This window comes from Rhea pennata, chromosome 15, assembly GCF_028389875.1.
Source record: "Rhea pennata isolate bPtePen1 chromosome 15, bPtePen1.pri, whole genome shotgun sequence".
Lineage (NCBI taxonomy): Eukaryota > Metazoa > Chordata > Aves > Rheiformes > Rheidae > Rhea > Rhea pennata.
Genome location: NC_084677.1, coordinates 14566936 through 14681404, shown reverse-complemented (window position 1 = coordinate 14681404; position 114469 = coordinate 14566936). Strand labels below are relative to the sequence as shown.

The following is a 114469-nucleotide window of genomic DNA, read 5'->3' as shown; positions in this document are numbered from 1 at the left end:
ATGTATTCTTCTCAGGAACCTTTGGTAGGAGGGATGGGGTAAAGATGGTCTGTTTTTGAACTCAGTAGGGCTGCAGAGCTCTCCCTGCAGTAGGATGTGGCAGCACTATCGGCGTGCCAGAGATGAGGTGAAGCTTCGGGGGTGTTGTCAGCAGGGGTTGGCACTCTTTTGGACTTTGTCCAATTTACTCAGTATTTACCCCCTTACCTTGGTTATTGTTGCTGTTTACAGAGATCTGGTGGAAGGAATGCGGATGTGTGCATTGTTTTTCAAGTCCACTGAAAAAGCCTGTAGGAAGATTCCCAGGAAAAAACCCTTATGCTGCTTTATAAAGGTAGAAAATCAGCCAGGGTCAATAAAATAGATGATCCTGCTGACTGCTGTGAAGACATGGGAATCCTGTAGTCATCTTACTATCAAGCAGAGTTCCTGCTGTAGGAATAAGAACAGAGCTATAACAATACAAGACTCAAATTATTCATGTTTGATAAATATTTTCTCTTCCAACTTGCACTTTTTTATTCTTTCCCCTTTAATCCACTGGCATATGTTCTGGTTTCCTTAGCAAAAACTTTAGTTTTAAATGTGAAACACTGGAGATAACCCAAGCTGCATGAAGAGAAAAATTTTGGTATGACTTCTTGAAGCAGGTTAATCTTGAATACAGTTGAAAGCAGTTAAGTGTTCACACTAGTTGTATTAAGCCATACTTTAGCTTCTGCTTAATTCAGAGTGCCCTTGATTCTTGCAAGCTTTTTCTGCGTCTGCATATAGTAAGTTTGTCAGCTAATTAATTGCCTTCCCCACATATACTTCTAAAGGTAAAACAAACAAACAAAAAAAACAACAAAAAAGTCTCATTGATGCTAGGGCATCATTAACACAAGCAGAGAGCGAAATGAGCATGTCAGCCTCCAGATTATTAGGGGAGTGTTTTCAGGTATGGCTGATGGTCTGATGCTACACCATCTCCTCTGGGTTCAGTGCTTGTGGAGCTGGCACTTCTCTAGCATTTGCCAAAGTGGTTCTTTGCCCAGTAGAGGCAGCACCAAGATCAGTGTCTGAATACTTATACTACTTCAGATGTGTCTGAAGCATATTGGCATTTATTTATATGTGACCTTTAGCACTTTGTCTGCACCTTGCTTGAAGAAACAGCCTTGAAAGACAAGAGTTGGTATGTTCTTTTCATTAACTCTGTGCTGGTTTTTGTAGGGAGAGTTGTATTCTACTGATTAAGTTGTATTCTCCTCTTCTTGCCTTTCCCGTTGTTTGACTGCGCTAATTACTTCTTTCAAATCTGAGAGCATTTGTATGCATACATCTTTTCTGGTCTCTAAGAAAGTGTTCACATTGCTCCAATCACTGGCGCTCTGTATAAACAAAACTTCTCTCAAGATGTTGCTTAGATCATAACAACTTCCTTACTATTTGGTAGATTTCTCACCAGCATGCCGCAACACCACTCAGCACTGGGTACCATGTGAGCCCCTTTAGGGCTTGTATTCTTGGTCATTTGAACAGGTGTGTCATAAAATCTTGATGCTCAGGTTGGACTGGAAGGAAGGGAGGAGGGACGTTGTGCCCGTTGTGAAGGGCTGTCTTGTGTCCCTCGCTACGGGCAAGGTAACGGCTCACCTGGGTCTCACTCCTCTGCCCCGTCTCAGTGCGTCAGTTCTGCGGAGATGAAGCTCTGCTTCAGTAAGGTAATGGAGCTTGAAAGCCTTTCCTGTAATATGAGTTGAGAAAGAAATACTGTGAAATCTGTCATCTGATTACAGTATGGCTGTAAAAAAGGCTAGTTATATGCATAGATTATTAGAATAGCTTTTAATAAACAGGAATTGACTGCAAATGCTTGTAATAAAGTTATAATATTCTGCACAAACATTAGTTTAACATTGTCATTCTCTAGCAATAATCCTTGCTTGTATCTTATGCAAATTGTGGCAGAGTCTTCTATTTGTCTAACCTGGAAATTTTTCCTGAAGAGACTCTCTATAATTTATACATGGAATTGGCACTTTTCATCATCCTCTCGTCAGATATTTAATAGCCAAGTATTGCAAATCCATGCTGGTAAGCCTTCATTATTATACAAAATGTACTAGAGTGTTATGAAGAAATATCTTAAATAATTTAACAGAAACTATGATTGACAAAACAAACGAACAAAATGCAGTGTGAGCTGTGTTGTTCTTTCTTTTTATTTTCACTTATTTGCTAATTTGCTGAACTTACTGAACTGCAATGGGCCTTGCTGTGATTAGAGCATATTTGCCAAGTTCCTTTGTAATTGTTTCTTTGCAATTAGCTAAATAATGGAATGTTGCATGTAGCTCTCTGGGGAAAGGAAAAGAGCGGGCAGGTGGTTTTGCAATAGGATTTCCACATCTTCCACCCATTTCCTTGGATTTCATGAAGTATAAAAAGAGTGGTAGAACATGAGAGAGAGTATTGCCTCAGAACAGGAATTGACAGCATTAACTTTTTTATTTACTTTCTTTGAGTTTCCTTAAAGCTATATGCATTGGCCTTGGTTGTGGCTAGAAAGTGTGTATTTTTTGTTTACACCCAGAAGTCTGTGTAAGGACTTCAGAAGAAAGGAATAAAGAGCAAAATGCTTGTTCCTTTCTGCAGCCTTCTCCATACAAGGAAAGTCCATCAAGGTAGGGAAAGCCTCAGAGGAGAAATCAGTCGAGAACAACTTTGGTGATGTGGCCTCATTGGAAAGAGCGGAGGCTGGAGACTCCTGTATTTGTCTCCAGCCCTGTATTTGTTATTTCCTTTGACTTTCAGCACAAACATACAGAGGAAGCCTTGGGAGAAGAAGGGGAGTGCAGTCTAGCTCAGCAGGAAGGAAGCATGGCTTGACCTAAGGGTAGAGTTGATGGGGTGGCAGGGGCAACCAGGCAGAGGTGTTGCCCAGCAGCAGTAGACGGGTGCTGCTACAGAAATGCTGCTGAGATGCATTGCTCTCACTGACCTTCCCCTGACCGCCCATAATTTAGTCTCTAGCCTCAAGACAGTAACCCATCAATCTGCTGGCGCCTGGAGTGCCAACCTGCCCTTTTTTAAATCTATATTGTTGGCTAAAACCTTTCGTAACACATATAAGGTCTGACAGTCAAGGAAAGACTCCTAACTTCACAGTATATGAAAGTCTGAATTACTGCATTCTTGCAGTGAATAAGAAGAGCCAGAGGTTTGGGATTACGACAGCAAGAAGTGCTCTTGTTGTATCGCATCAGCAGTAAGGGCGTCTGAAGACAATCTCATGAAGAGTGAAAAATTGTATACTTTCTAGGAATATTTTCTCAGATTGGTAGATGGTCTTGCAGGGAGGTGCACCATCTTTTGCCTTATTTTGGAGGTTTAAGCTAGTCTTTTTATCTTTTTTGTCTTTAATTTGGGAAATCTCTCATTTGTGTGTTTTGTCCAGTGATCCTTTAGCAAAACCAATGTCAAAGCAAGTTAGCAAACTCTAATATGGCTTTTAGGGTTATTTTTCAGCAGGATTATCATCTGACAAACTGACATTTGCAGTTTGCTTTGGCTGATTATAGCACTGCTTTCTACACAAGGGTGATTTATTGTTAGCTTTTATTCCTGCAATATCACAGCGGTGGCTTGTTTGTTCATTTTGCTTTGGCAAAACAGAGAGCACCTATTCCTGTGGGGAGGGAAAGAGGCTGCTGTAATTTGAAGTGTGAGAGCCTTCCTAACTGTCTTGTTGTCACGTAATCAAGAATTACTGAATAGGATCAAATGAGAGACACTAGAAACCTAGGACATGCAAACACTACCTGCTGAAGTGCCCTGACAGGGGAAGGGTAACTAGTGCTAATTCCTTCTGTTTATCCTTTATTCCTAGGTTGCTGAATATATTCTTCATCTTTTGTATTCTCTCATAGCATTATAAATATATATTGGGGGGAATTAAAACTGTAGATGACTCAGTTTCTTTCTGATCCTAATCTTGACTTTACTGTCGTTTCATCCCGTTCTCTCCAAGCCAAACGAACGTGCAGGAGGCGTCCACATGAGCTGCGCGCGGGCTGCGGGAATGCTGGTCCCGCTCCCACTCAGGGCCCCCCATACGGAGCCTCAGACTGCTGCGCTGATACTCTGGTGCTTCCAGCCCCACTTAATAGCATCCAGCTTGTTCTGTAATTTCTTCCAAAACGTTTTTATTCGGTTTGATTTACATCGATGCTGTCAAACAAGATCTCAGTGTTGAGTGCTGGCTGCATCTGCTTCCACTCCACGTCCATCGTGCTGCTGACAACAGTCCTCGGCCCAGCAGCCGGCCGCTTTTCTCTGCCCCAAGGCCCGTGGCAGTAGCAGCATCTGCGGGACAGGCTGCAGCCTGGAGCATGGCATGTGCCAAATTGCACAAACTCTGTGGCAGAAGTGGCTTACGCAGAGAGATCTCCTGCTCTGAGCGCGGCCTCTCAGCTCCTTGTCTTACGGTTGTTTGAAGTGGAGGTGAAATATGTTGGATCATTTGGTTTTAAGAGGATTTCTTGCTTGTCCTTGTTGGCACTGTGGGAAAGGGGAAAATGGAACAAAATGAAACTGGCTGCGGTTGTGCTGTCCTCCCTCAAAAAAAAGAGAATTTTTCTTGCAGGAGGCGGGAGGGAGTTGAGCCTTTGTATCTTGTAGTTTCGTATATCTTGTACTTGTTCGCGTATTGCATGGCCGTGAACTCTTTTGACGTGTGTCTTAATGCTATTTGTGAATGATAAGATTTCTTTTTAGCTATGCTGATAATACTCTTATGAAAATCCTGTCCTAGTCAAAAGCTATTGAAGCTGATGTTTTATTTCAGAACATCAGTAAAAATACTATATATTATTTGGTCCTAATATTTTAAATAGCCTATTTCAGCTTTTTTGCTTTCCTTATTTATAAAATATTTAAGTGAGGATGGTACAAAAAGGTAATGTCCTAGCTGCATTTGGGGAAAGTAATAAAGCTTCTCCTGCAAAAGCGAGGTATCTCTAATTATCAGCCACCATTTAGGGAAAAAAGCCATTAGTATTACCCTTGTTTTACAAATGGGATACACAGCACTCCAAAACTTTGCAACTTTGCCTGGGTTGTAATGTTTTCTAATCCAAAATGGAGCTAATTAGATTAGAGATTCTCGGACGCTGACCTGGGAGACGTTTGCCTGAAGTCTGCTACAACGCGGCTGTTACTTTTTTTCCAACTCCAGCTTGCATTAACGGGTACTTAGAGCACATTACTTCCAGCTTTTCGGATGAGCTGTAGCTGAGGTGCGCTGCTACAAGATGGTCCGTATGATGGGCAAAGTTTAGGAACCCCTGTGTTAATGCTAGACTACACTATGAATTTAGAGCACAAATGAAATGATTTGATCCATGCCTTTTAACAGAAAACAGTGAATATTTTTATGCATTTCAGCTGCAATAGGAACAACACAATCTTTGTAATGAAACCAACAAATTTGTGACTCCTGCTGCTTACTGTTACCTTTTCTGTTTTACATACCTATCCAAAGGTTATCTAGAGTATTTATTTATTTCAGCAGGGTACGCTCATATTTTTTTTACCTTTAAGACTGAAAATAGTTTGGTTCTGTTTAGCAAATACAGGAAGATTTTCTAGGCTGGTCGGAGTATAATCCTTGGGGTAAGTCGTAACGTCTGAGCGGCTCCGCTGAGAGCACCACACGCGCTCTGTTACGTTACGCAGTAACAGACTGGTTTTACTTAAATACTTAGGTGTTTAATTCAGGGCTCTGATTTACGCGGTCGTCAAAACAAGGTAACAGCTCCAAGTCCCTTGAAGTTAATAACGCAATTTAGTTGGCCTCGGGTCAGGCTCTGGAGGAGGCCAAATCTTTGTCTGAAGAGAGGACAGGGAAACGTTTCCAGGGAAGAGGTGAAGATCAGGCACGTTGGAAAGACGCGCGAGGAGCTTGTCTGCATCTGTAGACACCTCCGTCCTCCTCAGATTTGTCCCCTTTCGGAAAAGCAAGAGTTCCGCTTTCTCTGCGGGGGCCGCGGGCGCGTTGGTGCGCGATGGGCCCGGGCAGGGCCTGGCAGGAAGCAGGGGGCTTTGGGGGGTTTTTGGCAGGGCTGACGGCGCAGCAGCAGCCTCTGGAGCCCCGTTCCGGCGGCGAAGCGCTGCGAGGCCGCGTGGGTCACACCAGCGCGTCGGGGCGGCCGCGAAGGGGGAGCCGCCGCGGGGCAGGCGGGAGGCCGGAGCTCCCTGGCGTTTCTCCCACCGCATCCTCCACGCTGTTGCGCAGACGAAGCCCTCCCGGCGCGGCCGCAACGCCGCCGTGGGGTGTGTGTGTGGGGGGGGGGGGCGGGGGGCAGGACCGGCCTTGGCCTTGGCGGCGCGCTGAGGCCGCGCGCGCTCGTGTCAGCGGTGGCGGCGGGCGGGGCGGGGCGGGGCGGGGCGGAGCGGGGGGGGGGGCCGGGCCGCGGCGGCGCCAATGGGGCGCGGGCGGGCGGCGCCCGGCGCGGCGGCGGCGGAGCCTCTCGGCGAACAAAGAGGGAGCGAGCGGCGCGGGCGGGCGGGTGTCGGGGGCGCCGGCCATGCGGGGCCGCGAGCCGCCGCCGCGCCGCGGGTGAGGAGCGAGCGAGCGAGGGCGGCGGCGCCGCAGCAGCAGCTCCATGGCCGGCGGCGGGTCGGCGTGAGGCGAGGGGAGGCGGCGCGGCGCGGCATGGCGGGCGTCAGCTACTCGCCGCCCTGGTGGGTGAGCCTGCTGCACCGGCTGCCGCACCTCAGCCTGCGCTGGGAGCTCACCGCCGCCGACTTCCGCCCGCACGACGCCGAGTACCAGCAGGTGAGGCGCCGCCGGGCGCCGGCCTCCCCTCCCCTCCGCGCCCCGCTCCGCTCCGCTCCGCTGCCCTGCGCGCCCACGCGCGGGGTTAGCGGGGGCCGTGCGGCTTGGGGGTGTTGCCGCCCCCGCGCGCGTGTGTGTGTGCGCGTGTGGGGGCGCGCGTGTTGCACACGCGGTGTCTCTGCCGTGTGTGGAGGGGGGAAGCTGCCCCGGGGGGGGCGTCTCGGGGGGGGAGGGTTGCGTGTGGGGTTGCCACACTCACACAGGGGGTTGCGTGGGGGTGTTACCCCACACGCACACTCACGGGGGGGTGTTGCTCGGGTTGTTATCCCCCTCCACACGCAGAGTGTGTGTGTGTGTGTGTGTGTAGGGATATTACCCCCCCCAACACACACGCGCACACAAGGGGTTGCGTGGGGGTGTTACCACACAGTCCCGCGGGGGTTGTTGGAGGTGTTTCCCCCCTCCAACAGGGTGTTGTGTGGGGGTGTTACCACACGCAGGGCTGCGTGGGGGTGCTACCCCCCCCCACACACACGGGGGCTGTGTGGGGGTGCTACCCTCACACGCATGTGGGGGTGTTACCACGCGTGCACCAACACCCACCCGTGTGTGGGGGGGGTGGTGGAGCGCAGCCCCCCCAGTGCCCCTCGCGCTTGGGGCCTGCGGCAGGGCCGCCCCACACACACACACACCCCACTTTGGGGGGGGGGGGAGGCAGCGTGGTGCCCCCACGCCTCAGCGGCCGCCTCGCCCCCTCCCCGCGGCGAGGGTCCCCCCGGCAGCGCCCGGCCGGCGGCACCGGGGGCTCCGTCCTGCCCCACCGACGGCGCGGGCCGGGGAGGCGCCGTGGGCCCCGCGCCGCCGTGGGCCGCTGCCCGGCCGCAGGCACCGACCGGCCTGGTGCCCGTGGGCCAACAGCAGGCGCTTGGCGGTGGCGGGAACCGCGCAGGCCGCCGCGGGCTTCGCGGGGCTGCAGCCCGCTCCGCATCCTGCTCTGCCGGGACCCGGGGCGGCGCTGAGCGTGCCCTTCCAAAGCCGACTGAGTGCTTGGTAGGAAACGGACGACTTGATGTGTGTGAGCTGTGTTAAAATCAAGTGCACGAGAAGATGCTCGCAGAATACTTGTGTGGCTTTGGGTTTTTTCTTTTTCTCTCTCTCTCTCTCTCTTTTTTTTTTTTTTTTTTTGGTGCTGCTTAGCCTGTATCCTGTGCTTGGTCGACTAGCCCAGTAATTAAAATGACTGTGGAGTGAATCTGTGTGCTCCAACATCTGTGTTCTCTGCTGTCATCTTGGAACAGAGCTGCAGTGACTCTGCTGCCTCATTTTGCCACGGTCTTTGGTTTTGAAAACACCATTTTGCTTTTCTGAACATGCTTGCTGTGCCCTATATATGCAGCCTCCTACCACAGGCACGGATAAAAAGGCTAGGGCATCCAGGCAGTTCTTGTTTTTCCTAGAAGCAAAAGGTATTAGAAATACTTCAGAGAGTGTGTTTGGGCTTTTTGTTTTAAACATGTGAACAGTTCTGTAGGTTGAAGCTAGAGCAAAATTTGTGAGATATGTTTCAAGAGCAATGGTTAGATGCTCTTTAAACCAATAAACAGAACGAACTTTTGACTTAACTATTACATTTTGGGCTTCCATTGCTTCACTTGTTTAAGTTCCCTCAGCTTGAGATTTCAAGAGGCACACAGATACAATACTGCACAGCAGCTTAACTGTATTTCCATGACCTCAGAGGGCAGCTGCCTTTAAAACAAGGGATATGAGATATCAAAGATCAGTTAGAAAGTTAGAGTTGATGGAAGGGTGTTCTTCAGAGTATGTTATCGTGAAACTAGTACTAGTTAACCTCTGAATGGGCAGCAGATACCCTACTGTTTCTACTTAAGTTGCTTAAAAGCATTCCTCACAACCCTCTGGGGTTTTCTTCATTTGTCAGATAATGTTTTCAGCACTAATCATGTAGAGGCTTAAAGCTTTCTGTTCTCTTGTGTAATTGCTTCCCCTTGCTTGATGATAGTAACGACTTCTTGTGCAGCAGTAGATGTCCTTTTAAGTCTTGATATTAGCTCGAAAGAAAATGTCTTTATCAAATCCAAAACTGAATGTCTGGATTACTGAAGGGTCTGCCTTCAAGAGAAAGATTGAGGAGCAGCTTTGCTGATTTCGGCCTTGGCTAGGGATAGCAAACAGGCGCCACTAATGCATTTGGTTTTATCAGTAGCGTACTCGTTGTTGGTTATATAACAAGGCTGCTGTGTTTCTGGGAGTTGAGATTCTGGAGTTTGTAGCCATGCAGATGAATTCTAATGCAATGAGACAGGAAAACCTAATCCGGGAGTTGAAATAATAAAGCTAAATGCACTCTCGTACTTTAAATTTTTCTGAAAGCTTTTGAATTCTAGTTTTTTTCTCATTAGCTTTATTATGAATTTGCATCTCTTGCTCTATTTGCAACCTTTGCTGACATAGTCTCCTCTTTCCTTTAGGAAAATGAGATTATATAAAGTCTTGAAAATAAGAAAGCTTTTTCTCTTAATTCCACATATTATGTTCTTGTCTTTCTAGTTCTGGTGAGTTGGCACACATCTTGTGCATCTGTGTATTCTTTTCTTTCCCATTAGTGATTGATGCTGTAGTTCTTCAGTATAAGCTGTCATTGCTGCATGATATATTTGAGTTCTCCCATGGCTAGGCAGAGGTCAGGAGGGGATGTTAGCTGGGACTTTACAGTGATGGGAAAGGATAGACTGTACCTAGCTGTAGTAAGGAAGAATTATCTTTACTAAACTGAAAATAACTTTAAGTTTCTGTGACTCAAAATCATAGAGTAGCTAGGCTGTTGTCATGAGTAAGCGAACAGCAGGACTCTGCATCTGTTCTGGTCCTAGTTTGTTACAAGGAAGGAAGCAACATGTCCTTCCTGATTCTGCACTGATTCTCTAGAAAAAATGTCCTAACCCATGACCAAGGGAAGACATTACTTTGTTCACCATGCTGTTTCTTTAGTAACCTCTTGGTAAAGACCTACTTTATTTATTGATTTTTGTATTTTTGTTCTCGTGTTTTGATGATAGATTTGAACTCGTGCATCATTTGAACATCCCATTTTAATAAAACATGGTGGCTTGGATTTGAATGTTTTTGTCATTTGTGGAAGTGCCACGTGCTTTTGCAGGTGAGGAGGCTTGCTAGTAATAGGCTTTCTACCCATACCTGTTACGGATTATTGTAATGCACAAACCTCTATTCCACTGAAGCAGCAGACAAGCTATTGTCCCCTGAAACCTCTCTGAAGCTTGTGTAGCTCGTAGATAAGCACATACTGGCTGTCTTTGAAGTCTAGGTCTTTGTTGTGTCTTCTGGGACCCTGGATGGTGGGGCATATCTATTAGCACAGATCTAACAACCAGTTACAGTGTTCTGTCCCATATAGTCCCTTCCTTCACAGCAGGAGGGACACCCACTGTGCGTCTGCCTGTCTCGAGGCAGCAGGGTCCCTTGTGTTCCAACCAACAGGGGCTTCCTCCTTTTGTCTGAGACTGTGAGAAATACTAGCAGCAATGTTACGCCAAAGGCCGAGATCGATGCAGCCACAGGCTTCAGCCATGTACCTTCTTCACCTGAATAGTCTCTGAAACTCTGTCCCTAAGTATTATTTACTTCCTGTCTTCTCCTACTGCCTGTCCTTTGGGATTAGGTTAGAGCACTGTGCACAAGTCTAGAGGAGATCCTCCTGTCTGGACTAGGTTGTTTAAAAATGTGTGTTTATACCCTTGCTTTGAATGCTTCGCTTCAGTCATGACAAACTGTGGACATGGTACAACTAGTTGTGTGCTTGTTTAGGGGAAAGAAGATGAGCGTTAGTGAAGACATGCTGTGGTTGTGATCCCTCTTCTCCAGTGGGGTAGGCATACTGATAAACAGAGCCCCTTTAGAGCTGCCTTCATGTCCTGGTTTCCTGGTGCTGCTCAAAGGACTTATCCATAGAGTCATCCCTACAGAAGGTATTAGCAGACCTGTTCTTTTCCTCACCCTCTCATGAATCATTGGAGTTGAAGATATCTTGATATGAACAGTTTTGTCCTAGCTGTATTCTCATCTGACTCATACTGCAGTGCTCTGCAAAGCCTTTTCATTGTGTAGTGAGTCACAAACTCTGGAGTGAAGGGAATGTAAAAATGGAGCAAAGCCTGTGTTACTTCTAACAGCATGATGCTAATTCCAATTCTGGTTTCTCTGCCTTTTGCTGCTGAACAAATAAATATTGGTTATCACACCAGTGTTGTCCATTTACTGTCCAATTCAGTTAAACAGAACAGTAGAGTTGTTTTGAAACTGTGCTGTTGCTACTAATTTAATCTGTTTAGTAGCATAAAGATGTCTATTTGTGAGCTAATTGGCTGCATAGCACTGAATTAGCTTTAGTTCTGAGGGCAGAGTTGGTTAAGAGCCTTGAGGAAGTAGCACATTACCTGCTAGAGAGAACCAGAGAAGCTGAGTAGCTTTGTAATCCAGCACATCAAGTGGTAATGCGATATCTGTCTGAGACAAGGTATCCTTAGCCCTGATAGAAGAGGAAACTATGACGCTCTGTTGTAGCGCTCAGCATGCCCTAAGACTTAAGAAGTGTACTTAAACAACAGAAGAACAAAAGAGGCTGTAAAAGCTAAGCTACCAAGTGTCTTGACTTGAATTTCTTTTTCATTTTCTTTTTTTTTTCATTAATGGCTGCAAAATGGCAAAGTTTACCTGAATCTGTGTGAATACATGGATTCTGTGTGAATTTGGCTAGAATAAAGCAAAATCCTCCAGCACACTTCCAAGACTCATCTTTGTATCACCATAGTGCTTTTTCTGTGAGAGTTAGAACTGATAATGGACAGATAGAGATGCAACGGCAACCATATATGCTTTGAAAAAGTCTCGATGATTGATTCACACCAATTAAGATGCAGAGTCACACTGAAGGAAGCAATGATAAGAATGGGGATGTGCTCTAGCTGTTGGTTTTGGGATGGTCTCTCTAGTGTTGCCCAGGAGCTTGCTTTCATACCTCTGTCAGTGCTTTCATGCTATAATATTATTTTCCTACTGATGTGTGCACGCTATGGGGGATCCAACAGCAAAAGGCTTGATAGGTGCTGTGCAAGCCCGGTGATGCTTTCTTCCTTTGCCTTGCAGACTTTAATCTAAGGCATGTGTGTTTGAAACTGTAGGCAAAGGTTCAGCAAGGAATTGATTCTGTCAGGTACTTGCTGGCTCTGTGAGGCTGTTTCCCTACACATAACAGCTAATGTCGTCTTTGGAAGTATTTCTTGGCTGGAGAAACATAATGGAGACTAAACCGCCAAAAAACTTGGATTAGAGAGATTGTTTTAGAACTTCCTCTACTGTACTGGTGTCTTATTTCAACTCTGAAACCAAGAGCCGTTCGGTAAATTGGAAACGTGTGTTAGTAAAGTTGGATGACGTGTTCTTGTCTAGTTGGCTCCAAGTCAGAGGGTAATGTGCCTTTCTTGGAGGGGGTTAGGCTGAAGTTTTCTTTTAGGAATAGATGGACCATTTCCCAGACCTGATCAGCTATGCTGCTGTAGCATGAGTTTGTTCAAATTTCCCTAAAGTTAGGTGACTCTGGTTAGTAGAATCCAGTGTTTTTTAATTGAATTGAAAGTGCTTTTAGGTATTTAAGAATTGATGGTAAATTTCTTCCACCCTTTTCTCATCAGTCTTGGTTACATGAGTAATCACATAATATCTCTTACCAGCAAATGGTGCTGTAGTCTGACTCCTCTACTCTATGTTTGATCTGGAAGAGCATATAATATGGAACTATAACATGGTGAATAACCAAAAATGTAGAATTAAGACAATTTTTGATGGTTGGTTTACCAAAGCAAGACATATAAGGGTTTCTGTTGACCATACATCCAGTCATGCAGCAGCATATGGTATACAGACAGGAAAAAGTCAACCTTTGCCAGCTTTCTGTCTGCAGCTTTACTTTTTTGCTGACCCATGCTGTGCTGCTGTGTTTTCAGATGGTCTCCTGAGAACTGACTGTTTCTGGAAACCCTGACTCTAAGTTACCTTACTCCAGTCAGAAGAGCAATTTTTCTGAATGTATGACTTTAGCAGACCAAAAAGGGCACAAAGGGCTAAAAGGTAACGTGGAGGAATATGAAGTGCATTGTGGCGGGAGGATGGATGAAGATGCAAGTGAGTGTGCACAGATGTAGACCATGCCTCTCTCATTTGAGTAAAATACTGAAAGTATTAAAAATCCTGCTTAGAAAAGATACTTTTTTGAAGCCTGCTGAGCTTTCCAGTCTTAGGAGACCTTCTTACAGCATGTAGTGCTTGGAAGGTATCATGCTGGTCCTAGCTGGAACAGTATAATCAGAGTTAAAAACATTAATAGTATCAGGTGATGGCCAGACACCAAGATCTTGGCTCTTCTGCATCTTGGCTCTTCTGCTGAAACCAGCAGAAACCATTTGTCCTCTTAAAAATCTAGGCTGTAACAGCCTTGTCTCTTGGTCTGTCTTTAAGTACCAAGTAAACCTTGGGTAATGTATCCGTGTCCTCTGAGTATTGCCTGTATATTGCACCTACCAGCACTCAAGTGCTTGTTGGTTTGGAGAAGATGACATTCAAGAATGTTACATTTTGCCTTTGCTTTGGAAAAGAGCAGGCTAAGCAGGAACTGAAGACTAAGATGAAAGTCTCTAACTTCAGTTTGCCACCAAAATGGTATAGCTACTTAGGAAGTTTATCGTGGTATCTAACTGCAAAGCCAGATCACGGTGTCCTGGAAAAAGACTGAATAGGACCGAGACAAATCTGTCCAGTCTTACTTCATCTTTGCCCCCTTTTTTTTCCTGGATTCTTGAGGCTTTATATTAGGGGAGGAAAAATCCATACTCTTAAAGTTAACAAAACACCTTTGGTTAAACATTGACTCAATAGAACCTTTTTGTGTGTTTTATTTATTATTATTTCTTTTATTAGAAAAAGTGAGAAATTCTCACTAAGAAGTCTATATCCCTTTTGCATGACTCCAGAGATTAAGGGTGGAGAGTCAGGTGCTTTCCTCTGACTTAATCTCAAGATTTTGAATGTGGATTAAGGAGCTGTGCACAAACCTGTGCTCTTGATCTTTCTTTTTTTGGGTTAGATTTCTTTTCTGACCTGCAAATAAAATCCATCTATTGAGAATGAGAGACAAAAATTTGAGACTCTTATCACATCAGGTTTTGTGGCATATGTGTGTCTTCATGAGACAGTAGGAGGTAGTCTCTCCAGTCCTTTGGCATCTTCTTGCACAACAAGGTTAACACATGCTGTGGGTGTTGGTGTGGTAAGACTATATCGTGATAGAGCTTGCACAGTCAACGTTGTGACTCCTTTCTGGGGGCATTTCTGTACTCGTAAGTATTTATACCCTGAAGACTAAGAGTGATGGTTAATATGTCTCCTGAAGTCATTCTTTTGCATTCTTAGCTATCGAGTAAATACGCTTCAGTGGCTGCAGACACACACTCAGCAAGATGGTGCTCAATGTTAACTTCTATGAGACGGAGGGGAGTCAGCATCTCACTTGTGACTAAGCTCTTGATGGCTGTCAGTTCTCATGTTTCTGTTTTATCTTTTAGTAGTAAACTTTCCACTAGTTCTGTTGAGATTTCCCATTCCCCTTGAGTGGGTAGGAGAACTTGGCTTGTTTTCAACTAAATGAAGTTCCCATAGCTGGGGGAAGGGGTGTGATGTCTGTGAATTTCTTTGCTCAAACAAGACTTGAGTAACTTTGGAATGTATCAGGATTGCGTTCTGTACTAAACTTTGGAAACTAGTTCTCACTTTTGAGACATTGATGCCAAATATTTGGAGTCAAGTCTTATATTGGAGAGTCGTCTCAAATTTCCTCTTATTTAGTGCATACGCTTGCTGGAAAAAGAATCCTGGAGGGGAAAAAAAAGAAAAAAAGAAAAAAAAAAGAAAAAAAAAAAACAATCCCAAACTGAAAACCCTCAATAAACCTTCCTTCCTCTTCAGCAAGACTTTCTGGGTATGTCATTCTACTAGTTCTTTGTTTTAGCCAGAAGATGGTGATTTTTCAGTTCTGGGGATGCACTGAAATGACACCTCTAAAGAAGGGGAGGGGGAAAAAAGTCATCACTGAGAGTCTTTTCCTCCTGTCCCCATTCACTTCAGGGAGGGGCTGAGACAATGAACTGTATGACAGTTTTTTTTTGTTTTTTTTTGTTTTTTTTTTAAAAGTTAGAAACTGGTTACATTTATTCCAAAATTTCAGAGGTGACTGTTGCTGCATGGTGAAAGGGTCTTCAAGTATCTTGTGAGTAGTGATTGTGGAGGTAGTATCATATGGATGCTTTTATTTATACCTCTATAGCTATATGTGTGTATTACACTTAAGATGAGCTAGCAAGGAGCAAACTCAGTGCACTTTCATGCTGCAGAGTTCTTAATTTCAAAGTTTTAAGTCTTTCTTTTTTCTTAGATTTCTGGGTCACAAACTACTTTTCTTTGAGACATTTCTTATAACTGTGAGCTTTAGGGTTTGGTGAGCCAAAAATGTGAACGTTCTTGCAATATAATCATCAGTGTGCTTGAGGTTACAAGGCTATTCTCTTGCCAAAAAAAAGTAGGTTAGCGTGCAGTACGTGGATACAGCAATTGGAGCAACTCGGTCAAGGCACTCGTACCAGTTTCCTTCTACAAGCACTTGGATATGGTGATAGCTCGGAGAATAACGTCTGCTTTTACATGATTATCAGGTTGATAGCTTCAGCAGATAGAGTGTGGCAAGCTTCTTTTAACTTATTATTTTGACAATCTTGAGCAGTTTTTTGTTTTGTTTTGTCTTCTTCAATAGTAAGATCAGCACTGAGACCTGTTGTGGAAAAGAGTTCATTTCCCCTACCCGCCACCTTTCAGCCTTATTTAACTGGAGCTGAATGTTCAGATTTGTGATTTCACTAAATGCTTTTTCTGGCTGATGCATCTTGGATTGGTGCCGCACGTGCGTATGTGTGAAAGTCCTTTGTGGTGTGAAATTAGGGATGAAAGATATTGCTGATTGGTCCTAACAATGCAGGACTTATTCCTGGACAAGGGGAACCTGAAATGTGGGGAATGGATGTCTCACAAACGTGTAACAGATTCGAATGTGTTGTTATGCCAGTGTTAAGTGTCTGTGCATGGACACCCTTTTCAGCCTATAAAATGCTGCTGTTCATGCAGAGAATTTAAACAAGCCTTCTATTCAACGCTGAAATTCAAAATAATTCTAAAACCCAAATGGAGCCACTTCAGTTGCATAATAGTGTCTGTTACAAGGAAGACTCAGTGTCGTAAATGGTGTAATGCTCCTTAAGATAAGGCCCAAGTTGTGGGAGGGGGGAGAGAGGGTATATGAAAGAACTATTAAGAATATCAAAGCTGTCCACGGGATGTTAAATTAGCAAACTTCTAATAATTTCAAAGTGGACTGGGCTACAGCTCTGCATGTGGAAAAAAATGACCCATTCCTTGGTGCTAACTTTCTGTACTAATTAATAATAATTGCATTGGAGTTGAATAGTATGTTTTTGAATAATTTAATTGGCAGAGTGTGAGCTCACCATGCTTTGAGCTCTTTTCTTGATGGATTTTTTTTTTCCCTCTTGCAGTTAGATTGTGTCCTCAAGTTACTTGTGAGGCTGTTGACTGTAGCTGAGAAACTGGTACAGTTTTGGTACTTGCTGTAGCATCTAAAAAAAGCCAGGATTTTTCAGTTTGCTGGAGAGATGCTGTCTGTTTTATTGCTGAAGTTATAACACTTTGCATCTGGATTATGCCAGTAACCCTGTTACTTAAGTGCTAGTTGTACCAGATGATCTTACTGTTGTGAAGTCTCTGGCAGTCTCGCTGTGTTACTTTCCTATCTCTCTAAACTTATGTTGAGCTAGCACATGCTTATTTTATTCAACTTAAGAATAGCCTTTCCTTATGCTGTTTCCTTACTGAAAGTGCCTCTGTATACTTTATTCTGACAGGCATAGTCGAGGGGTGGTATGTGACTGCTGTCTTGCCTACTGCCCCCCTCTCTCCCCTGTTTTACAGTATTCACTCCAGGCAATGCTGAGAAAGTCGAGAGTAATGGAATTCATGAAATTCAAGCTGTGCTTCAATGAAAACGTGTTTTCAATTTCTGCCTCCTTGGGAGCCTGAGCTGTAATTGTTACGTGGGGGGGGCTGGGGCACCGAATGAATGAAAGTGGTGGAGTCAGCGCTCTGAGCGTCTCCTGCTCGCTATCGCGCTGCTTCTCTGTATTCAAAGGCTGGTGTGTGCTTTCTGACTGTTTCAGGAAGCTTTTTTGTATTCAGCTGTCCAAAAAGCCCAGGCGTTTTCCTGCTGGGTTTGATCTGACTGTCAGGGACCTGAATGGCAGTGACATGTTGGAAAAGAACGTGATGGGGGACATCAGCTGGGGGTGGTTTGTCCCCCTCTCTGCACTTGATCCTGCTCATGCTGTCCTTTGAGTGTCCTGCTGCCAGTTAAGGGTGAGAATTGTAATGGTGGCTTGAAAGCCGTTGGTAAAATTAATTAATTAATTCCTTCTTTAATGACATCCAGCTATAGGCTTGTAATTCTCAGGGCCTAGGAACCTCTGCAGTTGTAATAAGTTATGCTGCATCTTTTCCCCACTCCCCCTGCACTCCTCCCTTCCAAATGCACACATGGCAAGTCCTTATTTAGTTTGGCTTTTTGTAAAAAACATGGAAGTGTATAGAAAAGAAGTAGGTGAGAGTGCTTGGTGGCTGACCTCTGGATGAATCTTAGTGTTGAACTAAGAGGAAAGGGTGGAGTGTCCTGCTTTTAACATTTGCCTGGGAGGTGTGATCACCAGGTAGCTTTGAAATCAAAACAGTTGCAAGCATGGATTTTATGGGTGGGGAGAAGCAGAAGGAAGGGAGAGTTTAATCAAATCTTATGTAAGTATCTTCCCTTAAAACTTTAGCACTTTTGGAATTTTGCTTTTGGGATAAGAATGTTACATGTACAGTTGCTAGCTTTGCAAACAATACTCACTTTGGTTTTTGGAGGTTAAGGAATGACTGACCCTTGACAACAAAAAGTACCAGATATTTTTTGAGTCTTCTAGGAGGAAAAATCTGTAGCAAACTTCCATTATTTTGTGATCTCTTATTTCTGAGAGAAGAAGAAATGTAATTATCAGAACTGATTTGTGTGAATGACCCTCAGCAACAGATGGCTTGTGTCTTAAGAGAGAAGTTTTTGTTACTTCTCGTATTATTAAATGTACTTTTTTTTTTTTTTTTTTTTTTTTGGGAAGGAGAACTAGAGAAATGGCTAGAAGGACTTCAGGGAAGAACCTGTTATTTCTATGCTGTTACAACTCGAGTTATAGTAATGATTACTGTTAATGCAGTGGTGGACCCTGAAATCATGACACCATTTAGCTTTGATCTGACAGGTTGTCAAGCGTAAGCAATTCGGAGAGGAACAGACCCAGGAAAAGACCGGGGATAGAGATAGCTGGCTGTCAGTCTGCTTAGACAGATTTGATTGAAAAGGTAGACTGACTTTCTCTGTTAGGAATTGAAGTTGAGTGAGGTTAGACTGAATGCTTGGGACTTCAGTTAATGGGAGTTCCTGCACATGACTAGATTACAGATGTTTCTGTTCATAATGGCAAGTATTAACGTTCATGTTCCCTTAAGATGGAAACCATTTCAATTATGGTAGGTGTCAGGATCAACTGTGTGTGTGTGGTGTGTGCATGTTTTTGTTGTTGTTTTTCAGAACTTGGAAAGCAGAGCACATCCACTGAGGATAACATGATTTGCTTGATACTTCTCCTGTTGCTTAACAGAAGTCCTTACTTTGGATGAGCGTACTATTTTAAAAATAGACTGCCGAACACTTCTTGTGTGCCTTTTGGTATTTTAAAATGTCCTGTATTTTTCATTTGTGCTTCTCTTTCTCCCCCTGCCAAGTCTGAGTTCTACAACACTGAGTAGCTCATGAGGCTCCAGTAGGTCGGGGCTTGATCCCTGGTGTCCAAGGTGGACTTTTCTGGAGCACTGGATGTTCCTTATATGTAGCAAAATTTTTAGGGTTTGGGCAAAAGATGTTGAATCATTTGGTTAGACAAATTAAGGGAAGCAACAAATTTACAAGGTTGAAATAACAGCCAAGCAGAGACAGGTAAAATTCTTGGTTGTCCTCTAAGACTGGATTCTGGGCTTGTTTAGTGCTTTAACTAAACCAGTGAAGCTCTTGATTACTGCAGGGTTGTGAGTTTTTAAGCTTTCAGCTTAACCTGCTGCAAGTTAAAATCACTTCAAACACAGGCACTTCAAAAAAAAAAAAAAAAAAAAAAAAAAAAAAAAGGGGGGGGGGGCATTTTAAACACTTAAAGGATAAACTGCAGGTGATGAATATAAAATATGTCCTGTCCCTCTGACAGGGTTCTCTGCGTGGACAAGTGGCAATCTAGGACATGCTTCCAGTGCCCGTGTTTTAGCAGGCAGCTCTTAGAGAAGCAGTGTGAGTGATAGTTGCTGCTGGGAGCATTCTGCTGAGGTGTAAATAACAAGGTTGGACACTTTACTCTAGCTCTGCTATTTTTTATTAGTGCTGCTTAGCTTTAGCCTTGGGCAATGTAAAGGCTATGGGAGGAAGGGACAAGCTGTGAACTTCCTCCTCTCCCAGCAGAAGATCATGAAAGAAGCAAGGTAGGGGGGTCTTGTTACTGTAACCCCCACTGGCATGTTAATTCTTCTTGTCCGTGTAATCCTATCTTTAGACTGAAATAGTTACTGAAGGAATTGCATACTGGGCCACATTTGCATCTCATTTCTGTGCTTTTCCCCCCTTTTTGTGTTCATATGTGGTTTTTTTATTCATCTATTAAAATTGAGTGAATCAATTGCTATTAATTTTCATTGCTGTTAATTTTGCTCCCAAGAAAGAGTTAATCTGGAAGGCTGCTGCTTATCTTGAGATTGCTCCTAAACACATCTAATAACTTACTCGCTAGCTCTTTTATCTTTTGCCTGTGATTGGCCCATCTGTTCGTGTGCTCCCAGTGGCAAAGGGGACTACAGATCCATCTTCATTGGTGGGCAGATCTGAATCATCTCCTGCTGATGTCAGCTAAGTTTTAGCTTTGGAGGTGATATGCCTCGTGTTGGGTATGCCACTGCTTTGGAACAGATGAAGTGTAGTTCTGCAGGTATAACCTATTGACAGGACTTTGACCACTTCCTTAATTAAAATGTTTGGTTAATTTGTTTTGGGTTAGTTGAGAGTCATCTTGATTACCTGATGCAATAAATTAAAGCTCCTGAGAGGGACACAATTTTAAGGATAGTCCTTGAACACTGAGGTCAAACCAGCTATGTCTGTATTTCTTTTCCCTTCCAAAATGAAATTTCCTGCTTTGACTTTGTGGCTATCAAACTGTCTTTCTAACATGTATACCTTTAAACCAAAACCACTGACTTGTTATTTATTTGCTAACCACAGACACGTACACTACCCCATCTTCGTGTTCAGTGAACTTAAGCTAGCTGTAGAAAGGGCTGAGAGCGTCAGAGCTCTCAGCGCCAGAGCAGAACCTGCAGTGTAGCCTTCAGCTTTAGCTCTGACAAAAATACTTATCACTGAGAACAAACATGGATGAAACCAGACGGCAGCACTGTTCTAATGCTTCAGGAAGGTAATATTAAATGCCCCAAAGTTTGGTGTTAACTTCAAGCTATTTATGTATGTATGCATTTTTAGTCAAAATGTTGACTATTCTGGAGTAAGAATCTTGTTCTTTTTGCAGCTGTGTTTTGGATCGTGTGAGTGTCTCTGGGTGGTTCTGCAGCATTTCTGAAACGGCTCCTTGATCCTCTGATCTAGATAAGGGCTGAAGCTATTCTGTAGTGTGACTGGAGAATATGTCTCCAGTCATACTCCACTGCTGTTCAGAGACATACCAGTCACTGGAGGGAGGGGAGCTGGCTGCAGCATGGTAACCTTGATGCCGTAGTCAGAGTGCTTGCACCCTGTGTAATCCTGGCATTAGAGATTTAGGCTCCTCCAGTGCCCCTGAGTGAGACCTCTGTAGTTAGGAAAATGTCTTGTTTGGTTCCCAGCTGCTTGCAAGAAACAAGGTCTTAACCTGTTTATGCTGTGTTCCTGTCTGTGATTTATTTAATTTCCAGCCAGCACCTCAGTAACTCCCTATCTTTGTGTCCCCCGGTAAATAAACTTTCAAATGGAGTTATGTAGTCCAGGCACGTCCTCTCCTGCTCTGCTAGCTCAAGCTGGGTTAGTCATGCATTTCACCGAGTGTGTCAGATCTGAGACTCTCTCTTGCTTCTGCTCTCTGAATCCTTGCTCTATAGAAGACAGTAATCTACAAAAGGGCAGTTAAAGACGTGGAACTTGGTTATACAGTCATGTCACTTCCTTTACCCTGATCTTTGGACTGGACTAAGGAGATAGTGTTTCAAATACAGAAAAATTTTTGGGATCTGAGGAAGATGAAACTGTACTGATCAACTCTAGTCTAGTGACACAAAAATTCTACATCTGATTTTTAGGAGGAAAACTAAGTGAAAGCTTATGGATGCCATGCCATTCCTCCTGGTCAAATTCTGCTTCTGGAAGCTACTCTTAAAGCTCCTTGTTGTTAAATGGGAATTGCACCATCAGTTCTTTAAGCGTATTGTTTCCTTCACTTACACGTTTCCCACCTGAAAGTATAATCTTGTGATAATATAATCACTTCCATAGCAACCAGCATGTCATAAACAGGATTATGGTGCCTGGTAAGGATGAAGGGCACAGAACTTAAAAGTAATGTCCCCTCATGCAAATATCCTCGCTAAAGTAGAGCAAAGAAGGGTAAGTGTGGAGTGACATACGTGCAGAGACCATTCTGCTTGGTGTGCTGGATGGCATCTAGTGGCCTTATCGCCGGGAGACCAGGGGAGGAAGAAGGGCATACAAGTGTATGTGCGTGTGTGTAGCATGAGAAGTGCCCTTAAACTAGTACAATAAGGCCTTAAGAAGATGAGTCTTTGTGGTTAGCAAGCCAAGGTAAACCTTACAGAGAGCCTGTTACTAATCTCAAGGTGCAAATGCTGCAGACTGCCTTCTCTCACTAATGTAATAAAGTCTTGAAGGGACCAGGGACATGTTCTAGCCATTTTCCCCCCTCTTTCCTGTCTTCCTTATTTTGCTCCACAAACCTCTCCCTGCTTTGATGAACCTCTCCCTGCCTCCCACCTGAAGAGACTAAGCTTAGTTTGTTATAAAGCAATTATTTCATTTTCTGCTGATACTGTCCATTGAGTTAAGTTATGATACTTTCTCAAAACAAACATGAGCTTGCTATCTCTTCTTAGCAAGACTTTTAGTTGGCCGTGGTGTTGTTGTTGAAGATGATGGGAGGAAGAAGGAAAATCAAGAGCACCTCTCTTTTTAGCACCTTTTCCAGCAAACGGTGTGTTGTGAGTTTCTTGGCAGGCCCATAAAGGGAGAGCTACTTCACTCACAGTTACTGCCAGTGGTCTCACGATGGTTTTTATGCTGTATCGAGTGAGAATGTAACTTTGCTTTGTAAGAGTGTGTGAGCAGATTCTCTGCTCTTTTGTTCTGCAGTTTATGCACCACTTGCTTTCTTTCAATAAAAAGTTCCAGGAAGATACGGGAGTTATTGCGGATATCAGTTGTGTTACTTCAGGGGATCTTAGCTTGGGGCTGCTCAGAACTTCTTCCTAGATGGTTGTTCTCACTTTTTGCAATGTAACAGGTGATGAAGCAAACTGTTCAATTGCTTCAATGACTCAAAAGTACTGTTTGGCTCTTTCCCAGAAGTATTAACACCTGCTAAAAGGAGGAAGAATTTCAGGCAACTGCTGCTGGCCCGTAAGTGCTTTGGAAGTATCATGTCAAAAATGCAGTTTTCAATATAGATTGGGAGTAAGGTAATGTTCCCTACTAGTCTAATGCAGTTCTAATAGATCTGACTTTGTATTGCTGCCAAACTACTTTTTTTTGTGTTGATGTGATAGGGCTAAGGAGGGCATAGCTGTAATTTTTTAGCTTTGGAGAATCTCTAATAAATGCATTTTTACTGATGGTGCTGTAGTTAGTGGGTCTGCAAGCTTCACTTGATTGGAGAATAAGCTTCAGTAAGGTGCTATCAGTCTTATACCAGAGCTTATAGTTTTTGCTTCTCTGTGTTCTTTGATTAGGCTGCTCTCTGAAAGTAAGTTCACAGATGTGGCTTAAAGCACCTGCCTATGAAGACTGGATAGAAGAGTTGTGTGTAGCGGACAGTAGATCTTAGTTTTCAGGTATTTAAGTTGAATACCTGGTGCAATCTAAGAACCAACTCTAGATCTCAAAAATATGTATGTAACTTTTAAATGCAAAAAAAAAAAAAAAAAGAAGACTCCATTTGTGGTATTTTAATATAAGGATTTATAAACAGTTTAGAAGATTTTTCCTTATAGATTGGTAGATCCTACTTTGTTCTAAATAAGCAAGCCACTGATCTGCAGAAGTAATAAGTTACTTGGTGCTTCAGAAGAGCCGTTTTCAAGTGCAAAGTAAATGATGAAGAGAAATACAGGTGTTAAAACTGAAGGTTAGTCTACAGCTAAATAAATATGGAAGATTAGTCTAAGGCTGAATAAAGTGATTCATCGGTCAGATGATAGCTAGCTGAAAGGCCATTCGGCCACAGTAGTGAACTGAGAGATGGTAAAAGAAATATAAGCAAGAGGGGAATAGTTGGTTGTAAGGCATAAGTAACTGAGCACAAAATTCTGGTACTGCTCTGTGATGAAAACGTGTTTCAGGAACCACAACGGCCAGAAGAGGTGCTGGGGCTAGGAGTGGGGAGATGTCGTGTATTCCTGATGAATGTATTTTTATTGGAAATGGCCAACTCTAGTGACATGACAACGCACATAGTGGAGTCACAGCACCACGCTGCGTGGTGCATGTCGGATGGCTTGCTGAGTTAAAGGTATGAGGAATTGCAGACATGGTTCATAGCAGGAATTGCCCACTGCTCTGCTGTCAAATGGCTGTGGCCTGGATATTGTATGGAAGGCTAGATTAAATACTCCTTTCCTAGTGCTTTCAGGCCAGAAATCTATCCTCACTTCGTATTACTTTGAAGTGCAGCCGTACATGATTTGTGTAATAGTCAATGGACTAGGCAGCTGCTGTTGTGCAATACCTAAAATGAATTTCTTCTTCTCTTGCAGGATCCTTCCTAATATTGCCATTTGAATCCAGAGGGCTGTGTTTTTAACCTCAGATGTGAGGTTAAAAAGAAAAAAAGGCTGAGTGAAAAATCTGCTCTCTTGGATAATCCTTCTAAAGGACAGGATACTCCAAAATACGCTACTCGCCTGTCAGTATATAGCTGTGAAGAACTATAGAGAAAAGAGCATAAACTGTGGTTAGGGATTTGCAGGAAAAATAGAAGCACTTTTATTAGCTGAAGTAAAGACAGAAATCTTAATGATGGAACTTGAGGACCAAATGGCATGATTTGTCTGAGGTTTTAACAAGGGCCTTTTCCCCCACCTGGCGTGGTGTTGGGTCCATCACATATAGAAACATGAGGTCTGGCATTTCTCACTCCTTTGGACTGTTCAGGACATTAGAAATCTCTTGCACAGTCTCCTAATAGGTCACGTGAGGACCTGGCAAGTAGAAGCGCTGCTGCCTCTTCCCTGTTGCAGCCGGGCTGTTCAACTTGCGTGGATGTGACTGCTTGCTGAGCCCTACACCGGCGAGCTGCTCTTTGCACAGATCAGCGAGATGCAGCTGCTGTGGTGAGGAGCTTTCATGGGGGCTGTGCTGAGTGAAGAAGCCTTTCCCTTGAGGTTGCTTGGGTGGCTGTACAACATCTCGGACTTGAAACATTAAGCTTTGACTGTAGTGCTTCTGGGCTGATGTGGTTTTATATGCACAGGAAGGTTTCATCTCAAGCACTGGTCGTTAGACTAAAGCTAGCTTAGAGAAGATAAGGGAATGTGGCTTCCTGTGTACCTAGCTGGAGACAAAACAGCAATAAAACAAACAAAAAAAAACCCTCTCTTTCCCCCCCTTCCCCCCCCCCTCCAAGAAAAAAACCAACCGAACAAACATCTCTGACTGTACTATGTGGGGGAACTTCTGTCTATTTAGAATGTGAAAGCAAATGTACTTCCTCCTTCTATTTATGATTTTGTCCACAGTGAGTGATGTTGCTGATGCTGTCTGAAGGGAAGCTGCAGCTGCTTAAGAAATTCAAGGTCAAAGCCACAGGGCTGCTGACCTTGGTGAGACTGTTCTTTGGTGGGAAGATGTGATGCTTCCAAAATGCAAAACTGCAGTGGTGAAATTAATAGCTTTCTAGTGGATAGAGAAATGGGGAGCGTCTTCATACTGATATCAAGTGTCTGAAGTATCTGTAGTTCCCCAGTGAAATGCACAGTGAAAATCTGAATACTAGCAAAGGGTAAGTTGATCATAAGGGAGGGAAAAAAATTTGCAGTCAGTGTCTTTTAAAGGCACCAACTTTGCTTTTAGCTTGTGGGAATGGTATTTTGAGGCACAAATTGGCATTTAGTGTGCCTCTGAATTGGTAGCAGTATGCAAATCATGCATTAAATGATCTTAAAAGAGCAACGTTGCCAAATGAAGGCATGCCAGTACTATGGCTTGCCTCTATCTGGTTCTCAGCAGGTGGCTGAGGTGTGACAATAACAACATGGGAGCTGTTTCCTGGTGGTGCTAATGCTGGTGCTCCAGGTCCAACTCGGAGCAGCAGTTCCCAATAATAAGCATGCTCAGTGGCTGAGTCAATCAATATAAGACAGACGTGGTTGGGATAGCATCGATGGCCAGGGTGGGGTGGCACATGTTGAAGAGGCACGAGCTCTACAAAACCACAGGCAGCTAAAGCCTCAGCAGAGCAGATGGTGTTTGTATTTCTGTCTCTAAAACTGATCCAAGTAGCGCTCTGCTGAGAGGTAGGTACTTCTCAGAAACTCCTTCCCCAGATGTAGTGTCTATGAAAACAAATGTTGAAGGACTTTATTATTCACAGTGTCCTTCTCTATTAAAGGCATGTCACTGTTAGCAAGTTACTGGATTAGCATAGCAGGGGTGGCTTGAAGTAGTGCTGATAAGAGCAGAGTGTTTCCTGCTAAAATTATGACCAAGTGACTTAGAATTCTGCTGTCTTGCACATTTTTCATCCCCTGACTTAATAGAAAAGCTTTTGCTGCCTGAAGTGTCACTATTTCCTCTTTTATGTCTGTAAATTGCAGAAGGATTTTATAGTGTCCAAGTCTGCAGCACACACAGACTGAGGTTAGTAATAGAAGAGGTCATTCTTTGTTCTGGGAACTGTAAAGTATTATAAAATGTTTCCTCCCTTGTGCTATGTTTTGAAAGACACTTCCTTCTAATAAACTGGAAAAATAGGGTGGGCCATGTATTATTCCTTCTAATTGATGGAAAGAGAACTATTTTCTGTTTTAAATAAATAAATTAAAAAAAGAGATAACTACTACTTTTTTTTTTTCTTTTAGTGCTGCAACATTTGGATGCTTAGGTATGTTTAGGTTAAAAATAAAACAAAAAAAGTTGCTTCCAAAGTGTGGGAGTCAGTGCAGACAAATTGATTTCAGGGTTGCATGTTTGTACATACAAAACCTGGAAAATTTGATAGTTTATATGAAGTCCAAACTTCGCTGTATGGCTTGTACTTCCTATCTTGAATATTCAAAGATTGATCATTTCCCTGCTCTGTAGCATATTTATATTTGACATCCATGTATTGCTTCTGCTAGACAAGCCATGCCTGCCTTCATGAAAGGCACACTCTAAGTTACGCTTACCTAACATGTAGGAGGAAGTGATAATGTGCTGTGCATAGGTAACCTGTGCTTGGAGCTGGATTAGATTTCTAGATTCCTAACTGCATGCTCGGTTGAAATGCACCAAAAGAAGGCTGTGCCGCTTGTTTAACAAGCGAGTGTGTGGTGTATCATTCCTGACAATTCCTAAACTGTGTGGAAGTCTAAGCTAGTATGAACTCAATTATTTGACAATGAAATTGCAAGTAAAACAAAAGGTAAATAAAGTTATTACAGCTCTCCAAAGAATGTTCAGGTGAATAATACGTAAGAGTATGAGAGCTGCAGTGCTGAAGCTGAACTGTTTGCCAGAATACGAGGTTTGTGTGGAGCAAAGGCCTAGCTAGTGTTTCCTGAGAAACACTTCCTGAGTGTGCTTAATAGCTGAAAGCTTAATAGCTTTCTCTGTGGAAGTCTTTCCTTGAAAAGCTGAATTATTATTATTACTTTTTTAATGGAAGACTCATACTTTTTCCGTAACACTGGTGAGGTGTTGCTGCTCTATCACAGCTGTGGTACCCAGACCTGCATCCTTTGGACAAACTGCTTCCTCTACTCATTTAGAATAAAAACATGCAAAAAGCTTGCTTATGCATATTCCTTGTTGGACAGTGCTTTTGTCAAAGAGTAAAAAAGCTTGATAGTACTATCTTCTCACATATTGAGCATGACTTAAAATCGAACTTGGGCTATAAATACTCATGTTTTCATGTGCACTACTTGTCTGTTGAGGTTTTGCCTGAAGATAATGCACAACTATGGCCTAACGCTGTTTATTTGTCTGTTTAAATGGCATCTAAAGCTGAGGGTCTGCGTGGGGAATCCAAAAGTCAGTGCAACTGTCCCATCCTTATTAAAGTTTGTGACTCCAGGCCCTTTAATGACGCCTCTCTGAACACCAAGCATATGGTGTCTGGGATCGTGGTTGCACAATGACTTTTGTCTGACGCAGTCCGTGTTGCTGTTGATAAGGGGAGGCAGGAACAATGTCCAGGACAATGGCTGGAACGTGTTGCGTTGCACCCTGAACCTGCTCAGTGAGCAGATCAAAGAGCTGATCTGGCCGTAAACAGGTTTCAACGACGGTGCTGGGTGCTGAGCTATGTCAGGTTACGGCATCAGGGCTAGTCATGCTGACACTAAAAGAAGCAGTCCTGCTCACCGGAGGCCAGGGTATTTGAGTGGCGGCCTAGTGGACCCGGTTGTTGACCTGGCCCAGGTGCTAGCAGCACTGTTACTACTCGCCAGGTTAGTTGTTGTAACCCTCGTCTGCCTCACTGTGCAACCACATCAAAGATTGTATCTGGACATGGATGGAAATGAGATAGCGGGCGTTACTGCAGAAGGAAGCAGAGCTTTGTGAAACGCAGGCTAATTTTGGCCCTGACGTTAAGTACCTCTTGCAGCACTGACGTGGAGAACTGCCCTTTTTCAGTAATACAGGGAAAGATTTTCCCTTTCCCAGGCAAACTCACCTGCGTTTAAGCCTGTTGATGTATAATGCATAACTTTGGTCTGTTGGGAAAACGAATATCTGCTAAGGAGATAAACCTGATTATGCCCATTTGTGTGAGACAGGAAGGAAGTACCTGTGCTTCATGATGCTTGATCGCTAAGAAAATCCGGGTTTAATGCATGGATGGAAAATTGCTAAGTGCACAAGGCTGTGTTGAGTATCCCCTTTGGGATGATTTGGAGTGTTGAATCAATAGGCAGAAATCAGGAGGAGAGTAAGTAAAAAGATTTCTGGCTGACTCCTGTCTTCATGTGACACTGTAACTTTAGAAACTATGATTTCTTTTTTGTGTGTGTTTTTTCTTTTTTTCATTAATCATCATGGGGGGAAAGAAAAACCACTTCTGGGTTTAGATTATAGGTTAGCTGTTTCCTGCTCTTTATGGCTTCTTTCTGGTCAGCAGTCGGAAGCAATGCTGGACTTGGAAACTCGATAGAACAAACCACTGCACCACTAGTGACACAAGGCCTGTGACAGCATTTCATTTCTGGTTACTTTATGGTCTGCAGAACTCTAGCTGAGCAGGGAATACTCCAGTTAAAGTGTTAGCATCAACCCATTCTTTTTTTTGGCTTGTTCTTTCCTTGCTTCTTTCTCCGCTGAAGACTGTACTGTCCATGACTTTCACGCTGTCTCAAGCTGTTCTGATTGCCACGTGAGCAGTTGATCAATTCTTCACTTCTACAGAGAGTGGATTATATGTAATTTGATGCTGTTATTGTTGTATGTGTACCAGCTTGCCAACAAAGTGTGTTAAAGCTTCAGAAATGACATGTGAAACCACAGACATCCATATTATGTTAACAGTGAATGTCTAAGGTGGTGATGTAAAACTATTTTACAGCTGGGCAAGCAGTAACACAAATGATGTCTTAACTGGACCCCTGGAGTTCAAGTTCAATCACATGCCTTAAACAGCTACAGTGTCATCTCCCCCCTCAACCCCTGCAAGTTACTCTACAGGTCTGTCTGTCTCCTAAAGCCCTTTGCAGAGTTGCACCTCTTCTAAAGACTAAGGAGCCTGAAAGCAAGATGCAGGGCTGTGTGACTAGTTCTAGCCCATCCATTTATCAGTGAAATTGTTTCCCAGTGCTGTATACTGATAGAAAGTGTCAAGCTTGATAAATATGCTCAAGCTTCTTCACTTCTTCATTCCACCTAGAGTTTAGTTTCTAGAAAGAAATATTGATATGCAAAGTGTTGGATATATTCACCACGGACCAACTTGGAGTGGAGACAGGGCAGGAATATTTTATTTTGAAGCTGGTTGGATGTACAGTCAAAGCAACAAACAGTTTCTTTTGTTTTATAAAGATTTTATTTATTAAAAGAAAAAAATAGAAGGGAACTGAACTTCACGCATTGAAGTGTCTGGAAGGGAACATCCTTTCAGATGTTTGGCATGCTGGAGATAACAGCGGTCTTCCTTTAATCAGTAGCCTTTTTTTCCAAGTACTTCTAGTTTTTCATGTAGTACAGAGTCAGTGAGTCTGGGATTCTGGACATCTTATTTGTATGCTCTGGTTGAAATGGCTCTTCCTGCCGGAAATTAAATCGGAAATGAGCTGAGCTGCACATACCAAACAAGAGGAAGATGGGGAGTGGCTTGCTGGCTGGAAACTTATTAGTTCTGGCTATCTGTTTACTAGCTTAGAAGTAGTTATTCTTGAAATGTTAGAAATTTGGCTAGTGAGATCATTTGCCGTCCTGTTATCTGTGGCAGTATGGTGCCAGGCAGAAATGGTATTCTCCTTGTAAGATTTTTAGTTCTAGTAAGACTTGCAGCGAATACGGAAATAAGACTTTATGGTATTTTTTAGTAGCACCTTCACATTTCAGATGCAGATTGAAGACAACACTATCTGTTAGGCTGAATAAAGGTTTCCACAGATGACTGTGATTTGCAGGTGAGAGTATCCGGTCACGTAAAAGTAACAGGTTGTACAGTGTTTGACATATGAGTGATCCTTCTTTTGGGAGGATCCCCTTTTAGGCTGACCGAGGCATGACCTCCCTTGTACTTTTAGGTGTTGTGTTAGTGTTTCACTGATGCCCCCTGTTGTGTTGTAGCCTTGTAGGTGAGGGTCTGTTATTTTCAGTGTGGTCAGCTTGTAAGCGTGAAGGTGAAGTTTGGGAACTGTGTCCATGCCATATGTAACACTGAGGAGTGGCTGGCATGTGCAGCGATGGCTTCTGCCTGTGCTAGGGGTAGGCAGACGTGCTTGAAGAACAGAAGAATGACACGTGGGTGATGACCATGTGTGGGAGGTGGCTGGACGCTGTACTTTGTTCTGCCCTATGGTATTTTAAATCTAGAACATCTGGAACTGTCCTATAGTGTCAGCATATAGGTCAGTATTCGAAAGAGTTGCAATATTTTAAAGATTGTAAGATATGTTGATGCTTTTAAAAACTTCATTTTTAAGTACGTAAATGTAAATGGGCTTTTTTTCTTAATTAATTGCGGTGGGAGCGAATTTTGCTTAACATTCCGTTGCTAGGGAGCAGTGGAAGGATCTAGGTCTTGGGTATGGCCTGAACTTTTTTTGTCAGTTTCCAAAAAAACAAACAAACCCTCAAACTAAACAAAATGAGGATGTCTCTGGAGGATAGACTGAACTGATCAACATGTCTAAATATGAATGATGAGCTCTTCTCAAGGGCAGTCTATGGGTGTTTTAAGTTTGCTTTGGAGTGGTTAGTTTATTGCCTTGCTTCTTTAATAAAAATTGAGTTGTTGATTAGCAACTGAGTGTGTGGTGGGTGGGTTTTTTTTTTAATGTATTTTCAGTCCTTCTGGCACCATGAGAATGGTCTTCTAGGAGACAATATTTATATTCTAGGAAAAACCCTTGAAGACATACACAGCAATTCTGAATAAGTTTAATATAGGTAGCTGTTTGATGTAGTTTCTTAAATAGTTTCTTGTTTGGTGGTTTGCAGAGATGGGCAGACTTTCCAGAGAGACAAACCTGAGTTGAGGAATGATTCCATTAGGAATTCCATTAATATAATAGCAGGTCCTTTATAAATCCAGGTGAGGTACCTTTGTGTCTGGACAAATCACTGAAGATAGGAGCAAAAAAGGAGAGAAAGCTAAACCTAGCTCCTAGCTTGTCTAGAGATGAAATGCTCCCCTAGAGTAAGTCTTATGAACAGTTTGGTGTGCTAAGATCATCCTTGTGTTGCTTACAGTGATGAACTATATGAAATATGATACGTTTTATTTGTTTTAAGTCTGCCTGGGTTTCTGGGAAGTGAGAGGCTGACTTTGAGCTGGTCTGCAGTTAAAAGACTTGCAAAGACATTCTGGGCACTTCAGCTTATCCAACTTGGTTAGATTTTTATCCAGAGTTTGTTTGAATTTATGGGCAAGATAATGAGAAGCAATGTGGCTGTCAATGAGGTGAGGAAGCTTTTGAGAGGAAATTCTCTAGCACAGTAGAACCGCACAGTATCCCAGAGGGTAGAGCTTTCTAAAGTTCAGTTATGATTATTAGAATTTATTGATTTATTGCAGGTTTTTAGTAGGAAATTCTTGCTGCTGTGCCATCCATGTTTCTAGCTTAAGATGCAACTTGCATGGTGTATATTTCCATGATCTTGGTGTGTGACTTGAATCTGTCCTAAATGTGGCTGTTTTCCCCCACCTCTCTTTACTGTTACCAAAGTGGTCTTAGCCCCTGGGATTGGAGAAAAAGCTTTGCTCCTCAAGCACAGCAGCAAAAATAACTCCACCTGAGTGACCAAGTCTGTGTTCGCTGTTTTGCTGCTCTGGCAGGTCAGATCGGATAGATCAAGACCTCTGGATAGCTTAGTCAAATAACGAATCTTAATGTTTGTGTAGTGGATATCAAAGTCATACTCTCAATTGAGATTTTAGAGCCTCTTTGTAAGATGAGACAAGAATGAAGGAAAACCTGGATTATTATTTTTGTTTTTCAGGACAGGAGTAAATGAAAGTAGGCGGCATAGTTGCTTCAAAAACTTACCTTTCTTTTGCTGGTTCTATTTTTAACAAAAGTACAGCATTGTCTGCAATTAAGGCAGCATAGCAGTGGTATGTTGATTGCTTGAGCTCACTGAGAACAAGCCTACCCAACACAGTGCTGAATTGCCAGAGCCTTTTTGTTTGTGGTGTTCTGCTGCTGCAAAATGTTCAGCAGTGATGCTGGAGTAGACGAGATCATCTCTGGCACCTTCATGCATATTTTGCCTTTGTTAATGTGGAAAGCAGTACTTTGCATCAATACTGGAGAGAGCCCACTTCTTAATTAGGCTTCATAACTCTCTTCCATAGAAATGAAAGTTGGTGCAGAGATAACCACGACTTACAAACTTAAAAACTATGCTTGTATAAATGATCATGAACCATTTTGGCTGCTGCTTTTGAAAAATGAACGCATCTAATCTTTAGCTGTCTGCTTATCAAAGTTCACCACCACTAGTTTTGTTGTGCTTCACTTAAGGAAACTAACAAAAGATGTGGCTGATTCTCAAATGAATTTGTGCTTGAAGTCCCTAATGCTTTTTAAATACTTCTTGTACTGGGTATGCTGGCAACATATGTCACTTTTCTGACAAGAATGTGCATGGTGAAGCCACTCTTTCTTACCTTGCTTGGAACTTTTTCTCCTCTATTTGGTAAGATGAGTATTGCAGAAATAGCTGAGTATGCAGGGAAATATATGGCTTGTGTCCTTAAGATCTTAAGCCTTCTCTTTGCTCTATCGGAACAGAGCTGGCAGCATGGATTGCTTGAGGGCCTTTCACTTTCGTGCAGACTTTAGTCATCAGGAGTCAAACTTATCTCTTGATCAAGTCAAGTCAAGTCTCTTGACTCTATGCTAGTACTTCTCATCTGCTTCAGTGAAGTCTAAGCAACTGGCTCAGCTGTTGAAGAGGCAGTTTGGTGAGGAGGGGACAGTGACATAAAACATACTTTTTTTTTGGTGGTGGTGGGTTTTTTGCAGTGGTGTAGCTTTTGAGTTAAAAATAGTGGGAAGCAAGTAGTTGTTCCAGGCTGCATAAACAAAGCATTGAAGTAATTGCAGCTGTGCAAATGATGGCAACAGGGAGAGATACTGATGCTTTTCCACCCTCTAGCATGGTTTTCTTGGTTATTGGCCAGGGGAGAGACAAGGCTGATGACAGCATGGAATATACTGGACTCCTGAGGTTTGTAGCAGTCGGGTCATTGGAAAAGAGTCGGAGGTGCGTATGTTCTTCTGTTCTAGAATATCATCTTCTCACTTTTCCAAAACTTGCTTCTTCCTCAGCCACATGCTTGTAGTTTACCTGTGATCTTAGACCAGGATGCTAATACAGACCTCAATGGGAGCAAGCATTCACTTGTGACATTACAGGTCTTATGCATTCATAAGACCTTGCTGTGTGTCTCTGTCACCTGTTTTCAGTGGCCAGCTTGGCCACTTAGCATGTTAACCTTAATTTGCTTTCTTTCAAAAATGGTGGAAAGATGGATCTGTTTAGTAATAACTGTTGTAGAAGACTGCCTTCTCCTGCGCATGCTGGGAAGCGGGGAGGTGGAGTTCAGAGTCCTTCACTTAGCTTCAGCTATCTTTGAGTGCAGCTTCTTTCAAGTGCTTCTGGGGAGCAAATGATTTTTGAGCCTGTGCTTTCTCCTTAGTTCATCCTATCAGATCAACCTATCTACATTTCAGTTCTTTATCCAATTGCATCACTTTTCTTTTGTCTTGTATCATGAGATTAATTTCTTACTGCTCCATCTAATGTTGATTTGGTTTAGGAGGTTGCACTAGAGCAAAGCTATTCTGCTGTGAGATATGTGAGATGTCGTGCTCAGGTACTAAAAGTAGTTTACCTCCTCCACATCCATATCATATTTCATTGTCTGTTTTGTGGCTGTGATGGTGGAAAGCCTGACCACTGAGTCAGGTAACTTTCCACATTAAGCCGGTTCCTGTACTCTCTCTTGCTTCTTCTTCTGTGAGAAGCTTTGATCTTTCTTTGTGAGTGTCAGTGTGGTCTCAGACCCTGGAAGAGAGCCTTTTTTCTGGGGAAGTTGTGCTTAGATAGCTTTCTCTGTTGGGACTTTTTTCCTCTCTCCCTTGCCTAAATTAATGGAGTGAGACACCTACAAGGGCAGCACTGGTGCTGGGCACTGCTACTCTTTTTTTTTTTTTTTTCTTTTTTTTGGTACCTTGTTAGTGGCAGTACTTAACTGACCTATGTCAGAGCGAGCATGAGGACACAACTTACTCCTTCTGTCCCCACGATCCTTGGTTTCTACAGTACCATCTTCCAAGTCACCAGGGAGAGGCGGAGCTGTGGAACGAGGTAAAGATAGGATCATCCCATCTTGTTTTTGTTGAAATAACCTGGTGTGGCTGCTCTGCATTGACCCCATCATTCATTTCCTGAGGTGCTGCCGGCTTTGGCTGTCTCTCCCTGATTGACCGTGGTGGGGGAGAGATCGATATTGTGATTAGCTGGAGAGCTGAGGCACTAGCTGTGCTTGTCACGCTTTGCTTGTGGGCATGCGGAGGAGGGGTTGAGAAGGGAGCTCTCATGTGTGCTGCCAGCCTCCCACCTCCCCGGCTCGGCTCGTTGCTGTGCAGCTCTGGAAGGCTTCAGCCAATGAGAAGCACAAGCATCAAGGCAGTTTGGCTCACAGAATAACTCCTGAGGTGCCATGTTTTCAGTCTGAAGCATTTAACTTCTCCATTGCTTCCTTGTTCCTTCCATGTACCTCTCTTTTCTTCCCCCCCTCTGCTGTTTCCTTGTTGGGAGAAAGCACGTGAGGGATAACATGCTATCAAGTCCCTCATTCAGTCTCAGATTGAACCTGCTATATTTATTACCTCTGCAGAGCATCTCCGTCCGTGTTTTTTTGGTCTGTCACCATTTGGTGCTTTGTGACCACGTGAGGTGGTAGGTCATGCAGCTGGAGGCAAACTGAGCTCTCAAGGCTTGTGCTTAGCATAGCACTCTAAATAAGGTGAAAATACTCCTAAAATGGGGTCATCAGCCATGTCACATGCATGGGCAGTCCACCAGTTGTACGTGCTGGCATACATGCTGTATAACTGCATGATGATTTGGACTTCCCGAAGCAAGGCAAATATTGACAAATTGGAGTGTGTCTATAGGAGAGCCACTGAGATGGTTGGAGGAGAGGCTAGGGGACCTGGGACTTCTTGGCCTGGAGAAGGCTGCAAAGGGATGTGAGCAGCCTTCCCCTACCTGAAAGAAGGCCTTGGAAAAGGCAGCAGCAGACTCTTCCTAGAGGTGACAGCAAAAGGACAAGAGGCAACAATTGTAAGTTGCAACGGGAAGTGGCAATTGGGCATAATCTCCCATGAAAGTCTCTTTCCATAGTGCTGGGCCTCAGGAAGGCTGGGGATTCTCTGTCCTTTGAGACACTCAAAACCCGCCTGGGCAAGGCTCTGAGCAGCCCCATCTGACTGTTACACTAGGCCTGCTTTGAGCAGCAGGTGGGACTGCACTGACCTCCAGAGGTTTTTTCTAGTCTTTTTCTTATTTTTTTTTCCTCTGTTGTTTTATGGGATCTATGAAATTGAGGTTTGTCTCTAAAGTCTGGTAGGAAATGATGTTGACTTAGTGGAGAGAATACTATACACTGAAGCTTTAAATGCGCATCTTTAACACTGGGCGGAATGAATGTTTGACGACACTGAGTATTTTCAAGTTACTGAGGAAGGAGACCAGTTAACCGTGAAAGCTGCTTTCCCCCTGCTCCTTTTCTTGCTGAGTGAAGCCTGGACTGTGCTTTGCTTTCCTAGTTAGGCTCCCACTGCTCTTCCACTATTTTGATCTCTGTTTATAAAGTATACTTTACCTTCACATCCACGTGTTCTTCAAAATAATATCGACTCCATCTCCAGATTAGTAAGGAGTAAAACAGGCATTCTTATTTTATCTCTAACTAATAAAGTCCAAGCGGGTTACAAATTAACTGTAACAAGAAGCTAATCACCAGCCTCCTGCACCCTCTGGGATCCCCGGAGGTTATTGGAACAGCACACTGGCCCAGTTTCGCTTCCTCGTGTGTGCAGTGAATGGATTTTTTGTTCTGTTTGGTGTTTTAAGCATGACTCTTTATAAGCTAGTTTGCTGGTTGGCTGCTATGTGTACGACTAGCAGTTGACAAATGACTTTGGAGGGTGAAAGCAACCTAAGTAGCTTAATAGGATTTAGCTCTGTCTACACTGGCTTGCCAGAGCACGTTATAAACCACTTTAGTGGGATTCCTTTTTTAAATATAACCATGACATCAGTGCAGGCAGAACCTCTAAAAGAGCTCTGGGAACTTTCCTGTAAAATCAATCTCAAAATGCTGTTCAGAAGAATTAATGAGTGAATGTCTATGCAGGAACTCAAGTTTGGGGAGGAATCGTACCACAGTCGCTCTTCTGAGCAGGATGTAAGGCTCTCTGAAGGAGAGCTGTGTGCATACTCGTTTACATCCTAAATACTTTGACTACTAGTGTAGACTCATCCATCCTGGGAAAACAGAACAGCTAACAAGAAGTCCTGTTAGGACAAAGTGGTGCAAATGCCTACTTCTTTCAACTAATGTAACTGTTCATACTGCAAAATAACTCAATATGCTACCTATTCCCCAACCTTAGTCATAAGGGAAGCTAGCTATGAGCATATTTGTCCCTGAACACCTGGTATAATACCAGTACAACACTGGGCCTTCACAACTTTCAACGTTGCAAGCAAACGAGCTATGACAGAGATAAGCAGCTTTGTGTAGTTGAAAGGAGCCCATTCCCTCTCTTCCCTGTACCGTGCTGGGAAGTGGAGGAACTCTTCTCAGAGTGGGATGCCTCCTATAATGCATGCTGTGGCACCACATTTAACTCATAACCACATCTTTCATTTATTTATTTTTTAATTTCTGTGTGCATTGACCTGTTTCCCTCTTCTCGTGAATGGCATTCAGGACGTGAATTTGAAATCCCCTTTTTTTAACAGCCTGACAACTGAACAGCAGAAGTGGAGTGGCAAATTGTGTGTATGCTGACCACTTGCCAAAATGTTCTTCTGGAGGGAATAGCATCTGACTTCATCTTGGTTGCTGAGAAGACCATCTGCAGCTCCACACTGCTTAATGGAGGAAGCTGTAAAGAAAGCATCTCTATTCAAACTGTATTTCCCTTCAGTATAGCTGCCGGAGGCCCTAATCCCTTCTCAGCAATTGGCGAGGAGCCTGCGTGAGGCCTTTCTTAGCTCTGTAGCTTGCCTAACAGAGGCTGCAGTGCTGAGAGGAGAAGTGGTTAATGAGGCTCCCAGTCTTGTCAATGGTGCAGAAACACAGGCTCCAGCTGTGACTGTGGTGGGTCTTGGCTAGCTTGGATAGCTTTTGATCTGCTTCCTCTGTTAGTCTCTCTATGGTATTTTTTTTCCCTGGGTTTTAAGATTCCCGGTAGTGAATATTCGTTGTCTTTGTCCTTGAGATTTTTTTGGAGAGCTTTAAATAAATAAAGAAATACACTCACAAATTAAACCCTCAAACCCCCAAAAACAAAAGCAAGGAAGACTCAGATTGGAAATGTTTCCTGCATGTGAGTGAGGTTTTTTTTGGGGGGGAGGGAAATGCATGGCTGCTTAGGTTGAAGGAATAGATTTCCTCCTTTCCTACCCCAATTGTAGTAGTCTTCAAAGAGGAAGTTTGGAGTGAATATATGGCAAGAATAGGAGCGCTGCACTTGTTTGTAGTCAATAGGCTGTGGCTAAATGGCATGTTCACATTGTTTATGCAAGGAGGTCAGTTCAGTTCCACAGTCAATAGATAGGTCAGAGGTCTGTGTTCCTCTTTTCCCAACTTGTAGGAGAAAATAGCTGTCCCAATGGGATATTGCCCTGCTCCAGTTCTTTGCAGCCCCTCTGCATGCCAGAGATACTGCATTAAAGCTGACTTTAAATAGAAAATACTTTAAGGAAGATATCAAAGGGACAGCTAGAGGTAGCACAATGGGCTGTGTGTTTTTAAAGATCTAGGGCTTGTCTGCCTTTGATTTTGCTCTTTATCCCTTTGCTGAGGTCAGCCATCAGGGTAACTATACCAGTGCAATTTGGTAATGCAATCACAAGTGCTGTTCCTCTCACCCTGTGACAGACTTTTCCTATTCTGAACTGCATTAAGCTTTTGCACTGTAAAGAGCCGTTTGGCCCGCTTTAGGTGTAGACAGATGCTTGTAAAGCTGAATGGGGCAAATATCAGTGCAAATGCAGTACCCCATTTTCTTTTGTTTTTGTTCCACTTCTCGCTTTCAGTTTTGCTGATTGGCTTCAGGGTTGCAGGTTGAGCGCAAACCGGACTTGGATCTCCATGTTGAAGATACCTGAGTGGCTTTCATTTAGCCTATTCATGTCACTGAAGCATAAACTCTGAAGCCCAACTAGAGCAACTTTCTTGTCTGTTCAATGCTAATAAAAGCATTTTATGAAGTCACTTGAGTTAGATTTGTTGTCTTTGCCAGGAGAATATCCCTTTTCCCCCCAATTAGATTTTTTTTTTCTTTTAATTCAGGTGCCCCCAAATGCCAAAGTATAGAGCTTCTTAGTTATACTAGAAAATGCTTCAACTTGTGGCTTAATCATTTTCGTAACAGCTGCTGTTTAGGGGAAGACCTCTTTGTGATGCTAATGGTATGAAATAAGCTGTATACATGTTAGTAGGCATGTTAAGTTGCTTTTCAAGTCGATATTAGTAGCAATTTGATATTGGAGTTTCCATTCTAATTTGGAATGTCTCAAATTATATTGCATCACTTTTATGTTTCAATGCAGCAAATGTTATGCTGCGTTTACAGTATACAGCAGAGGATGTATGGCAAAAAAACGAAGACTTAAATGGGATTAAAATGGTCTCTGCAGAAATGCTGTCATTCAGAATTTTCTGGGCAAGACTTTGTTTTGCAAATAATTCAAGCACACAATCCCACTGGGCCAGCACTAATCACATTTGCTAAATTTGTTTTAAAGATATATTTATCTCTTGGGTTATCCTACTTTCTGTGATCCTATGGTGCATTTTTGGGGTTTTTTTTTTTTGTATTTTTTTGGTAATCCTTCTGATAGCAAATATTACTAATACCTTGTTTTCAGGTATGATTCTTTATCTTAAAAAAGTCATCTTTACAAATCAGTTGAGTCTTGTAATAAACAATAGTTCCACCTGAAAAATCTCCTTAAAAATAGGTGTATGTGGTCTGAGTATACACTGAAATAAATTACTTAACACCCAGTGTTTGGGGAGAGAGGTAAGGTGGTTGACTTTCTGTTAGTTCTGTTGAAACACTTCTCACACTGAGCGAGTTTCCTTACCTCTTGGTGCCCAATCAGCATGCCACACCAAATTCTGGTTACAAGCCTACCAAATTATTTGGTGGTGGAAGGTTACAGTGATACTGTTAAAGGAATGGGATGCTTTATAGAGCCTCATAGTGGAAAAATGTTAAGAGCAGGCCTGTCCTAACTTTCCAGAATCATTTTCATCCAAGCGTCCAAGGTTGTTAAAAATTTCTCTTCTGTTAAAATGAACTCCTTTCATGTGGAAACTGTGGAAACTCGGTGTGGATTTTTTTTGTCACGTGGACATATTCAAACTGGTTTCCTTTCAGCTGTTTTTGATATGTCCACAACTCACAAGATGTGCAGAGAAGATGCCAAAGGAGAGGCCTGTTTTGAAGAATGCTCGTGCCGCACATCTGTGTGTGCTTCGTACGCAATTGAATACATACGCTATTAAAAAGTTTGGAAAAAAGTCCTCTCTATCCAGTGAAACTCTTCAAATAGTGTATGCAGTGTCCAGCAAGTTTGAAATAATGTGAAATAATAACAGAAGCAAGCGGAATCACGTTATCTACGGTTGTTGCTCTTATGGAAACACTGGCATCCCTGTTGATGGGTTGATGTTCCATTTGGGCTAAGTTTCCACAACTGGGAAAAGTTTGTTTTGTTTTCCATTCAACCTAAGGATGGCTGTGCTCATTTCCTCTCTTCTTCCCTCCTTTCCCTTCTCCCCCAGTGCTTTGTGTATTCTTTTCCAAATCAAAATGGTATGTGAAAGCTCTGCTCGAGAAAGATTGATGGTTGCCCCCCAATGGAATATTGCAGCTCTGGAAGCCAGAGCTGAGGGTTGAGTTCAATGTGTCCAAACTCCATAGTGCTTAATCTCTTCTGATTTGGGTAGTTGTTTCAAGAGGAGATGGTGAAGTAGGCCAAGTAATGCTGCTGTGATCCTAAATGTCATGTTTTATTCTTCACAAGGGCTGGCACGTGCCATTCCTTATGCAGTCCTGGAAAGGGCAGGCTTTAGGTCCTGCAGAGGAACAACAGGAGAGTTGTGGAGAGGTGCATGTGATCATCTGACCTTTGCACAGAGCTCTTGAAACTCACAGGTGCAGTATGAATACTTGAGTTTCAAACCATATCTTAAAAACAGAAGAAGGGGGAAAAAAAAAAGGAACAGCTGAAAGGAGCTGTTAAGCTGTTAAGGCACAGGCTCCTTACAGCTGAAGTCTGGGAAGAAGACTGTGCGTGGTCTGGTCAGCATAGATAGGTAAAAATGTGATGTCCCAGCCCTTTGCTTGCTAGTGAGCAAGGACAGGCACAAACAAGGGGGAGGATTTTCTCTCACTGAAGTGCATTGTCCCCGAGAGCCCACTTACTAGAAGGGGGAGGGAAGAAGGAGGGAAATTAGATTAAGTCACTGGGCTTCAGGCCCAAGCATTTCCTGCCCCCTTTTTTCTCCCCTTCCCCCCCCCCCCTTTTTTGTTTTTTTTCTTTTATGCACCAGTACTGCCTCGGTCACGTGCTCAGCTGTGCAAGCTTCCCCTGCGCCTATCTGCATGCAACAGGCAACTTGGCAAGGCTGCGTCTCGCCTTCGGGGAGTTCCAGGCCAGCAGGAGCCGAGCCGGGCCGAGCTCCCGCGGCAGAGCGGCACATGTGGAATAGTCCTGGCAGGGGAGTTTATACAGTGCTTGGGCTCGAGCCAGGTAAAGCAGGCAGTGCTTGCTTATCCCCGAGTTGTAGGAGCATTAAATTCGTACTTCCGTTATAGCGCACGGTTTCTTTCCATTATCCAGTTTGCTGGAAAATTACCTTGTGAGGAGATTGGGGTTTAAGACTTTAATGGATGATACAGCTTTCTAAGCAAGGGAATAAAGCTGCTGCTTTAAAGACCTCAAGTGGAGGAACTAGTGTTGGGGAGGAATGCGTGAGCTAATCTGCTGTGGGAAAGGAATGTCTGGTGAAATTGTGCAGATCTGTCACGAATGCAGTGGGCAGGCTGAGCGTGGATGCAAGAAGTGCAGAAGACCCACTGAACTCTTTCAGTTATCCTTTCAGTGTCCTTCCCTTTAATATTCCAAATATTTAATTCATTCTTTTCTTTAAAACGAAGTTAACATCCAGTTAACATTTTCCAACTGGGAATATGAGGAAGGAGTAAACTCCTAAAGCTGAAGGCCTATTCCCAGCGAGGATTCCATGCACGTTTTGCAGGTCTGGGATTTTGGGCAAAGACCTGCATGAACAGTGATGCATCCATTTTTTTTAAAGCCCTGGAAGGGAATTTGCAGAATCCCCAGAAAGGAAATCCGCCTTTTCAGCGAGAATGCTCATTTGACAAGCTGCCAGTTCTGAGCTAAGCCTCATTTAATAAAGATTTAGTCTGTGGGGACCTGTCAGTGGAAACTGAATTTGGTGAGTGTGTCTCATTCTTTTCATCACTGTAGTGCATAGAGGCTTTCAGCCAGCATTATGGAGAAACTAGGGATAAGAACATTCAATTTAGAGGACCCCCTTACCTCTGGGAATATTTCCTTGCTGTGTAAGATGGAGATTGCCGAGTTGGTAACAGCTGAGGGAATAAATGGATTTTTATTTGACTTTAACCCAATAGGACTCTAGTGTTCACTGCTGATTAGCATGGCTTAGATCTGCATTTGTGGGCAGAAAAAAAATCCAGCACAATTGTTAGGCAAATCCTTTGTGCTAGATGCTTTCAAACTCTTTAGTTTGGTTTGTGAGATGAGATGCTGTAATGAATGCTAGCACCTGCCCTGCTGTAACCTGTGGAAGTTGAGGAGCGTAGACTTAAATGCAGTATATATTCAGGCACGACTCTTGACAGGACTCTGGGGATGATTCTGTTATTTATTGGTTATTGCAACAAATGAAACATCAGCAAGATGTGTTGTCTTGGTCTCTGCACTAGTGGCTTCTGTGAATTGGATCAAATATGAAGACTATGTTGAAAGCTTTTATGAAATGAGGGATCAGAGTGTTAGTACAGAGGAAATGATAAATTTTTAATCAACCTAGTCTTACTGTCACGTATTGCCTGCACAAGAGTACTTGAGAAATTAATCTGAACCAGCGGAAGGAATAAATTCAAAGCAGATCAAACCACTTGAAATGTGCTAAAGTGAATTAAACTACACTGAGTTAAAGCCATTCTAGTTAAACTATGTTATACCCCTGTGTGAACACCCGTTTGTAATTAACGTAGCCTTAGTTCACAGCTGTCATGTCAGCCAACTTAGGAGCGCCCCTTCCTGTGCAGATAGCGTCTTCCCAGTATTGCAGAAGCTAGACTGTTTACGTAACCAGCCTGGTTAAACAGATTTGAGCAATCTCGTCATGTTAGGAGATGTTTCAACTGTTTTATTCCTATATCTGCTGTATTGCCTTTAGGTGATATAAAAATAATGACACAATCCTTGGCATTTTCATTTTCCAGAAACACTGTCAATAGCCCAAAGAAACTAGAAAAAAAGTGTTGGCCTATATCACTGGTCCAATGTGGACTTGCTCTTAATGCATATATCTGCAGTCTCTTGCACTTCCTTACAGCGTGCTTGCTCTGGGAGATGCGGGTATAAGCAGATGAGACCGTGGAACCTGTACGCTGTTTCCATGGTGCTCTTCCTTGCTGCTGAGGGATCCTTAACAAAAGAGAATACATCTTGGTACCGTGGGAAAAGGCTCTTCCACAACATGTTTCCTGCTCAGCTGCACTTCTCTGCTGTGGTGAATACTGTAATTGGCCTGGGAAGGCCTGTCCCCCAGGCAGAGGAGATGTGGATGGTTTAGTGCTGAGGTCAGGCAGTGGTTTCCACATCCTTTCCTTCCCCTCCCCCCCTTTTTTCCCCCTCTCTCCACTCTCGATTTAGATTTGCCAATACGTAGTTGACTTCATTCCCTACCAAGGTCTGCTTCCGTCGGTAGCGGCTGTGGGATGAATGACATCCTGAGAGGCTTAAATACCCTGACGTACGCTAATGAGACTGTTCGCCGATGTGTGGCACTTTTCACTGGAAGGGTGATAGAAAAATGGAGGCTCTGAGTGCACAGCACGTTCAGAACGAGTTGCTGAGGGTCAGAGTGTTTTGCTGTTGCCAGCCTTAGAAAGGAATCCATTTGATAGGATGTAATTACTAGCAATCTATGCGTCCATGAGCTACTTATATGTTCCAGACTGCAATAAAAGGTGTAGAAAGTAGTTTAGGCATGACTTTATCCCACAGCAGTCGCTTTTCTTGCTAAGAAGACTTCAGTCCTTCGTGGAATAAATAGATACGAGAGGTCCTCTGGCAGCAGCCCAGTTTGCTTCATTTGTTCTTCTGGGTGAACGTTTTTCTCTTCCCACACTCCTTTAACCTCTTCTCTCTGTTTTATTAGCACGTTCTCAAGTCACTGCATGGAAATCCAGAAGGAACATTTGTTGCAGATTGAGTGGAAAGCTTTCTTTTGGCAAAAGCTAACTTTAAGGTAAAACAGTAAATAGTTCATAATCTGGCAATGATTAAGCCAGCTGTGGTGTTCAGATGCTCAAAAGCTAGAGCTATTAGATTTTTATATTTTGTCCTGTGGGCTGAAACTGCTGAGTTTACGTTAAAATAATTTTTAAATTATTAATGGAAGATGAAAAGCATGAAGTTTTGCTTTTAAGGAACCACCTGAAGGCCTTCAGCTTTGCTCCTGAGTTTCTTCAAGAGGTTTTAGTGGACTTTCTGACTAGTACTAAAATAGCCATGTTATTCAGAAATAGCTGTCAGCTGTTCTGTGCGAATAGCTGCTCACTATGTCATGCTGCTGTGAGTACAGTTAAGGTCCAAGAAGTGTGATAATTGGAAGTCTGATAGCTTGAGGCTGGCAAAACTTGGAGCTAATAAACACATGGATCGTTCTGAGTTCGTGTGTATTCAAGGTTATCTTTCTAAACCTGTCCTGCCTGCCAGGACTTCTAGTGCTGGGTGAACTTCATGGCAGAGAGGAGGTGGTGGTGTGATTAGGATGAGTCCCAAGCCAGCGCTCCTTTGTACCATCAGGTGGGAGCAAAGAGCACTTAACATGACGTGAAACCTCACTCACTGCACATGAGCGCAGTCCAACACTACCCTCCTGCAGTACAACGCTGGATTTATTTTTTTTTAGGTTTTCCCTCATAAGGAAACTTATTCAAATGTGTCTTCTGTATCCCTTTTCTCACATCATTATGCAGACCACTTTTCCCCTTCAGGACTGTTCGCAATTGCAAGGATGGTTTCTTTTGAGGTGGCGCTTCCTAATGGGGGAGAATGAGATGGGTTTATTTGTGGATTCTAACTTCAGTTGCAGCTTCGGTAGCTACAATTAGCCTTCTAGGAGCATGGTGATCAGAATTATATTGAGGTAACTAACGACATGGATCGTGCATGGGAATCAGAACTCTGAAAGGGCTGAAACCGACTGTTTGGTATGGAGATTTTTCATCCTGTAGACAAGGCTGTGTGTCGATTAAGTCAGTCCACAGTAATGTAAGGCACCTTAGTAATAGATGATCTATCTCAGAGACTAAGAGGGATGCTGTACTGGAGGCTGACCTGCATATATGTTCTCAGATATAGTATCAGTGCCCTAACACCACGTGAGAGCTCCTGGGAATGCCTGATCAGCACTAACCAGCCCCTGGATATTTTTGTTGGGGGGTTGTTTTTGCCACGTCCCTTGTTCCTTTTGCTCATGGTACCTCCTTTTGCTGCTTCTTGCTTTGCTGCTTATCCCCATTGGGAGGGAAGGTACTGGGAATCCTGGCAACCGTACTGGAGCTGGGAAGGGCTGTTAATGCCGCAGCAGGCTGCCAAGCCCAGTCCCCGCGCGAGGCAGACGGAGTATTTTCAGGTGTCGTGGTGCCTTTCCAAGCTAGCAGTGCTACACACGTACTTCTCTATGTACTGTAGTTAACTTTTATTTTGAAAGTGCTTCTTAGCACTGTAGCTTCATCTCCTGCCAGTCTGGCTGATACCACTTGGATTGACGCTCATTTTCAGGGACTGCTCTGTCTCCACTTCTACCATTAGTGTTAGCACAGTGGTAAAATGTTGCTCCTCCAAGTTGTCTCCATTTTCCTGTAAGTATAGTTCATGCATCATTTGCTGTAAAGGTTCTGATAGTTCAGCAAATGTTAGAAGATGAATTGATGCTCTTCTGTGGCAAAAGGCCCAGTGCGTAGTTTTACATTCACTTGGGATAGCGTGGCCTTGGATAACCGAGTCCCGGATTTAGTGTTGCAGGATGAAATGTCTGAGGATTTTATCCAGCCTCAACCTCCTTTTTTAAATACTGTCATTTAATCCTGACAAGCAGGCACAGGCGTATCTTCGGTTCCAACTGGGCTTTCACTGCCAGCCAGTCTCTGGGTCCTAAACTGAGTCATCAGTCAGAAAGATTAGTATCTGCTCTGCTGGGTGATTTCACTTGTTGTCATGGCACGTATCCATTAATGGGAAACAAATATTCTCTGGAAAATGAAACACAGATCTTAGTGTATTGGTAGCCAAGTCCTTTTGGCTAAATTCTTAAATTAAGGCATAAATTTAAGTGTCCCTTCGGTTGTCTGGTGCATGGCAGGTATTTTTTTTCTGTCTTTATCTTATTCTTTTCTTTTTTTATGGGGGCTGTTCCTCTGCATCTGCAGTGTGGATTTTACACTGATAAAGAGTGGATGGGAGGCTCTTTTCAGCTGGCGGCTTCTTTCCCAAGGTAATGCCTTTTAGCAAGTACAGGAAGGTTGCGGGTGCGAAGAAAGAAGTGCAGGCAAGCAGTGTAGGAAAGCTTTGTATTACAGCAGGCTGAAGTGTTTAAAAAATAAAGAATCTCCCCAGGGAGCCTTGTATGCAGAGTGTGTTAGTTATATTAGTATGGAGTGCTTGTACATGGCAGGCCTTCAGAAGTGGGAGAGTTTGGTCTCTGAATGCAGCTTCCCTCTCGAAGGCCTCTTTCTGCTCGGGAACTCAAACAGTGCACTCACCATCTGGCGTAATCACGGGAAAGGGGCATAGTGCTTTTTCCCTCCCACTCCCACTTTTTTCTCTTAAAAATCAAAGTGCTCCATTCCTACAACGTGGAGTTTGTGCTGTTTAATCTGAAAAAGTCATACCTGCAAGCCTCCCTCCATCCTCCAGGTCCTTGGTGAGCTTTGAGTAGGTCTCCTAAGGCCGCAAGGTCGGCTTGCTACCATGCGGAATAGCTGTTCTGCCGCAGATGGCTTTAACCGGCGTGCATCTCATTACGTGTGCTTGATGGGCACTACGGTGGGTAAAAGCTGATGTTTGCTTGGCTGGAAAGTGTGTTGCAGCGTTGTGTGGCTCGTAGTGGAGCTTGCCAGGATGCTAACGCGGCTGGAAATACCTATGGAGCAGCTTGGCTGGGAGAGGGGGAGAAGAGGAGAAGAGCCTGCGAGGAGGAAGTTACTGCCAGGTCCCGCGAGAAACGTTCACAGCCTACGCCAAGGTCTTGCCGTATTTTAACTGCAGCATTCTTTGTTTCAGTCCTTGGACCAGGAGGTTGTTTAGTTGAGGAGAAAGTGTGTAAGTGCTCCTTAAGGAATTTCTGCATGGGGAGGAGAAGAGATACTGAATTAAAAAAAAAAAAAAAAAAGAACAGAGAGAATGAGAGAGAGAGGGGGGCACCCCAAACCTTTATTTTACCTTTTGCTGATACAGATCTGTTTGCAATTGCAATATTGAGACAGCAAGAGTTGATCTAGGCCCTTTCCAGATATCTAAGCCATTTTTAGTAAGTTTTCATTCATTCATCACCACTAGCCAGCCTTTGCCCCAAAAAGTTGATGAATAGATTATTATTTTTTTTTTCACATGGGAAGGAGTGACTGGATTTGATTTTAGCTGCTTATGTGTATGTGTGTGTGTGGAAATGAAATTGGTTTACTTTTTTGGTTTTTGGCCAGGGTTTTCTCAGCGAAAAGAAATTGGAATGGAGTTAAATGGAACTGGAATGTGCTTAAACACTTATTGCTTCCCTGTCCTCCTAGGGAATGTCTGAATAGAAATAGATGTAATAAGATAACTAAACTTGTGACCACTTCAAACCAGGATGTCTGTAGCATTTGCTGTTAGTTTTACTCTATCTATATATATGGATGGTATATGAGGGATTTACCAGTTATTCTAGGCCTACCTAGAATAGAAGCTTTGCATGGGGATTTTTTAAAAATCAATCTCACACATGTATAATAAATTCCACCCCCTTTCAAACCCACTCATGCACTTGGATTTCTAATGAATAAGCCTGCATATTTATTCATGCAGATTAAAGAACTGCACAGATAGAGGCAGCTGGCTGAACTTTTTTTGTTTTTTTTTTTCTCTTTTCCTCTTTTTTTTTTTTTCTAAATCTGCTGACCTCTGGTAAAGGGGAAACCCTCCCTGATTCATTTAGGCTGTTTGCAGACTTGGGTAGACAAAATGGCTCAGCTATTTACAGTTTAGGCACAGAAGCTGGTTTTGTGGAGCGGGGATAGGGAGGGGGAGAGAGGGAAGCTTATTGCCAAGTCCTCAAGCATTTGGGGTCCTGAGTAACAGCCTCTGCTATGGACACAGTGTGGTTAAATGTGACAACGGTGTTTTTTGTCTTCCCCAGGCCCTGTTGCTGTTGGGTGGCATTGCTCTTTCCTGCCTTGCTCTGGACCTTCTCTTCCTCTTGTTCTACTCGTTTTGGTTGTGCTGCCGCCATCGGAAGAGCGAAGAGCATTTAAATGCTGACTGCTGCTGTACAGCCTGGTGTGTGATCATCGCCACCCTCGTCTGCAGGTGAGGTTGCTGCATGAAAGGGATCTTGCCTGTTGCTCGGGGTGGTGTATCCTGTGCATATATTTTGTAGTTGGTATGCTGTGTTTGTAGCTAGTAAATGTTGGCAGTAATCCTCCTTCTGCTCACTATATGTGTATTTTACATATCTGTAATATATCTTCTTCCTTTCTGTAACATACTGAACTACCTAGTGGTTCGAGCAATATGAAAAGGAGTTGGTGATGTCCTGCTCTTCGTGCAAGTGGTTAACCAAGGTCTCTGAGTCTTTGGGAGCTCATCACTTAGCTAAGATGGATACAGTTCAAATATTTAGCAGGTCTAGATGGGATTTGTTAGAATCTAGCATCCAAAATGAATGAATGTATGGATTATGAAGAAGGGCACAGATTTTTGTTTTTTTTTTTTCTTTTGATTGCGAAGTGTTCATATTTGACTGAAAATGGACTTTTGGAGCTTGCAGTCAATGTAGGATGCTCCTCTGTTTCATTATCTGTACTAATGTGCTGTCTCCAAGGGTTGCTAGTAATGCTGCTAGTGTCAGCAATGTTTTATGTTATCACTGAACAGCAGGAACTCTTGGAGGTGAGATGAAAAGAAGCGTTGCTGAATAGCACAAAATGTTAAGTGATTAGTAGAGAACATGAGCAAGAGAAGTTAAATGAAGAGATTTTAGGTTTTATGTCTGTGTTGCTCTGGGTTTTTTGGTCAATGCAGACAAGGATCACATTTCTCTGAAAGATAGCAGTAGCACCAGTGAAAGCAGGAAAATGTTTGCAGACTTCTGAAAAGAGCCTTGAGCTTAGTTTGTTTTGACTTGGGCAAAATTAGTACTCTGAGATCCATGAACTAACGTAAATAAAGATGTATGTCTTGAGATTGAGCTTTGCCTTTCTTGAATAAGAATCACTGATGCTTGGAGTTGGCAACTAGGACAACCATGCCCTAGCCTGGGGTGTCATGTCTGAAAGCAAACAAGCATGTTGATTTTGACCAGAAATATGCAGTTATGCAGCATCAAGGTAGCATGTATCACCTTTCTTTCTGCTTCTGTTTTGATAAATTTTTTGGGGAACAGTTATTAAAAGAAAAGAAAGTGACTGCCATTTGTGCACAACTCCTTTAAGGGAATTAGCTCATGTTTAATTTGATTTTTTTTTTAACAGACTGAGTGAGATTTGACTTAGTGAATCCGCAGTGAACAGTATGATTAGAAACCTGAGAATTGTGCTAACTAGGATGTGTAGGGATGAGGATGAGCTTGAGCAGCCTCATTGTCCAGAAAGGAGATACGGAAAAGACTAGTGCATTTTGTAGTGTCTCATGGCTCGCTACTTCTTTTTATCTACCAATAGGTGGTGGAATTGGAATGTGTCCTTTTTGGAGGAGAACATATTCCTTGAAGGCCAGGCTTAGTTGTTCGAGGATTAGATTGTGCTGTTAATGCCTTCTCATATTTGCTTTGTTGAGTCACATACTTAAAAGAGTAGGAAAGCCCTGAGGTGCTAGAACCAGTACAGCAGAGCAGACATTACTGTGTTGTGAGTTTAGAAAGCTGGGAATGGCTTTGCCTGTAGAGGCAGGGCTTAGTGGTAAGGACGAGAGCTCATGTATTGGCAAACAGAGCCTTCTTTGCAGAGAGCTCCTATGTGCCTTGCTGGCCACAGATAAGTGCCTGGAGTGGAAAGGCAAAATAGAGAATAACTTGCATAGAAGAAATCTCAGCCTCAGTCACCTTTATTGTTAGTGATTTCAGGAGCTTCAGCTACATTCATTCCAATCCATTGAAAGTGCTGTGGTCCTAACCCTTCCTTACAGAAGCTCTAACTGATGCTATTTATAGCTGTGCTGCTGCTACAGGCTCCTGGTAGCTATTGTTAAGCTGCATATGTGTCTAAAGCAGCTGCTGCAGTGTGGAGGTTTTGTTTGTTTTTAATTGTATGAAGAGTGAGAAGAAAGAATTCTGCACATTTCCCACGCATACAGAGACAACTTAAATCGAAGGTCAGCGTTTAGATTCTGGTAAACTTGATGCAACTCCTGGTCTGGTCTGCAAGCTGGAAAACTGCTTAGACTCCTCAAAGTCTGAACCGTTTCTGTTTTCGTCTGTGGTTGTACCCTGTTTGTTTCTGTTGCCATGAAATGGAGGGGTATCCATAATTTTAAGGTTCTACCTGAACCTGCAGGGATATTGCATGAATATTTGTCTTGTCCTTTTTTCTCTTAGCTTTTAAACTTCCATTCAGAAGTTGGCGCTTTTGAGCAATAGCGGGTTGTGGTAACTAAAGTGCTGTTCAAGTGCTGCTTGTTCTCCTGCAAAGCCCATGTTTTCTGCCTGTCCCACCGCAGCTGGACGCTACGGGGCATTCAAACCAGTACTGTTTTTCACTCTGTGTTCAGGCTCTGGCTGGGAATGCAGATATGGCTTCCTACAAGCATGAACTCTAACCTGCACTAGTAGGAAGTCCCAATTAGATATCAACAGCTAAAGTATTAGTCAGCTGGCTGTATCCTATCCTAACTATGCATTACACGTAACAGAGGTGCCAGACTGGCAGATGTTGCTCTGTTTCGGAGTGACAGGGAATAAAGGTTATTCTAAATGTCAGTCTGTAGCAGCAGGCTGACCTGCAAGACAGTTTGCACAGTTTGCAAGCTGGAGAAGCAAGGTTGCTGGGATGATGAAGTGGTGAGAGGTTCGAAACAACAGCTGGACTGGGCTGTCCAAGTGTCGTAAAGTAGAAGTGGATGCTAACTACCGTCTTCCTAGCTGAGAGCTAGTTAACTCTGGGTAAGTCCAGCCATGCTCAATACATGCTTATCTAGGTAGTACTTAATCCTGGAGGGCTGTTTGCATTGTGAATCCTGCTGAGTCCTCACTTTGTCGCTGTGGGTCACTGTTTCCTAATGACTCAGTATTTCCTGATGAGCACAAGGGAAAATACTGAGCAAGCAGGAAGACATAACTGGTTAACGGAAGTTCTCTAACAAAACAGCATCTCTAATGAGTCTCTCCAATATCTTTATCCACAAAGCTGCAGTAATGACCTGTGCAGGTTACTCCTTGATTGCCTAGTTTGTCTCTGGTCCTTACAGTTTGATCTGAGTCTTACAAGTAATTTCATCTTCAAATCTCTGTAGTTGCCACTAAAATCTGCAGAAGGTAGCTCAGCTCTGAAGGTGGATAAGGAAGTTTCTTTGAGGAAATAGCTGGGAAAGTAGGCTTTCACCATCCATTTGTACCCCTTTTTTCAAGTGCTAGTAATAGCACTTTCCTTTGGTGCTAAAGTGCAAGGTGGTAATTAGACAGACAAATTAACATTCCTCCTGAGAACACAAAGTCTAAAAAGGCCTCTCCTTATGAAGTTCCTGTAATTAAAGATGACTTGGTGTAGTTAGATTATTCATTTCTGAGGATGTGATGTGAATGGGTAGTGTTCATCTTTTCAGTCTGGTGATTGGATACCCACAGGGGCTTTCACTGTGTATGTGTTATAACTGGAAGATCTCTGTCAGAAGGCATGAATATGCTCTCTGGGCGGGATTGATGCCTCTGCTGTTGATGTCTACCTCTTGTAATCCAGAAAACAGTTTTCACAGGTAGTAGTGCAAGGAAATTTGGAATTAGTCTTGATTTACCTCATTCTGGCTCTTTACCGTGAGCTGTCCTAAGCCGCATGACCCTTGCGTACAAGCAATGTGAAGGCAGTGGCCTCAGTGAAATCCAGCAGTGAACTTTTCAGAAAAAAAGAGAGGGGAAATGTAAGTTTTTTTTTTTTTTCCTCCTGACTTGATGTCTTGAACCTTGCTGAAAAATTGTAGTGAAGCATATATATGCAACATGCAGTACTCGAAATCATGCTGTTGTATCGCTATGAGTATGCAGAAGTCCTGGTACGCTGCTGTTCTGTCTCAGGCCACGCACCTCTTTGAAGGGCTTGTGCAAGCGCACTGTCTCTCCCTGGTGTGTGTTTGTGTGTGTGCACCAATAACGATAGTGTTAATCTCAGGAGTGCAGAGTTTTCTTGTCTTTATAGATGTACATGCATGTATACACGCTCCAGGGTGACTGAGTGGCCAAGCTGTTTTTTAAATGCAGTGTTGGGCCCATGAGCAGTAAGAGTGCAAAAATGTGCCATACCAGCTGGGCAGATTGATTTTTAAGATTCTCATTTAAACTACTAGTGAGAAGAAAGATAGGGGAGAAATAGGATTAGCGGAAAGGACAGGAGACTAGCAAAAGCAGGTTTGGGAAGGAGAACTGAGGACAGGAGAGTGTGCAATAAGGAGGAGAGAGGTGCATGTATGCTTTAGGGAAAAACAAGAATAGCAGAAATAGAGATGAATTTCTTGTGGAAGTGTGGAAAATGTATTAGAGTATCTTCCAGAGGATACTAGGGTGGAAAAGCTGTGCCCTTCAGGAATGCTGGTCTAGTATCCACACTGCATGGTGGAAGTGCAGGCTTCCCCACAGTGTGATGGTTCCTTTTTATTTATTTTTTTTATTCCCTCCTTCTTGATCATATGACCTGCTGCATCTTAGCCTACAGAGCCTTCTGGGGTTTGTGCAAGAAACCATGTGATTTGTTCTGACCTCAAGGTCTTACACTGCAGGGTTAAGATGAGTTAATCTATTTTTAGTTTAAAAGAGTGAGCTTAAATAAAAGGAGCCCCTCTGTTTCGCTTTAATCAAAGGTAGTTAAAAACAAGTGCAAATCCTTAAATCTGCTTTAAACAATAGCAACTTATACCATCATAGCGTGTGTAGGCAGGGATTTGAAACAACTGTTAGATTTAGGTGAAGCCAAATGCAAGCAGAAAGCTAAACAGCAAGTCCTCTCCTCTCCCCCCACGGCCAGCTCCCCAGCTGCTTTGCCCCCTCTGCTGCAGCACAGCTCCAGGCAGCTGCAACCAGCATGCGTGCTGCTGCGCTTCGGGGACAGTTTCCTTCCCTCTAGTGTGGTAGAAAGGGAAACTCATGAAACTGTAAAGCTTGCTCCTGGGAGGAGGAAGGGCTGTGTAAGTGGTTCTTATCTGCACAGGACACAAATGCGGAATTAAGTTTTGCTGGCCCGTAATGGGAATAATTAATATTATGTGTAGTTCCCAGGAAACACATGATATTGTGAGCTGGCTCTCTGAATTGAAGAGCTTTTATCTTAAATCCTGTTGCTGTAGTATTTTGTTTCAGGAGTACTGACTGTGCCTAGGTGGCTAAGGGCAGTTGAAGCGGTCATTAATACGCTGCTGGACGGGAAGCCTGTGAGGACGGCTGCTGCAACAGCTCTGCCCTCAATAAGGCAGAAGAGTTTCAAGTCAGTTGCCTGTAGCTGGTAGCACTTTGTAAATGGTGCCCTTTAGTAAATGGGGTTATGTACCTTGCTGCATCTCATTTTTTGAGGACAAAACGACTACTGCCACTTCACTCTGAGTGCTGTTTCTGAACCTTTTCCACCACGCCACTGCTACTGTGCTGGGAATACTGAGAGCCAGCTAGCAGATTTTGGGTGCTTGCCAAGACTTTGCTGAAAGAAATAGGGTTCTAGTAGCTGTAAAAAGCTGAACAAAAAAATGAGTCTCAAAATGAAGGAGTCAAATCTGCATCTTCAGTGTAAAGAATGTCCTGGAATTTATTTGGTGTCAACACACCAGACACAGCTGTTAGACTCTGCTGCTCTGGACAACGGAATGATCTGTCTGAATTTGTTTGCTCTGATAAGACAAGGGGAAGTTGAAGGCAGAGGTTTGTAATTACCATGATGGGCTGCTGAATTGCTGTATCTTGAGCATAGCTCTGGATCTCTGATCTGTTGTTGTGTTTTCTTCTAGCTAAATCTGCATCCTAGGCATGCAGTATCTGGCTGCAATAATAGCTGCAACCAGGGAGGAATGCAGAGGGCTTTTCTCTCTTTAATGACCAGTTCCATTTGCATTATGGAAATGCTTCTGAGGAATGCTGTTCATGAAGAAAGACTGAATTCTTGTAATAAGACTAAATGTTTTAAGAGGTGCATACCTGCTACTGCTTTCTGCCTATGATGTAGGATGGCTGCTTCCCCTGGAAGACTTTTCAGCTGAGATTTTCATGGGTCAAGCCCTCTATAACTTAAGGATATTTGATTATTGAAAAAAAGCATGAGACTGACACAGATTTTTGTAGCTGCTCTGCTTCCGGTGTGTGATCTTTACTTTTATTTTTTGCATGCCTGAGGAGAAAGTAGAAATGCAGCCAGGTTAACTATGTTGTTCTGCTCAATCCCATTGAAGTGGAGGAGACCAGGGAAGGGGGGATGGACACCCTTGTTTCGCGGGAGAGGATCTACAGCTGAACTAGTCGTTTGGACGGTATAGTGGTGTATTCTGGTGGTTGCCAGAACCTGTTATCTAGACAAAGCCCCCTCTGGCCGGTCTGCTTGGCTTCATTTGCCAGGAGAGAGACTGGGATCGAGGGGGAAGGAGTGCTGAATGTCCTTCAGTGACTCTTTCTGTTAAACAAAGGTGCTCCGTGGACTTATTCTGAAAGCTGTTGTTTGGCTTGTGTCCTTCCCCCCCTTTTTTTTTTTTTTTTTCCCCTTGTACCTCCTTCAAACCACCTCAGTAAGGGCAGTGCTGTAACCTGAGCAGAAGGTTGCGAAGATGGTTTATCCAGAATAACTTTAGGTCTATTCCAAAAAACAAACAAACAAACAAACAAACAAACCTCCCTTTCTGCTGTCACACACGCGCAACCTTGGAGTCTTAGACCTTCCTAGAAAAGACTCCGGGTACTCTGAAACCAAAAAAATTGTGTCTTGGTGATGTTTGCTAGTCCTGAGTTTAGTGGTGTGACCCTTTAACAAGTTCTTTCCTCCTCTGTTACTAACAAAAATGGTCTTGGGAAGAGGAACTGTGCCTTCCTGTGGCAATGCCTTAATAGAAGAAGTGTTGTTGACTTCCATGAGATAATCTCCAGGTTATTATTTGCAGGATCTTCCTCATTTAAGTGAGGCTTAAGCTAATATGGTTTACTTAATAATTGAGACAGATTGATATGTGTGGACAGTTAGGGCAAATCAACTGATAGGTGGTAATTTGCTAAGTTGCTGGAGTTGGAATTGTGTCTCTGAGCTTGAAATTCACTTGCTTTAAAAATAAATAAACCTTTTGTAAGAAGGCCCAGTAAATGTTTAAGCCTGGTTGACCAGTACTCTAAGTTAGTGCAACACAAACACTTCTAATGGGAAGACAGATGATGTTTTACATGTTTCAGAGTGGAGGAAAGATGGCATGGAAAATGGATCTAGAAGAACCACCACAATGGAGAAGTACTTGGTGTGCGTTCTGTGTGTCCTATTTTTTAAAAATGTAATCAGTCAATCTAGTCCATGTCCTATGGAGAGGAGTTGTGAGACCCCTGGCACAGCAAGGGTAACTCTCATTCCTGTTGCAGGAGCAATTAGCAAACAATTTGGTGGCTGGATTTCTGATTGCCCCATGACTAGGTCTCAACTTTCTTAACAGTTCTTTAACAGATTTTCATTACTAGACTATGAATGAGACACACACATTGAGAAGGGGTGGTGTGTCTTGCTCATCATATGGATGCTATGCAGAGAGTTGGTGCCTATGTGGAAAACCTGAGAGAATGTTTACAGATGAATCTTTTTTAATGGTTGCTGGGGAGCATAACTACCCCAGATCCCCTTTATGGAGATATGCAGCTCACTTTTCTGTGGAAGGTGCTGAAGAGACTATGAAGGGTGCTATAGAGGTAAGCAGAGCATGTATGGATAGCTTTTTAGCTTTAACCTTACCTTTTCTTGCTGTTCTGTCTGCAGTGCTGGAATTGCTGTTGGCTTCTATGGAAATGGAGAGACCAGTGATGGCATTCACCGGTTGACGTACTCGCTGCGCCATGCAAACCGCACTGTGGCAGGTGTCCAAGACCGGGTAAGCATGAGGGGAGACATGTTAGCAAATGGGGAGTGTGCAAGTGAGCAGATTTCCTTAGCATCTCTTCTCTTGGTTCAGGCTGTACTTGTTTTCTGCCCCTTTTTGTTAGACTCTGATCTTAGAGATGTGCTAAAATTTCCATTAGTGGAGTGTTGTTTTCTTCAACTCTTCTAAAAATATCAAAGCAAACACAGCTTGTTAGATGAAGTCTTCTCTTTGCGATTGTGCTTAGTTTAAAAACAGCTTCTGATTTGTACTGCTCCATATCCGGAAGTGGAGGGAGGCCAAAGCAGAGAAGTCTCTTAGTAAAATAGCATTTTAACATAATTGGCTGTTGCTGTGCTGTTGTTAAAGACTTTCATGGTATCATTCTACATCCCTGATAGCTCTATGTACTAATCTTTTGGTACAACATTGCCTTTAGTAAATGGCCCTCCACTAGACTTAGTTGTAGCCATTTTTATAATCTGTTTTAGGAGCAAAGTGAATGAATCTTAAGAGGAAGGGGAAATAAAGATTGCATTCCCAGCCCTAGTGGCTGTGTTCTAGGTCTATGCTGTTCTGTTGTGTTGCCTATCTTGATACAGAAAATGGCTTTGAAAGTAGCTTATAGTGAAAATACAGGCAGGCGATTAAAATGAGATAGTTACTATGCCATAAGAATTCTTACTTGTCCAAAGAGCCAGTATAACATACTGCAAAATTATCTGCATGTGCTTAAGGCTCAGCTGATGTACCATGATTGGACTAATTGCCAACAATGAAGTTTATGGATGCTTAGAAGTTGCTTCTAAATGTGTAGCAGTCTGAGCCGACTAGGACAGGATGAATCCTTTTTTTACTTTCTTGACTTCCTTTAACCCCAAATTTTTTTTTTGACTGCTGTACTTCAGGTACTGGATACTGCATTGGCCCTGAACCAAACAGCGGAACCAAACTTGTTGATCCTGGAGGAGATGTTCACAAAGCAGACAGACTACCTGCATGTTATCCAGAAACTGCAGGGTCTCTTGGATAATCTAGTCAGGCAAACAACTGAGATCCCTTTTTGGAAGAATGAAGAGCTCTCTCTGGAGGAGCTGGCAATTCAGATCGACCTCTATGACTGGTACAGGTGTGTAGCATATTGCAGCATAGCAGACTTGGTATCCATTGTGGCTAGTGTTTTGCAACAACCATGTAAGCGTTCTGGGTGGCTGAGCCAAAGGCTTATTTCATTACTGTGGGTGCACTTGGCCCACCCCGCTGATTCATTTTGTAGAGCAAAACTGCATACAGTTTAAATAAACGCGGCAACAACCTTTTTTTTACTGTGTTCATCACCAGCTGAACGGAAACTTAGTAAAAAGTTTATGGTTTGTCTACTCGGAGAAGATCCCCCCCCGTGGAGAGAGCTGCTCTAGTGTCCTAATGTTGTCTAGTGCATTGCAGTTTGTACAGCGTATTTGTTAACTACATAGAGCAGGATACTGAACTTGCTTCCTTGTGTTAACACTCCTCCCCAACATTCCTTTTTATTAAACTTGTTCAGTAGAAGATTGCATTGAGAGTATTCCACCAATACAGATGCTTCAGTTATTTTACATTTGTGGATGGATGTTTCTAACAGACATCTAGAAAGTTCAAGAAGTTAAACTTTTTTCCCTGATGGTGTCCAATCTGCATATATCTTTACATTAGAATAAGATCAGTAATCTCTTCGCTGAACAACTGCATATGCTGGTCGTGTTGTGTGAATTTTCTTACCTGTCTGGACTCCAGACCTGCAAATATTCAGAGCTCTCTGTAGATTAATCATTAGTGATGGCTTTTACTTGAAGAAAAGAAAGGCTGTTTTTACTATGAGTCATTCTAGCTACTAGATCTGAGCCTTTTATATACCAATTTTTCTTTTCAGACCATGTTTTTTTTATTTGCTGCAGGTGGCTGGGATACCTAGGCCTGCTCCTGTTCCACGTCCTGATATGTTTGCTGGTGCTCTTTGGGCTTATAAGAAACTCCAGGGCCATTCTTATGGGGTAAGTCCTGGTCCAGGTATAGTGCACAATAAAGGCCAGCAGAATGCCTGGTAGTTTAGTGCTCTGGACTGCTGTCAGATGATTTCATGAACTTCAGAGCAGCTTAAACTTGGTTCTTAATTCAGAGAGACTTTGTAGAGCATAGCTCTTTGGTAGGATTAGAGCTACATCTGATATATGTTCACAGAAAGGTTCTTGAGCTGTAACACTCAATGATATTGGTGTCTTTTGCTTTAGCATCAAGATGATAAGGAACTCATCTGGGCAGAGTCTGCCTTCTTCTGGGTAGCATGAGTAGCCTTAGCTTGCCTGGGAAGCAGTTGGGAGACAATTACTGTGAATATTTCTCTTAAATTAACAGACTTTAAAAATCTCCCTTTAATTCTGTACAGTTGTGAAGAGAGGTGTTAATAGATGATAAGCATTGCATGTGGTTATACAACCTGGTAGCATGCATTTTATGTCACGATCTGTTCTTGTTTACCTTTGGCTGTCACACCTGAGATGTTAAACGGAGAATAAGCAATGGTTCGTACAGTTACGAGGAGGAGTCTTGTTGCCATGGTGCTGCAGTATTAATTCACATCTATTTCTTAAGAAGTACTGAAAATGCTGCCATGCTCAGACCCCATTACAAGAAAAATTATTCCTCTCCCTATTTTGTAGCTTGGTTTAGCTTGGCATATTTGGCAAAGACCACCTGTATCACAAACATAACATTCTGACAACTGACATGGCCAAGTTTATCCTGGTATATGGTGATGCCATTAATAATTGGAGTGTATATTCAGACTTGTTATTTGCCAGATGACTTCATACCTGGCAGGTTATAAAGACAAAAGTCCAAGTGTATGCACAGATGGTAAGCCCAGAGTTTAAATTAGAATCTCATTTGCTCTTAGTCAGAGGTTCAAATTAAGGCATTCCCCAAAGGAAGCACATAGAATAAAGAACCAAGTGTATCGCAGCCAAGCAGGATGGTGAAGTGCCAGTTTTAGATCTTGTAGCCAAGCAGTTGGTTACTGACCCAGTCATCTTCATTTAAAATAAAACAACAACTGTGTCGTGTTGAGCTGATTACCATACTCAGCTGAAGGCACCAAGCCGTGATGTCCTTATGTCACAAAGCCACAGAACCTTGCTGGTCCATGACTGATAATTTTTGCATGCGTTCGGAAAAAGCTTAGTAAATTCTTTAGCCATCTTATCCCAGAGTGCTACACAGAGCTCAGTTTTATGAACTTTCATGAATTCTACAAGATGAACCACAGATCCATTAACAGAATGGAGACTCCTCAGAGTTAAAATAAGTTGATAAACTGAGGAATAGATCTTATTTTTTTAATGTAAACCGATAGCATCTATTTATTTATTTATGTAAAGCTCTAGTCTGCCGTAAGACATGAATTTAGTGGAAGACATGTGCAGACGTGTCCCTCACTGAGATGCTTGCAGTAGGTTTGAATTAAGAATATCTCATTTATAAATAGATTTTTATTTTGTTTTCTTGGGGGGTTGGGAGGGGAAAGAAACCTACTTATATTTCAAAGTCTGAAGTGAAAGGCATCTGTGATAGAGCAACCCTCTACTCTGAAAGTAGGGATGCATACAACGATACTGCTCATTAGTTTGTGTTCCCATACCTGAAGGATTTGAGGAGCATTTTTGCCTAAATATCTCCAGCACTCATGTTGATGCCAAAGATGAAGACCTAATAGGCTGACTGGGGAAGTGCAAAGGCCTTTCCCACTGGTGCACGCGATCTAAATGTCACTGAGACCTCTGCTCCTTTCATCTATTCCTTGTGTGACTGTCTTGGCTTAATAGCAGACATTTCCCACTATTTCTGCCAGTAATGAGGTCCAGATGTCAGAATGAAATTTTAAGTGCGTGCAGGGAAAAAAATCTGCCTTTTAGAGATGCACTCACGTGGCTGTAGTAGATATTTAAATCGTTGCTCTGAACTGCTTGCCTGTGTTTCCTCCCGGCTGTGTGGGGTGCTTAGGTGCTGTTCACATATCTGCAGCTCTGAAATGAACTCAGGTGTCCTAATACAGACTATTTCTTCCCACCTTCTGTAGCCATACAACGCTTACATCCTGATAACCTCATTTATTCTGAAAACATAGGTATTTGCCGAGGTTTGGATCAGTATGGCTTTGTTTGGATATGGGACATTTTTCTTTGAATGACGTTGGACTTAAAAGCCAGAATAAGAATAGTGGAAGTGATAAAACTTTAGTAAGCCCTCTGCCATCTGCCTTCCCTAGAGCCACCTCTGTGTCTTTGCACCTTTGGCTTCTTTCTGATGATCTGCTAGGAGCATACTGAAGACTTTCCTTCCACACTCTTCTTCCTCCCACTACCATTGCAGTGCGAGATGATATGGGAACCAACAACTGGGCATAAGCATTTCCAGTTGCTGCTGTTCACAGCACATAAAGTGGGATGGTTTATCTGAATTTACAGTGGTTGATAATTTTGGGGGTTTGGTCATTACTTTGCATTATAAACAATACATTTTGTCAAAGCATGTGGATGCTTGAATTAAAGCCTGTACATCTGCCATCTGTCTGTTTTCTACAGGGTGTGCTTGCTTGGGGTGTTTGCCCTGATTGTCAGCTGGGGATCCTTGGGTCTGGAGTTAGCTGTTGCTGTGGTAAGTGGCTCTGATCCAAATCCAACTTGCCCTTTGCTGCAAGTTTATCAGGCACAGGGATAAGTATCTACTGGTGCATATTACAGTGTGCCTGTTTTATGGTGTTTTATTCTAAGTAGCTGTCTTGACAAGTTGCATCTAGGAAGTGTTCAGAGCTCTTCCTCTGTAGCATGGTTTGCTAACTAGTATTCCAGCATTGCTGTGGCTGTGTAAAACAGTGCTAATGGGATGATGATGAGAGGTTTTAGCCTCTGAAACACCCCTAGAGTAGAGGGTTCCCTGATGTTAACCTGGCTCAACTGCTCTTTGATAATGGTATTCTTTGATATTCCTTTTCCCTTTTCTCTTGCATCTACCTAGGGCTCCAGTGACTTCTGTATTAACCCTGATGCCTATGTCTCTAAAGTGGTTGAAGATAATGGAGTGCTTAGTACTGGTAAGTGCTGTCTTGGGACTGGCTTAGGATGGGGTGCTGTGGCTCCAGCTGGCAGGTAGGAGTGTGGCAGTGGCTGAGAATTCAAGACTATGTTTGGAACCCAGAAACTTGTGCACATTGAGAAAAGCAGATGTGTGTGGAGATCTGGAAAGTCATCTTCCCAAGAAAGCTCTTTCCAAAGAATAATTTCTGCCACAGTCAGAAGTACATACGTGAATGTTTTGTCAAAGAGCTTTTTGAGTCTGTCTTCTGCCTTGCCCTTAGGTGGAAATAACTGATAAGATGGAACAACAAAAATCCCTGGATTATTTTTCTTTAAATGTAGCATCCTTGATCTTGTTACTGCTCTCTGCATGACAGAATTCTGGCAATAGCAGTGTGCAGTATGAGTTGTCTTTTTAAAAACATTCTCTTGGGTTTATATTCATGGAACCTAATATATTTATTCTGATATTTGTTACTATATTTATGTAATTTTTCCCCCTATGGTGGCTATAAATAGGAGTATTTTAAAAACTAATTTAAAGGGTGAATGAACTGAAACAGCAGCAGAGAGAAGTATGGCTTTCCTTTTCTGTTATAAATGCGATATTTTGACGCTTTTATTTACCCTTTTCCATTTAAAGCAATGTGCTTTCATCATAGTAGCATCCAACAGAAGCACTGACGAGTCTGAGGTTTGTCACTCCTAATTTAGACTGAACTGATTGGTGAGATGAGGGGTGCTTCCAATTTGGTCCTAATGAGGCAAAACCGGTATTCAAAACTGTCTCAGGGTTTTTTCCTTTTTTTTTTTTTTTGTTTGTTTGTTTTCTGCTTTGCTGACAAAGTAGATTTTTTTTCTCCCTATTCTGTCTCTGCCTGACTGATACTCTCTCTCTAGTTCCATGTATGAAAAAACACAAATAAGCAATGGCACTGGTTTGTGAAAGAAGCCATTTATGTTTCTCTGGTTCTTATTTGTTGCAATCTGAGACTCTTTGCCTTACATTCAGAAGATACAGTGCATTGCCTGCATGTAGCCAAATGTTGCCTCTTACTGTATAACTGATAGAGAATTAGGTATGTAGCTGTGGCTGATGATGCAGGGATTGGAATCAATAAGAAATGTTTATGTCTAGAGGCAGGAATGTAGTATAAGAAATTATATATGGTTGATATTACTCCCTGCAGCTTAGTCTTGGAATGCCTTATTTATTGATTTCTTGGGGAGGAGAGGGGAGAACCAGGCAGCTCAATACAGAGAGATCTTTGTAGCAAAGAAATGCAGTAAGGGAGGACTATTAGTATTTAACACTGTACAAGATGAGAATCTTCTCATGGTTGTGAAGATGACTAAGATGTAGCTTTAGGTACCAGCTAGTCTCATTGATGGAGGTGGTGCACAGGCCAGGGAGGCCAAGGGGAAATACCTGCTTGAGGCTGCCACCAGCTGTGTGCTGTAGTAACCTGATAGCCAGAGTCAGCTTTGTAGCATGTTCAGTAGCAACTAGGTTGACCCTGAGAAATGGAAAAGCTCACCCCTTTATATAACTTCCCTGTTCCATTTGCCTTGACTGCTTAGCTCCTGCAGTGTTTTCCACAGTTAGTATTGCTTGGTAGGAGGCTAGTGTGACTGTTGGCCTGACATTCCTCTCCTTCCTCCTGCTTCCCCCAGCAGGGATGGTCAACTGCTCTTAGTGAGTTAAGACTGTTCTGCCAATGCTGCCAGCTATAACAGTTATTGAGGCTCTGGAAATGACAGTGAATGGGTCAAAGTGAAATGTTGAAGAGGAGGTGCAGGTGTTGTCACAAGCTCGAGCTGGAAGGGTGTCCTCCTCTGTGGGCTGCTGGTGTATCAGCTCTACGCTGTTAGTTGGACGTTTAGTTTTTGTGGGCACCTTCCCATTTTTTAGAAGGAAATTAAACCAATTCCTGAACCTGCTGTCGTACTAGGCGGCTGCATGGGAAGTGGTCAAATGTTCTGTGTTCCCCTGTGGATTTTCATTGCTGTGTCATAGCTTATGCTCAGGAAGCTACGGAAATGGCTCTTGGTCTCCATTGTCGGGAAGGAAAATCATGGCATGAGGACTTAAGTGTGGAATTGTTCAATGACACTTGAATCCCAATAATGGCTACTTAAAAGCATCCTTGAAAGCCTGAAGTAAGTGTTGGTATCCCTTAATGTGCCTGGCTGTAAATTGCAGCAGCTGCTTTTGTGATCATCTATACAGCAACAGCAACAGTCTTGTGAGAGGCAAGGCAGACAGTTGAGAGCAAGAGCCATTACTGTCCTCCTGAAGGAAGCTGTCATGTTTCAAGTTCTGGTTTCTGGTGCACAGACTCTTCATGTTTTTGTTTTGATGCTCACTCTTTGGGTATTGCCCTTGAACATAAATGGCAGTGTAGATAAATGAGACGAGCACTTTAAAATTGCTCCGGCTGGTTTCACCGGAGTGTGTCAGACCATGGACCATTTTGGGAAAGAGATGACTAAGAGAGGATCCAATCTATAAAATCATGAGTGGCAATGAGAAAGGTGAATAGGAATGGGTAGTTACTGTCTTAGAAAACAAAGTCAAATAAAATCAAATAAAAGCATCAAATAAAGCTAGCTCACCCCAGAGGAGATGATGATGCTCTTTCCAGCAGGTTGCTGAGCTCTGAAACTCCTTGTCCAAGACTATGGTGGATTCTGAAAGATTTTGTGCAAGCTGTAGGGGAGGCTCAAAGTCAATGGAAGAAGAATTGGGAATTATATAGATAGACAGCACATTAACCTTGGGAATCTCTTGAGCTGAAAATACGGTGGGGAGAGCACTCCCCTGTTTTTAGTCTTTCCTAGGTGTCTGCTTTCGACCAATGGTAGGCTATGAGATACAGAGCTGGATGCTGGCTTCTTTCTTACTTTTTGTAACAGTTCTTACGTCCTTGTTCTTAAATGTAAAGTAGCCAGAGGCTGCAGTGCTGGTTCAGCTTTTACCGTCAATCAATACTTTGTTATTGTTTTAAAATACATTGTATTATAATATTCCCAGCCCTACACTCTGGCATTCAGACTAGGACTAAGTGATCCAAGTTTGCCTATCTGCACTGTGCTTTTTGTTTGTTTGTTTGTTTTGTTTATTTAGCTGTTTACAGTAGGTTTCCCAGAAAAATAACAGCATATTTTCCTTGGATACTGGGCAACAAATGTATTAATATTCCTTTTTTGTGTATTAATTGCTGTTTACAGATCTAAATAGAACTAATGGAGCTGAGAATAATCCGATTAAGTGCACCATTGTTGTTGCCATGTTTTTAGCTGGAGAGATGTCCTTCTTTTTGTAGATAAAAATGTGCTGCATTTAATAAAAAAGAAAGGGGGGGATGGGGAAGAGGGTGCAGAAAGCCTTAATGCAGATTTCTGGGAGAAGGAGTGACTTAAATCATTTTCCAGAAGAGGCTGATATATGTGTCTAACTCGCCCAGTGTTCATTAATTGAGATAAAGCCAATGGAGTTGAACACTGACTGTATAATCAGCTCCTGCTGCTAGTAAAAAGGCTCGGTGCAGCCAAGATGTTTATTTTCAAAGCAGGAGGCCATCTTCAAGTCTCATTCTTTTTCATTGTTATTATGTTATTATCAAATGACCTACTGAATAAAATTAAACAAAAAGGCGCAATCTGTCTAAACATCAGGAAGAGCTTTCTCCAGATTCTCCTGCTGGAAGTCTGCGTTGTGAACAGACACGAGGTTCACCTGAAGGAACCCCAAACCTCAGGGGATGGGCAGCGGAGCCCTTTACCTCCAATCCAGCCAAGTTTGTCAGGCTGAATGCTGCGGCTTAGCTCCTCAGATAAAGCGGCAAGCGTTCTTGTCGTGCCTGGCCTCCTAATTGGCCTCTCGATGATTCTTTCTCATCTTAGCAGCCCAGAGGAGAACAAACTTGAGGACTGATGCCCTTGCTTTCCTCTCCAGAAGTAAGGTCAGGATGAAACCCTCTCCAGGGAGGGTGCTGTCTGTGCTGTTACTACATGGACTGAACGGGCACCACCGGAAAGAGTTTCTCCAAAGTGCTCTCGAGAGTGCTGCAGAGCTGATGTTGGCATTCAGAAGCTGCGTTTCCCCATGTGGTTTTGTTGAACTGCTGGTTAGTGGAAAGCTTTGGCAGGTAGCACTCGGGCTGGTTAGTTGGTCTGTGCCGAAAACTCATGATGACCGGCCTGATTTCACCAGTACAAGAGTGATGTATATGAGAGAAATACAAACAGCATGCAGATACTGCCCTTTCTGTCAGGCTGTCGCTTCAGGAAAACAAGACTCCTAGTGGAGAATATGTCAGCGTTACCTGGGCAAGAAAAATAAACTGGCCCAGAGTCTCCCTCCTTTGACATGACAGGTGATACACTTCAACTTTCTGCAGTAACTGAACCCAGAAAGATGGTCTCTTCTGGGTGTAAAATGTGAAATGGAAGCCACTTAGCCCTCAGATAGAGATGAAGAATGGCTGGGAAAAGCTGTTCAAGGTGTGGGGATTTTTTTTTCCTTTCTTTCCTTTTTTTTTTTTTTTTTTTTTTTTTTTTTTTTCTTTTTTTAAAAAAAAAACAACTAGGATCTCTTTTTTAAACTGTTTCTGTGCTTGCTCTTTACCCTACAGGCCTCCTTGCTGCCTTTTGGCACATGTAATGCCTTTTTTTGCGTTCTGCTGAGCTTTATGAAATGAATAGTAAGTCTCCATGGTTGCAGAAGCAGTAGGTGGATTCTAGCAGCTGAAGTTGACTCGGGTAGGCTGTTCTACTTTCCTTTCTAGGAAAAACAGACTTTGCAAAAATAAAGCATTTTGGGTGGTTCCCCTCCTTGCCTTCTGCTCGCCCACTGCCTGTGCGCTGGGAGAGTGGGTCAGGAGGACCTGCTGCTGGTCCCAGCAGGCAGAGGCAGCTGCCTCTGTGACCCTACCCAACCCCTCTCCTGCAGACTGCATCTCCTACAGGCCAGTTTCGGAGACTAGATCCAGCCTTCAGGAATTTTCCTTAAGAGGAAAATGCATCAGAAAAGTAATTCTAGAGAGTGGCTAGAGCTGTTAGTAGTGTGCAAATGAGGGCTAGTAGAGCTGTTTTCTGGACAGAAATGTGAAATTTTCAAAGTGCTGTCACAGGACAGCCCTTTACCAGGTTTGAAACCAGCAAGGGTTATAGTGCTTGCTGCTCTCTTCTCTTTCCCTGCATCATGGTGTGAAGGCTGGGGGTCAGGCTTCACTATCTTACTGGCACAGGTTAACTTTAAGACAGCTTCACTGCCTCTTGCAGTATTAATTTTAAATTGCCACAGCTATCTGTGCACTGTTCAGTGCAGGGTAAAGCTAATCCTGCTGGCGTTGCCATTTTAGAAAGCACATTTTGTATATGGAGTGCATCACTTGTCAGCTGCAATGCAACGGCTCATGTTGATGTTACCTTCCCAGAGAGTCAAGCGAGGGAAACATTCACTACACTGCTTTTTACTTCACTTGTAACCAGGTAGTGTTTGATACTGGGCCCACAACTTGCAAAACATGATGATATTGGGAACTCTCATCTGTAGCCTACCCACTCGAGGATGACCTAGAAGGCCCTGAAAAGAAGTTTCTGAAGCCGTATGTTAGCAGTGTATCATGCAACTTAACGCACTGTAAAGGTGATGTAAACTTAGTACTACCATGGGAGCCTATGAGAGATTTTTAGTGGCTCATTGGTTTAAAATAAATAAATGACAACACCAGAGCCCCTTTAGGTCACAGAATGTGATGCTGTGGAGTGCTGTTACTGTGATCTTCTGTCAGTACAGGGGCTCTTTAACCCATTTTTCCATAGCCATTTTGCATGATTTATGGGCCTGGGAGGAGCAATCCTTTCCTTGGCTCCATAACTGTGCACAGTAGTTTGTGTGGTCTCCTCAAAGTGAGGCCCACAAAGCAGTTTTTGCTGCTCTCCTGTTTGCCTGGATTTTGCTAATTGCTGTTTAGAGGCTTGGCTGAGTGAGAGACGGAAGTCATCGTGGAGAAAGATTTGGCGGCTCGGGGCTGGGGGGCGGGGGGAAGATGGAGCAGCTGGCAGAAGCTGCCCCAAAGTAGGCTAATGAATTATAAATAACAGCTGTCAGGTTGCATTGGCAGTGTACAGGAGCTGACAGTCTGTGTTGTACCACTTGGTCTCCAGCGTGTAGGCTTGCCGAAAGGTGCATGCAATATTTATGGGAAGTGCGGCAGGCTCGGAATACAGTCAGGTCTGCTTTCTTAACAATCCCGCTGGCTTGTGGCTGTGCGTTTGGCTGATTTCTGAGTTGGGACTGTTTAGAATACCTTTGTAACCCAGATCATGCATTCCTGAAAGTCATAGAGAGGAGATTAAAAAGAATGGAAAAAGCTGGGGGGAGGAATGCATAGCAGATGTATGTTTTGGGGCCTTTGTTGTCTCTACTGAGCAAACTTCACCCTTTCTAGAGCTGTGTCAGCTCAGCAGAAATAATATGAAAAGGAATTGTAAATGTTTGAGAATGAATCTGAAGGTATTGGGAAAACTAAACCTCTCACAGAACTCTATCCTTCTACAGTCTTATCGAGGACAACAGGAGAGAGTCTTGGTATTTTGAATTTGCATGTGCTGACTTCCTCCATTCAGCAGGCATAGGATTACAGAGGGCTCAGGAGAGCTCCCAGCTGATTTCATACCCCTCGAATAAGGAGAAGTGGAAGTGTGTTTTCAAGCCTAGGAACAGGTGATGCAGTGAGCAGAGCAGTTTCACTGTCATGCTTATCTGGAAGCAGCTGGGGATGCAACTTTTCCAACCAAGTCTTCAGTGTACTGTGATTACTGATACAACTGCTGAGTATTAAGGCTCTTGGGATATTATAAGCAAATGATCTGAGGTCCCTTGAACAGGGTAACGTGTTTCTAGTACCCTGATGCAAGAGCTTTCATCCCTGATCAGTGCAGGAAATAACCTTTTTTGCCTAAGTCAAAGATGCAAAATAAATTACTAATTCTTATAATTAGTCTAATTCAAGCCTTCTGGTTAAAATTTAATTACATGCAAGTGACATCAGACAAAAAACAGATTACTCATTCATCCCTAATATTCTTCAGAAGGACAATAATCTGTTTTACTTTTCATTTCTTTCCCCCAGCAGATCGCATGTTGTTGTTTGCTTTCAAAGCGATACCATTTTTAGGAAATTATCTTACTGAAAGCTATGACTTTCTTGAATCGAGAGTGAGTGCTTATGTTTTTCTACAGAACACTGCCTAAAACCAGTCTCTCTTTGGAGCATGACAGAATAAACTCTGGCTGCAAAGTTTTTTTTGGTTTGGGTTTTCTTTTTTCTTTTTTTTTTTTTTTTCCACCTGTAATCTTGTCTATTTAGAGAGCAGTACATTCAGCATTGTGTAGAGGGAGGATATGGGAGTGCATTTGCACCTCCTTTGGCCCAATGATGTGCCTCCACAGATGTTTTTGATAACAGCCTGTATATACATCACTGTAAAAGGTTCATGCTACTGCCTCTCCTGTGCTAGTACTTTTTAGCTGTGTACTGAGCTAGGTGGGGAACCGCACAGGCTCAGAGTTAAGTTCTCTCTTTGCTGGCTACCCCAGGCAGCAGTGGTACCTCTGGTTGCTTACGGAGACCGTGGAATGGTATTCTAATGCTCAGAAGTTGCAGAGATTAAATCTCCGGTTGGACTTCTTGCAGCATAAGATCTTGTCTCGTTGTTATGCTGTAAATACTGTTGGCTTCTAAAGACAGCTTTTTTTTTTTTTTTTTATGACTCACCTAACTCTGTAAGTGGGAACAGTACCATTAATTTCACTATTTTTTTAAAAAAGAAAAAGATAGAAAAAAACTTTTATCCTCAAAGGTAGCTTACATCTCTTTTCTACTCTGAACCATGCTCTGTAATCCTACGTGGAGAGAGGGAAATGATTCCATTTATATTGCGTTCTCATTTTGGTTATTGCTTTCAGAACTTAACACCTCCCTTGTGGCAACCATAACAAGGTGCAAAGCTGGAACAACATACCTGGCATGACTTTCTTTTGTTTTGTTTTGGTAGATACTCTCCGCTATTACATTACCTGCAGTGCTGGATACCCCAACCCTTTCCAGCAGGTGAGTCTAAGTGTCCTAGCTCCCCTCACTCTCTCCTGCATCCAGCTTCTCAAAGGGGATAGGTTAAACACTTAATGCCATTTCACAGCAAGCTACAAGGAATTAACTTCAAGGTGCACTCCATGTGTTGGTAAAGGTTTGGTAGCTACTTTCAAGCTGTGCAAAAAGTGGCACTGTGATTTAGTGAGCAGTGATTTCTCCATCTTTCACTACCTGCATAGCTTTGGGTGAGGCCTTCCCAGGAGGGGCCTGTGTGTGATGTGGTGAGAATAATGGCTTTTTTCATGGTATCTCCTGTTTACATGGCACTCTTCTAAGAGCAGAGACATGAAGCCAACATACCCACAATTAAAGCCAGGGTAGGAGACTACCTACTGCCTGCTTTGAATCTCTTGGAGGTTCTTTTGTGTTAAACAGTGGCAACACTCCCATCCACTCCCAAAATGCAACTACCTCTTGGGGGGGAGAGAGCGAGTCTCACATACGCCTCTTAAATCCCTTGGATGTTTAAGGTTTTGTATCCTGATGCATAAACGTGAGTCATGTTATTCTTCTGTGTGGGGGCTGAGGAACAGCACCCGGGCCCATCCCAAACATTTTGCCATGAGTATCAGAGACAGAATGAGCCTACACCACCCACCATTCAGTAGACACCAGCTGCTTCACAATTTACATTTAGGATTTTTTTTTTGAATTGTGTCATGTTCTCTTTTAAAGGGTGGAGGGAAAACTCTCAAATCTGTGGTATGATGCACCATTGTCATCAGTTGCATTTCTGGTTGTTCAATACGCAGTCTGTCATGCTATTGCATGTGAAATTCCCATGGATGCTTTAGTGGGATGTCAGGACTGCACCCACATATAAACAACTTTAACTACTTTTGATACACTTGCTTTGGTAGAAAAATCCAACTGTGCTCTGTGGTGGGAGCATGAATACTTTGCATCTCTTCTTTCTCCTCCTACTCTGTCTTGGAACCCTTGAACTAGCCCCAGCTCTTTTTTGCCTCCCCCCACCCTTTTCTGTCTGTACTTTTCCTGGCTGGTTAAAGTTAAACCAGCTGTACTGGAACTGAACATCTGGCTCTTGTAACTTTGTCTCCAGAGTTGAGAATCTTTGATTGTACCATTCATACAGATAATGCTTCAATATTTGGGAGCAAGATTTAAGTCTTATTTCCTAGGAATTCTGTTGGTGCACATGGCCTCTGTTGCTGCTTAGCACTGAGACATTGTGTTTTGTATTGAGTAGAAGCTGTCAGGAAGTCACAAAGCTCTGGTGGAAATGCAAGATGATGTTATGGAACTCATGCGGTCAGCGAGCAGAGAGCACCCCACCTCCAAGGTAACTCACCTCAGTCTTGCTTTCCCTGTGCTTTCTGGCTTTGCTTAAGTTGTAAAAACCCCCAAATCAGCTCCTGCAAAGCCCTTTCTTTGCAATAATCTCTAACTTGTTGCTTACAGGAGTATCTTACTCGGATCCAGGAAGTTTTAAATTCAACAGAGATCAACTTGCAGCAGCTGACAGCTCTAGTAGACTGTCGGAGTCTGCATTTGGTGAGTTACCTGGTAATTTGGCTCCAGCTAAAAATAAATGAAGGGGATGTAGAGCCTCTAGCATACCGATTATTTTGAAGATTCAAAAATTCAAAGCAGTTCACAACAGCTTTTCTGACTTTCTCCAGCAGAAAGGAGGATGGGAATTTGGATCAAGTTAAATTTGTGTTTTAGTGTTAAAACAGCAGTGCAGGAAACTGGATAACATGCCTTTATACATCTGCAAGCTGCAGCATTAAGGTTTCCGGGATCTTTAATTTGTTTCCATAGCCCTGGGCTTGTTGTCTTTCCCATGTAAAGCTGCAGTATAGCATGACCTGACTGTTGTCCTAGCTATATCTTTGAAGACAGAGATATGAATAGTCTGTGCTTGTGTTCTTGGGCAATGGGACACAGTGAAGGAGCTGAGAGGTTTAATGAAAAATGTGATATATTTAATTTGGTAGATAAGCCTATCTTGGCTTTCCCTCCTCCCTTCTTATTATATAGAGTTGGAAATATTCCCATCTCTGTATCTGAGCTGGGGTTTTTGAGGGGAAATACAAGTTGGGTCAGCTTATGAAAAAACTCTTGAGGTCCCTGACATAAAATAGGAACAGACTCTGGAAAAGGGACTATGAAGTCTTAAGTTTCTTCAGAGATAATCCTGGGGGAAGGACTCTTTAATTAGAAATCAATGTTAACTGTCTAGTGATCAGGAACCTCTGCTTATTTCTCTCTCCAGGATTACGTCCAGGCTCTGACAGGCTTTTGCTATGATGGAGTGGAAGGCCTCATCTACCTGGTTCTCTTCTCCTTTGTCACAGCCCTCATGTTCAGTTCCATTGTGTGCAGTGTCCCACACACTTGGCAGCAAAAGAGGTATAGAGAGGGGTTAGCTCCTGTTGTGTTGTAGAGCTCTTCACTAATGAAGACTGGCTATTGGATTTGTGCCTGTGAGCATCTGGAGCTCTTTTCCCGTATGCTCCCAGGAGCATGCGGGATGAGAGTCTTTAAGCACAGGTCCAACATAAAAAGAAATGCTGGCTTTTACTTTGGCTGTGGTTGATTTTTACATCTGTACCTTATTGTACTGGAATTATCTGTGCAGAGTATTCAGTTCACTGTAGGATTATGAGTCAAGTTAGAGATGAATAATGGTAGCTGTAGGGGGAGGTAATGGCTGAAATATGTGCTGTCTCTGAAATATCTATTCTCTTGCATCGTTTCATGAGGCATTTGTTCTAGTATGGGGAAGAGGTTTGGAACGAGAAGTAGTGCAATCTTACTATTTTTGGCTTTGCTGACACTGGGGCAACTGGCTTGCATAGCTAACATGAACTGGGAATGGTCTGGTTTGCAATAGCATGGGCAGACGAGAAACATGCTGATTTGTGGTGATCACATAACTACAGAGTTGTTTGGAACTAGTGTTAGTGATGGTAACCAGGCTGATCAGTAAGCCTTGAGGTAATCTTCCTAGGGCATTGTTGGCCGGCTGCTGCACCACATGCTGCTACAACATAGCTTCATTGAGCTTTCTATTCCTGTAGAACAACTGTAGACTTTGCAGCAAATGCTCTTCTGTGATCCTAAATATGATTTTTGTGGTCTAAGCCCAGGCTCAAGGTGGAAAGTAAAATGGAACATCCTGAACAATAGCAGGAAGCCTGGGACCGCTAGGTCTGCTTTGCCCACGGAGGAGGCCTTTGGAAACGCGTCAAAATAGCACTTAAGAAAATGGCTGGTTTCCTTACCTCTTCCACAGGCACCTGCATTATCAAGAAGAGGATAGTAGTCTGCCTGTTTGAGAAGAAAGGTTTATGCAGTGACTTCCCTCTTGTGCTCCCTACCACGTGGACTCCTGCTCTCTCTGCCAATCCCAGCAGGCTCAGGCTGCTGCTGTGAACTGAGGAATTCCCTCTTGCACTCTCTGGAGCACCATCTCTTCCCTTGCTTCCCTCAGGGAGGTGAAGGATGTAATACTTTCTTGCCTGTAAGAGACACTGCCAGCTGTCATTCCCTGAATAAATCTTCAGTGCCACCTTGTGGTACAGAAACTGCCGGTGATGGTCGAGATGTTACAGCTGTGTCCCTGCTGTCTGCCTCAATATTCACTGCCGACTACAAGCAACAAAATGTTCCCTGTAGAACATTTTACTAGCTTTGTCCAGCATCACTAATATGTGTTTCAAATATTGGTGCTCCATAATTAAGGAAGATAAAATAATAGCATACATGACACAGTAGGGACAAGAGAATACTGTGGGAAGAATCGAAGGAACCAGCAGGCAAACAGCACTGTTCTGCATTAAATTGATTTAAATCCTGACATTTTTGAGAGAAGAAAACCTCCGGACACAAAAGTTGAAATTAAGACTACACACTGACTTCAGTAATTTTGTTATAAGCTGAAGTAGGCCCTGTGTAACAATCGTGGCAGGTTGGAGAGGTCTACAGCAGTGGAATACTGTGGTCTTAAAAGCCCTTTGGACATCATTGCAAGAAATGGAAGGGCACAGATTGCAGCTTTGAAGGATGCTTTCTGTAGGATGCATGGCGCTATCTCCCCACTGCCTCCTTTACATGTTTAAAAAAAAATGCTGTTTATTTTAGGACATGTCCCCATCCTTTGATTATGTGACTAGGTAGTTGCAGAACTGTGCTGTCTGCCAAGCTCTGAGAAGCGTGTAGGGAGACTGTAAGGGATCTTGCAGTCTGAAAATCCAGATGGTGCCTGTGGGAGGTCTGAGTCACTGACTGTGATGTAGGCTGTGTTTAACACTGCCACACTGAGGCATCCTGAATGGGTGTAAGTGTGGAGGTGTGGAAGATGGTTGGGAGGTTCCTAGGATTACCATGGTTTCCTGTAAACCCCACTTGTGTGGTAATTGTAGGGTTCTAGGAGGAACTTTTTTTCCTTCTTGCAGAAGCTCGGATGATGATGGGGAAGAAGAATCAGCTGCTCAAGGGAATAGACAAACACATGATAATCTTTACAGAGTGCACATGCCCAGCCTCTATAGCTGTGGGAGTAGTTATGGCAGTGAGACCAGCATTCCAGCAGCAGCACACACAGTCAGCAATGCTCCTGTCACAGAGTACATGTGAGTATCCCAAGAAGAAGGCCATATTGCAACTTGCCTGGGTTGCTTCACTCTGATTTTATTGCAGCTAAGAAAACTTACTGCAAGGGTGGCACTTCTGACCAAGCAGCAGAAGTGATAAGAGATTCTGTCTGAAATGTCAAAAGGCACATTTTCCTGTTGCTCCTGGGACAATGGAATTGCTTCAAAGCAGTGCGTTAGGAAGGATTGTGTTAGGCAGGTTACTCAAAAATGTGAACTGCTTTGTACTGCAGGGTTTAGAAATCTGTCTACAGAGAAAAGGAGGTAAAGTTTTGTACAGGCTACTAATTACACAATGATGCTGATTCCCAGAAGATTTGATTCTTCAGCTAGAGCAGGTGTGCCAGAGGATTTTAAGCCTCCTGAGAGACTGAGAGCCATGACCAAATCTGCAGGCTGTGTCCTTTCATGGTATCTGAGGTCAGCTCTGACATTTGTTGGAATATGGAGCAACATAGTTCAGCTGAGACCTTCAGAGCTTTCTCCAGAAGTGCTTCACGCTGATCACACTTTGATTACATTCAAGGCCCATCTTGTTTGGGCTGGCACATCGGGTTTTTTCTTCCTCTTAGGCTTTGTCCTTATTTTATCACCTTTTCTGCAGCTTGGCAGTTCTGCCTCAGCCAGGAGTCAGATTTCACACAAACCTTTTTTAAAATCACTTGACATGATCCAACATGGGTCTTTCAGAGTGAGAGTATAAGAGTGTGCTTAATCTGAGGGAAAAAAAAATGCTAGCTTTGTGCCCTTGACTGAAAAGGGAACGCACCTGGCCTGGAGGGAGACTGAACTGATATAATAGATCTGAGGGGGTGTGTGCTCCGTCCCATATCGCTGTCAGAGACCTTTCCCAGAGAAGTGTCGCACATACCCCGGTTACCATGTGTGTCTTCCTTTCCTAGGAGCCAGAATGCAAATTTCCAGAACCCCCGCTGCGAGAATACCCCGCTCATTGGCCGTGAGTCCCCACCTCCCTCAGTAAGTCTCTCTTCACTGCTCCTCTCTGCTTCAGCAACTTTGGGGAATACGCATTTACCACTCTGGTATACTCTGAAGGGAGCTGATTGTGCAGCCAAACAGGATCTGGCCCATAAATGGCAGCAACTTTAATAGACAAGCTATATTTCACCTGCCATGGAGAAAAGAACCCCAGTATGCTACTTTGGGCATTGTTATAAAGATGACAAAAACTAAATTTATTGACATTGATAATCCTGTGGGCCCAGTCCTGCCTCCACTGAATCGCATGAGTATCTTGGTGGGTGACTTCAGCAAGATGATTCACTTGCATGCGGTAACTTGCTATCTGTGACACTCATTCCTCAAGTTTAAAAGAAACTTCTTAAAACAGTAAATTCAGAGTTATTGCTGAACCTCTCTCCTTAATCTGCCCTACAGAGATAATAAGATGAAACTTGTATTTTTTTTTTTGAGATTTATTTTTTAATCTTTTTTTTAACAGCTCTTTTACTTTCTTTAGAATCTATTTTTGTATTTAATTTCCTATGGAGGAAAAAAAAATCTTTCATGGAAGGTTTTGGCATTTGAAGTGGCCTGGTAGCCCTTTCTATATGCTGGATAAAATACAGGCTTGCCTTGATGTGTGTGTAAGGAGTAGATGAGTCTTGCCCTCCTTCATGGGATCCTGTAAACCTTACTTACACCAGATCTTGGAGAACGTGCCATCATCGCAGTGCTGACTGACTTGGTGGTGTGGTTGCAGACGATGAATAGTAGCATGTTTCAAAGCAGCCAGTCTTTGGGTATAGATAGAGAAAATATACTCTGTGATGTTCTGTTCTGTTTCATTATGAGGGGAAGGAAGAGGAGATTGGAGGATGAAGGAGCAGGAACTGTGGTGAAGGGGAAACATCACATTCATTTTTTCACTTCAGTATGACCAGTTCATCTTGCCTTAGAGCGAAGTGATGGACCAGAGAGTCGATCCTTGTCTTTATGTTTGGCCAGACCTCTTGCAACCTTCTTAGAAATAGAGAGTTTTTCCTGATCCCTGGTGTTCTGAATGCAAGCTCTGGTAGTACTATGTGCTTTCAGCCCTGAGACAGTCTTCGCGAGAAGAGCTGACGTGTTGCGCACAGTGCAGTGTGGCAAACGCTTGCTTTCCTGCTGACGTTTCCTGTTTTAGGAAGGGCACTGTCCTTGTGGCACTGCTGAGGCATATGCTCGTTCAGTGTCTACGTCAAGGTCCTGCCTCCCCTATTCCTACAGCTCTTCTGCTTCAGAAACAGCACACTCTCTTCCACAGGGGCTTTAGTTACCAACAGGTTCCCTACTTTATTAGTAACTGTCTGCATTAGTGACCCTGAGGGAGGATCTGAGTCCTGATGCCTTACTGGTTTCTGAGAGGAGATAAAGATGACAGGTTTTTCAGAGGAACTTGACTTAGAAATTGTCAGTATGGGCTGTGAGGAAGTGTAGAAGCTGGGGAGGAGATTACATCACTGCTCCCATGTAGACAACGGGAGCTTCTCCCTAGTCAAAGCAAGGATCAGGCTATAGGATAAGTGAGTTTTCTAGAGAGAAATACTGATCATAGATGGGCAGTTGAGAGAAGAAAAATGTCTATTGTCCTGCCACATTGGCAGGCAGCAGGGAGAGGGACTTTTCTGGGGTTTTTGTACTGAGTTCTCCACAGTAGGTAGCCGAGACCATTCTGAGGTGGAAGAACTTGCAAGACCTGATCTTAGCAAATAATCTGTGGAGGGAGAGAGATAAAAAGAGAATACAGATGCTCATGTGCATGCCCCTCTTGGGGATAGGGAGGCGGGATAGCCATCCAAATAGAGTAAAGACAGAGCTGATCTATTCCATACAGCTTTATTTCTGAGAACAGATGGTGAAAACTAAGACGTGATGATCCTGCTGCATTGTATGTCTGTTACTTTTCCTGGCTTTTTGTTCGTTTGTTTGATTTTTTTTTTTTTTTTTCCTCCTTCTCGCATTCCTTCTGTTTTCTCCTTCTTGCCTCAGGGCTATTCCCTTAGGATTGTAGAGCCCACCTTGTCACTGACACACACCACAGCATTTCACTTGCTTGCACTGTGTTTTTCATGCACGTTGAGGCTGCACTCTCTTTTTCTCTCTTTTTCTTGCGTCATCACAGTTGTATTTGGCTGCCATGGACAGTAGCAGCCATATGAGCTGGCAGCTTAAGCCCTCGGACAGTGCACGGACATACTGGTAACAGCGCCCGCAAATGGAACAGGTACTGATAAAAAGGTCCTTCTTGCTCAACCCTTTCTCCACTCCAGACCACTCCCTTCATCCCTGCACTGTTTATCCCAGGCCAGTGCCTTTTATTTCTTCACATTCCTTCCCTCTGCACCTCCCACCCCATTCCCTCCTGCCAGGGGTTATAATTAATCAGTTTTGCTCTGCTGCAGACTCAAGGAGCAGTATCAACCTTGGAAAGGCTTCTGGTGCGCGTTATGATGGTTAGAGGCCCATGCCTCACAAAGGCAAGCCAAACTCAAGGCTGCTTTAACTTGGAGTCCACATTTGAGAGCAGCTTGAATGCTTAGGACTGAGAAACATTCAAATGTAGAACTTGTCTTGCATTTCAAACACAGCATGGAAATTCTCCCATCACAAGAAGCCATTTTCTAGAAGTAACGAGAACTAATCTAGCAGCTCTTCAGTCACAACTGGTTGTCTTTTTCCAACCTTTTGGCTTCCCTTGAATCCTGCTCTTCTGTTGGCCTTGACTGATCATAACAGCATGTGCCCAAAACCACAGATACTTATCTGCCATATGTTTTAAGCTCCACAATAGGATTTTTAATTTGTTGAAAGATCCTGGCTGGTGATGGTGACCTGTCCTAAAGAGTTGTTTCACTGCCTGTTAGATCTGTGTGCAGCTTCTCCTTTTATCTTTGCATTTAAAGTCAAAAAGGAGTAAGTTTTAAAACAACTTCCCTAAGGGAAACACAAACACAAGCACTAAGATCTATTTCATTCTGTTTCAAAATCTTTTTCTGTTTTGTTTGTTTTGTGTGTGTCAAGCCATTCCTTCCATTTCCCCCAGGCTCTGTGAACAGAGCCCTTGTAGTATCATTCCACTGTCTAAATTCTTAATATACAGTTGTTGCTCCTGTTCTCCAAGAGAGCCAGTATTTCTTCCCTTACAGTGGTCTATGATAAAGCCACATGCATAATGAAAGAGTAGGTGGTCTGCATTAGGCCTTGTTAGCTTTAGCTTGATTGAATGTAGGATATAATTAGAGTTCCCAGGCAACTCATTATCTGGTATTGAGAACAGTGTGCTCATTCAAAGGGGACTACAGCTGCAGAGTAACTGGAATATGTTGGTTCCAGTTGGAATAGAGGGCCCTTTGCATTTGGCTCATGCAGTCAGTGACCCTTATCTTAATGTTTTGTTCCAGAAATATATGTCCATAAAGCTGCTGTTCCTCCACTTCTGCAGTTCTTGTTGGGACTTTTATTAGTCTTGCATTGGATTCCTTTCTGTCTGCTGCTTGGTCTGCATTCTTGCTGCCTCTTGCCATTTGTCTGCCTGCCTTGTGATGTGCTGGGAAAGATGCTGTCTGAATCTGGTGTCTTGATGCCCCCTGCCATGGTGCATGCAAACAAACTTAGCATGGCTCTAGCTAGTGCCCCGGGAAGGGTCACAAGGTTCTTGGTCTTAAGTCTTGCAAAGACTGTTCTTGAGCGTGAGCTCTTGCTGGGTTTTTTTGCTTTCTTGTTCCTACAGGTGGTATTGTAGTGATGTTAGAACGGTGCCTATGGGTCTATTCTATGAAATCCCCTATTTGAGGGGAGAAAATTCTAGGAGCTGCATTCTGGACTTTAAATATCCTCTGGATTGAAACATGACCTGATCTCAGTCTGTGCTGTCTTTTGTTTACATAAGGTCACACCTGGAGTTTAATGTGGTTGCATGGCTAAATAAAAGGCATTGCATTCTTTCTAAGACTTTAAAAACAAACAAAATGAACAGAAACTCTGTTCTTCTGACTTGGAAAACTTAGAATCGCCTTTGAATTCAGAGCCTACTGGCTGGAATAGGCTGTTTTCCTCCATCTTGTGCCTCCCATGCATAATGTTACCAAACCCTGTGTTTTTATTGTGCTCTAGTTATTTGAGATGTGGATCAACCTTTAAGAACTTGAACCCAGCAGCTTTGATCTTTATGGGAGAGAGGTGTTTTTTTTTAACCACAAATAGCTAAAGTTTGTACCTGGAGTCATGGTTTCACATGGTAAGTGATCTTCCAGCATAGCTCAGTTAGCTATGAAGTACTAATGATCTGCAGTATACACAGGACTTGGTAAAATTTATAGTCTTTAAAATGAACTTACTTTCTCTTTAATGTTTTTGCTACCAGTAGTTCCTTTGCATGCAGGCTAAGTGTGTTAAGCACATAACTAGTACGTGCTGGCAAACCATATCTGTGAAAGTTTATACTCTAAACAAGCCTGAATCTGAAGGAGGAACTTCTTTTCTTTTCATCTGAGACATTCCAAAATAAAATGTATGCAATCAGTTGTGTTTGTTTTAGCTGACTGGTAAGTGACTGAGAGGTGGGTTGTGTGAAATAGCACAAGCCACCTGAAGAAATGGTAACAAGAAGTCTGTTGGGTCTCTACTCAGGGTAGCCAACAGTGTGGGGAAGGCATGGGTTGAAACTAGCCCTTTGTGCTGTTTTTAAAAGGGCAAATGAGGATGCACAGGCATGAGGGTACTGCAGACCAGAATCCTGGAAGAATCCACTGTGCGTGTTCTTTAACCTTCTATGAAAGCTCCTCTTAAAAGGAAATTAAATACAACCCTATTGCTGTGTGAGGTGCTGTATCCAGGTTACCCCAGAGTGGACTCCAAGACAAGCTTAGCACTCTGAATTGTTTTGTTTATGCTCAAAATCTTTAGACTTACTTTTTAAAGTTGCTAAAGGCTTGGTTATTTTAAGTGTGCAGATAATGCAGTTTAGTTTCATATCATGTGACTGGCAAGTTTCTGCTCACACATCTTTATCTGTTGGACTTTTCAGATGACAGTAGCTATGTATTGACAGAATCTTTCCTCTACTTCTCAGCAGAGGATGCGCTTAAAGGACTTGGCTGAGGAACTAGTGACAGTAGCCTGTGGAGCAAAGCATTCGTACAATGACTATTAGTGCAGTGACTGAAGGCTCAGTGTGTGCTTCTGGAGCTGCACTGCTTATGAGATGTGTGCAGTGAAGTGGGAGCTCTCTGCTTCCAGATTTCAGCCATATTTTTCATGGTAATAAAATAGATATATATACTTTAACAGAGGCAGTAACTGGTTCAAACTGTAATGGGGAAAAGGATCAAAGGTATGAAATGCCTAAGTTAAGGAGAGAACATCAGCCCTAACTCTGACTATTCTGAGTCGTGGTTTGTTTCTTATGGTGACATGAAGGTAGGTTTGAGTGTGAAATACTTTCTGCTTGACTGTCCAAATCTTGTGTTGCAGATCACTTTGTTTTGGTGACACAAACAGCTGTGAGATATTTTCTTGGTGAGGGAAGAAGTGAATTCCTTTCAACTCTCCCCCACCCCCCCCACTGGATGTACTTCGTACATTTTTGAAATGATGTTCATCAAGTGGCCAATCTTTATTTTAATCCTCTAGAGAAAATTAATGCTGCATGTTTTATGCTGAACCTGTATGACTGGAAGATGCACGATAACTTTCCATGATCATAGGTTTTTCTTCTAATTATTTTTTACAGTATAAAACTTTAGCATCTGGAATTCTCTGTTCATATTCATCTCCTCTCACACTCCACATATACAATACAAATGAAAAAACAGCAATCAAATGCATTTTTCCTTTTAAGCATCTTATCTTAGCATCGTGGTTGACTGGTAAATTCAGCATTGCTTTATCTGAAAGATGGCCTACTTATCCTAAGAGAGAGTTCTTTGTTGACTTCTAAGCCACTCTCAGCCCACTGGGTTAAATTCTCATATGTTTTAATAATACTCTATTTGTTTCTGAAACAGTAATCATATTTAATTAACTGTATAGAACATAGTCCTTAGAACTGGCTACGCTTGGTATTTTCTACCTTTCTTTTTCTCACTGACAAAAAATACATCTACATAGAGAGAGCAGATGTACGCTTTGTCTTCTAAATATAAATTCCATTTCTGGGCCGCAGTTTTATATTAAGATCTATGTTCTGCTGAAAGTTTTTCAACTGTGAAAGATACTTAGAGCAGTGTGCAAATAAGCCACAGGTGCCTTCATCTTGTGTTGATGAGGTCTACTCTGCTAAGGCAGTAGTGTCTCTTGTGTTGGGCAGAAGTTCAGCCCAGTTCTGTCTTCGAAGACAAACTGTTAAAATACTGTTAATTCTCTGAAACTGCCTTTAGATAACTGTGCTTTGGAGAGCCTGAAGATGCTTCATAATATTCTTTCCCAGCAGGTAAGATAAATCCTGCCTTCTGCTGCGAAACAATCTTTCAATTAACTCTTTGCCAGTTTAACTGGTTATTTTATGTGATACTGGTACAGTTTTAAAGGTGATAAAAAGTAAGTATGCTGAAGAGCACTCTTGGGAAGCAAGACATGGATATTATAGAACTACTCGAGCTCCAACTGATCTAAAAAGAAGAAGAAAAATGTCTGTCTTCACTACCTGGTTCTTAGTACTATGGTAGGGGAATCCCAGAAGCAGTAACATGGTCATGATGAAGGCATTGAACACATCAGCATAAAGAGGGGAAGTCTTCTATTCTTACTGCTTTGCTGTGTATCTACATGCTTTTCAGCTCAATATTCAAAGCTGAATGACGTATGTTAACTTCAGATGCTTCTGGGAACTGTTTTGGCTTACTTTTTTTTTAAAAAAGACTTCTCATGTTTGTGAATTTCTCTTCTAATCCCCAAACTGGAGATTTGTCTACTTTCGGATGGTACACAGGTTGGATCCCAAGGCATAGTGAACTATTAACCATCCAATAACTGATAGCTAAGATCATCTTGTTTGATGGCAGCCTGTTTTCAGCCTGGCAGCATCTGTTCTTGCTTTGCCATAAATTATTTGACACAGATTTGTTCTTACCAGTCTTCTTCTAAGCTGCTCATGTGTGATGTGTGCAGTCTTCTGAAGCGCTTACTTGCTTAAAATACAATATATTTTTCACCTGCTTTCTTCTCAATCTCCTTTTCTGACATGGTTGAAAGAGGCAACATGACTAAGAGAGGATGAAGTTGTGATTTGGGTTTTTACATCTGCATCATTTCCATTTCCTGCTGTTCTCTCAAGTGAAGTGTGGAATATTTTGACTGAATGACTGTTGGATTTCTTTCTCTGTAGGGAGTTTGGATAAATCATTAACCCATCTGCACTGACCTGGCCAGCATCCCTGCAGCAGTCTTGAGTGTATGTCACACAGACTTGACTACACCATGACTTGTGAAACTTGCCTTGTCAGACCAAGCCAGCACTTCCTTGATGTGCTGTAAATACAAACTAGCTTATGCCAGGAGGTGGTCGTAATCTGTGGTTCCATGTTGACACTAGTCATTCTGACTTTCCTATTTTGTTTGTTTTTGTTTTTGTTTTTTTGTCTTGTCTTTCTCCAGTACACCTCCAGCATGAGAGCCAAATACCTCGCCACCAACCAACCTCGTCCAGATGCTGGCAGTGTGCATTAAAATGAAAAAGCAAAGCAAAAAAACCCCCCACACATGCAGTCAGACAAAACAATGTGCCAACTGCTGTGCCCTTGTGCTGTCCTCGTAGAACAATCCTGCTGTTCTGCCCAAAATCCAGTGCAGCTCCTTCTGTTTCTCCAGTCCAGACCACCCCTCCAACCTGGTACCTGCCCATTGGAGTGGAAGCCCCTTTTGAATATAAGCCTTCACCTGCTCTACCTGGTGTGTGAGAGAAAGCAAGCGCGTGCAGGCAAGCAACGGAGAGATTACCAGCCCATCCTGGGTTCCACCTGCCTGGGGCCAGCTTGATCGGTAGCCCTATCAGAAAATGTCGGTGAATATCTTCTGCCCCCTCTTTCCCTTCCTGTTCCCCAGAGCAACTTGATAAAAGTTGGTAGTAGATCATCCTCAGTTCTGCAGAGGGATCAGCAGAGCTGTTCAGTCCATCAAAATCTGAAGAAGCAGATGTTCAGTGCCTGTGACTAGTGTACAAGGAGGGAAAGCCAAGTCAGTGCACAGTGTTGGTGGGAATCTTCTGGTCTAGCCTCCTGTGTTGGGGAGGAAGGAAGCCCCTGTCCCATGGTGTCACTGCATATCCACTGTAATTTGGGAGCCTAGTGCTCTTGTTTAGAGCAAAGCACAGCCCTGGTGATGTCTTTTAAGAAGAAAAAATCCAATGCCTTTTTCTTTCCCACTGTATCTAATGTGTGAATTCTCGAGGAGGAGCAAAGGGTCCCAATATCAGTCAAGTACCCTGTCTGTTGCTCTGAACTGGACGTCTCTGTTCTGTCAGGGAAGCCCACGTGCTTGCAGGTGGCATTCTGGGTGCTGCCTTTGTGAGGCCATCATACAGATCAAACAGGAGCCAGCAACAAACTTGGTGCCAATTTTTTCCAGGAAAAGACTTGTAAGACTTTTTTTTTTTTTTTTTTTTTTTTTTGCACTGAACAAATTTCAGCTCTCTGATGGTAGGTTTTATGTAAGTCAGCTTATGAGAGAAGGGGGAGAAGCTGCAAACATCAATAGATTTAAAGCAAATGCGGATTTTCCCTGCAGGAGTGACCTGTGAGCTCTGCTGGACTTTCCCTCTCCCCACACTTCCCCATCCCACCTTTAATCCTCATTTATGGTGCAGGGTTGTGGACCTGGCTTTGAAAGAGATTTTTGGAGCCTCCATCCTGACAAATTCACAAGATGGGCAGTGTACTTCCTCTGTGATCCAGAATGAGAAACCCAAAAGACATCTTGGAAACATTGCAACTGTTGGAAAATTTTTTCTTTTCTTTTTTTTTCTTTTCTTTTTTATTTTTAAAGTTTTTTTTTTTTTCCCCAGGCATGTTGCTAACCACTATCCGATCATATTAAGGCACATTTAAGGCATTTTTCAAGACTTGAGAGACAACAAGGCTTGCAAAGGGTATATTAGGTGCCTGGAAGGGGCAACATCCTCCACTGGTGCTGTACTTTCCACTGAAGATTGGTGCTCTAAAGGGTGCTGACAGCTTCCTGCCAGAAAAAGGAGACTGCCACTTGGGTAGTTAGAAGTAATGTAGAGTACTGGCCTTTCAGGAAGAAAGCTATGATGTTCCTTTTCTTTGTTTACCTCTCTGAGCAGGGACATCTTAGTGTAGCTGCTGAGCATGATATTTAATATCTGGCAGAAGAAATAAGTGGAAAACATCTCTCAAATTGGAGTTGAGCCTCTGGCAGATGCAGTTCATCTTCACCTCACTGATGTTCAGGCTCAGTGTCTGTTTATTCCCATTTTTGGTGTGTGGGGCTTAGATCCGTAGATTGGAGCACAGAATCTACCAATCTGCCTTTACCTGAGTTAGTTGCCTTCTTGCAGCAAGGTAGAAAATGCTCCTAGCAGATAGCTAAGCAGGAGGCTGGTATTTCCTGTGAAATGTTACCAGCTCTGTGGAAGAGCAAGTTTTGAGACTCCTCTTAAGAAGATAGAAACCACTAACGGACTGCAAAAGCTGTAGGCCAACTTTTGTCATTCAAAGGACTGAGGGAGAAAGGAGGAAATGGTACCACACTGACAGGAGGAGAAGGTTTTGGAGAAAACTCACCACTTCACCACAAATCTGTAAAAACAGGATTTTCTTGCTCAGGACTGAGTAGGCCTTTCAAACACTTTTGATGGGCTTCACACTGAAACATACCTCGGTGTTATCAAATAACAAGGGCAGGGAAACATAGCCACAGGTTATGTGGAGGAACAGTGTGGCTTCTGCACCAGTTTTGCACCCTGTCTTAAAGCTTAACAGGAGACCTGTGTATGCAAGCATGTTGTGTGGTTAGCTTGCAGAGCTCAAAGCACGCAACTGTGGTCCAGGGTGGAGGGGGGTAACTGAACCTCCACCTCACGTTGAAGAAAGAAGCAAGAGCTGTGTAATACCTACTAAGTTCTGCCATTGTCTTTCCCTGCAAGGGTATGCCCAGATTCCTACTTGTGCAGTTGTTTTTAGGGGAGCTGCCCTAAAATTTCTGACTTGGTCCTACTCACTGAAGGGAAGCGTTTTGAAGGCTCGGGGGGTGGGGGGACCCTATGAGAGCAGGTGCATCTGTATATTGCTGTATACAGAATGCATCCTGAGCACGTGTGTGACTGCACTTTGGGAAGGGTTGGATCTGAATTGTGGCGTTGCCTGTGCCAGTGATAAGGGGGAGCCTATGCCTTTTGTTTGCAGCATCTAATGCCACCTTGACCTGCTTCCTCCAAGGTTTGGCATAGTCACTTACAACACCCAGAACAACTTCTGACAATGTTCAGGGGCATGCAGCAAGGCACAGACATGGAGATGCATGCTCTGTGACTTCAAAGTATAACTGGAAAGAATGTTATGGAGAACTACTTTGCTCTCTGGAGGCCAGCGTAACGTGACTGTGGTGTGAGCTGTGTACCCTTGTCCAGCCAGCACTTCCTTTACTTGACATGGATATTGCACTTTTGTGAAGCATCCTGGAACTCTGCTGCCCTGCTGCATGCTGTGCAGAGCCCTGGATCGAAAACACAGACAAATGGTTTTATTTTATTTTTTTTACTGGAACCTTGAGCAACAGTGTGGCATTTCTGCAGGCTGGTCTGAATGGATTTGCTGAAGAACAGATGGCCTTTGCCTATTCCTATGGCTGCGACACAATTGGTCTCATCCATATGGTCACATTTTGTCTGTGGAGCAGACTTTCAAAAGCCAAGATCTCCCAGACTCTGTGCCTCCTTCTAGGCTGAACAGCAGGTGCTATCCGGCGAAGACTAATCTGTTCTAGATGACATTAATGGTTGAGGGAGTCCAAACTCTTCAAGCTGTAGGAGGTAAAGCTGCAGAGACCTCTCTCTTCCATTGTGTGTCTTCATTTTTAATGTGACAAAATGCCAAGGCCATATCACCCAGCGTATCCCAGCTGACATTATCAGAACATTATTCATGTTACTGGTTGCTAACAAAAGGGTCCAGAATTCAGGGGAGATGAGATTGGCCTCTGGACACCTTACTGACTGCAAAATGGAAGGCAGCCTGTCTGGTTGAAAGTAACTGCTTCAGTGAAGACACTTCATGTTACTTTTTCAGAAGCACAAATGTCATTGGCTTGTCTGGTTGGCTTGGTTTATTTCCACTGCATCATCATGTGCGAATGACATTTTCTTTTGGAACTGAGAACTCTTCCAAGCACACAAACATCTCCACAATGTGAAATGTAAATAGCATGTTGGACTCTAGTGTCCAGTGTTCAAGACTGCATTGTACTTGTAAAGGAAACCGAATCAAGACTTGGCTGTGAATTTCTTGTGCTGTCTTGGGAATATAACTGTAGTGTTTGTATCCTGTATGTAATATTAAATTGAGTTCATTTTATGTGCTGATAAAAGGGTTCAAGCTAAGATTTTTAGCGTACATCCACGTATCCAAATGTGAAGGATGGAGTGCTCCCTTCCCCTCCTGTCCTTTTTAAGTTTTTTTCTCCATTTGATAGGTGTTAATTTTCCGTGTACAGTCATCTCAGCCAAGATGCAAGGGTGTTCATTTGAGTACTTTGAGGGGGACGCAGTGCATGGGGATTTAAGTGATCCTAAGTTAGGATTTCCATAGCAGTTCCCTGTAAATACTTAGTGTTCACATGAAAAGTTTAGCCTTTCTGAGAATAAGCTGTTTCTCTGGGGGCTGCTTAATCATCGCTCATGGGAACTTTTGGTACTGCAGTGTTGACAGCAGACAGGAGTGCATGGATACCTTGCTAGGTACAGAGACACCTGCGTGGGTAAGCCCATGTTTATTTGTGGTCCCACCTTCTCTTCCTTCTAGCAGCAACAGCAACTGAAATAGCATACTGAGCCCTTTGAAGAAGAGAGAAATATCTTGGCTTGCCAACTACAGCTGCCTCATCTGATTTAAGAGTAGAGTAGGCTGGTGTGTTTTCCTTTAGATGAAGCCACCACTGAGGAGTGTTTGAAATACTTCTTACGCAGGGACCAAGGAGAAGCCAGAGCCTTCCTCAGCTAAACAGGTTTGCTAGTGAAACTCAGTAAACATCTCTTGCTTGGAGAGGAAAAGCCTGCCAGGCAGTAACGAGGAAGTATGTCCTATGCCCTGCAAGAGGGAACCTGACAACACTTAATGTGTACCTTTATCCAGGTGGCTTTTTCCATCACTGACAGCTTTCCTTTTCCAGAAATTATTTGTAGGCATGGTATGGATGACTTCTCTAGTCATTCCAGGAGGCTCAACAGAAGCTTGGAGCATTTTAGAGGGTGAGCGAGCGCGCTGCCCTTTCAGGGGAGAGAGCGGGCTCTCCTGCTGAGCCGTGGGTGTGCGTGTTGCCTAGCTGCAGGGGAGGGTGGGGGGTGGTTGCTGGTGGTTCTCATCCAGCCTCTCCAGGTGCATGCATGAACAAAGTGGAACATAAATTGATGTACAACCAGAGAGTTAAAAATACTCCTTTCCTAAAAAAGGATAACTGTAGCATGAAGCTCTTAGGTGCTCTGCATATTTGATACCACATTGCTCCTCACTATGCAATTCCAAACTCCTTCCTTCCTCTTCCTCCTCTAATCTTACAAGATGACTTCTCCAGTGTCCTCAGAGCAGGACGTCCGTGAAGTCTCAGAAAGGCTCTTTTGTTTCGTTGTCCTCTGCACTGGGTCCGGGTGCCCAGCTCCTACGTCACGTGCCTCAGGTCCCTTGTTAACGGGAGGCCCCATGAGTTTTATTCACATCATTCGGAGGGAAGTTTTTTCTTGGACACTGTGCACAGAAACCTAACGATGAACATGTACCTGGCCTTTTTGTAACTTTTCTGTTTTTCTTCTTAACCATAATGGTTGTATATCATACCACTTTATATACATATATAATATATAAATATATATAATTTTTTTTAAACTTCGGACCTGCTAGTTTCTTTCAAGTGTTCCTGCACTTACCCAAAATGTTTTTAAATTGTGAGGGTTAAAGAGGATTGAGCCCATTTTTGTACCTTTCCTTTTAATTCTGTAGTTCTATTGATTGTAATGTAGCTATTTTTTACTGTAACTTTTTGTTTTGCAAATACTAAACAAACAAAAAAAAACCCTAAATGTAATTTCTGTGGTTTCTATTCAGCTTGGATTTCATGTTTTAAAAATAAACAACTTAAAACCACTGTTCCTATTTATTTGCTTCTTATTTTCTTAGTTCTTCCCTTATTCATAAACCTGACCCCATTTCTGTTACCTCTCATAGGCTGTTGTGGGTCCACGTGCTAGTACAGGTGATGGAGCCGTAAGATCTCCTAGAGGGTGGAAGGAAGAGGAACGGCAGTGTGCGTATACTGCAGAGTCCAAGTATTATTGGTGCCAGTCCTGCTAACGTGTGCGTGAGATGAAGCGTGCGCGTGTGTGTTAGCAGGGCTGGTGCTTTCTTTGCTTACAGTTCGCAAACCTGGTCTGGCAGCTGCTAGAAATCTTAGATTTGGGGGTTTCTAATCCAGTTTTAAGACTGGACTTCTAAAACCGAGTCTGCCTCTGAGGTAAAGCAGTTGATACGGGGAGTCCCTCCGGGGCCAGAGACATTAAGCCTGCGTTAGCAGCCTCGTGGCTTTCAGCCGGGCCTCCGGCCGGGTGCCGGAGGGCGGCGCGTTGGCGGCGGGCAGGCGTGAGCAGGGCCGTGGAGCCAGGCTGGGGCTGGGCACGGCGGCCTCCTCCTGACGGGGAGCCCTGGGCCTTGCAGGCACCTCTGCGCAAGGTGCTGGAGCCCTTGGGCCACGTGTCCGTTGGCCCACCAGAGACGTCTGCGGGGCTGCTGGTGCTCGCGAGCACAGTGCTTAGCGACTATCGGCGTTTGGGCGGCTCAAACCGTGGTGAAGCCGAACGAAATCCAGGGTTGCTGGGTGCTTGTGGCGCGGGAAGGAGTATGGAAAAGCCTCCTGGCAGAGCTCGGTGTTAGCAGATGGCTCCAGGGGCGCTGACGGCTGCCGCTGGCTCTGCAGTTTGAAGCAGAAAGCTCCCAGGTTGCCTGGTGAGGCTGAGGACCAGCCTGGCGCTCCTGAAAGTCACCGCTGAGCGGCAGAGCCAGCCTGCGTCCCTCCAGCCCGGGGCGCCTTTCTGCCTGCGTCCTGCCACTGCCAGTCTGCCGCACGCTGCTGCCCCAGCAGCGGGTGCAGGTGCACGTGCAGAAGTGTTGCTCCTTTGGCAGAGCAGCCGGCTCTGAGAGTTTAACTATTTTTTCTGTCAATGCTTCACTTTTTGAAGCTCTCTGTGTTGCTGATATGACTGAAACCCAGGCCCTTGTTCTCGAGCCCTGTCCATCAGCACAGAGCATGAACACAGAGGGCTTCTTGCTGCTCCTTTCACCTTCACGTAAACTGAGAGTGAATCTCAACAGCACTCCTCACTAATAATTGACAGATTTAACCTCCCCTCTCTCTTCCTTCCTTCCTTTCGTTTTTCACTGAAAGAGGAACCCATGTCCTCCATCTTCATCCTCTGAGACGATTAATCTTGGTCTCTGGTGCATAGGGCTAGGTGCAGTCAAGAAAAAAACCTGATGGCATGAAGGAAAACAAAGCTTCCAGCAGGGTCAGTATGTAAATATTTTACCAGGTTTATTGTCTCCCACCAGAGATGGGAACACGAGAAGGCCACCTGCCCAGTGACCTTTCCCAGTGCTCTAGCTTTCCCATCAGATGTTCCCAGCAGAGCTGCAGGCTTCGTGCCCCCTCCTACACTCTTCTCTTGTTCCACCATGTGCAAAGCAGGACTCGTTTCTAAGTCATGTAGCACTGGAAAAAATGGTATAGGTATTGAAATAAACCTCACCTGATCATCCTTCCTTAGTGGGCTATTAGAGCTCTGTCCTTTGAGATAAGGGATGGATGGATGCCCTGGGGAAATGCATTCAAACATCTTTCTTAATGGGTGTGCGCTGAGCTGGAGGAGCTTTACCTCTGGGAGAGGTGAGGGAGTTGGTGGCTGTTGTGGAGAGTCAGCACCCAGCATTTGTGGGTGCAGCGTGTTGAGTGGGTCTGCAGTTCCTGATTAAATGTCTCTATCATCTCATATAACCTGCTGGGGTGGGGGGGATGGTGGGAAACAGGGGCTGTTTTCTGCTGGCAGTGTGCACACTGCTGCTGAAGCTCGTGTTGACCAACAGGCCTGGATTTTCCCAGATTCTTCCATCAGATGCACCTGAGCAGCTTCTCCTCCCTCCTTTGGCAGGGTCCAGCCAGGGCTCTGATTCACCGCATTTCCCAGGCCCCTGGAAGCCAGGAGGCAGCTGAATTGGCCCCTCATCTGCTCTGATCCCAGCTGCAGCACCTCTGGCACGGAGGATTGGCCCCGTTGCCCTCTCTCATGTTGCAAGGCCAAGTTTGCTCTCCGGAGCCCCGAGGCTTCCTCTTGCACTGCAGAGCCGGTGGCAGGAGTCCTCTAGGCCTGTAGAGCTTAAAGAAAAGCCTTTTAACAGGGAGGAACTGGTGTGTTTGACCACACGGGGATGCTGAAGGCCCGTTTGGAGGCAGCTGTCGGCTGCCGGAGGAGCAAGGGCCGAGGCGCTGCTGGCGCCCCAGGGCTCGTGAGCAGCAGCCCAAGGCCCAGCAGGGCTCTCCTGCGCCTGCCGCGGCCGGTGGCCGCCCGAGCAGTGCCGTCGAGTGCCGTCGCAGCGCAGGAGAGGAGCCGGTGCTGCCCCCGGCACGCGGGGCGTCCCGGCTGCTTCCCGTTCTCACGAGCCCTGGGCCCTGCCGCCCCGCAGCCTCCGTCCGAGCCGCCGCGCGGCTGCAATCCCGTGCTCTCCGGCGCGTTGCTCCAGTCCTCCCGCCTGGATCCCTGCCCCACGCTGGGTGCAGGCGGCTCCTCACCGGCGGTGCCCGCCGCCCGCACGGGGAAGGAGGAGGTTTCTCGCAAGCCGGCGCCGCTGGCTGAAGGCGGCCGCCCACGCTGGCCCCGGCGTGCGGCGAGGCCGGGTTTCGAGCGCCGTGGCGCATCCTGTGTTCCCCTAAATGAGCCGCCCGGGCGATACCGAGCGGGCCGACACGCAGAGCCCCCCGCCCCGGAGTCCGGCAGCCTTTGCACAGCCGGGACACGGGGCCGGGCCGGGGCACCCGCACGGGGCCGGGATGGAGGATGGAAAAACAGTCAGGAAAGAGCCAGTCACCCCACATCCCCCTCCACCCCATGTTTGTTAACAGCCCCTTTTCCATGCTCATCCAAGGGTGACACATCCCCCCCCTCCCCCCCTTTTTTAGAGCAATGGAGCAAATCCCTCCCAGGAGACCTGTCAGGGAGTGTTTTTTTTCTTTTTTTTTTTTTTTTGGGGGGGGGGCAGTGGTGGTGGGAGAGAGGGACACGTTAATTCCTGGGAAAAGAGTGGGAGGGAGGTGGGATGGGGCCCAGGGCCGGGTTACGGCGCAGGGGCTTCGCAGGTCCTGTTCTGCAGTGCGCCGGGAAGCGTTTCCAGCTGCTCCGGGGAAGCTCCGTCCAGCCCCTCTCGCCTCCGCTTGCCAAGCGGCTACGAGAGCGCAACGGTCCCGCGGTGCAGCTGAGGCAAACCAGAACCATCTGGGAGCCGGGGGGGGGGGGGTGGTGGTGGTGGTGGTGGTGGTGGAGGATTTTGATTAATTCAGTGATGGTCTTAAAAGTCGGGAAGAGGAAAATGAATTTGGAAGGTTTGCCCCCCCACCAATCTGAAAGGGAGGCTGGGATGGGAAACAGCGGGGAAAAGCATGGGAAGGGGGTCGCTGGAGACAGCGTGGGCGGGCGGGATGCTGCAGCCGGGCGATGCCGCGGCGGCTGCGCTCCGGCAGGGCCCCCACCCCATCCCCTCTCTGCACGGTGCCGCGGCTGCCGCCGGCTGCGCGGGCTTCGCCGGGAAGCGACGGAGCAGAGCGGGACGGCGCCGGGCTCCGCCGGAGCGCCCCGAACGCCGCAGACGCTGTGCACGTTTGAAAACAAAAAAACAAAAAAAAAAAAACAAGAAAACCAAAAAGTGCAAGATGGAGAAGGGGGCAAAACCGCGTAACGGAGCGCCCGAGCCAGGTGCGCGGGCACGCGGCCGGACTCGCCTCCGCTCTGCTCCTCGACGCAGGGATGCAGTCCCCCCCGGGGCCGCGAGCGCTGGCCGGGGAGAGGCCGGCGGAGGCCTCCCCCAGCCCGGTCGCCTCTCTTTTGCCTCCCCCCCCCTCTTTCCTTGGGGGACAACAGGCAGCTGGATGGACGGACAGACGGACGGACAGAGGCTCGGCTCGGCAGGGAGGTGCAGCACTTGCCGCTGGCACCCGGAGCCGCCGAGGGGACTGCGGGGGTTGCTGGGGGGATAATTTTGGTGCCGCTTTAGCACACCCTCACTTCCTGCTCGTGTGTATTTTTAGCACGGCCAACCCGATAACCGAGAAACTCAAGTGAAACTGTTAAGTAAGCGTGCCTTGGGGAAAACAAAATTAAATAACTAAAGATGCAGGGTAGAGAGGAAGGCCGGGGGCTGGGGAGGGAGAAAACGACGGTCGCGGATGAAGGTCGCGGATGAAGCCCTCGTGGTTGCAGCACTAACACTGCTGGGTTTTGGGGGGGGGAGGGAGCTGGCAGGGGGGCAGAGCTGGGCGGCAGGAGCTGCCCCCCACCCCCGGCCTTCCCACGCTGCCGCCGTCTGTTCGCAGCACGGTGCGAACAACCGGCTCGCGCCCATCCCCTGCCCCCAGAGCCTGGGAAAACGAAGGAAAAAAAACAAACCAAAAAAAAAAAAAAAATCCCCTCCTTTGCCCCTGCGGGCCGGGGGGGCCGGGAAGGTGACGCTCGCGCCCGCGGCCGGGCAGCGCTCGCCCCGCGCTGGTTCCCCGTCCCCACGCCCAGCGCTTCTACACGCAGCCCCGCTACAGGGAAACGAGCACAGAACGAGCCTCCAGCTACGCGAACGTATAAATTAAGGCAAGCGAGATTACAAGACATCACAATTTCTTTTGAACAGATTATCAGAAGGTTGTTTATCTTTTTTGTTTTCCGATCCACAGAAAATGTATAAAAAGCATTTTAAAATCTACATAATTCTCAACGCGATTTTTTCTTTTTTTCTTCTTTTTCTTCTTCTTCTTCTTTTTTTTTTTTTAAAAAAAAGGCACAGTAAAAAAAATACTGGCGCAATAAGATATTTACAACGCACCCATTATGGGCTATTTTCACTCAGCTTCGGCTTGGAAAGGTCCAGCTGCGCCTGCCCCAGCGCCTCGCAGGGGACGGTCCGCGGCGGCTCTTCCCGCAAACCTCAGCGCCCGGCTAAAATCTCGCCCCGACCCCGGCCCGCGGCGAACCGCTGCGCCGGGGCGGCGTCTCCCCGGGCTGGTTTTTGCTCGGGGCGGCAGGAGCCGGAGCCGGGCGAGAGGGGCCGAGCGGGGACGCTGCACCCAAGGGAGACGCTTCGGCGTGGGGCGAGTCTCTCTGAGCGGCCCTCTTCCCCCCTCCCCCCTCCCCGTATTTATAGAAAGTCTTTAAATTAGTCTCTATAAATAGTGCATAGATTTATGCTGCTGAAAATATTCCAGCGAGACGTCGGGAGCTCCAGCAAATGGAGCTAACGGTAACCCCGGGCTTCCCCGGCGCGGGGTCCCTCCGCTGCGGCCGTCGGCGGCCTCGGAGCCCCCGACCCGCGGCGCGGCCGGAGCCGGGGCCGCCGGCGGCTCCCCGCAGGCGGCCGCGGGCCAAGCGGCCCCGAACCTGCCGGTGGAGAAGGGGCCGGAGCCCCAGCTGCCGGGGGTCCGGGGAGGAGGAGCAGAGGGGACAGGTGAGGAGCGGGCGGGAATGGGGAAGGGAGCGGGTCAGAGCCGAGGGCCGAGAGACACGAACGAAAAATTAAAAAAAAAATTTTTTGAAAGGAAGGGGAAAAAAAAAACAAGCAAGCCGAGGCCGTGGGGCAGCGCCCGGGCTCGCGCCCCACACGCCGCGCAGCAGCTCGGGAGCCAGCGAGCCGGCCCGGCCGCGGCGCCGAACGGGTAAGTGCTCAGGACCCACCGGCAGCGCTTGGGGCCGGGGGGCCGGGGGGCCGCGCAGCAGCCGTCAGGACACGCTACCACGGCTGGGACCTCCCTCCGCCTCGCGGCCCGGGAGGACGCGCGCACACGAACACGCACGCACACGCACATGCATGCACACGCACACACATGCATGCACACGCACGCACGTGCACGCACGCGCGCACCGGTCCCACGAGCCCTTCGGATACCGGGAAGCTCGGGACGAGGTTAGAGGGGACGGGCGTCTCCTCTAGTAAACGACGTTGGCGGGGCACCACGGCGTGTCCGGGTAGAGCAGGCAGTGCACGGAGCGAAACCTGCGGAGGAGAGGGCCGGCGCTGAGCGGGGGCCGCCGCCGCCGTCCCGGCCCCACGCACCGCACCGCTCGGCCGCGGGTCGGGTCCTGCCCGCCGGCGGGAGACCCGCCGGACCCACCTGGAGGGATCCTCCTCGACGGAGAACGCTCCCTTCATGTGGATGGAGTTGCGCTTGTTCTCGAACATGCCGTAGCTTAGTGTCACCTGGGGGGAGCAGCACAGGAGGTCACGCGCCCGCTGGCCTAAGGGGCTGCTCTCGCTGGGGCCGCAGGGGTTACGTCAGGGCCTCGGGGGGGGGGCTTGGGAAACTCCCCATCCCGGCAAACTCCGGGGGGCTCCTCCAGGAGCGTCACCTCCTCTGCCTCACCCCCTTGGCGCGGGCTTGAAGGACCTTCTCCCTCCACTGACCTACGCTTCTGCACTTCCTCAGCTGCAAGGCCTAACTTTTAGGTGACTCGCGGTAAACGAGACGAATCCTCCTCAAACGGCAAAGGGATCCTAGCCAAAGCGTTTAGGCTGAACGGCAAATTTTCAGGCGGCTCGGGCAGGGGGAGAGCAGCTCTGAACGGGGGCTGTTGGCACCCCGTCCCCCAGCTGTGAGCTGCTAGGCACAGTCCTTCCCTCACCCCCAGCACCAGAGAAAACCAGACCTCAGGAGACAACCCCTACTGAGATGTCACCGTCCGGATTTGGTCTCAGGCTCCTCCACAGCCTGTTGCATGCTGGCATCACAGGGGACAAAACGAGATGGAGGCACCGTCCAGCCCTAAGCCCTCTTCTCCGTCATGGCTGCCTGCGCACCTGTTCCTGTGGCTGCTGAGCCGAGGGAGCAGGGCAAGTTTACCTGCTTGTGGATCTCTGTCTTGGGCACCTGGTGGAGATTCTCCAGGTGTGAGTGGAAGAGGTTGCTTCGGATGAGCTTTACCCCAAGCACAGACTCGATGATGTAGCCAATGGTGCAGTCATCGGGCAGGCGGATCTTCTCTGCAGTGCTCATGAAGTGACCGCCACTGCGGGAGACAAGGAGGAGCTGCAGAACGATGTTGCTGGAGCCCAGAAGGGACGTGGCACCTCAAGGGGTCTGGGCCAGCGCACGGATCTCACAGAATCACAGACGGAGGTTGGAAGAGACCTCTGGAGATCATCTAGTCCAACCATCCTGCTCATGTAGGGTCACCTAAAGGATATTGCCCATCATCCTATCCAGAGGGCCTTTGAATATCTCCAAAGACGGGAACTCTGCAACCTCTCTGGGCAATCTGCTCCGATGCTCAGCCACCCTCACAGACCAGCCTGACTCTTGTTAAAAGGCATTTAAGGGCTAGAGGAACCCAGGTCTCTTCCCAGCTTGTTTCCAAATCCCTGCAGAAACCCCAGGCTCTCCCCAAGACAAGAGAGCAAGGCAGCAAGGCACATTTCAGTGTCCAGCCCCAAAGACATGGTGTGGCTCCTCTGTGCCTCACTGGCACCTTCAAGAGTCCCTACGGGACAGCAAGGCCAACACTCTTACCTGGCCCACGGGCTCATCTTCAGCGCCAGCCCCCGGCTGATACAAAATCCCGCTCCTCCCGTGGCAAACCAGAAATGCACCGGATGCTGGGAGGGAGAGAAAGCAAGGTGGTGAGCGCGGCGCCTGCCTCCACCGCCCGGGCTGGGGACCCCAGCCTGAACCAAACCAGCCCCGCGGCCCTCTCACCATCTTATTTTCACTGATCCTCTCGGTGGCCTGTATGGGCCGGTCCAGGCTGGGCTTCCCGATGTAGATGTCCTGCGTGTGGGGGTAGCTGGAGAGCAGCTTGACCAGCGTGCGGACGTTCACGTAGTTGTCGTCGTCCACGTGGCAGAACCACCTGGGGTGACAGCAGGCGCCATGTTACGACAGCCCGGGCATCTCCCCGTAGCAGCACTTGCTCCCCGTTTCCCCAGGAACGCGGCCGAGCCCCACGTTGAATTCGGGCCGGGTGAACGGGAACAGCATTGCATTGCCCGGCTGCTGCGGCGCCGGTGCCTCCCCTGCACCCCGCGGGCGCCGGGCTCACCCCGGCCCCCTCCGTGGCAGCCCTGGGCGCTGCTTACTTTTTCCCGGACTCGATGAACTTGTCGTACTCCACAGCCATCTTGCAGGACAGAGCCTGGCGGCTGTGGGCAGCCGAGCAGTTGGTGTTGATGACGTTTCCTGCAGGGAGAGCAGGGGGTTAAACCCCGGAGGTGGGGAGATCCCTCTTCGGGATAAGGGTGGAGGCAGGTCTCTTTGGGCAGAGCTTTTGGGTCCCCCAGAGCTAAGGCGAGGGGCACGGTTGAATCCAAAGACCTAAAGTTTGGCTACATCTTTTTTTCCAGCTACGTGGCTGAAGAATCGCCAAAGGACCGTCGGCGATGGGCAGCCTGCGAACTGACTTCTCCCGCCAGGAGGGGTTTGCCAGGATCCTGCCCCATTCAGGCTGTGTTTTCCCACCATCGGCCACCTGTTATTTGCCTGCTGGGGCTCAAAGCAAATTGATTCCCGGTCTGAAAGGGAGTCATTTGCATCAGGAGAATAGGGCGAGTTGACCAAGACTCATAGCAGATAAACGCTGTGCGGGGAAGTCCCATACACCCCGAGCCGCGTTGCCCAGCAAGCCCAGCTTGCCCAAGGGACGGACGGGTGCAAAGGCACCCCGTCACTTCGCTCCCCATCAGCGGTTTGCAAGCGGGAGGACGGGCTCATTGCTAAGGGAGCAGGTCCCGGGCTGGGGCTCCCAGGTGCTTTAGCCACCGTTGCCGAAACACGCGGCCTCGTTCTCAGCCCATGTTCCTGCGGCAAGAGCTCCCATCACACCGTTATCCCCCCTTCCTGGTCCAGCCCTAGCACTGTCTGGAGGCCCAGCTGGAGCCGGACACTTTGGACCACATTGCAGATCTTTCTTGCGCTGGTGGGAAGAGATCCTACCTCAAGATAACACAACCAGGTCCCAGCCACATGCCCTGCTCCACAAGGTCCCAGCACCCCAAGGCACAGCATTGCTTTACAGACCCTCACCCCTGAGCTTGGTATCTAAACTGGGGCTTTTCAAACACCTGTGCAGAGTTGCACACTGCAGGCCCCACATGATGAACTCATTGGGTGCCCAAGGGCCTCTCTCCGGCTGGGGGGTGCCAGGCAAGACTCTGGCACAGCCCCACATCGTCTCTGCTGCGTTTGTTATGGGAACCCAACCTGCTGCCATGCTCAGCCTGGTCATGCATGCAAAGGGGCACGGGCCATGGACTCACGTGCTTGCTGCTTCAGCTCCTCATCCTCACCGTCCGTGAAGATGAACGTCTGAAAGAGAAGATGAGGCACCTTTGAGAACTGAAGCAGCTTTGTGCATCGCTCTTGGACACAGCCAGACATCCCTGGCCGGGGCAGCACCCATGAATCAGCCCCACAAGGTGCTGGCAGTGACTTGCTCCTCCTTGTTAAAACACAACGCAGCACCTGAGCCCCTCTAACGAAGCGGCTGCATCAGGGGATGCAGCACAGGGGCCAGCTGGGGGCAGGCACGGGGGAAGAGATGGGATGGGGTGGACGAAAGCCACGCCAGCTGGATGGTGCCTTCCAAGACGATCAGGCAGATATAGCAAAGAGGAGGAGGGAGACGAGCAAGGAGAGAAGAGGGGAGATAAGTGAGGCCAGCCAGGTCCCCTAACCCACTGCGGTCCCCGCGCAAGGTCCTCTGGTCCCCAGCGGCACCCACCTGCCCCGGAGCACCTGAGCCGCCGCCTGGCCACACTCCTCTGTTTGCACAGCTAATTCCTGGCACGCACACGCGTGGCGGAGGTGGGGGGAGACGGCGGCCTGCCGCTTGGCCAGGGGGTGGGAAAGGCCCCTCCGTCCACCAGCGCGCAGCAAACAAAGCCGGAGGAGAGAAACCGCAACCAGCTGCCAAGCGCTACTGAAAACCAGACGTGCACAAAAGGGCAAAGGAGGAAAGACAAAAGGGTCGGGGAGGGGGGCAGGAGCCGGCGGGGAGGGAGACGGGGCCGGGGCTCCCGGGACGACGGACTGCGAGCGAGCGGGAGCCTGGCTGCCACCCCGGCGGCCGTGGGGCCGGCTTTACTCAGCGGAGCGGAGTTAAGCGCGGTGCCGGGCATTAGCATACAGCTGGGCTGGTTAAGCGGGAGGGCCGGCGAGGCGCCCCGCTCTCGCTCGCGCGGCCGGCGAGGCGGGCGCGCTGCCAGCGCCGCGGGCGACCTTTTGGCTCGGAAGGGGACAAAACGAGGGAGGAGGTGGAAAAAGCAGCTTCCCGCAAACCCCCGCCGAAGCGCTGGGCCCTCGTTGCTCCGGGCGGACGCGACAGCACTGGGATGAGGGGGAGCCGCTTCGGGGTTCACCCCTCCGCTCCAGCCTCCACCTCCGAGGAGTGAGACCCAGACAGCAGGAGGGGACGCCAGGGCAGCCGCCGGGGCGGCGGAGCCCATCCAAGGACGCCCGGGAAGACCCTGCCACGAGCACCGGTTCAGAAGCTGCCGCCCGCCCCCCGCCACTCGGCTCCATCCCCACCCAGCCCTGCCGGAGACAGGGAACGGGCTGCTCGCGGGACAGAAAACGTTTGCTCGATGAGCTCCGAAACGCTGTCCAGCAACTGTGCCTTCAGCGGCTCCAAAAATAACCCTGCAACTAATCCTCCGCTCAGCTGCTATAAATAGACCACCGGGACAATAGTTTACAGCTTGCCCGCGCGGAAAGGCTGCGCCCTGAAGATGCTCCTTCCCCCCCGGCCTCCCCCACGCAGCTCCCCGGGGCCGCCGGAGCAGCCGCCGCCGCCGCTCCCGATGCTGGGGTGGGCGCTGGCACCTTGCAATGGCACCCGTGTGCCTGGCCCCACGGGCCCCGCTTGCACCCAGCCGCCCTCCCACCCCGACCCCACCTCGCCCTGGCCCAAACCCAGCCAAGAAATCCAATGAAGCCCAACACAACTACCGCCTCGCTCTCTCTTTAATTAACGCCTGCATTTCTGCTAGATGAGATATGCCCTTCCTGCACCTTTTGCGGTCAGCAAAAGCCCGGCCAGCGCGTCCTGGAGCGGGCTTCGAGCTGCTGTTTTGAGCCAGGTCGGTTTACGCACGGCCCAGGGTGGTTTATGCTTCAGAGCACCCTCGAAGCGAGGCGCAGCGCACCCCACGCAAGCGCAGCGCCCCAGGAGACGCGGCCCAGACCAGGGCGGCAGCTCCCGGTCCGCAGCAGGGTAGGCGGGACGGGTCGCTCCAGCCCAACGCGGCTGAGCTGCCACCTCCCCAAGCCCCTCCAGAGCCGACAGCAGCTGGGCCGATCCCTCTGCAAGGGAGAAGGCGCCCGGGGTCTCGCACTCAACCCCCCCAGCACCTCTCCCTGCTCATGCTCAGCACCAAGGAGCACCAGCATCCCTCGGCACCCTTGCAGCTGACTTCCCGGCCAGGGCGAAGCAGAGGAAGGTGCCGCTGCTCGCCGGCTCCAAGGCAGCGGCTCCGGGCGGGCAGCAGCCTCGGGACGTGCAGGAAACCCTCATTGTTCTAAAAACTGCAACTTGAAGAAACACAGGATGCCAAGTCCTCCCCGAACAATAGCTGCCACTGACGGCCGCGGGCCGGGACCACGCGGGCCACCCCGCCGGGCTCCTCGCGCCGCGGGCTCAGCGCGCCCGGGCGCCGCCAGCCCCGCCGAGCTGCGCGGGGGCCCTCGCTGCCAGCCCGCTCTGCCTCCTCCGCCAGCAGAGCCTGCTTCGCTTTGCTCTGTTTTATTTTTCCATCCTCCCCTTCATTTCTCCTTTTCGTGGTGACTCACTTCCCCCTCCTCGGCAGCCAAACCCCAGCTCCGCGGTTGCTCTCGCCGCGGTGCTGCGCGAAGGGCCCCGGGCAGCCCAAGGGTCAGCACTCGGCCTTCCTCTCCATGCCCCCCGCCCCAGGGAGGCCGTGTTTCAAGGACGCCTGCGCTTTAAGGATGCCAGGGGGCTTTCAGGGGTGGCCCTCGGCACGACGCCTGCAGCTCCAGCTCCCTGGGCAGCAAACCCCCTGAAAACAGGAACCTCTGTCAGGCACGTCCCGGCGAGCCTCGTGACCCCGCGTTGCACAAACCCTGCGCCGGGAGGGGTCCCAACACCTCCAGCGTGCCCCGGTGCCCAGCGCAGCCCCGGGGACGCGCAGGGGGAGCCAGGACACCCGCAGGTACCCAGGGAGGGATCACAACCCCTCAACCCCAAGGACAGCGAGGACACGTCACCCCCCCCCACCACCGCCACGCAAGGCACATTGGGTGCAAGGGGAAGGAGGTGAAGAGCTTGAGCTGAGCTGCCAGGCCACGGTGGATTGGGAGCCCCCCCCCCGCCTCGCCTCCTCCCTGGGGAACGTCAGCCTCCGGCTGGAAAAGCGGCTCCTCGGGGGAAGGCAGGAGGAGCGGGTGCCGCCGGAGCGGGCACCTGCCCGGCTTCATCCCCCCGCGGCAGCGGACGTTTACCGCAAACGAGCCCCGCCAGGCCGTGGCGGTCAGCGGGGAAAGCCCCCACCCCGCTCGGTGCGTGCGGGTGAGCGCCGCGGCGGCGTCCCCGCTCCCGCGCAGCCCCTTTCCCGGAGCAGGGCAGCGCGCCCGCGGACGGGGGCTTCCCCCGCGAAGGGCCCCGGGCCCTTCCTCCCTCCCCCTACCCCACTTCCAGTAAGGGCAAGAATCCTCCACTGTAATTTTCAGCACTATAATTTTTTAATAATCTCCTTGCAAACAACGAGCTCATTGTGCAATTAGGTCCCCGCCGCCATCCTGCTCGCGGCGCACGCATGCCTCTCACCGGCTTTCACCCCGCGGCCTTTTCTCGAGTCCTCCGAAGGACAGCGGCATCGTTCGGGACAGGCAACGAGCTGCCCGGTGCTCAGGCAGCACGAACGCGCACGCGCGCCGTCCCCAGCCCGCGGCCTCGCCTCCGCCGGGGCCGGATGCTGAGCAAGGAGGGACCCTCGCAGGGACACGAGCCGAAGCGAGGGGGGCTCAGCAGGCCCCAGGGTCGCGGGCACGTGCGAGCGCCGAGCTGGTTTGGCACGCACCGCTGCCCCGGGCCCACCAGCTCCGATCGCACCCCTCGAGCGCAACCGGCACACGTGCAGCGTGTCGGCGCAGGGCGCTCCGCTGCCGGCCGTTACCCCCCGAGGACAGGGACTCTGGCCAAGGTGCTAGAAAAATTTGGGAGCTGCCACCGCAGAGGAACGTGCTCTCCAGAAGGCAAACACATTCCTCCCGAGCCAGAAGCAAGATTTTTTTTTCTCCTCCTCTCTTCTTCAAAGCATGTAATTATCTAGCTGTGCTTGAGGAAGCGAGCGGCACATCCCTGCGCCGGCACATCCCCGCGCCGACCCTCCCTCGCAGGCAGGCGTCTGCTTCTGCAGCGCGTCGACACTGTGCCCCGTGCCCTGGGGGCAGCAGACACTTCTTGTGCAATTCCGTCACTGGAAATTGCCAGACTCAGCAGTAAGTCAGTGTGTCTTTGGACCCATCAGCTTCTAGGATTTCTGTGCAATGGCCATTTCCCCCCCCCCACACACACACACTCTATCCTTTTGCTTTCAAGTGCAAAGTTTCCCTGAACTGCACTCCAGCATCCTAAGGACACAAACACAGACAACGGCAGCTGGAAATTCTCCCAGAGCAAGCAGGGAGAACTCCATAACTCTTCTCCAGTAGCAGCCTGTCCAGCCTGGATTGTGCAACGAGGGGAAGAGCGAGGAGATTTAGCAAGGAACAAGGATTTGCCCTCACTGTGCAGAGAAAAGCAGGAAGGAGAAGGGGGTGCCCATTGCCTTAGGCTATTACAGTATCTTGGACTGCGCAGACCACAGGAAACAGACTATTGTATGGAGAACAAAGAATATCCAAGGAAGAACACAATAACTATTCCCCCTATCTACCCAGGCTCCAGGCTTGGGTTACCTGCTGCATTTAACTCCTTCTTCCCAGTGCACGCACCACTTCTCCCTGCATTGCCCTCTGGCTAATGAACAGCCAAGAGGCAGGTTCAGATGTGAGGCAAGGGGAGGAACAGGGGAAAGAGCAAGATGTCATGTCGGGCACGGGGGATTCTCAGCCGTTCAGCAGGAACTTCCCCCGTGCCAGCTAAGCTGCAAGCAAAACAGCAAGAGAGGGACAGGATGAGGAGAGATGGGTCTGACTCAGACCAAGAGAGACGTTTTCAGCTCAGGCAGCTCCCCGGTGCAAACCCCCTGAGCAAAGCCAGCACGTTGCTTGCAAAAAGTAGCTAGAGGGACCTGGCAGAAGCTGGCAAGGAGGCAATGCAGGAGCTGCACAGCCGCACTGGGATGGGAAGCAACAGAGGAGAACCCGCATGACACCAATTCCAGGCACTGCAGGGGGAAAAAAAAAAAAAAAGCAGAAGAGGAGCCAAGTTTGGGGGAGCACTGGGTGCCCCAAAGCAGCCAGCCAAGGAAGACTTGGCAGGAGGAGATCTGGCACGCTGCGGCAGACGGATTAGCAGCGTCTCGTGGGGAGGGGGCAACGGAAACTTGTCTGGTCCCTCCACGCCGTGGGGAGGAAGGCAGTTTCCCCAAGACTGTGGGCGGGGGGGGGGGGGTAGGTCAGCATGGGAAGGCTGGAGCCGATTCCCACCGCCCCCTCCGGCGGCACGGGCTCCTCCGCTGCCTCCTTCTCCCCGGCAGCCCTCGCTTCGCTCCGCGGGAGCTTTCAACGCCCTCAGCGCGCTTCCCAAGCTCTTGTCCCTCAAGTGCTGTACAAGAGCCGTCACTCAGCGGCTTGGCTTGTCAGGCAGGCACCTCTCCGGGCTGCGTCCCCCCCCGCCCCGGCTTCATGGCCCTCATCTCTAGGCAACCTGACCTGGACACCGCCAGCTCCGGCTCCCCCGTTCCCATGGAAAGTGCCACACAAGAGGCTGCGGAGCCTTTTCTCTGCGCTGGGAGAAAAGGGGCTTTGTTAGCTTGCCCAGGGGGACAGCGTGAGAGCTGAGACTCGGGTCTCTGGGAATCCAAACGGACAAACGAGGCAAAACAAAACAAAAAACCCCCAGAAGAAAGCCGGAGCTCACAAGGAGGGGAAGGGAAAAGAAAAAAAAAAGACTAGCCATTCCCAGGATCATCTGTAGGTGCTCAAAGAGCATTTCCCCCACCGCTGCTCTCCACCCCCTCGCTGTGACAGCAGAGCATAAAAGAGGTTTCCATTAAATAACTGTACAAGGGGGAAACGGCAGCGCTACTGCCAGGTCCAGGAGACCTGGGCAAAGGGACAGAGCCCAGGCAAAAAGCAGCGGTGCTTGGGCTAGCTCTCAGGCGCTGAGCAAGCCCACACGGTCCTACGGACACGAGTCAACCAGGGCACAGACGGGTCGGTTCCCAGCCGCCTCCTCTCCCTTCCCCCAGCCACTTCAGACTTCCTAAAAAACAGTTTGTAAGTGAGAAATACGACTCCAGGCCCAGCCAGGGCCCACGAGGAAACACGTGAAGACAGAAGGATGGGAAGGTCTGGACCATAAGTTACTTGGGAAGCTGTCTAATGATGAAAAAGTGTCCTAAGAGCAGATGGCAAGGCACATTTCCTAAGGAAACAGGATTGTTTTTCTTTTCCCCTCCACATTTTGCTTCAGTACTTTGAAGGGCTGGGTGAGAGGCTGAGCGCAGGACCTCAGCGCGGTCACGGATCGGACCAGCTGCCACCGCCCCCGGCGCACACGAGCTGCAGGCGACAGCAGATCCCAGGGCAGATCCGGGAAAGGCAGCAAATGCTCCAGCCGTTCCCAGCGCCTAACCGAGAGCCGCAGCACATCCCAGAGCTCTCCCAGCCCCCCGGGTGTCCTCCGGGCACCACGGTGCCGACACCCCATGCTACCTCACCAAGCCAGCACCCACAGCCAGCCCCTCCTGAGGAGCACCACGGGGATGAGACCCCTCACTGGGCACCAGTTGCTCCCCTTGAGGCCGTGCCTCAGTTTCCCCTAATGGGGAGAAATTTGGGGGAATTTTACCTCCTTCCATCACTCTGCTCCCCCTGCCCCCCCATAGGGGGGCACTGCTGCATTTCACCCTTCCGAAAGCACTGCTTGCTTTTAATCGCTCCCGACAGCAGCAGAAAGAGCCGGGGGCATTTGTCCTGCCCCAGCACCCCACGAGCCCCCTGTACCGCTGAGGGCCCGAATTAGGCCCCGTCCGACCCCTGCCAGGTCCAGCCCAGCGGCCCCAGGGCCCCGCACGCTCCGGGGGATGGTACAACTGGGACGGGGGGCCCGTGGGGGCTCCCAGCAGCGCACCGGCAGCCCCAAAAGCCGCCCCCCAGCCCGCTGCAGAGCCGAGCGGCCCCCACGCCGCGCCGCGCCTCAGTTTCCCCGCGGCGGCAGCCGGCCCTCACCATGTCGCGGTTGCGGGAGATCCAGGTGTCGAGCAGCAGCTCCAGCCGCGCCTTGTGGAACTTCTTGGTGGTCTTCACGGCGATGAAGACGTCGCGGGCGGAGATGTCCTCGGCGGGCGGCCGCGGCGGGCTGGCCGGGGCGGCGGGCAGCTCCCGCCGGGCGCGGCTCAGCCGCCCGAAGTAGTCGGCGAAGCTGCGGAGCCCCGGGGAGCCCTGGCCCGGGCCCGGGCCCGCCGCCCCCAGGCTCTGCAGCGCCCGCTGCGCCCCGCCGCCCGCGCCCAGCGCCAGCCCCGGCCGCCCCGGCGGCTCCACCATGAGCACCAGCAGGCAGGTGAACATGGAGCCCACGAGGGACAGGAGCAGCTTCCTCCCGCAGCTCTTCAGCATCCTCCCCGTCTTCTCCCTCCTCCTCCTCCACAGCCGCCGCTAGCACCGTCCCCCGCCGCGCCGCCGCCACCGCCTTTAAAAGCGCCCCCGCCCCCGCCGCGCCAGGGGCCGCCCCCACGCGTGTGCGCGGGGCGTGGGCAGCGCCGGCCCGGCTCGGCCCCTGCCCCGCTCGGCCCCCGCCCCCGCTCTGCCTGGCCCCGCCTGCAGCTGCACTCGCCCGGCTGGTCCGCTGCCGGCATCCTGCCTGATGGCTGCCCCCGCCCCGCCTGCCCCCTGCCTGCACCCCGCCTGCACCCACCCTGCACCCCGCCTGCACCCCGCCTGCGCCCATCCTGCACCCCGCCTGCGCCCATTCTGCACCCCACCTGCACCCACCCTGCACCTCATCTGCACCCCACCTGCACCTCGCATGCACCTCGCCTGCAACCTGGCTACACCCCACCTACACCCTGCCTGCACCCCACCTGCACCCACCCTGCACCCTGCCTGCACCCGATCTGCACCCTGCTTGCACCCCGCCTGCACCCACCCTGCACCTCGCCTGCAACCTGCTTGCACCCATTAGTCCCCTGCCTGTGACCCCCCGGCCCCCGGTCCGTGGCCGGGAGCGCAGGCAGGGTGCTGGGGGGCTGCCTGCTCCTCCCGCCTCCCGTGGAGGCCGAGCTCACCTGGGACTGGGCAGCCGGGGGCAGCGGGCAGCTGTGGCAGGGCAGGGACAGGGTAGTGGGGTGCCCCGCTCCCCCATGCGCCCCCCCACCCCCGGCATGCCCGAAGCAGCGCTCGCTGCTTGATGGGGAGCAGGGGCACCCTGCGATCCGCTTGCCGCTGTCTCCCCGATGTCCGGCCCTGCGGGGAGCATCCCCGTCCCCCCCGGGCTGGCGCTCGGAGGAGGCAGCACCCGGCCGGCTCTGCTGCTCGCGAGGGAACGCAGGGTTGACGAGAGACCCACCGATCTCTGCCTGCGGGCCCTGGCCTGCAACACCTCCCCCTCCCCTTCGGCGACTGCGTTTCCCCCTTTTGGCTCTTTCTGAGCTTTTTTTTTTTCCCCGATGCACATCTCCAGCTGTCCTTCCCGGTGAAACGAAGCGACTTCCCCGCCTTCGCCCTCTGCCCGTCGGCATCTCATCCATCCCTCCCCATGCTTGGGCAGCGAGTGTTTTCCGGTGACTAGTGGCTCCGTAATAACCTGTTCTGCTCAGTTGTCCCTGTTCCCTGACACCAGAGTTGCCCACGTGGCTTCGGTCCACGCAGCCCTGGCTGGTTTCCCCAGCTGCCTTCGTTCCCGTCCCCTTTTCAGGCTGAGTGAGAGTAAGATAAAAAGAAAGAAAAAAAAGCAAAAAATACCTGTTACACCTTGCTAAACGAAACATTGCTTTTTCAGCTAGGGAAGTGGGGGCTGAGAAGGAAAGGTTGGATTGAAATCTGCTCCTGGATGGGCCGCCAACCTGCTTTTTTACTGATGCCAAACCTCAGTTTCCCCCCTTATCCTCCGTTTCCCAGGTGGCGAGCACTTTGGGTTTCTCTCCCAGGCTGTGCCCTCTGCGTCTGCTAAAGTCAGGCGGGAGGTTTGGGCCCGGGCTGCAGCGTAACGCCGCAGTCGGAGGCTGCGGCATTTTTGGGCAGGGACCTCATCCAATTTGCATTTTTTCCTCCTGTCACGTGCTCCGTTCATCCCCGGCCCTGCAGAAACAATGCTCAAAACGCCGGGCGGGACGGAGCGGGGAGGCCCGGGCGGCTGCGGGTGCCGGGTCGGCGTCGCGCGGCTCGGCCGGCTGCCGAGGAGGGACTCGCCGCGCCGGAGGAGCCTCTCGTAACGAAAGAAAAATAGAAACCAGGCCGTACAAACACAGGAACCCAGTCCCACACTCCCAACTTCCCAGTATTGCCGCAGATCCCTGGATTCGATTCTTGATTTTCTTTTCTTTTCTTTTCTTTTCTTTTCTTTTCTTTTCTTTTCTTTTCTTTTCTTTTCTTTTCTTTTCTTTTCTTTTCTTTTCTTTTCTTTTCTTTTCTTTTCTTTTCTTTTCTTTTCTTTTCTTTTTTGGAGGCCTTTTGTCTCCAACCTGATTGCAGAGAAACCGCAGCTCGAGAGGCAGCTGAAAAGCCCTTTCGGCAGGAGCCTGAATACAGAGTGAGCGCCTTTCTCGCGGAGCCAGAAGGAGAGGAAACGCAGCGCTGCCCCAGCCAGCCGCTCTCCCGCCCGCGGAGCCTCCGAGGCGGCCGGCGAGCGCGGCCGCGGCCAGGCGTTCGTGTCCCCGCCGGCCCCGGTGCCGGCGATACCCCACGCTGGTTTTCCGTGGGAGCAGACTCAACCCCGGGCCAGCGCGAGGGAGACGCTCGCTAGGCGGTCCCCGGAGGTTCGCCACCTCGCAGAACCACCCCAAATCGTGGCCCCCCCCTCCAAAAAAAAAAACCCCATCGCTTCGTGATGGTTGTACGGGGATGTGTATTCCACCGGGCTCGGCCGGCAGCGCTGCGCCGCTCGGCGTGCGGGCTTGCTGCGAGACAGAGCTGTTGGGGAGGGGGGGACTGGGGCCGGGTGACCCTGACCCAGCACCACCACCCGCCTCTTCTTTTTCTGCCCTGCATTTTCTGACAGCACAAAAAGCGACTTTGCGTCAGTCCCCGCCAGGCCCCCGGCAGCTCGCTGCGCTCGCCGTCCCGCGGTTCAGTTAACTTCGCGTCGTGCGAGAGCGAGGCGACGGGGCTCCTCCGCTCAAGGCCGGCGCGAGGGCTCCTTTCTTCTCGTATCGATTTTTTTTCTTTTCTTTTTTCTTTTTTTTTTTTTTTTAGCTGTTCTGGGAAAGCAAACCCTTCCTGCCCCGGCAGCACCATCCCGGGGGCCGCAGGGAGACGAGCCTGCCCGTGCCGCCCCGTCCGAGCCTCGTGGGAGACTCCCGGTGACGGACTTCGCGCCGGCGGTGGAGAAACGTCCCCGGAGGCTGGTGGCCCCCCCCGGCCCCCTTGGCCGCCGTCCCGCTCCCGCTCCAGCCCTGCTCTGACACGGGAGCTCGCGCGAGTCGCCCCCAGCCCGCCGCGACCTCAGACCTGGGGGCAGCGCGGGTGCCCTCGAGGGGGACGCGGATCTGCGCAGCCCGCCTGGGGGTCTCACCGGCCCGGGGGCTATAGAAATGCAGAGCGTTATTATGGCCCGGGGGAGGGGGGGGGCTGAAGCGGAGGCCTGAGAAAGGTTGAGCAGGAGAGCCAGCGAGCGGGGGAGCAGCGGGGGATTTAGCTCCTGAAAAGGAGCCGGGCGGGGGGAGCAGAGCGTTATTGTGCGCTGGGCAGAGGGGGTCACGAGCAAGTTAAACTGGTTAATGTATTGGAGCGGCTTCCTCCAGGCCGCCGGGAGAAAGCAGAGCCCGGCAACAAAAGGCCGCGGGAGCATTCTTGTGGGGAAAGTGGGCTCCCTTTAAAGGGATTTGATTTCTTTTCTGTCAGTTGAATGGAATTTAGTGGTGACTCCTTCAGGTCTAAGAATTTCGGGCTTTGGCGGTGGCGGGAAGGGACCGACCCCCCCCCCTCCCCGGCCCTGGCCGCCGCATTCCTCTCCCGCGGGAGACGCTTCGGGCGCCGCCGCCCCCCGGCTCCCAGCCCTCGGCGCTGCCGGGGGCGGTGGGCGACGGGCGTAAAATTAACGGGCAGCGTGCTTCGGGGCTGCTCAAAGGAAATAGCTAATTGCACGAAGCTTCATCGGCCGGTGGCAATCACTGCCATGAGCTATTGCTGAGCCTTTGCCGGTGGTCAGCTGCACAGACAGACAGACAGACAGACAGGCGAGCGGACCCGCGCAGGCTCCGCCGACGGTGCCCAGCGTTTCCCAAGGGGCGACCGGCGCTCGAGCGCGGCCCCGCTGCCCGGGCCCTGCCAGCCCCCTCGCCGCCGGCCCGCTGCCAGGTTTCCCGGCGCCCGGGCACGTCTGCCCGGGCGAGCAGGGCCCGAGGTGCTGCTGGGGTTACACTTCACTCCATCGCTCGCAGGTGACGGCCGGCCTGTGCCAAGCGCTCCTTCCAGCCGGAGATGGGATCAGAGCAGCTTGCAGCTCCTGACCTTTAATTTATGGCCTTTCATTTTTCGTGGCCCCCAAATTCTTCACATTCCTGTTCCGAGCTGTCTCTCTCCCCGTTGCCTTTCTGGAGCTGAGCCAGGAGCTGACCTCAGGGAGTGGGTTCGGAAATTACCCCAACGAGGAGGCAGAAGTCAAACCTCAGGCTCAGTTGTCTGGGTTGGACGAAGGTCCAGCTAACCCAGGGTCCTGTCTCCAGCAACAGCAGGAGCAGAGCATAAGAAACAGCAAACGAAGGGAGATTTCTCCTACTGCCCTCCCAGACGCCGGTCCGTCGTGAGTTTGGGCTCTCCCAGTCGGGGCTGCGCAGGGTTTAGCAGCTGCTGGTGAAGACCGGAAGGGTGCCGAGTCCTGTCCAAAGCGAGTGGAGGCAGCAGCCAGGGAAGGAGCGGCTGAGGTTGAAGTGTCCCCCGGGGTGAGCCAGCCCTGCGGCCTCGAAATGTCACACACCAGCCCAGCTCTGGGCTGAGCCCCAGCTGTGCCTAGATCCGCAGGCAGCGCCGCCCCAAGGCCTCTCTCACGGGGCCAGCCCCAGCCTCGCACCAGGGCAGCAGCGATGAGCCCAGGCGCCTGCTGCTCCCTCCTGCTCCCAAGGTTCCTCCACCTCTTCGCCTGCCTTAGTGCCTTCCTAAATCTCCCCACTTCAAGGTCCCTGTATGAACTAGCAGCTGGGCCAGATGTGATGCTCTTTTGCCCTCCTGGCCCATGCAATACTGCGCCTGCTCGTGGCCTGAGTCCTCGCTGCATCCGCTGTGTGCTGGCACAGTGTGAGGCTACGCGCTGCCAGCAGGTCACCGGGGACACCACCTCTGCACGTCACCCTGCGGTCCCCAGCCGTGGCTCCACCGTCACTGCATCCCGCCACGCGCCGTGGCTCCCTCTCCGGGGCTCGCTCTGAGCCACCCGCCTGCTTTCCAGCAGCGACAGCCTCCACCCCTGCCTGCACACGGCTCTCCATCCAATGCCGAGCAGAAGCGTGTGTCACCACGGCCTCGATAGGGTCTTGCCAAGGCTGTTTCCTAACGCTGGCTGCCCCCAGGGAGCTTGGCTTCTCTCCGGGCCCCCACAGTTTCTTGGCTGCTTCCTTGCCCCTGGGGTCTTCAGCTGCGATTCCCGATGTGTTCGTCAAAGGTACATCTACCTTTGACAGCGAGGCAATATCATCTGCCAGCTTTCCCGGCTTGCCTTGGTGGTCTCCAAAAGCCCCTGCCCCACGGCACTCCCGGGAATTTGTTCTCTCCCTTCCCACTCCCCCCTGCAAAAGGGATTAAAAGTAACAGTTCATTTTTCATATGATGTTATTTTAAATAGGAACTTTGCTGCTCTGCCTTTGCCTGGTTTCCGGGAGCTGAAGACAAGAGGGTGGTGTTAGAAGCCGGGAGGAGGAGGAGGGAGGTGGGAGTTGAAAGGGGAAGGGGGAGGGTGTGCGGGGGTGAAGATGGGATTAAAACATCCCATTAGAATTTCTGTTTTTGGAAAGCTTACAAAAATGTTGACATGTAGCATGACTAACATAGTGCAAATGTCAGCCTCGCTCTGCGAACAGGGGCCCTCGCTCTCCTCCCAACACGCTGGCCCCCTTTTAAGGCAAAAACATACAATGAGAGGCACAATGGTCGAATTCCAGAGCGCAGCACTAACTGTTCCTCGCTCAGGGGCTAATTGCTCTGCTAAAATGATTCGTGTCTGGCTTGGCTCCCACGTGTTTTTACCATTTAATTAGGAGAGAAGAACTGGGACCAGGAAACAGGAGGAAATAAAGGCAGATGAAGACTGAGGACAAGACTGGTCCCCTAACCTGGAAGGGAGATGTCCCATACACTCGCTGGCGAGTGGGCAGGGAGCTTCCTCTCCACCCCGCCAGGCTATGGCAGGATTGAAGCTGTCTAGGCACCAGGGAAGAGGAGTGGGGGACTGGGACAGCTCCCAGTGAGACCAGCTGAGTGATGGGATGAGACCGAGAAAGGCTGCCAACAGCACATGTTTGCTAGAAACACCTTCGCCCAGCTGCTCTGGCAACCACTCCAAGGTTAATGAACACAACAGGGACATGGTTAGCTCTTCACCGCATGCCATAATTAGAAGGTCTGTCCTTAAGCAGACAGTGTGTGCGAAGCTCTATCGGGGCCTGGAAAGGGGAACAATAGGAGGGCAGGAAACATCTTCGCATGGCTGCCCATTGTGTGTTACCTTCTGGGGGAACTGGAAGTTTAACTATAGTCTTCCTCTTTCAGGTATTCCTGTAGAGCGGCTTCATTCTTGGAGGACGGGCCTGGACCACAGCGCGCCCCGGCGCTCGGCTCCGGTGTACTGTGGAATGTGCATGTGGTTTTCTGTTCCCCCCCACCACCGTCACCCCCTCTTGAAAGGTCAAGGTGAGAAGAGGAGCTGTACAGGGCCAAAAATTCTCCAGTTCTTCCTCAAAAGGGTCCCATATGCACTGCCTTGCTGGACGCTTGTGGCTGTCCCAGCAGCACTGGTGAACACAACTCTGTGGCTACTGTTGCCACGACCAGTAGGCCCTGCAGGGCTCATCCTGACTCCACTCAAGTCTAGAAAAGTTTTGCTGCTGTTATCAGCAGGGACAGGTTATCCCTAGGGTCTGGCTCCCTGAAGACAGGCTTTCAAGGAGCAACTGGTCAAAGAAGCAATGACCTAGGAGAAGTCCAAGGCCAGAGCATATCCCCTCTAGGGAGGGAAGATTTTTCTTCTAGGTGCCACTGTCTTCTCCATGGTACAACGCAGCATCTGCCTCCTCTCTCCTGCTCTGTCCATGATGCCGCTCTCCACTCTAAACAGCAATGGATGCACAGGGTTTAATATTAGCTGCTCATTCCTTTTTCCTTCCATCCTTTCTATGGAGCAACACTTGCTCCAGAGCATCCTCTGGGAAGCCCTCTCCAGGCTGTGCTGTTGTTATACAGGCAGATAAAGTCAGTTTATATACATACATATACCTATACATATACATATACAGAAAACCATCTGACACTGAAGTGCAGCATCTTCCAGGGTGACCTGCAAGCAGCTGATCTGTCACACTTGGAGGTATTTCGTCCCTCCGTGACTGCAAATAGGGCAGATCCTGCGGCCGGGAATTCCTCCATCACCCTTAAGTGCAACTGCCTTTGGTGAGAGCAATCAGCAAGGAGCTGCTGGCCTGGCCCGTGTGAGAGGGATGTGAAATACCAGTCTCATGTAAGCCTGTAGCCAGCCCTCATTCGCACGCGAGTGTTGCCAGCACTTAGAGTCACTGCAGTAAGTTTTACGCTCATCAAGATTAACTGCTCTGCGGCCTCCATCTCAGAAAGAGCTCTTGGCCTCGTAAGCATTACCCTGGTTCTTCTGGGGACTCAGCACAATAAGTTAAGATTGGTATGAAGGGATTGTAGTGCAGTTCAAAGTACAAATCTCAAAGCAAGCCTGACTCCAGCCTCCCCCACGCTGGCAGGGTATCACTGCGAGCTCTGCTGGCAGGCGGTGCTGTGCAAGAGGAGACGCAGCTCACGTGTGGCAGCCTCTCTGCTATGTCTGTAGCTGGATACATGTTCCTCTGGCTACCTCCAAGATGAGAGATGTGCTTGGACTTCTGTCCCTCCCAACACACGGCTGTCAGCTTTCTGGCCTGTTGTGAATAGGAACAGTTCTGCCAAGCCACAGCCGCATCCCACGAGCAGCTCTGTCTACCAGCACAAGGGACCATCACAAGCCCCTTTGGGGCCAGAGGGAGCTGATCCAGCTGGCAGTAGCAATAAAGAGCAGCCTAAGAGCAGGCAATCTGCAGGCTGGTAAGAGAGCTGACTTGTAGAGTTGGGATGCTCCATTTACAGTTCCTATATTCTACTGGAAAGCTGCTGGAAGCAAGATCAGTCAGGTATCAGATGGTCCATCTAGATCCATCTGGTCCATCTAGCCAGTCACCTAGGCTCAGTAGCAGCAGCTGTACCAGGGGCAAGTTTTGCTGGAACCTACTAAATATTGTTCTTTTAGAAGCTGATACTGCAGCCTTTGGAGACAGAGAGAAATGAAGGATGAACTAGCTCTGTAGAGATCTCCTGTTAGCATATATGTAAACCACAGGTAAACCAAACACCCAGAGTACCCCATAAAATCTGCAATTCTCTGTCTCAGCATAACAAAGAGGACCTTCTCTTTACGTTTTCATGAAAGCTCCTAAAAGCACACCCACACCCTAAGGACAAGGATGTCAACAAATACTGGAATTTACAACAGTGATTTATCCAGAAGAAAGGCTCTAGGTGAAAAGGATTGATACTTAAAAGAGAAAGAATTCTTCATAAATGCAAATAGAATACTTGTAAGTCAATATTTGCTCTTATAATATTGGCACACAGAGAAACAGTTTCCCAACACGAATAGATTTCAGCCCAGCTGCTCCTGGATCATGTTGTTCAGCAACATTCAGATCCGCTTCTTAAACTTCATTAAAAATGTATTTCATTAAAGCCTTTGGGGAGTTAAGAGTCTTTTACGACAAGTCCTTCTATCCGTTGAAATCCACCAGAGTCATGGAATGGCCTTATGGTAGCTAACCAAGAACAGATGATCCCTTTGGGAAGAGAACATTTTAAAGCCCTAAACATATACAAGTCGGAACAAATCCTTACGGCATTAAGAAGAGAGTTCAGAACATTCCTTCCCAGATTGGTCAGACAACCCCCCCAGATGATATTTAGTCTGGGGCTAATGCCCCACCCAGCACGAGTTTTAAACTTCCCATCACACACTGGAACCTCCCACCAAGACACCCAGCACTGGTCACTCATTTCGGTTTTGGGCAGTCTCCTCGAAATTGCTCTCACACGTGCATTATGAGGGTGTCCAGAAAGCCCAGTGGACATTAAGGACTGCTGGCCAGACACGGCACATATGGATATGTTCCCACTCCGGTCCCTTACAAACCTTCTCACCATGGAGCCACACCAGGAACTCCCCAGGCAGGGGAAGCAGAATGATG

General features: G+C 47.1%; 2 protein-coding genes across 3 annotated transcripts; one reads left to right on the top strand and one right to left on the bottom strand.

Annotated features, from left to right (window-relative positions):
• Window positions 1–6614: 6614 nt before the first annotated feature.
• Window positions 6615–86758, top strand: TTYH3 (tweety family member 3). Of its 2 annotated transcripts, XM_062588111.1 has the most exons (15): window positions 6615–6823; window positions 48247–48416; window positions 56231–56342; window positions 57239–57459; window positions 58268–58363; window positions 60950–61022; window positions 61383–61458; window positions 69509–69564; window positions 70817–70909; window positions 71029–71121; window positions 71846–71982; window positions 74031–74207; window positions 75131–75206; window positions 81608–81660; window positions 82824–82863. In XM_062588111.1, the coding sequence occupies exons 1-14, from the start codon at window positions 6701–6703 to the stop codon at window positions 81629–81631; spliced, it is 1527 nt and encodes a 508-aa protein (XP_062444095.1). In that variant the 5' UTR covers window positions 6615–6700; the 3' UTR covers window positions 81632–81660; window positions 82824–82863. The 2 variants fall into 2 exon arrangements, with proteins under 2 accessions (XP_062444095.1, XP_062444094.1); XM_062588110.1 differs by lacking the exon at window positions 81608–81660 and having other exon boundaries at window positions 82824–86758.
• Window positions 86759–93320: 6562 nt separating this feature from the next.
• On the bottom strand, window positions 93321–105465 carry LFNG (LFNG O-fucosylpeptide 3-beta-N-acetylglucosaminyltransferase). The gene is made up of 8 exons (XM_062588234.1): window positions 105039–105465; window positions 97943–97991; window positions 96767–96866; window positions 96387–96540; window positions 96201–96286; window positions 95535–95700; window positions 94809–94894; window positions 93321–94690 (listed from the first exon to the last, which is right to left on the bottom strand). Exons 1-8 carry the CDS (start codon window positions 105423–105425, stop codon window positions 94624–94626), a joined length of 1095 nt encoding a protein of 364 aa, XP_062444218.1. The 5' UTR covers window positions 105426–105465; the 3' UTR covers window positions 93321–94623.
• Window positions 105466–114469: the final 9004 nt, after the last annotated feature.

What these genes read in the sequence shown, in the direction of transcription:
- LFNG (XM_062588234.1), bottom strand. Translation starts at nt 105,425, where the DNA reads ATGCTGAAGAGCTGCGGGAGGAAGCTGCTCCTGTCCCTCGTGGGCTCC. An exon ending in TCTCCCGCAACCGCGACATG is followed by an intron (nt 97,992 to 105,038) that starts GTGAGGGCCGGC and finishes CTTCTCTTTCAG; the next exon opens with ACGTTCATCTTCACGGACGG. An exon ending in TTCATCGAGTCCGGGAAAAA is followed by an intron (nt 96,541 to 96,766) that starts GTAAGCAGCGCC and finishes CTGTCACCCCAG; the next exon opens with GTGGTTCTGCCACGTGGACG.
- TTYH3 (XM_062588110.1), top strand. Translation starts at nt 6,701, where the DNA reads ATGGCGGGCGTCAGCTACTCGCCGCCCTGGTGGGTGAGCCTGCTGCAC. An exon ending in ATCGCCACCCTCGTCTGCAG is followed by an intron (nt 48,417 to 56,230) that starts GTGAGGTTGCTG and finishes TTCTGTCTGCAG; the next exon opens with TGCTGGAATTGCTGTTGGCT. An exon ending in GAGAGCACCCCACCTCCAAG is followed by an intron (nt 70,910 to 71,028) that starts GTAACTCACCTC and finishes TGTTGCTTACAG; the next exon opens with GAGTATCTTACTCGGATCCA.